The sequence below is a fragment of the Aedes aegypti genome, chromosome 2 (genome assembly GCF_002204515.2).
Source record: "Aedes aegypti strain LVP_AGWG chromosome 2, AaegL5.0 Primary Assembly, whole genome shotgun sequence".
NCBI lineage: Eukaryota > Metazoa > Arthropoda > Insecta > Diptera > Culicidae > Aedes > Aedes aegypti.
In genome coordinates, this window is record NC_035108.1 from 361,740,641 (window position 1) to 361,884,819 (window position 144,179).

At 37.7% G+C, this 144,179-nt stretch overlaps 2 pseudogenes; both read right to left on the reverse strand.

Moving 5' to 3' along the window:
- Nucleotides 1-54,296: 54,296 nt before the first annotated feature.
- On the reverse strand, nucleotides 54,297-92,126 carry LOC110675213 (annotated as a pseudogene).
- A 1,212-nt stretch (nucleotides 92,127-93,338) lies between these two features.
- Nucleotides 93,339-96,200, reverse strand: LOC110675214 (annotated as a pseudogene).
- Nucleotides 96,201-144,179: the final 47,979 nt, after the last annotated feature.

The following is a 144,179-nucleotide window of genomic DNA, read 5'->3' on the forward strand; positions in this document are numbered from 1 at the left end:
CATGCGATGCTCCATCGCGAGCTAGCTCATCAGCCAATTCATTTCCAGCGATGGAAGAATGGCCAGGTACCCATACAAGGTTTACAGAGTTGACTGAATTCAGTTCCTCAATTTGAGTTCGACAAGCGATAACAAGCTTCGACCTTGAGTTGGCCGAAGCGAGAGCTTTTATAGCAGCCTGACTATCTGAACAGAAGTATATGACTTTACCCATTACGCGCTGTTGAAGTGCTGATTGCACTCCACACATAAGAGCAAATATTTCCGCCTGAAAAACGGTGCAGTTTCTACCAAGCGAGTAAAACTGATTCAGCCTTAGCTCACGAGAATATACTCCTGCACCAGCTCTACCTTCAAGAAGGGAGCCATCAGTGTAACATACTATATTGTTTGATATACTTCTTTCCAAATAGCCAGACGTCCACTCTTCCCGTGAAGGAAATTGTGTGGTAAATGTCCTGTAAGGAAAGTCACAAGCAATTGTGAGATCACTTGGAGCAAGGACAATTTTGTCCCAATTCACCAAAAGTGGAAACAACGAAGTGTGTGTAGATCTACGATTCACTGGATTTTTCTCCAGTAGATCCAGTACCCATAAACGGTAAGAGCAAGAAAGTGCTTCTTGTTTAAGATATATGTGTAGTGGCGCAACGTCAAAAAGGGCCTCGAGCGCTGCTGTGGGAGTTGTAGAGAACGCACCAGACATCGCCATCAAGCACATCCTTTGGAGATGGCCCAATTTTGATTGGATTGTTCTCACTTCGCCCTTTTGCCACCACACAAGACATCCATATGCCAATATTGGTCGAACAACTGTTGTGTAAATCCATTTGATATATTTGGGTTTGAGGCCCCAAGTTTTACCAAAGGTTCGCCGGCATTGACCGAAGGCCATACAAGCTTTTTTGACTCTGAAATCAATGTGAGCTGTCCATAAAAGTTTGGAATCTAGAATGACTCCGACATACTTTACTTGATCAGTCACATTAATCTCAGTGTCAAAAAGACGTAAAGGTCGAATTCCATCGCGGTTTCGTCTTTCCGTAAAAAGAACAATAGATGTTTTATTCGGGTTAACCGAAAGGCCATATTGGCGACACCAACTCTCGACTACCTGAAGAGCACTTTGCATCAGGTCGAATAGGGTGCTTATGCACATACCAACTATCAGAGCTAGATAGTCGTCGGCAAATCCATAAGTTGGAAAACCGCAATTATTGAGTTGCCTCAATAGCGTATCTGCTACGAGATTCCACAAAAGTGGTGACAAGACTCCCCCTTGGGGGCATCCGCAAACACTCAATTTTCGAATCGCTGCTTGACGCAATGTCGAGAAGAGATGTCGGTTTTTGAGCATTTGATGAATCCAATTGGTAATCATTGTAGGTAGCCCATGGTTTCGTGCGGCTTCCAATATGGCATCGAAAGACACGTTATCAAAGGCACCCTCAATATCCAAGAAAACACCCAAGCACGATTGCTTCTGAGCGAATGCTTTTTCGATATCGTATACAACTTTGTGTAAAAGAGTCACAGTGGACTTTCCAGATTGGTAAGCATGTTGATTCACATGAAGAGGCATGTTTGCCAAATAAACATCACGGATGTGATGATCGATAATGCGTTCCAGACATTTCAGAAGAAAAGAGGTCAGACTGATTGGTCTAAAACTCTTCGCTTCCTCATACGACGCACGTCCTCCTTTTGGGATAAACTTTACAGTAATATCACGCCAGGATTTGGGAATGTACCCGGTAGCAAAACTGCTTACAAGTAGCTTTTTCAAAACATGTTTGATAGACTCAAATCCCTTTTGGAGCAGAACAGGATAATTCCCATCCGCTCCTGGAGATTTGAAAGGAGCAAAACTATTAAGTGCCCATTGAATCGATTCAGTAGTTACGATACTGCGAGCCGAGGCCTGAGACTCGTAACTACATGAAAAGACATTTGGTTCATCCGTAGATGCTATGTCCACACATCCGGGGAAGTGTGTATTGAATAAACATTCTAAAACTTCTTCATCGGAAGAAGTAAAGTCACCATTAGGTAAGCGAATTTCGTTCACTTGGAAATCCTTAGATTTTGCAAGAATTTTGTTCAACCGACTGACTTCACTCAAACTGGAAACATTTGTACAAAGGTTTTTCCAGCCGGATCGTTCAGCAGAACGAAGAGACTTCTTGTAAGCCTTGCGAGCCGACTTGAACGACTCTGATCCAGCTGAACGGCGTCTGTTCCAACTCCTTCTACATTGTTTCCTGAGTCTAGTCAGATCGGAATTCCACCATGGGGTCCCTCTTGTAGTCTTTACAGACCGCAGAGGACATGCTTCTTCAAAAGCTTCCTTAATGTAGGATGTTGTAGTATCAACGGCATCATCCAGATCACTTGGATTTTCAATGGACGGAGAATATCCATGAAATTTGGTCGCAACCAATTCAATATAGAGTTCCCAGCTTGTTGACCGGGGATTCCTAAAACGCAAAGTCTGCGCAGTTACATTTGAATGTTCAAAGAAGATGTAGCGATGATCAGATAATGATTCCTCATCTGATACATGCCAATTCGTCAACTCGTGACTGATTCTATTCGAGCAGAGCGTTATGTCTAACACTTCTTCTCTATTAGAAACCATGAAGGTTGGGCGATTGCCTATGTTAAGTAATCCAAGGTCTGTACTACTTAAGTATTCCATCAGACTGGAGCCTCTCAAATTGATATCCGAGCTGCCCCAGATGATGTGATGAGCATTGGCATCACTGCCCACAATCAGCGGAAGGCCTTTTGTTAAGCAGTGTACGACAACTCGTTTGAAGTCATCCGTTGGGGATGGTTCATCATGTGGTAAATATACCGAACAATAGACGTATTTCCTGTTGAGGTCACCAACAGAAACATCGATTGTGACAGCACATACATCTCTGGTAGTTAACTCAGAAATTAGTGTAGCAACGATTGCTTTATTAACGAGCACGCATGCGCGGGGCATGGAGCGTGAGTTTGCCATTTCAAGTTTGCTAAAAGTAGCAAAAACTGGGTCCACAAGGTTACCTAGATAGAAGTTCCCTCTACGAAAGTAGGGTTCTTGAACAAGCGCCACTTGGGCTGCACCATTTTGCATGAGTCTGCAAAGATTGATCGTTGCTGTTCTTTTATGCTGAAGATTGATCTGAGCTAACCTAACCGTAGCCACTACCCAAACTAGGCAGGATTAAGCTTTTTGCAATCTCAGCACGAAAAAGACCAGCAATGAAAAAACTAGATCGGTATCTATTTAAAGTCGCCAAAGGCGAAAGAGCACAGAATACACTGTGTAAAACGCATAATGCGAATCCATATAGGTGATAATTTAAATTAAATGTCAACATATTCATAATCCCACCCTTATTAAGCCTCAGGATAGAGACTGAAGAAGGGCAGCCGATTATCTCGGAGAAACACAAGGTCACCTGCACCATTGCTCCGGGTAGCACAGGAAGGACTCAATACTGTGGAGGGCGCCCTGGTATAAAAAGTATATGGTAGTTAAAAGTGTCTTTATTTTATTCTGCCCAAAAAATATAAAATGTAGAAAGATTTGCTACAGTATTTTAAGTAGTATTCCATGTTACTATTTATTTGCGTTAAAAATCATCATTTGATATTATTTGACATACATTAAACTCCGATGGTTTTTTCTCTTAAGGTGAAGATGAATCGAAGCCAAACCTCAAATTTTCAAGAGCACTAATCTGGAGAACCAAACATCCGTTTAAGCTGAAAACTTAATCGATTGGTCACTAGCTGGTGGTGACCAATCGATAAGGGTTTCAGCTCAAACGGGTATTCGGTTCTCCAGATTTGTGCTCTTGAAAATTTTAATTTTGGCTTCGATTCATCTTCACCTTAATTGGAGACGAATCTGCAGATCTGTTAAAAAATATATATAAAATTATTATAATCTTTTTAAGTGTTTTTTTTTTTTTTTTTTTTTTTTTTTTTTTTTTTTTTTTTTTTTTTTTTCTTTTTTTTTTTTTTTTGAGAGTCTTTAGAAGTGGTATTTCCATGGGGTAAGACACTCATTAATATTGGTATTAATATCCGTTAATACGAATTAATATATATTATTTTTATGATATCATCGAGTTACCTACGGTTTATCTAAAGACATCTGACAGAAGTATCTTGAATTCAAGTCTATGGTGGGGGTTTATAAACAAGAGGCTAGGGATTGTGGATTGTGGATCATCAACTTTTACGTGTAACAAATTTGATTCGTTCCAACAAATCTGAAGGCATAGGAAAAGCATTCGACAGTATATCAGCGATTCCGGGAAATCTCTTCAACTCCATAAATGTGTGCACATTTCCGAAAACCTGGCATCACTGCGTGTATGTGGACTGCGTGGAGGAGCATAACGCCGAATGTAGAGTGTGTAAAGTCATCATGATCATCGTCGACCGTCGGTCGGTCGATCAGCTCGCTGCTTTGCTTGGGCTATGAGCGGTTGATTGACCCGTGGATTCAGGGAGTGTTTGGAATATTTTCTGGAGCTCTGATCGGTGAACCCCAAGTCAGCCCCCAGAGCGTCATTAGTTTAACTGAATGGTCTAATAGTTTGCTAATTGGAAGGGGGCATCCGTCCGTAGTTTTAGTCATCGTCCGTCGTCGTTGTCGTTGTCGTCATCGAAGGCTGCTGGATGCCAGAGGCGCGTTGGCGTTTTGCGGCATGTGTGTGGACCACAGAAAGAGAATTTCGGTTAACGAGGGGAGGGTTTGATTGTTTTGTTGCTTTCTTAGCACCTAGTTGGGCGTGAAACGATTGAAGCCTTGCTAAGTGAGATATTTTAGGCTTCATAATGAGTTTATTTATATGTGTCGAGGGGAAGATTCGGGGGTTTCCGAATGATTACGATACTTAGCGGTTCCAGACGTTTAATCTGTTTAGAACAAATTGCACTATTATTTATTTTATTATGTTTTCTAATTTCACAAATTTATGTCGTTGAATGCTGACAAATACAAGCGAGATAAATGACGAGATAAATTGAAGGACCAAAGTAGAGGGAGCGATTTCAAGGACAAAAATCCCGGAATTGGCACTTTGGCATGGTATTTTTTTTTCGTCCAAATAGTCTGAAACTTTGCATGGAAAAGTATAGAAAATCTTTTGAGAGTTATTGGATGGGCCAAATTTTTGATTAATGGAAGTAATGTCGATTGCAATAATAACGATAATCACGATTTTTTCTTAGTTTGTATGCATTTACTGTGATTTTATTTGTTTGTGGTTTTGTCTTTTTGTGAACATTCGATGTATGGGAATTGATAGTTCAGTACGTGTATTTAAATATGTGATCTTAAAAGCTTCCTCTGAGAATTTCTCACAGGGGTTTCTACATGAACTATGAATTATTTCTAAGAACTGCTTTACAAGTTTCACGGAGTTTTTCCTGAGAGAAAATCATTCACAGGATTATGCGCCCTGTACTAATTACGAAATGCTACAAGGGGGAAGAGTAGACTAAAGCATTACGGCTTCTACGAAAATATACAAAATTTCATACAAAAGCAAGTAGGAAGTAGGAATTGGTCAATCAAATTATTTTAGCTTTACCTAAAAAATGGACGCTGCCTAGTATGGGTATGTGGGGTAATAATTTGCACCCCCAGGGCAAAACAACTTCTTGGGATAGAGTTTTTCTTATCCAATCATATGTTGGGAATGCTTATTATCAGTCACTAATGAAAAATTGTTCCCAACTATCACGAAAATAATCTAAACGAGCCCCGTGGGTCGTTTCGCCTCAAGGGTGCACATTACTCCAGATTCCCTTAGTTATTGAGCAAATATGTTATAGGTTTTCCTTAGGCTTTCTCGACTACATCTCAAAACATCTCTTTCAGATTACTTACGATAATCTCTTACTTAAGGTATTCCACCAGAAAACTGCTTTAGAAATTGTTTAAAAATTATATAGCAAGACCTTTTAAGTACTTATGACATACAAATACCAATTTAAAACATCATCCAGCCGTTTCTCTAATAATTTGTTTCTAAAATATTTTGATGAAATTACCGGGGGTTTTCTCCAAGAAATAAAACAATCAATTCTATAAGTCTCAACAGAATTGTCTTAACCTTCTAATAGCCAACTCCGCCTTTAGATGGGGTACACTTTGGAATTTTGTGCATTTTTTCGAAATTCGAAAAACAAAATGATTTCATTTTTGGCTTAAACCTTGACTCATAACATGCATATAAGAAAAGTTTATTATGACTTCTGATACTTTTTTGTATTTTTGATAATTGTTTGAAAACTTATATTCTTATATAAACTACAAATGCCTGATTCTACCCCATTATCCCAAATTCCATTACCCAGAATTCCAAATCCCCGAACGACCCCGATTGACATTTCCCCGAATTCCAATATCATGGGAAATTGTCATCAATATCATCGTGTCAAGATAATTGTAACTTCGGGGAAATAGAATTCGGGGTGATGAAATTCGGGGTAATAATACATTCAGGGTGATGGCATTCGGGGAAATGGCATTCGGGGAAATGGCTTTCGTGTCAATGGGGTAGAATCCAAATGCCTAGGGTTCATTAAACGTGTAATATAAAAGATCGTACCTTTTATATTTTTCTACGATCAACCCATCACAGAAGAAGAGCTTGGGGGAATTGAAATTCTTTTAATCCTCTTTTTCCGTTAATTACCGTTAAGTCACCAGTCACCGTGCGGCCTCCATTCACCGTGCACATATACAAATTCCTACAGAATATTCATACATTTTTCACAAATTATTCTTTTGGCGGCAAAACAAGATAAACTGATGGAATGAAGTAGTCTTTGTCACAAAGCATTTTGAAAAACCTAGTTTATGTAGTCAAAATCATGAGAATTCTGCTTGATAATGAGATATTTCAACACTCTTAGTAGAAATGCCAAAAATTCACATTATTCATTTTAACGATAGAGTTTGAAATTTTTGAAAATTTCAACAAGTTTTCACTGTGGATACTATTAGTAAGATGTATTTCATCGTATGAGCCATGAGATTTTATGCAAATTAGATATTTTTATTGTATTTCAGTCGAAACCCAAATGCACGGTGAATGGATCCTGTTCAATATACATGGTTCCTATTACCGTGCATTAGTGTAAAAGGCATGAAATTATTCGGTAATATTAGATTTATTGTTATGTCGTCATCAAACTACTTCATAATTATTTTTTGAGTGAAAATGGAATGGTTTGGAAAATACAGTCAAACCTCCTATAACGATTTTAATGAAAATATAAATATTTAGCCAATTTTTAAACTTTTTATGGTTTTTATTGTAAATGAAGATTTGAATACTCTAAAAATGAGTCCGCACACTACTAGCAACATACTCGCTCCATCAACAACGTTTCTTCAAGATACAAAATTAAATCATAACGAAAACTATACGCACGGTGAATGGTGCACTAGTGTGCACGGTAAATGGTGACATAGAACGGTATGAGGCGACCTTAACATGACATTTTGAAACATAATTTTTGAGTAATTTTTGTTATACATCATTAGTTTTAGATTTTTCCCTGCATTATTATATAATTGTACGCTACGTAGTGTTATTCTAGTACGCTTCAAATGATTTGGAAAAGTTATATAATTTTTTGAAGTGCAAATTTTTCTTAAATGTACGGTGAATGGTAGCTTGACGGTACTCGGATAAAAAAAAAACTAGAAAAAAAAATAAAAAATTTAAAATTTTATTATTGCCAAAAATTAGTAACTAGAAGAGGTTTCAAGAAAATATGAAAAAGGATAAATAAAAATTATAAAAATCCAAAACCAAAATTCATAGATTTGGAATAAAAATAAATTATTGTCCAAAACGTGTTTAGAACGATTTTAGATAACTAAAAATGATATTAAGATCGAAAATAAAAATTTTAGTATTAGAGGGTCAAACAAACAAATACTCTGTTCGCTAATGCTTCGCCGAATTTACTTTTAAAATAATCAAATTGTTTCTTCGTCAAGATTCTTCCGGATTTGTACATCACAAAAAAAAACTATTCCATCCGAAAACGCTTTAAAAATTCTTCTCATGTTGCTCTCTCGCATTCCTCCAAAATTATCATGATAAAAATATTTTAAACTTTCAATAAAAAAAAATCTAAAAAATCAACATTCCTATAAAGATTTATGTACAATCATTTCTTTTTAAAACAAAACAGCTATTCCTTCAAACACTTCCTCCAAAATATTCCAAAAACTGATAAAGTTGTTCATGAATTTCGTTGGAGAGTCATATTATTTTTCTTCCTTGAATATCATCTGAGTAGTTTCTCGAAAAATCCTTAACCTAATATATGTTTGGCGTTTCTCGTCTAGATTAAAAAATTACAAAACATTTTCAGCAGAATTTTTGAATTGATTTTTAAACTCCACCAAAAATTTCTCTAGAAATTTTATCACATAGTCTTTCAGGTTCTAGAAATAACTTCATACATAATCCCGGGACTACTGAAAAAAATTGTTTTAAAATTTACTCTTGGAGTACCTCCATAAATTTCTTAGAGATTTCAGACAACCTTTGATCTGCTGAACATCTATGTCAAAGACAGCTGATAAACATCTTTAGATACAGACGATTGAAGAAAATGTGTTACTAGTATCACCTGGCGGATAAATTCTCAATTAAGGTGAAGATGGATCGAAGCTAAACCTCAAATTTTCATGAGCACAAATCGGGAGAACCGAACACCCGGTTGAGCTGAAAACTTAATCGATTGGTCACCACCAGCCAGTGTCCACGCTTTTCCCGTTCCCCAGAAAAGAGGGAGGGATCAGGGGGATGTCTCACCCAAGGATTGTAAGACCAACTCACAGCATGTACTTACCAATTTATCTCAAATTAATTGATCTACCGGTTTCCAAATTGTGGCCATTTGAAAATTCAAGGCTCGTCCCAGGCTTTTGAGGGTTGACTGATAAATTTGGTTATATCCCAATATCAGTTATCGATCGATAAAGCCGTTTTTGGGATTGCCAACAGATATGAGCTCATTGAAGCCCCCTGTATTTTGCATGAGTTGCTAGCAAAGCCTGCAGCCAACTCTGCTACAGTAAAGAAGTTCTGCTAAATAGTGTAGAACTAGCCCTCGTGCGTTAAAATACACTCAAATAAAGATTTAAAAAAAAAAAAAAAAAGTTCTGCTAAATGCAGGACGCGTCGATACTTGCTCATTTTTCGCTATCCTATTTATTTCAATCTTGTCACTGCTTTACGACGCCTATCCACCTGTTTATTACAGAATTTCCAGATCTTTATCTACTTATATTGAGTGTGAGTGCTCGGATTTTTTTCCGATTTTTAGTTCTTAAGGCGTAACTTGAAACTATTTGGACACACAGAATTGCCTGCATGAAATGCAACTTTATAAATCTAATCTAGGGGCCAAATTTGATTACCGTGGATCAGATTGTTCTGACTTCTGGTTTAAGTAATTCCTAGAGCAAATATTCGTACGGTGTCGACGATTTTTAATGATAATAAGTTGATAAATAATTCAAACGGAAACAAATCAAACTAGATAATCGTTTTTTTTTTCTATGTATTTTTATGTATCGGTTGAGTTGAGAAGAGTCGACTGAGGTAGTTTAGTTGCTTCCATTTGAGATCAGCTTATCGCGATTCATCCAAGAAACGTAAAAACGCAAGCAACGCAAGCACTGTGCATTGATACAAAATGTCACTCTGTAAAATAATCATTAAAAGCCCTATTCAAATGCCCTTTCGACCAAATGCCATATGCTTCTCAAAGCAATTGTTTTATTTTCGACCAAATGTCCATTCAACGAAATGTCCGTTTGACCAAATGTACTTTCGACGAAACTTCATTCGACAAAACCTCATTCGACGAAACGTCATTCGACCACTCATCATTCGACCAAATGTCATAGATGCACTTTTTCGATGATATGTTCTGAAGCCATATCCCTTTGACCAACTGTATTTATGACCAAATATCATTCAACTAAACGTCATTCGACAAAATGTCCTAAAGCCGATCAACCCATAGTCCCCTCCAAAAATGTCTACCTGGACTTTCTAATATAGATTTTTTTTTGAATATCTGCTGGATTTCTAGAAGTGTAATAGAAAAAATCAAACTTGGGTGGGACATTTCGTAGAACGGACTTCTGGCATGCGCGACTTAATTGAAATGCAATCTTGTTTATGAAACAGTTTTATGCGAAACATTCATTCAAACGCTGCTTTATTAAACGTTTTTATGCAAAAGCAGACCACCAGACTTATAAAATCTGCATACATCTTTTAAATACAAATTCTAGAAAATCCTATCTAAAATACTTATACTCCAAAGTAAACTTTTAACTTTGTTCCTTTCATTGTTATATCATGAAGTATTTCAAAAGATAAATCTGAGATAACAGAACGCATAAGCTTATTGAATGTTCAATTGATTGCTTAAAATATCAGACTGATTGGAATTGCAAAAAAGCTAATGTCCTGGTGGACATTTCGTTTACCCTCCATAGACAAGAGTGGACTTTTCGTACCCCCTACCCTCTCTTCAAATTGTCAACGTTATGTAGGATATCCCCTAATCGATATCCCACCTACCCAACACATCCTTTGTGTATTCCTCATTTGGTTTTCTCCGGGTCCAGAGGGATGCACATAAATTTATTCTGTCTACCACACAACATGATTGATGTCTTGACTAGAAGGTCTTATTTACCGGAAGTTCTGGAAATTTTAGGAATCCCGGGATAGAATACTTTTGGCATCGTAAGTTCTGTGAAATGTAGCACCTTAGTTTGAACCACTTTTCAAAATTCAACAGATATTCGAAAACATATTCACAAGAAGTCTATGTGGCCATTTGCAGGAGAGGGGTAAGAGTTTTTGATGAAATATCAACGCTTATCAAAAAAAAAGGGGGGGGGGGTCCACAATTGATGGTTTTACGTGCACGTGGTATACGGAAAGGAAAGTAAATTTTCATTTCAAAAGGGTCCTGGACCGACCGTTAATCAAACGCAGACATCTTCAGCATGGCTTTACTCTGTATCCGTGGATGTTACCACCAGACTAAGGAAGGCTTGTCTACAACGATTTTGTTGTATCGCTATAGGTCGTTTGATGCTGTTTTTGGTTGTTTGTTAGGTGTTTTGATGCTGCTTGTCAATCATACGGCAAACATCAAGCAACATCAAAACGACATATTGCTCCTGGATGTCATCATTCGAATCCCGTACTTACTCAAGTGTTTTGTTTATTGACGGTGGAAAGTTTTACGGTTCCCCAAAACTAACAGAAATGTTTAAGAAGCCAATATGATATTGTTGACCAAATCACATGAAATCGACTCCGTCAAGACTGTCGCACGGTGTGCTGAAACACACATATTATCGAACTTGCATGAACCTCCGATCTTTTTTCACTAAAAGTTAGCCTTGGTAGCCAAAAAAATCTTGCGACATATTAAAAAATCTTTCATCGGCAAAAATTTGAAAAAAGTCGTTTTTTTTGTATTCTTGCCCTTTCTCCATAAGGGTTCATAGGAGAATATTAGAGTTACACTAATTTTTATGAATTTTTAACGGTTAAAGACCAATTTGACGTATATTGAACACGAATGAATTATCAGATGTTTTAAATTGAGCATCATTTTCAACGCACACTCATACAATATGACCGGCCCATGGTAGTATGCCGTTTTATAACGACTTCACTTATTGACATAACCTTTTATAAATTTAAAGTAAACACACTACAACTCATCAATCTAACCCTGGCCGGTCTAACCTTTTTGGTTTATTTTAATATAAATGGTTGATCCGTTTGCAATAATAATCCGACGAGAGAAATTATTACCTTTAAAGAAAATACTAACAATCACTAGTAAGACGAGCAACTACCTTTAAACTCTAATATGTTGCTTATCTTGACAAATAGGCTTATTTCGTCTGCGACTTACAGACTTCTTCAATGTTGAGTGCTCGACTTTGGGCAGGCCTGATTTAATCCATGTTCCCAATTCTACTCCATAATTGGAATCATTGGAATATATTAATAAACATGAAGCTTTCTTAAGATAGTTGCAAGCCAATAAAATTAAACAATTACATACAGCCATAAACATAAACAGATATACAAATACAGAGGGCACTGCTCTATTTCGATTTTATACGGCATTTTTACTCCTTCTTGCATTGTTGTTCACAATTATTTTGAAAGAGTGAAAATAGAGGAAGATTTTTAAGCAGAGCTCTATACGGTATGTCTACATTTAAAACTAGAGCTTATACAAATATTGTAAAATGCTTTACATATACAGAATGTGTAAGGGTTTTATGCAGAAAAATTAAAATTATTAAAAAAAAATATAAATACTTTACATTTTATGTAAGTGTAACAATATAATGCGATATTTATAAAGTGTTTATTCAGAATTGTATTGAAATCATGTAGCCACTCGTTGTAAAGGTTTATAGAACCTCACACCATTAACGTATCCTTAGTTCCATTCACCTATCTAAAACTAAATACTTCAATTTATGTCTTCATGTTACACTTAATTCTCCAACCTCGATATTAAGAGAGTCATCCATTAAGACGCAGTTACAGAACACAAAACCAGTACATATACACTCGAAGGGACCAACGGGGTAGACAAAAAAACTAAATTTCACTATGGTTCTCAAACTCGGATACGAAATATAAAGTAAGGGAGAGTTGACTATAATAGTTAATGAAATTGTTGTGTCTGTTTTTCAAAATGTGCCGTCCATGAGTGTGAGATCGTAAATCAAAGAACGGGATTACGTTGGATCGATTTGCTATCAACTCCGCATTATTCTTCATTTTATGACAAACGATCCGACGTGATCACGTTCTACTGTGCGCAATGCAAAATATAAGAGCAGATTATTGAACGCACAAAACTTAATGATGGACTTGAAACCATATTAAGACTGTATAAGCTATACACTGTAAATCATGTTAGATTGAACCATCTTTCAAAACTTTCGCGTGTAGGGTAGAAGCGCCGATTTTGGTCATTCGCCAGTTGTACCGTGCATCCCCGCTAATTTGAACGGTACCTCATGCAAACCATCGGGGTTCATTTTTAATTTGAACATCTAGTCACCCTAGAAACCCCCCACTCCGTTCCATGAGCTAAATGACGTTTGAACCATTTTTAATCTGAACGATGTTGCACATTAGCGGGGTACAGATTAAAAAATGTTCAGATTAAATGTGGTCAAACCAACGTGGGTACCCGGTAGCCATAATGGATCATAAACTTTTTTACACAGCCAATCAGCATGTAACCTTTTGTGTTCAGTAGATCATATTTACATGATAGAGATACATTCAATTATTCATCAGAATTGATTCAAAACATAAGAAACACAATTCATTTCCCTTATAATTTGAACTCCCATACACCAAATTTGGCCAGGATACTCCTAATTTGGCCACTCGCATAAGAAATCAATGAGTTTGGCCAATTTAGAAACCAATACTAAATCTCTGACCGAGACTGGTTCGGGTGGCCTATATTTACCAACGAGATTTGCAAAGCAAAAAAATGGTTCTAACTCATGTCGAATATTAAACATACATTATATGAATTGGAAGCCTGCATTTGACATATTTGTAGTAAAAATAGGGCTTCCAATATAATTTGTATTGACATTTTCTCTTAGGCTGGCCAAAACCGGTGCTTTTATCGTACATGTATATGTAGCCTTTATGTATCCATTTCAGAGATTTCCTAATCTGATTGGAAAACTCTGCCGCATACGTCGATTAACAAGTACTGATTTGATTCAGCTATTAGGATCAACTCCTTAGGTATGGAAACAATGAAGACACCTGATGGAAAAAACTTGCATAAGCTCACAGTCTATGTCCAAGTTGGAACGTTTTTCCAGAATAAAGAATACAAGTGTTCGTATGAATAGCTAGATATCCAGAAAAGAATAGTGATGCTTTATTATATAAAATGCAGCATACCACCATGGGCTGGTCATATTGTATGAGTGTGCGTAGGAAATGATGCCCAACTTGAAACATCTGATAATTCATTCGTGTTCAATATACGTCAAATTGGTTGTTAACCATTAAAAATTCATAAAAATTAGTGTAACTCTAATATTTTCTTATGAACCCTTATATGAAGAAAGGGCAAGAATACAAAAATCGACTTTTTTCAAATTTTTGCCGATGAAAGATTTTTTAATATGCCGCAAGCTTTTTTTAACTACCAAAGCTAACTTTTAGTGAAAAAAGATCGGAGGTTCATGTAAGTTCGATAATATGTGTGTTTCAGCACACCGTGTGTCGGTACTTGAGCCTACCAAATAAAAAACACGCTACTTGTATTCTGCAAATCTTTGAATGGAAATAAATCATCATCATCAAATTTTGAATGGAAATAAATCATGTACTTTCTTAGGTAATAATTTACACGTAAGGGCCTTCTTCAGTCGAGTGGTAAGAGTCTGCGGCTACAAATCAAAGCCATGCTGAAGGTGTCTGGGTTCGATTTCCGGTTGGTCCAGGATCATTTTGTGAAGAAAAAAAGCAATAAAAATACTTCCCTAGACATAGCGTATCATTGTATTTACCACACAATATACGAATGCGAAAATAGCAACTTTGGCAAAGAAAGATCTCAGTTAAGGGGGCAGGATCCGTCAGCAATTTGGGAATTTCTAAAAGCAGTTTTTTAGTTCAAAACCATACAAAATTCCACATGAAAATTTGGTCACTGTATTCTGTTCTACAACCGGCACACAGTGAACACATTTTCGTCGAAAACATTTCAGTTTTGAACAGAAAAAATTTTGAAAACTTTTGAAGTTACGATGATGACGATGATTAGGATGACTACTCATCGATCCGTAAGCTGATAGGCAGGCTCTGTTCCAGTGAGGACATAATCCCAAGACGAAGAAGAAGATCCAAGTAGGTAATTGTATCATTAAATTCAGTGATGTACCTAAATTTTCAGTATTATTGCATCAGCTCGTGCTCTAGCACATGTTTCAAAAATACTTCTTCATACCTAATTCACCAATCATGGTTTCCAAAAAATAAAGAAAAAATTGCAAGTAGATCAACTATTTTTGTCCGTTTTGAGTCATTCCCAACATTCTCCAGCAACATGGAAACAATCAATTTTCCATCAATGCCAAATCATTTCCAAAAAATGCGTCCCGCAGTACAAACACACTAATAGCTCACCACACCAGTTCCGCAGCATAGAGCGAAAAATCATTGAAGCCAACACCACACAGCACACCGCCCAAGCATAAGCAGCCAGCGCGTAGCGGTAGTGCTGTCCAGTGTCAGTCGGCCGAAGAGAGCCACGGTACCATCCATCCACCCTGCACGTCGCCCTCGTTGTTGGACAGCAGCGGGAGAAAAGCTCCGGCTCTCGTTTAATCACCCAGCATGCGAGCCCAGAGCTTTTCTTCTCAGTCCCACTGAAGCTGAGTAGCGGTCTGGTACTTGATGCGATGCGGTGGTGCAGCAATCGCAGAAGCAGAACGGTAGAAACGCGATCGTCGTCACCTACAACCCGCGCACTGTCGCTCGCTGGTGGTGCTACCAAAAGATCAATGATGATCGTCAACGCGAGAGACATTCCCCGGCCGTCGTCGGAGCGGGATGGCGATAGGTCTCTTTGATGGCAATCGCGCGAAGAACTCACGGAGAGGAAGAAGATCGGCTTAGAGAGGGACCTCTCTCTCTCTCTCTCGACTCTCCACGGTGTGATGTTGGTGAGTGGCAGCGATGCCAGGGTTTCGGAGCATTAATTCCGAAATTTTGTTACGAGAATTTGTTTCAGAATTCAGAGATTGTTTCGACAATGTTTCTACACATTCATCACAGAATTATTTCAAAACACGGATAGCACAACGAATCTATTTACTTTTATTCATGAATATTTTCAAGAATTGCTTCAAGTCTTATTCTTGGCATTACGTCCTCATTGGGACAGAGCCTGTTTCTCAGCTTAGTGTTCAATGAGCACTTCTACAGTTATTAACTGAGAGCTTTCGTGTGAGGAAGGAAATTCCCATTTCGAAAAGATCATGGACCGACCGGAAATCGAATCCAGACACCTTCAGCATGGCTTTGCTTTGTAGTCGCGGACTCTAACCACTCGGCTAAGGAAGGCCCCTTTGAGATTCTGGCAGGATTTTCCACATAAGTTTTGCTGCGGTTCTGTTTGATTTCTGCAGGAATTCATCTCTGGAAAAACTTTTAAAGATGTTGGCAGTAGGGCTGTGCAAATATCGATATTATCGATAATATCGATTTTATCGGCTTGATTTTATCGATACGATATCCGATATCTCTCGACACGATATTTTCCGATATCGATAAAACTATTGTCTGTCCGATAATCAGGACAACATTCATTGATTATGTTTAAACTAGTCAAACGGAACTTCAGATATCCGCTGAACATAACATACCATAACTTCAAAACTCAGATAATCGATTCCACCATGCAACAGTTGGTGTCAAATGAACCCGAAATAGTCGATATTGTTTAAAAATCCCATCATTTAAAAATATCAGATATCTATTCGATACCTATAATGTCAAATCCGATATATCGCCGATACCGATATTGAAACATTGAAATATCACCGATACCGATAAATCTTCATTGTGCACAGCCCTAGTTGGCAGATTAATATTAAATGGAATTCATGTGGCAATCAAAAGGAATAATTGGAGGAATCCAGGGGCCTTCCTTAGCCGAGTAATTAGAGTCCGCGGCTACAAATCAAAGCCGTGATGAAGATGTCTCGGTTCGATTCCCGGTCGGTCCAGTATGTTTTCGTAATGGAAATATCATTGACTTCCCTGGGCATAGTGTATCATCGTACCTGCCACAGCATGTCGTGTCAAAGAAAAGGAAAAATATTTAGCTGCACTGAAAAAATAATCCATTGATACTCCTAGAAAAGAATCTTATGACGAAGATTTTACCTATGAAATACATAGATACAAAAAATTCTGTAGATTTGGCTTCGCTGTCGATGAGTGGCCTCTACAGAAGACCAACCTGTGCTAGTTCTCTCAAAATCACCTACCTACGAGCGAGCTTTCAGAGCGCACGATCCACGATCCGGGAGAGGCCGTTGTTGCAAGGTGTGCTGGCTTCTCGTCTCGAGGCTCCAAGCAAGAGCAAGAATCCCGAAGCGGGATGGGAACCGTGTAAGATATGAAGCGCAGGAGGAAAAAATATTAATACGTGTATACATGATCGTTCACGATCTTTGTCTGGCATTTATGGCATAGCCGACGGGTGGAAAGAGAGTTTTTGACCTGTGTGTGCGAGCGTGTATGTAGCGAAACCAGCTGCTGGTGGTTGGTGGTCAGCGAGGTGCTGGTTCGGAGGTGGCCAGGAATGCCAGCGGAGGCGAAGGGACGACGATGGACGGCAGAATGAGAGACAGTGGGCTGCATTCCAGGCATAAACAATACACAACTCACACCGACGACGACAACGACGAATAAGACCAAGACGCTGACGACGATGATGATGGTTAATGGTTGCTTGATAGGAGGAAGGTGGCGAGGGATCAGAATACCTGGGAGTATACAGGCCGATCTTGGACGGAAGGACGGATGGACGGATGGACGGATGGACGGATGGATGCTGTGTGTGGACTTGGACGGCAGCAACAACTTTGGCAGCGGCAGTCTCAGATCAAGCATGGATCACGGCCACGACACTTGGACGGAGCGAAGCGTTGCCGTTGTCCGTTCATCGTCATCATTGCCGTCATCTTGGTCTTGGGGGTCTTTGAAGACATGCGCGCGCGTTCAGCAGAGAAAAGAGAGATATGTAACTTTTGCCGAGGTGGAGGCTGATTGTGTGGATATGACATGAATAACATAGTATTTATGAAGTAATGTGAATACGTGGTTCCGTGCATAGCCGCTCAGTTGGGCTTGGGAACGAGTTTACCGGGAAGAGGTGCTTGATCGTTGGAGGAGCTTTTCAAGTGTTTGGATTGGATCGCTGGATGTGTGCCTCGTCAGAGCAAGGAATGTGAATATTCAAAATCGGATACTATTGATAACTCGGACTCTTCAATGAAATAGATTTAAATTGATCTCAGATTAATTTGTTTATAATTTGAATTTAAGTGAAATGAAATAAATTCTATATTTCTTGGAAGATAGTACGATTCGAATGCCGTCGGCAAATTGTATCGATTGCTGCAATACAAGTCTGCGTTTCCTTAATGTTGCATTATGATTAAATCATATTTATATCGAACTAAATCAACTATTCTGTATGATCAACAAAACACGTTTTGTGTGAACTGAGATAATTATAAAAGTTTGTGTGATATGTATGTAACATCAACCGTTGCGGCGAAAACAAGCTTTAACTTCCCATGTAAGAATTGTGCTTTCAATGGGAAAATAAAATTTATTATGTGAAGTATGCTGATTGCACAATTTGTTCCGTACATTTTTTTTATGTAACCTTGAATTTTAAATTCAAAAATAGTTTGGTAGCACTCAAATCGAGCAGCAAATGCTGGAGTTTCACATTTGTATTTGACATATTCCATTAAAATGCTAAGAGTACATTTGCATAATATATATTGTTAAATTTCATTCTACAACTGTGGAGTTGGCTTTCAAACGTTATAGATCAAGTCAAAATCTGTGTGTCAAGTGTCATGAAGTGATTTTAATGACGTTTAAATACATGGTTATTCACGGTTAGATAATAAAGGCGCGCTATCAAAAATTTAGATTGGAAACTTTAACTATTAATGTCATAAAAATCACAAGTTCTGTTTCTCATATGGTCGGCGTTAAGTCAGAGTGGACCAAGTGACATTTTTGATATTTTGAGAAAAATGGGTTTAAAATCTAACGCTCTGTAATTTTGTAACTCATTTAGATTTTGGTTCAATATTTCTGCCCATCTTTGTGTTACTTTCAAACAATAAAATGTGAAGTGATATTCATGAAAAATTATTATCCAAGCCTCGGATAGAACGATTTTTTGATGGACTATGTGTACTTGGTCCACTCTGATTGAACTGAAGACCACAGTTTAGTGAGTTGGTTCACTCTGACTGAACAATTTCTAGGATGCATATCTCCAAGATAAGCAGATTATCAAGACCCTTCGACACCAGTATAGTCAATTCTCCAATAATCCATATAGTCAATACCTAAATCAGTGGCATAACGATAGCTTGAAAATTAAGGTTTTGCAGGGTCAGGGCATTGAAGACCAGAAATATTCAAATATGCGTTCAGTCAGAGTGGACCAAGTGAAAATCTTGAGTACCGACCAAAATATGCTGGTCCAATAAGCGGGTCCTAGGCCATGCCATACATACACTATAGAACTACCAAAAACTTCTATCGGACTCTAAAATTGACTCAAAAAATGCAATAATTAATTAGATTATTGCTTTTCAACACTTGGTCCGCTCTGTCTGCACAGAAAATGTTGCAATTTCTGACCACCGATCCGGATATGGTAAATGGTCAAAAATCAAATTCAAATGCATCGAATTAAGTAATATTTATAAATTTCTATTGAAGGATAAGTATGAAAATCATTCGATGTCGAAAAATCTGACAAATCGCTTGAAATGTTTGTCATTTCCTCGCATTCCTCAGCGCGCTGAGCATTTTCACTGTTATGGTAATAAGCACTTGGTCCACTCTGACTGCACACTTTTATCGATTTTTATTGATCATCCAAAGTAAATTTATTACATATCTCTCGCAATTTACAGCATTCATCAAATCTGATCAAAAAATAACGGAGGTAAGGTTATTTCACATCAAATGAGACTATAAGCCAAATTTCCCAAGTTTTGTACTTGGTCCCCTCTGACTTAACGCCGACCATATGTTAAATGCCACAACAATACGGTTTCACCACCCTTCACTATCTTAATAAAAGTTACATTAAATCGGGCTCTTCTGGGCCAAACACCATGTGTGTGATTTTCATCCATCATGAAACAGATATCAGTACTGAAGTGTTTGGTCCAGAAGAGCCCGATTTTATATAATTTTTATCAAACTCCACGATGCACAGTATTTTACTTTTCAAAAGATATGAACTCATTCCAGTTTTTCAGTATGCGTTCAAATTACATACCTGATGTGCTGGTCCAGAAGAGCTCGATCCGTACAAAAATCGCACTTAATTTGTGTAACTACATATAAGTGTGCATATTCTTAATGGATGTTGCTGGTTTTTAAATCGCTATTCTTTTTTTTCTCATTCATGTTTATTTTATACAAATCGAAGTTGTATATCACCAAACCACTACAATTCAACCAGCTGATACAGCAAAACATGACAAACGCTCATGTCATAGAATACAGTACAAGGCTACTCGAGAGCGAAAAAAAAGTTTTTTAAGTGTGTCTGGAAATCCATCACCTAAATCGATCATCCAAAACTAACGTAAAATATTGAGGATACTTCTACATCCTTTAACTTTTACAACACATACATATAACAATTTGCAATTGTATAATTATTGAAAAACGTTTTAAAGAATTTCGTCAGGGAATATTACTATTTTTATGCTAGGTGTTTCATTTTATGTACGGGAGCAATTTTTTTGCTCAACGTCTTTTCACGGTTTCTTAGACTGGATATTTAACTTGACATCTAGCTTCAACCACAAATTTCTTAGATGCACTTTTTACAATTTTATCAAATTTCTATATATTTAGCAATTACATAGCTAAACATCTATTTTTTGTTTAAAACACTCCAACTTTTTCGTAGCATTCGTGAAAGCATTTTTTTGTATTGTTTTTCGAACCGGATTCCAGCTTATTTCAATAATAATTTTCCCGATTTATCAACGATTTTCGTAGCAGGTGCATCTCGTACTTGAACACAAGTTGATCTTTATTTAGAATTAGTTGTGAATGGAAACATGAATTAACATGCAATCAACTCTTTCTCACTTGATATTCGGTATCTCAATATTAAATTAGAGAACCAAATTTTAAACAAGGTGTCATTAGAATCGTAATCTTATATTCTTTGAAGAACACTCACGAAATTTTTGCGGAAAAATCTGAAAACTATTGAAAATTATTGAAACAATCATTTGAGTCATCGTGCAAAAGTTTGGGTTCACCTGAACTTACTCGAAAAACTATAATTCTATGAAACTTCAAACCAATCATGTACGCGCCATTGTTTGCATTCAAAAAAGCTATGAATTATTAAAATCGGTTGAAAAATGGCAGAGATATTGACAAAAATTATTTGTGTGAGGCTCAAGTGACCCCAAACTTTTGCACGATTTGCACCATACTCAGGGGTGAACTCAAACTTTTACACGATGACTTCAATGACTGTTTCATTGATTTTGAATAGTTTTCAGATTTTTCCGCAAAAATTTCGTGAGTGTTCTTTGAGTATTTTTTTGAAAAATGTCACAAATCTTAGTAAAAATTTAGTATACAAAATTCGAAAAATGTTTTTCGTAAAATAAATACGGAGTAAGAGTAACTCTTTTCCTTTCGTATGCGGCTTAGAGAGCCAAACCCAAACTTTTGCACGGGAGTGTACATTAAAATATGAATGTTGCGATGGAAAAAGGTATTGGCTTGAAAATCCATATGGGACAGTTCTGCTTTTATGGGCAGTGCACAATCCAATAAATTTTCAGCTTCATCGGTTCACTAAAACTCGAGACTTGCTTCCACAAAGTTTTGATGATAATTGTTAGAGTGAGACGAAAGATAGGGAAAATAACACGGTCTTCCGTGTCACCTTAAAAATGAATGCTCATACTACTTGCTCCACCAACAATGTTTTTTTAAGTTACGAAATTGAATCCTGACGAAAACTATACGAACGGTAAATGGTGCACCAGCGTGCATGAAAAATGATGACATAGAACGGTACGAGGCCTTAACTAGACATTAGACAGTTTCACAAAAATCAAAATTTCTGGGATTCAACCAGTCACCCCCTAGTCCTAGTTGCAATACTAAAACAAACTACCAGACAAATTTTTATCCAATTCGGAGATGATTAGGAGGTGCCTCAAGTCGAATTTGTGTGTTTTGGCTATTTTTTACATTCAAAAAATTCTAACGAGAATTTGGAAAAATGAAAATCAAAATAAATACCACTAGTTAGTACATTACAACTTTTGAGAACATTGTTTGCCGATTAGAGATGGTTTTGACCTCATAAAATTGATTTCTGTTCATTAAAGTACCTGTAAAACATAAATTTCTCTACAGTTTTTGTTCTACGAGATTCTTAACCTCATGCCTAATCATAAAAGTTCAACCGTAGTATCATTCCTTTGTCATTTCTGAACATTATTGTAGTACATCATTTTTGTATCCGAATTACAGATAAATTGTAAAAAATCTTCGGAAATACGAATTTCCTCATTCCCCTGCATTTAGAGCTGCTGCCAAATGGCGCAATTGCTGACATGTTACAAAATTGAACATAGTAGCTTTGCCTTTTCAATGATGGATGATGATTGAAGAAAATAGCTATCAAATGTCATCAACGCAGTCGTGTTTCAAACAACATTCGCATTTGATGCCAAGCAATTACATATGTGATATAGTCCCGAGGTCAAGCTTCTCGACTATTGATCTTGAGGATCAGAGTTTGATTACGGAAGTTCATTTAGAGTGTTGTTTTTTGCCATGGACCATATGACTTGAGGCCAAAGGCCATCACGATCCATTGTTCAAAAGTGCATCTTGTGGCTGAGTCTTAATCTATAGGACTCACAAAAATCTCCCACCTCGAAGTGAATGAAGAGAAATGCTCAAGTAGTGATTTGCGCCTTTAGTCCTTTTTCTATGCTGTATATAACAAACATTGGTTTCACTCGAAAAAAATAATCATTATTGAACTCTGATCCTGAAGATCGGTAGTCGAGAAGCTTGACCTCGGGACTATATCACATATGTAATTGCTTGGCATCAAATGCGAATGTTGCTTGAAACACGACTGCGTTGATGACATTTGCTAGCTGTTTTTTTTTCCAACCATCATCCATCATTGAAAAAGCAAAGCTACTATGTTCAATTTTGTAACATGTCAGCAATTGCGCCATTTGGCAGCAGCTCTAAATGCAGGGGAATGAGGAAATTCGTATTTCCGAAGATTTTTTACAATTTATCTGTAATTCGGATACAAAAATGATGTACTACAATAATGTTCAGAAATGACAAAGGAATGATACTACGGTTGAACTTTTATGATTAGGCATGAGGTTAAGAATCTCGTAGAACAAAAACTGTAGAGAAATTTATGTTTAACAGGTACTTTAATGAACAGAAATCAATTTTATGAGGTCAAAACCATCTCTAATCGGCATACAGTGTTCTCAAAAGTTGTAATGTACTAATAATACGTTCAACTAGTGGTATTTATTTTGATTTTCATTTTTCCAAATTCTCGTTAGAATTTTTTGAATGTAAAAAATAGCCAAAAAACAAAAATTCCACTTGAGGCACCTCCTAATCTTCTCCAAATTGGATAAAAATTTGTCTGGTAGTTTGTTTTAGTATTGCAATTAGGACTAGGGGGTGACTGGTTGAATCCCAGAAATTTTGATTTTTGTGAAACTGTCTACTAGACATTGGTGATCATAATTTTAGAATGTTTGTTTGTCACATCACCGATTTTAGATTTTTCCCTGAAATAATGGGAAGCGTACGTTAGGGGATTTTAGTTTGCTTTAAAAAATTTAAAAAAAAATATATAATTTTTAGAAGCGCAGATTTTTTTTAATGCACGGTGAATGGTAGCTTAACGGTAGTCTTTTTCCAGGATTTCATGAAAATTGAGTGAAAATTGAATTTTGAAGGACATGACCAATGTAGTTGTATTTTTTGCCGCTTTGTAAAATATATTGGGAAAAACAAATAGAATTCAACTTAATTTTCAAATGTGAACACACACTTGCACACGGATCTTACAATCCTTCGTTTGAAGATTTTTCTGTCTAGTTTTCATAGACCTTAACCTCATCTTGCGCAACATAGGTTTTTTGTCATTCGATTAACCGTATTGATTGCAACAATACTGAGTTTGATCAAATATTAATAAGTGTGGTGAATACTCCTGTCAAAGTGCAAATTAAAAAGGCATATTTGGTTAAAAATAATTAAATATGATTGTAACGATATTGAAGGATTCCACTTTCAAACCATTCCCTACCTGGGCTCAAGTGCCGTATAGCTTGACGAAGCCAATATCACATGTTGATAACCTGATGTGGTCGGGGTTCTGCTAAACCGCACCAAGTGCCATTTTTTCTCAAATTGATTTTTTTACACCAGATGACTCAAATAATCATAACCCTTCTACCATAAAAATATCAAGTAATTTGAACAGTCCCTCGTAATCTTAGATCACAATTTTTCTTTGGAAGGACAAAGTAATAAAGTTTTTGGCACTTGGTGCGGTTTAGCAGAACCCCGACCATGTATAAAAAATCACCTAAAATGGATTAACCATGCGATGACGATAAAAAGTTATCTAGTGACGCGGGAAGTGGGTAAGACAGATATTACATGTACTACGCACTTGGGTAGGACAGTCAAAGGATTGTCCTCCCCAAGATTAAAAAAAAAACAAGATTAGCAGATAGCTTGAAAAATAAATTAAACTTTTTATCATCTGTTCCATATACATACAAACTCGATCAATGTCGTACTTATTCTTATGGAGGATGGAGGGCACGATATGTTTTTTTTTATGATATTGTCATGCCTAGTAAAACATGATCTGGCTTGTGCTTGACCCCCAAAAGTTCTGCCTCGTGAGAAGAACGATTGAGAATATCTATATTAAAAATTCTGAGAAACGATATTTAACACTAGGAAAACTAATGGATCAAACCTCTATGGCAATCATGTATGTTTTTTTTTTTTTTTTTCAAAAATATTTGCATCTCTGTATATGTCATGTGATAAAATTCCGTTAGCTTTCTTGGAAGTAATTCTTGAGAAGCTTCTGGAACATCCATAGAGGGTTATCGGAACACGAAAGAGATTATGCTAGCGATTTTTGAACTCGCAATCACTTTTGATATAATCTTTGAAAACATTGCTGAATCTCTTGACGACCCAGTGAACCACGTATCGTATAGGATTATGCATCCAAAATCACATATTCATACGTCCAAAATCAGAATCGCACAAGATGCCAAATTAAGCGTCATCAATGTCAACACAAGTTGTATATAAATCCCCAATACGATTCATAAACGACAATCTGTGTTGACAACAAAACATATCGTAAATAGTGCAACATAGAACCGCGTTAAGTTGTATAAACTGACAGATCATATATCAATCCAGAAAGCATCGTATGAAATCGCAATAACTTAGCAAAAATTGCCACCCAAACTGGGTATCTGCTGACAATGGGCCTCAAAGAACAAAGCATGTGTCACTGTACATGAAACATGTATTAATAATGACAAATAATCACCTATCAATTATGCAACCCTTGGTGGTACAGTGGTAAAGTGTCCGATTCCTGATCCAGAGGTCCCGCGTTCGAGACTCGTTGGAAACTTTTTTTTATTTTCATCCAAATTTTGTGGCATCGTATATCTGATCGCAGAAAGTCTGAAAAAGTCGTGCCAAGTACGCATATAGCCTCCACTTTGGTAGGTATAAAGCCTTTCTATGCATTCTATACGATTGAATTGATTCATATAGAATGATGTATAGCAAAAATTATACCAACCAAAATGTTGACTGGGGATTTTCAGAAGAACCTGTATAGAATTCCCACAGCGCATAGAGTAATCACATTAATTAATATGATCGATAACAAAAGTTGATCCAATGAATGATCCTAAAGACAGGACTGGTAGTACGTTTCTTTTAAGATTTTTGGTTTTTATTATAATGCAAATTTTTAAAAAGTCTATTTTTGAATGGAAGGCCTTCAAAATATATGTTTTAACCATAAATAGTCTCTAAATTCTTTTTTTCCTTATTCTGCCTGCATTGAATCCTTCTAAGGATTATACCAGTTTCAAAAGACTTTTCAAGAGCTTCGCCGATGAAAAGCTTCTAAATTAATCTACCGAATCTTCTAGTGATTTTTTAAAGGAGCACAGAAGAATTTCTCCAGAATTTGCTCCTTGAAATCCTTGAGAACTCGGAAGCTACTTCCTCCAGCAATTTCCTAAGGTATGAGGGTGTCAGATGCTATTGACGGATTTCACGCCAACTCGACACGCGATTGGCAGCACCCCATCAGAATTCAATGAAACTTTTTGGATGTCAAAAGTATGTAAAACTAAGATACTATTTTTTCTAAATCGATCTAGACTAACATTTGGAAAGGGTCAAAGTTTTTTTTTTACTTTTTTTATAAACCCGTATAACTCGAAAACGGTAAGACCTACAAAAAAGTGTTGTATGGGGGACTATCCTATTGAAATAACCTGACGTTTAGAGAAAAAAATTGAAAGAATATAAACACATTTTCTACACTGAAAAAAAAAAAGATTCAAAACTTTAAAGTCGATTTAAAAAAAAACCGGCCACTTCAGATTTTGATCATCCTTAAGCAAAAAGTTTGTTAATTAAATTTACTAAAAGTCGTCCATACATTGCAAATTGGGCATATTTTAGACAAAAAGATTTTTCAAACATCGAATTTTTTAAGTCCAAAATGAATGTTTTATTTTTTTTTATTTCGCTTTAAATAGTCTAGTATGATCATATTTTCAAGTGATAAATGAGTTTTAATCACAAAGTAGATCATATTTGTTTTATTGGGAGTAGTTAAAAGAAATAAAACGGAAATATAAAAAGTTTTTTTTAATTAAATTCAATTGATCTCGCACCAAACCGCTTATGAGAAAATCAACTCCGTCTAACAATCCGATGGGTTTTTTTTTATGGTTGGAAAGATATCACAATAATATTTAATTTCTTATTTGGTCAAAGCCAATCTTAACAGGTGTCTGGGAAGGGTCAATATTATGCTTATGAAAAAAATTGTGATTTGTTTTTTTTTATTATTGCTATATATCCTAAAACGTAGTATCTGCACAATAGTTACATTATTTTTGGGCTTTACTGAATAAATTGAATATTTTTGGTTCATCCTCTGAATTGGTATACCGTTTGGCTGCAATTTGTGTATCACTAATAGGCATAAAACAATGATATATTTGGGTACCAGGGACAGTTCTAACCTTATCAAAAAATTCCACCAATTCCTCTGATATTTTAACATATTGTTCATTAGATATTGTGGTAACCGCGTGTTCATAGATCGAGCGTGTATACCAGACTGAATGCTGCTGTACAGAGCATGTGCTAGGTATGGCACTATTCGGTGTGTACTGTATGAAGGGTATTATGTATATGAGTGTGAATGAGTAGAGCGCTCATCACCACATCCCCTTCTCTTTAATATAAAGTTGTCCATTGGCTTAAATTGTTTGAATTACAAGAAAGTGTTAACTCTAAGACATTATACAAATTAGTTATAGTCAACCAACGATTTAGTACAAATTATTATATTGAAGTTACAGTACATATTTGTTCATCATTAGACGATAGGCTCCGTGAAGTTCTTCGAATCAGTAAATATTCACTTCTGGAATATTCAAATGATTGTGAACATTTATTTTATTATTATTATTTTTATACTCTCGACTATTATAAGATGCACATGTACCAGCTACCTCTTCCTTTTTTCCACCGAACATAATTTTGCTATAATATTATGCTTCTTTCATATGTACTGCATCCAATAAACTAGTGGCAAAAATTGCATCCATTATGTCTAGAAAGTCAAAAACGTCAATAAAATAAATCTCAAGCACATCGGAGGCGCGTTAATTTCCATTGCATTGTGATCCTTCTGTACCTTAAATTGGAATTATTCCTGCAATTTATAATTTAGTTATTCCACTATCCATGTTCTTACCAATATCCTTTCTATATTGTATATATATATATATATATATATATATATATTTTTTTTATTTTTAAACTGTTCTTAGCAATGCCTGTAAAGCAAAAACTTATTTCATTTGTTGGTGATATTTTCTTCCCTAATACATAAGACTGCAATAACGTTCTATTTTACCACAATAAAATCACTTAATAAATTAACTAGTTTTTTTTCTTTTTCCGGCTCATTGCATTCTTATATGTAAGTTAAAACAATTCGTTTTGGGAGTGTAAACTTATGGCCTGTTACTTCTGTATTTGTTTAAAGACTCTGACCGCCTTTTTATGTATTCAGTTTGATGATTATGGTTGAGCATTCTACTTTTTTTTTTAAACAGCAGATGAGCAAAACACAATTTCCAAAATAAGCACCCTGGAACCTGGTTTGTCCAGAGTTACTAACTCTGGATAGATGTTAATTTGCTATGGTTTAAGGTATATTAACAATATTTTTTTTTCCTAACTTCAATTAAAGAACTGATCATAAGCAGAAGATTATAATGAGCAACCAGTCGTTGTTTATATGATTGATTGGTGGATTATTTCGGCTACCCATGAGATTTATCAAGTCGTACTGCCGTCGGGAATCGAGAGCGATCCTAATTCACACATACCTAGATAAATGTAAGTTTGTCAGTCTTCGTGAAATACAATTCCTTCCAACATTCATTTCAAACCTTCTTTCTATTTCTGGGCTTATGTCCTTACTGGGACAGAGCCTGGTACTCAGTTTAGTGTTCTTATGCGTACTTTCTATGTTATTTACCGAGAGCTTATTTTTTTTTGTCAATTGACCATATTGCATGTCTTGTGGCAGGTACGCAGATACTCTATTCTCATGAGAATCGAAAAAAAAAGTTACCTCTCCGAAAAGAACCTCGACTGGCGGAATTCGAATTCAGGACTGACCGCTACCGCACCTATTATATTGTTTTGAACACCAAGATAGTCATAACTTACCAGCAGTGCAAACGCCACGTGCTATCGCAGCAATTACCAATTTTTCCAGTAATTTCAGCACTCCAGCAATGAAAATCTGCTCAGTTGCCGATTATCTCGCAAGTATCTCAGGCTGTTAGTAAATATTTAATCGACGAAGTTTTTTTTTATAATTGTTGTTTTTTTTAGTTGTACGCAAAACTTTTGAATGAATATTTGTTTTACAATTACCGTTGTTCCGTAAAGCTTTCATTGCGCCTGTAATGTTTATTACTCGTTGATTTGATTAAATCTAACAAGTATTGTTTAACCGATTGTTTTAACAGAAGAAAATTCAGTAACAAATTAAATCAAAGTGTCTTGTCAGACAGCAGAATATGCTTTATACAACACGATAACTATCTATGTATTTTTTCCATTTAATTGCCAATTTTTTTCACTATTCAAATATGCATTGAATAACTTTGTCGAATGGATTGTGTTATTATTATTAGTACAGAATTCGGGCCTTCTTGCTTCCGGTGTTGTTTCCGTCTTGCTTTCTGTAAATCTACAATAATTAAAAAATGTTTTCAAACTATCAATAAAATTTATTATAACAAATGAGGCATTTTAAACTGTTTGTGATCATTTTTTTTTATCGGACTGAACTTTTTTTAAATGCTTCATAGACCTTAACTGTTCAATGCGCGTGTATGGAATTGATTAACATTTTATTACAATCCTCATAAATATTATAACAGTGTTTCTCGTGCTCTTTTGATGAATTCAATCACAAGTTCCTTTTTTTTTTACTTGTAAATTAAATTTTATCATGGCGATATTAGTGACATTACCTGCAACGATTCTTGTGTATTCTCAGTAAATAACATCTACTTATGGCTCACCAAACAGTGCTACAATGTCTCCATAGATTTAAGGATTGCCGGTTCAACATAATTTTATTTTTTTTTTTTCCAGAATTAATCACTCTCAGGAAACCAACAAGCACACAGGGTCTTATATTTCGCCAAACTGGGCACATAGTACCATCACAGAACCATATCACCTACAGCAATGCATTTGTAGCGTTAAACGTTTGGTTGTTGCTTAGGCTGTTTTCTTATCAAATTCAGTTACAACTGTTTCTAGTGTCCAGTCAATTCAATTCCTGTGTTTTTTTAGTGAATTTAATCACCGTGCATTTTTTCACTCTCAGTGAATTAAGTCACAACTGCTTTTGATGTCTAGTGAATTCAATTACTGTTTCCGATCTCAGTGAATTAAATCACAGTGCATTTTGGCACTCTCAGTGAATTGAATCACAGCGCTTCCTTTACGCTCTCAGTGAATTTAATCACAGCGCTTACTGTGCGCTCTCAGTGAACTTATTTACAACTGCTACAGGTGTCTTTCGATTTCAATCGATTATGTATGGCTCAGTGAATTGAATCACAGTGCATTTACACACTCTCAGTGAATTTAATCACAGCGCTTCCTATGCGCTCTCAGTGAATTTAATCACAACTATTCCTGATGTCCATTGATTTCAATCGCTTTTTTTTGTGTCTCAGCGAGTTCAATCACATTGCATTTATGCACTCTCAGTGAATCTAATCACAGCACTTACTCTGCGCGCTCAGTGAATTTAATCACAGTCCAACACAATAATCAGTTTTGTGTTCTCTCGGTGACTCCAGCACAAGATTTCATTGATTATGCTTACAACATCAGTTTACATAATTCGATTGAACTCATGGACTTTATTGCCATCATTATTTTAATTATTCTATTTAGTTCAAAATCCAATCCATCATTTTATGTGTGTGTGTGTGTTTTTTTTTAAGATCTTTCACCTGTTGTTTTCGAATCATTCTATTTCTTATATTAGTTATGCACAAAACTATAGATTTTCGATAAATACATTTTTTTCAATCGTAAAACATATTTACTACAAATTAATCAAATTTGTGTGAACCACAAGATTCAATCATTGGTCATTTGGCTTTTAATTTTCAGTCGTATCCCCACTGTCATCTAGTTTGAGTACACGCCATTTTTTTTCTGTGTCACATCTCTGTCTTTACAGAAGATCGTTTTTCCTATCTAAAGCTCATTCTGCATAGTTTGGTAAGTTTTCAGAACTGTGACTTTCAATTATTACACTTGTTTCTCGACGGACATCTATCAGCACCTCAAATAGGCAGTCTCAAAAACAAGCATACCAACTGCCCCCTTCGAAGCAGCACACATAGCTTCGTCATAATCCTTCATAAGCAACATTCGTTGTATAAAATCAATACCTTCCCATTGACCTTCTTCGCAGTGTTCAAAATAAATTTATTGTGCTCTGCAAGAGAAATCCACGGAATGCGTTTATCTGAAAATTTCGATATACCGTCGCAGTGGTAACAAGAATAATTAAATGTTTCAGATTTGGCAACTTTGGAACATTTGCGTCCTTGCAGAACGGAACAATCCAAGCCTACTTGGAATTTGACGTTGCGTTTAAATTGCGCGTATATTATCTGCGCGTTCCCCTTGCCGCTGGATGTGAATTTAAAATAAGCGCCGCAATACATTTTTTATATATCGAACGCTTTGAGCCGCCTCGATTGCCTATTTGTGGACAGATGCGTTTATTTCGACTACCACTTGCAGTCTTCTACAGTGTCAGTTACTCGAATCCACCTTCATAAATTAAACTGTTTAGCCTGACAACTGAAGTTAGAGATGAAACAAGACCAGGAGCTTGAATTATATTTGCAAACGCTATCTAGTCTTAGGAATATTAAAGTCATATCAGTCGCTGTACATCAGTGGAAAAACGACTGAAAATATAGAGGTTCATTGGCGAAGACGGTATCTCATAACATGCATGTGCCTTTCCACCGTGATCAATCAGGGCAGTAGCGTCCAAAAGAGAACCGTCCTTGTCCTCATTTTAACAACTTAGTGGTCTCACCCTGTACAATACTTGTGTAAAACCTCGCAGTGTACGAGCAAAAAAAAATGCCGTAGTTCTGATCATATTCATGCGTCATTAGAAACATTAAACACTCGAGCTGTATTCTCTATCATTTTCTGCGAGTCTTTTCAAAGTTTATTATTCACTGCATTCGACTAACACGGTTAGAAAACTTTTCAAAGTTAGCTTGAAGATAGTGCTTTTTAGTGTGAACACTGTAGTTGTCCCGATTGTACCAATATATCTTAATATACAGAATCATTCACATTAAAACCCACATCAAGTTGTTCAAAACTTGAAATTAAACACAACATTAATGAACATTATTAATAATTAATGGTTCAACATCAGTTACCAATACACTTTTCATCCTGCCCATTGTGGCCCAGAACGCACCGTACATACCTTATACCACCAGATATCGTCTCACCATGCGTTGAATGTGCTCCGAACGCTGACCTTCGCACCATCGACACAAAATCACAATAGCGCTTTCACTTTTTTCGCACTCCTTTCTCATTTGCTTTGTCAAGGTCACCGATTGCCAGCCAAATGCCTCTGTTCTCATCATACCGCTGATCAAACAATTTTAATTGCCACATAATCAAAATATAATTTCTTTCGCACTCTTGATTCACATTTGCGTGTTTGTTCACAAAAAACTAAATTTTAACCGCACCATTTTCCACAGAACACTACAAACAATATTTTGTCCTTCCTAACCATTTTTCACCTCGTCGCCACTTGTGGTAACCGCGTGTTCATAGATCGAGCGTGTATACCAGACTGAATGCTGCTGTACAGAGCATGTGCTAGGTATGGCACTATTCGGTGTGTACTGTATGAAGGGTATTATGTATATGAGTGTGAATGAGTAGAGCGCTCATCACCACAGATATATAACAGAAATTTAATTTGGTGATACATGTATCAGTTTGTTCACTGCCCAGTCGAATAGTTCTCGCGGAGTTGCGATTGTGTTTCCATAGTATTTTGCAAGACTTGCTCTTTTTGCCATTCGCTTGAGAGTGCCACCAATAGCGTCACAGGGGCCTTTGCCGTGGGATGTGGCAATAAAGTGCCACTCTGCTTCCAATCCATGTATTTTCTTGAAATTACATAAGCTGACAATTTTTTTTATTTTTATAATGAGCTGCAGCTCCATCTGACATGAAAATAACTTTTGATTTGTTTAACAAAATTTATCAATTTTGAAATAAATAGCTGAACTGCTACTGTGTCATGGGTCTAATATTATAATAAAACTAACATTTTACAATTTATTATCTTTTTATGGTAAATCTAGAATTGGTGTATCGTTGCTTGGGAATTATTCCAGTGATATCCTTGAGCAGCGTTATAATTTTCAGAAAAGTCGCTAATTACCAGTATTTAACCTTGTTTTAAGGAGTCTTTTTTGTTTCGTAGAAAAACAGACTGTTATTTACAAATAATATCATGAGTTATGAGCTTATCAACTTTTTTTAGGTAGATAACAATACAAACATATTCATTATTTCTTATTCATCTGGCTTTTTTTCACAAAACTTTTTCTAGAAGAGAATTTCATGGGGTATGGATAAGGTTATTACTTTTCAATGTTTGCAATACTGTTGTGATACCTTTGAAACCATAAAAATCCGTCAGATTGTAAGACGGAGTTGATTTTCTCATAGGCAGAGGCGAAGTCCATTGATTGCCTGCATTTAAAAAACATAATCACTGTATAATTCCGTTTTTTAACTATTCTCAATAAAAAATACAATCTATTTTCTGATTCAAACTCATTTATCACTTGAAAACACAATCATTATTTGACGGTTGAAAACAAAATCTTTGAAAAAATAAATTTCAGTTTGGGTTTTTGGGAAAAATTTGAAGTTAGAAAAACTTTTCCCCCTAAAATATGCCCAATTTGCAATGCATGGACGACTTTTAGTAAATTTAATTACGAAACTTTTTGCTTAAGGATGATCCAAATTTGAAATGGCTGTTTTTTTAAATCGACTTTAAAGTTTTGAATATTTTTTTTTAGTGAAGAAAATGTGTTTATATTTTTTCAATATTTTTTTCTAAAACGTCAGGAAATTTCACGACAGTCCCCCATACAACACTTTTTTGTAAGTCTTACCGTTTTTGAGTTATACGGGTTTATAAAAATAAGTAAAAAAAAACTTTGGGACTTAAAAAATTCGATATATTTTTGTGTTTAGTTCATCTTCCGTGGTGCTTTATTTGCTTCAGGATTTCGTTAATAACTGTTCTCAGTTGATATCTGTGGAAGTGCTCATAAGAAAAGTATGAAGAGATGCAAGCTCTGTTTCAGTGAGGACGTAATCCTAAGAAGAAGAAGAAGAAGAAGAAGAAGAAGAAGAAGAAGAAGAAGAAGAAAAAGAAGAAGAAAAACTCTAAAGATTGATGTTCACTGGAAATAAAAATTCATTGCTTCATCTTTTTTCTATGATCATTTACTTTACTGACAGGAAATAGTAATCACGCTGGAATAGTTTGAATTTATGTCATCAAGCATATAATTGTACATTATTTAGCTATCTCCAAAGGTGGCATAGTTTATAATAATAATCGGTCAAACCAGAATTGTAGTATCCTAGTCATAGCGTTGGTTGGCCATTATCAACCTAACTATCATATGACAAATATTCTGGTGACTGACTTATTTGTACGCGATGCAAAAATCATCGCTTATATACCGTGTTGATTCGAATTGGCCGAACGCTTCGAATCTTGGCCACCGGCTTTAATTCACTCAAAAAAAATTGATCAATTGTATTCGTGAAGAATGTAGAAATCTTTATAATAATAGATTCTAGGCGAATAAAATCGGGATTTAATTTAGAAAAAAAGACCACATTTTGAAGCGTCTAGCAATTCGATACAGCTTCAGCTTGATTGCTTGCAAAATATTGTTTTCCGTATCCCTCAAGCACAACCTTCGAAATAAGAACATATTTCGATAATTCTTGAATATTGAAAAATGCGCCCTCAAACCCATCTTGAAGCGGATAGAAACTTCTTTGTTGTGATGAGGTTCTGAAGTCCTTCAGCTCAACCTTTACTGCAGCCGTAAAATTTATTACTCAAAAGATGGTGCTGTTTAGTGTCAAATTCGGAAAATGATTCAACAGTAACAATTTTAAAAGATAAATTGAATATTTTCGATAGTTGTCATTAGAAAGGACTTGAATTGTACAATAATGGAGATTTTAAAAATTGAATTTAAAAAGCACTGATTTAAGTCGAGTGTTTGGAATATGAGTCATGTTATTGATTTGAGATCAAACGGTACTTCTGAGCTGATAAAAATTTTCGATACCGTTGATATTCCTGATGATCATTAAAACTATTTATTTTGGAGTCAAAAGCATACAATAAACTAGATTCAAAAGATCCGTATCTGAGGATGATGCATGAAGAAAAAATAAATAAAACGATTTTTGATTATTCATTCTATCCAAAGCTCATCAGACGAAACGTACTTCAGAACGAACATTGCCCAACAAACGTCATTCGGTCGAATCATATTCAATTCAACGTCATTCAGCCCGATGTCAAAGATCCACCAGGCCCAGTAAAGCTTCTTCACCTCATCCACATCTGCCAGCCCAATTACTAGGTTTTGAATATCGAGCACCTTCCCAATTTCACCTTACATCATTGGAACGGAAACGCCAATTTCATCATTTTGTCTGTTGCAAAATATCTATCGTCCGTCCCGGGTATACCTAGCAGACCCAACTCCCTCAGCTTCAGCACAATCCAGCAGGAAGATGAACAATTTGCTACCCATCATACATTTGGATTCTGCTTTGCACAGTCAATCGCTTTGGTATCTCTATCTCAGCGTTTCCCGAACGGATTCCGCGGACCACTAAGGGGCGGAGGGAACTTCTCAGGGGTCCGGGAAATCAATTGAAATAAGTGAGGTTTCTCAATATTGTTAAACCGATGGTATTTCAATCTACGAATATTTTTTTGAAATGTGGAAATGAATCAAAGCGATATCCTGAAAGCTTTAGCTTTTAGCTTAGACTGACTACACATATCAATGGTTGCTATTCCGTGATTGACCGAAATCAGTGAAAATGCAAAAAGAATCAACTAGAAGTTCGGCTGGGATTGGCCATAATCTTCTTCAATGTGCATAATTCAGTGCCTCTATTTATACAGGGTCAATAACGGCGCTGGCCACGTCCTTACAGTCAGGTGGGATTGGGGGAAGGAATGTTAGTGTGTAACCTTTGCTATTTGGAGACCGTGTTTGCCTCTGCATCTCCACAAAGATTACTGGGAGGGATGTTTGTTAATGGGAAGGATCGTTGGGTCACAGGATTCACTTTGATAAGCGATTAGACCATGATAAATAATGATTTGTGAGATATATACATGCTTATGACGAATTCCATGCAGAATGAGTCGAAAAAAATAAAAATCGTGCTCGATAGTCTTCGATTTGGATTAAATTTTGCACATGCTTTTGGTATGGTAGAATAAGTGTTTTCCATAGAAAAATTGATCATTTTGACTCAAGTGGAACTTTTGAAAATGGCCTATGAATTTTTGCATGCAACTTATTTGAAAAATTCTAACTCCGAAGCTGTTGATTTTAGAGAAAAATGTTCTATGAAGAAGTTGTAGTGAACCGTTTGGACTATAAGAAAAAAATATACACTGAAAAAATATTTTCTTAATTTTCATAAAAAATTCAAAAATAAAACTTAAATTTTAAATTACACAAAAACCCCATTTTTAATATTTTTTAAATTTTCACCATATAATCTTGATAGTTAAAAGAGTTTTGGGACAAAGTTTCATGATGGAGAAATTTTTAATAAAAAAGTTTTTCTAAGAACAACTTTTGGACGATTTTCAAAATTTTGATATTTTGTCAAAATAAATACGTCCTGATGATACAGTAAGCAACTTGAAATGATTCTAAGCCATAATGATTATATGAATAATTTCTCTAGAAGTAGCCATTTGTGAATTATATCGAGTTTAATGCAAAAAATATTAAAAATAGGCCATTTTCATTAGTTATTCGTGATTCTCCATCAAGGAAAATAAGTAAATGTAAAGAAATATGGTCTTTACTCTCGAAAACGAATTATTATTAATGGAGAAACGCGAATAACTAATAAAAATGGCCTATTTTAATATTTAAACAATATTTTTTGCATTAAACTCGAAATAATTCGAAAATGGCTACTTCTAGAGAAATTATTTATATAATCATTATGGCTTAGAATCATTTCAAGATGTTTACTGTATCATCAAAACGTATTTATTTTGACCAAAAATCAAAATTTTGAAAATCGTCCAAAAGTTGTTCTTAGAAAAACTTTTTTATTAAAAATTTCTCCATCATGAAACTTTGTCCCAAACCTGTTTTTACTATCAAGATTATATGGTGAAAATTTAAAAAAATATTAAAAATGGGGTTTTTTTGTAATTTAAAATTTAAGTTTAATATTTGAATTTTGTATGAAGATAAATGAAATATTTTTCCAGTGTATATTTTTTTCTTATAGTCCAAACGGTTCACTACAACTTCTTCATAGAACATTTTTCTCTAAAATCAACAGTTTCGGAGTAAGAATTTTTCAAATAAGTTACATGCAAACATTTATAGGCCATTTTCAAAAGTTACGCTTGAGTCAAAATGATCAATTTTTCTATGGAAAACACTTATTCTACCATACCAAAAACATGTGCAAAATTTAATCCAAATCGAAGATGGTCGAGTTCTGTGACTGACCGATTTGACATGGAATCCGTCTAATTTGTAAATATAATATTTTCATTTGATAAGAACAATTTCTATGTAGTGGAAAATTATGCCGACACTTGAGGTGACGAACCATTCAAAGTTTGTTGAACAAATACCTAAATGTAACATTCCTACAGCTGTCAGGACGAAAGCATGTGTTATTATATTATACTTATTTGAAAAGAAACAAAAAAACTCGATTGGTTGGAACATCATAGAACACTCTTATTCTTATGCCGACACTTACAGTGGCGAACTATCCAAAGTTTGTTGAATAAAGTGAACCTTTCGCAAGTCTACACTTGTAGTGTCGAACCATTCAAAGTATTTTTTTTTTAAATACAAAAATAAAGATAAAAAGGGGTGTTCTGAAAATAAAAAAATGTGAAACATAAATAATTCGTGAATCAGAGTTTGTGTCGACACTCACAGTGACGAACAATTTATAGTTTGTTGAAAATTCATATTTACGTCCCACAATTGTAACGATTAAATGTGCAGTCATACATTAGACTGGCCCTAAAACAAAAATGTTGTAAAACTCAACGGGGCACCCCTTAGATATGTGCCTCAGGATAATAAAAAAGCTCTCACAAAATTTCAACTCGATGGGTTTGTCCACCAGCTGGCGCATTCAATTTGAAGTTTGTGTGGGATATTCGTTTCAAATATATAGATAATTGACCCAATGCCATTGTTTCGTTCCGTATACTAGTTGATTGCGTTCAATTGAGCTCAGAATGACAAATACACTTGTTGATACCCTAATGAACATAATTGCAGAAGGTTGTATCTGGATTTAAGCTTGTTTTCATTAACATTTCAGTTATTGAAAGTAAGGTTTAGATCAGTCTCCAGTACAATCACATATATGCATGCGCCTTGTGCAGCAGTTCGCTCAGTGTCATAGGTGGCTATGATGCGCTTAGTGGCTATGTTGAAGAAATACAAAGCAGTATAGTATTAGCTTAGCAAATCTACTTCAATCAGTTAATACACCACGACCCGAAAAGGAAAAAAAACTTGGCTTTCTTGACGCACTGCCCAGCAGCAAGCGTCAAGGTCAAAGGATCAAAAAGAACTAACCGATCACGCCACTTTTTCACTTACTAGACCGACGCGCGACATGTTTGATCCTGCCCTCGTCGCTGGCCCCCGGAGAAGCAAGCGTCAAGGTCGAAAGATCAAACAGAACTCTTGAATCAAAGCGGTATCCTGAAAACAGTAAAACTGAAATTAAATTTGTGCCAATATTACGAAGTTTCCAGTATGAAATTTTCTACTCACTCAAGACGCTATATGATCAACAATAAACAATCCCATGGAAACGATAGCAACCGCTAGAAGTGAAATTACATGGACGGAATACGCCAGCTGACCGACTCGCCAGCTGTCAATTTAAAGCTCCCCGCTGTTTACCACTCCCCGGATCCACTGACTACTTAGATTGTATTACCTTGATATAAATACCTTGGTCGATACCTACGCATGTTAATATGGTAATTGCAGTTAATTCAATTTAATCCTTATTCTGAGCTGCATAGCATTCCTCTAATACCTAAAAACAATCAAATACTTTGTAAGAGAGATGATTTCAAGAACTTTCATTTCCAGGTGTCCGCGGAATATTTACAGAACTTGAAAGAAGCCCGCAGCTTCAAAAAGCTTGAGAACCACTACTCTATCTGTAACCCACCCACGGAGAACATGCGAATAAGTGTGGCAATAGGTGAACGAGCTGTGCGTACTACGCAAGACCATCTTCAAATCGGTTGACCGGAAGCCACGAAGCCCTCACCCTTGGCACCGAACCCCTCCCACCATTTCACTCGAAAAGAAATCTAATTCGATGAATAATTTTATTTCCAATTTCGCTCATCACTTCCTCCCACGTTTGGCCTTGTTGCCCCGATGGCCGATGGTGGCCATGATATACGTGTAGAACCGTCCCAAGCGTGAAAAGTCGACCACTTTGGTCACACAGCATTCTTCACACTTGGCGCACCTTTCATGCTACCCACCCTACCTCCCTACTTTACCACCCTTCCACACTGAAGACTGTTAGACAAAAACCCATACCATGAATGAACCTCATCGGACCGCGTGCGTTTAAGGCCGAAAAGTGCAGGTTGATGGCGCAAAGAAGCAGCGCAGTGAGTTAAGAGCAGGGTGGCCAGGACTACCGATTTTCGGCCTATCTACCGGCCTGCGTCAATGAACTACCGATGTTACAAATGTTCAACCGAAAACTATAGTTTTTTTATATTTTATTTATTTTAAGAATAAATCACATCTCTGAAACTTTTCTAGAGCTACGGCCCCCCTCGAATATTATCACCAACCAAAATTAAAAGGCAAATTCACAGTAGTTTTCAATCAAATGATTCTTTGGTCTGTCTGATGGTATTTCTGAGGCTAATTGATAAAACGGCTCAAAATTGAATACGGCTCAAAATGCGACTGTTTTCGAGTTGCCGACTATAGGACAACAGATTAACCCGTAGGGCGATGTGCAAGTATCCATCGTATTAAGCATTGATCAGTGAGAACTTAAATTTTCCAAGTATTGCAGTGAATGATGCTGATACAAACCGATACAAACAATTCTTTTTCAAACGGCTTTAGCATTGTACAATAAGATTTTGATAAATCTTGATCTCTTTTTGGAAATAATGTAAAGAAAATGCATCTTGTCGTATTCTCAATCCGTCGTATCGTTTTCATTTCTGTCGCAATAAGTTTCCATATTCGTCTCACAACTTACGGCTCACTGCGATATATTGAATGGTCAAAACACAACATATCAACGCTACAATGTAATGTTTTACTAGAATATATAGATCTACGGGAACCTCCCTCCATTCCTTCAGCATGATGGAATGGACTAATTTCCTTTAAAATTCATTTTCGTCATCAAAATTCAGCTCAGGTGCGCAATTCTTTTTGACTGTCCAATTATGAAATTTGCTCACAATGCAGCGAAAACAACACAATCAAAGGAACCGTATTCTTAAGTCGAGAATCGCGTACACATTGATGCGCACAAGCTTTTTTTCTCAGTACGATGGATTGAACTTTGTTTACATTCTCAATTTTACGCGGTCGTTGAGGACATTTCATGAAATTTCGTGAATGACAGAACTTTTACGGCATGTGATTGGAATGAAATCCTTCAGTGAAGAAGTACGAAGGTTTTCCATAGTGAAAATAAGTGCATGGCGAAGTAAGTCACACAGGAGGGTGGGAAGAAACTAGTATCATAAAGTGGTGTGACTGATGTCGATCGTTAAGCATTTATCTCAAATCGTGTTCGTCCTTGCGATTTCGGTGAAAAAGTGAAAAGTGGATACTTGAACTGAAGGTATTTAACGAAATACAGTAGTTTTATTGTATTTTTGGTGTACAAGTGTACAAACCATGATAGCTTTCACACAAATACACTTGGAAAATGAATTTATGTTGCAGGCAAGTTGGAATACCCGCCGAAGTGGAACATTTTAAGCTTGATACGACGAATAATAGCGCTTACGACGAAGTAGACCCAAGCAACCAAAAGTTCGGAATTCACTTGAACTGTGAACTCAGAAGTTCAATTCAAGTTGAAATTTGGTTTTATGGAACTTTACTGCTGATTAAAAAGATAAATATCTACAATCAGAACTTGATTCTTAAAATGGTACGGTTATTATTTATTGGAAACTTGAAAGTACAAATAAAGTTGCTTTTATTATTTCAATTCAGCACAAAAGTTCACAACTAGTCTTTGAACAACTCGTTTTGAACTTCGATGCAAAGTTCAGTGAAAGCTTTAACCGTACTTAAAACAAACTTTTCTCAGACTTGAAAGTAGAAATAAAGTTCGAATGTAAACTTCGCAGCCACTTGCAATGGTTTGATATGAACTTGTTTTGAACTTCAAACACAACGTTCACTTAAACTGCTAACCGTACTTAGTATAAACTTCTTGAAAAACATAATTAGAGTAATTAGAAAGTTCGCTTACAATTAATCTCTAAGAGATCTGTTTATTCTGCTACCGAGTATTTGCGGCAGGGTGAGCTTCCATTAGTTCTCGTTGACCAATGAACACAGATAGGAAAACACGCATTAAGATTAACACCAGCGATATGGAATGGGGAGCATAAGTTCAGGACACAATGTTTTCTCGTGCGACGGAGATTTTAATCAATCACTTCACGATCCAATATTTTATTTGACCTACCTGCACCGTTTTTAGATGGAACTAATTGTATTTGATTATTTGATGTGGAACCCTTTGCCCCACCGCGATGCACCGTCCATTCCACCATCAGAGTCCATTCCTGTCATTCTCAGGCGAAATCGTTGATCGCGTTCAATTGCACCCAGAATATCAAAAACACTACTTGATACCATAGCGAAAAATATTGTAGAAGGTTGTATCATGATTAAAATTCATAAAGTTGGTGTTTTAACTATTTGAAGTAGATTTGCTAAGCTCATGCTATACTGCTTTGTATTTCCTCAACATAGCCACTAAGCGCATCATAGCCACCTATAACGCTGGGTGAGCTGCTGCACAAGGCTGACTGGTGAGTTGCTGCACATATGTGACTGTACGGGAGGCTGATCTAAGCCTAACTTTCAATAACTGAATTATTTATGAAAACGAGCTTAAATCTAGATAAAACCTTCTGAAATTATGTTCATTAGGGTATCAACTAGTGTGTTTGTCATTCCCAATTGAACGCGATCAGCTAGTATACGGAACGAAACAGTGACATTGGGTCAATTCTCAATATATTTGTAACGAATATTCCATACAAACTTCAAATTGAATTTGCCAGCTGGTGAAGCAACCAATCGAATTGAAATTTTAAAATAAGCTTTCAACCAAATTTCCGTTCAACTGAACGTTATTCGACCAAAATAAATGTACCAAAGCAATTCGACCAAATGTCTATTGACCAAATGTCATTCAACCAAATGTCATTCGAAGAAATGTCCTAAAGTCCTTGATGGGGATGTAGTTGAAGTTGTTGAGGAGCCATAGAACACTTGTGACGAGTGATAATGATCTTTCCCGTGTTGTAAAAACATGTGTTCTGGCTGCGAATATATTCTTTTATGAATTATGCAACCAACCTAGGAACCGGCAACTTGTAAAGAGATACAACATTACTACACTGCTGCTCGATAAAGCCTTATCTGATTTCATAAATCCATTCTTTCGTAAATAACATCGCACAAAACACCTTGCGACCCTTTATCGTACAACACTGAAAGTGTTTCGAAAAGTAAATCAGTTTTCAATATTAATGCAAAGAGCGCAACGATGAATGCAAGCATGCCCAAATGGCACATCATTGTCAATTTGCCCTATATGGAACGCTGATTCTTGGCTCTCCAACCACGTTTATTTAAAAACAGGAGCGAAGACTATTAAGCGAATAAAATATGGCAAACTTCAGTGGCCTGGTCATTTAGTGCGAGTGCCGAAAAAAAAGTTGCACCAATCAGATGAAGGTCAGTGGCCTCATGGAAAACATCCGCGTAAGTTCATTCTGATGTTGACGTGGGTATGCCAGAGCAACCAAATCATTCTAGATTCGGAGGAAACGTTCGAAACTTGTTCTAAATAGTCGATCAGTAATTACTTATCTTCTGACTATTATTATGCTACATTTATTCTAAGATCTTTGTTTTTCAAAATAACAACATTGTTAATTGCAAATTTATTTGATTTACCTTTCAATAGATACAGGCGTCGAGATTACTTCTAGGGATTTTTTCAAAAGTTGGCCCAGAGATGCATAAGGACCTTAGGAATCGATCCCTGTACTCAGATTTGATGGACATTTTTTTTTACATACTGACGGTCTGTCGGGGCACCATGAAAAATGGATCTCCGCATAGTATTAAGGATCACATACGAGAAGTTCGAGCTTTCATGAGAAATCCCAAAAGTTCAGTTTGAAATGTGGTGAAGAAACTGAATCTATCCCAAACTTTCGTGCGAGATCCGAATAAACGTGAAGGACTACATACCTACGTACAAAGTCCAAGAGGCGTTTAATTGCGATAAACGGTTGAATAGGGCAGGAAAAACACGTGCACGGAAGTTCTACCCAGATGTTGACGAAACCACATTTGTTATGTATGATGAGACGTATTTAAAAGCAGACTTTCGGCAGTTTTTAGGGCTTCAGTTTTTCACTGCTCATTATAAATTCGATGTTTCTGAGGATGTTAGAAAGCAGAATCTGCCCATAACTGCATATTTGTAACATTCGACAAAAGTAGGCATTGAGTAAATGGGATACCAAGTTTGCGTTTTATTGTAGTATGGGAGGGAACTAAAATTTTAAAAAATCACTAAGATTTCACAAGTGCTTATTTGAGGTTGAAATTTTGTACAACTCATTTTGCATATATAATGAATAGTCAGAAAATAATTCTGATACAAATTTCGTTGCTACTGCATTACGAGGCTCATGTATAATCTCAATGTGACTGTTATGCGGTAACAATTGCCAATGTGACAAAACAACTTGGTATTTTTTTTCAAATTTTCTAGAACAATCTCACAGATTTCAGTTAGTTGATCGAAAGTATTTTTCATTTGATGACTCTCCCCGGTATTAACTTGAAATTGTAAAGAATGTCGAATGTGTCAAATATGCAGTTATGGGCAGAGAAGGTGTCAAAGTTTGCCAAAAAAATATATGATTTGGCAAGCAATTTGCTCGTGTGGAAAACAGAGCCTAAAGAAATGCCTCCAAAAGTGTCTATTTCCTCTTCTGAGGTCACACGATGGTCCTACGATTTTCTGGCCTCGTGCCAGGCTAAGGAGGTCAATTTCGTACCGAAGCATCTCAACCCTCCTAACGCACTGAAACTGCGGTCAATTTAAAGGTACTGGGCCATCATAAAGCAGGCACTTTGGAAGCATCCTAAGGAAGGAAAATCGGAGGAAGATATGAAGAAAAAATGGACTGAAACGCAGCAAAAAAAGTTGTACAGGACCTTATGAGTAGTGTGAAGAGAAAAGTTCTTGCATTTGGAGATGGAATTAAAATTTAATAAAACAAACATATTTTATTTTAATTCCTGAAAGTTTGAAGATGATTGATTGAACGTGCAAATTTAGCCAAATATGTGTGTGTCGCAATTTGCTACCGTACACCCTTTAATATCCCCAAGGATACCCGTAAGGTTTAAGTGAGAGATATCTGCCAGTATTTTTGAAGACATTCCTGAAGATTTAGTTGGGAAATTTCAAGAAAAGTCCGTAGAATGAACTTTGAAGTAATTCTGGAAGAAAAATTTGGCACCCTGCAAAAAAAAAATCAAGAGAAACCAGAAAGAAATTTCTGGTAAAGTCCACATTTTGAATACATTTAAAAAAAAATGTAAAATATAAATAAAATATACTTTCCCTCAGGGAGTCCCTAGATAAATGCATGAAAAAATTTGAAAATATATTATAAACGCCTGAAATAGCTTAAAGACGACTTTTTTTCATTTTAAAACAACAAACTATTGAGTAGATCTTAAAATATACGGATATACCTTTAAGACAGCCAAACAGACGTAACACTTACTACAAATTTATTCAAAATCCATCGCTCAGTTTACATCATTATCATCATCATCATCTGGAGAGCATGTTGCACGAAATATTGTTTCGTGCAACAAGACCTGCAGATGGCGATAGTGTAAAACGTCAAATACAAAGAAAAACTAAACGCTGCACATTGGGGAATTCCGAACCCAAAGGTGGAAAAAATTGATAACTTTCACAATAGAAAGATAAAAAATAAGTTTTATAGCTCATTCGAAGGAAATTTTCTCAGGAATTGATTGGTGATGGTTTCATGAATGTGGGGCCACTCTAGGATAAGCTATGGTGCCCGTTTTGCCCCGATTCCTTGAAAATTTTAGATTTTCATGTTGTTTTGAGTAAATCTATTTTATTGTGGAGATTATTTCCCATGAAATCCATCATTTCTAGTCCATTCAACAATGTTTCACAGAGAACGTTATAAAAAGATGGAAATTTAGGGGATTATGGGGCCAAATGTACAATGAAATATTTTTGAAGAGGAATTTTTGTTTTAAATTTTTTCAACGTGTTTTTTTATTGAAATAAATTCTAAAATAGTCAAACAATCATGAATATAGTTTGCAGAAATATATTGTAGTAAAATTTGTAGAATATGTATGGTAATTATGTATGCTCTATGCAACATATTGTGAATAATTTACCTTCTCATATCACAAATTCCAAACATTTCCAAACGATGCGCGATAGTTTGGGTAAACGATATTGATCTAAATGATCGATTGCCATTAGCATCATTGATAGGAGATAGTGGGAGCATATAGTTTTTTGGCTATTTTTGCCCCAATTCCCCTAAACACGATTTCTTTCGTAATTAATTCAACTTTTTCTCCCAAATCAAATTCATTGTGTACTGAATTGTTTATTTTGTATCTGATACAATATTTAAATCATAAAACATAGGAGATGTTGGGAATATTTTACACATAAACAAAAAAATAATCAAATAAAAAAATCACAAATGAATCTATCAAGAAATCACCAGCCGTTTTTTTTTGATTGCAACAAATTACTCAGGATCAGGTTAGTTACTCAATCATTACTGTAGCAATTTCGTGAGAGTCAAATTGCATTTTACAAGAAATTATTCGGGAAATAATTTTGTCTTTTTATGAATATTTGGTATTCAATATTCCAATTGCCATCATACACTACAGAAAAAGTTATCATAAAAGTGATAATGCAGTTGTTAATAATGCTCGATTCTAGATTCTCCAAAATCGATCATTCATTTCATTAGTATAATTTATAGTTACTATGTTTGTTATGTTGCCTCTACATTTGCTGTTAACAGATTGCTTGTTGGTTGACATCAATGTTCCTCATGGTGAACCATACTTTGTTAATATTGTAAACAGTAATTATGGTTACATCTGTTTGATTGAATTTCAAGCAAGAGCCTTCTAAAATGCATAACATGAAGGAATTTAAATTAATTAACTCATTACGCGTGGTAAAGATGGACAAACTATGGGTGAAAATATGAAAAAAAATCCACGAGCTCCGCTGGGATTTGAACCCAGGACTCTTGTATGGTAGATGGGCGCTTTACGGGCTCGGTAGCTTTGTTGGTAAAGTGCTCGTCTAGCATACAAGAGTCCTGGGTTCAAATCCCAGCCGAGCACGTGGATTTTTTTTCATAATTTCACCCATGATTTGTCCATCTTTACCACGCGTAATGAGTTAATTAATTTAATAACCATGCGGATTGGATTACTGAACAGCTCAATATAAGCGTCAATATATTTTGAGTTTAGCATTATTAACTATCACATCTTCAATCAAAATGTGCCATATTGAAATATATGGAAGACTTTGTTTGTTTATGATCACTTTTTCAGTAGTAGGGTGCAGGCATAGCTACTTGGGCACTTCCACGCAATTTTATTCTCAAAATGCAGTTTTATTCTCATGAATTTCTTCAAGTATGATTGTGTAACCAATTTAATTCTGAGTGATTTGTTTCAATCAGAAAAAAAAACTGCAGATAATTACTTAATAGATCCATATTTTTTTTATTTGTTTTTTATTTATTTATATGTGAAAGATCCCCATAATCTCCTATGTTTAAGGATTTAAATACTGTATCAACTACTGAATAAACAATTTAGTACATAATAAATTTAATTCGGAGATATCTATTCAATTAATTATGAAAGAAATCGTTTTTAGGGGAATCGGGGCAAACATAGCCAAAAAACTATATGCTTCCACCATCTCCTATCAATGAGGCTAACGGCAATCGATCATTTAGATCAATATCGTTTACCCCAACTGTCGCACATCGTTTGGAAATGTTTGGAATTTGTGATATAAGAAGGTAAATTATTCACAATATTTTGCATAGAGCATAAATAATGATCATACATATTCTACAAATTTTAATACAACTTATTTCTGCAAGCTATATTCATGATTATTAGTCTATTTTAAAATTTATTTCAATATAAAAACACTTTGAAAAAAATTAAAACAAAAATTCCTCTTCAAAAATATTTCATTGTACATTTGGCCCCATAATCCCCTAAATTTCCATCTTTTTATATCGTTCTCTGTGCAACATTGTTGAATGGACTAGAAATGATGGATTTCATGGGAAATAATCTCCATAATAAAACAATTTTACTCAAAACAACATGAAAATCTAAAATTTTCAAGGAATCGGGGCAAAACGGGCACCATAGCTTATCCCAGAGTGGCCCCACATTCATGAAACCACCACCAATCAATTCCTGAGAAAATTTCCTTTCGAATGAGCTATAAAACTTATTTTTTATCTTTCTATTGTGAAAGTTATCAATTTTTTCCACCTTTGGGTTCGGAATTCCCCAACGTGCGCTGGTTGTGTGATTTGTGACATAGAAATTTTGAAATGATTGCTAAATGAGTGGTCGATCGAAATTTCGTCAGTGTGACGTCTGTTTGCCTGTGCCTATAATCCCTAGAGTGCTCATTCGAATTCATGATAGTTTCCTAGAATTCCGGAAAAAAATACCTGAATAATTTCTGGGATTAACTTTCATCTCCAATAAATTTGTGATGAAAATTTTCGGAAATTGTAGTAAATGATTGAAATTCTTGATACAATCTTGCTTAAATAATCCTTTTGCTAAAGAAATTTTTTTAGAAATCGATGACATAAGTTTTCAGCAGAATTTTATTGTAATTACGATAAAAAATCAGAGAAACTTAAATATTCTTATTGCTTTTTATAAAAATTTTAAGATAGAATTTAAAAAATATCATAACATTTTTTGAAAAAACAATAAGAAAACACATTTACTAAAACAAATATAGGTATATGTAAATCTTTGCCTGTTTCTCATCTGATCAGGGTTCGGGTAAACCAGCAGCGAGAAAGGCTGATTAAGCTATTCATCATATTGATTTTCTTTTAAAGTAGGGTATAATATATTTAAAGTAGGGCACGTAAGCCGCTAAATACGGAAGTTCAAAGTTATTTAACAACTACCGAAAACACCACTATCACATATACTTTGCAATTGGTTTATATGGACAAATTGAAGTTAGCGGTAAATAAAGTACCTCAAAGTTAAACAATTTGAGAAAAAAAGTATGTTTTTACTTCATCAGTAACTGATTTGTTGCAGTTCAAAGAATATTGGACATTTAGGGTAGAAGCACCGTTTTTCAGCATGAAACATTTCGAGTTCAGTAGATTACATTCATAGAGCTACCGTCGTTGGGGGTGACAATGGGTCAAAAAGGGAATTGTACGAATTATTTATTGAATAACTATCGCAATTTAACTCCAATAAACTTCAAATTTGATGTGTATGTACTTTGATGGTACATTAACAACTGTTCAAAACATTAAAGAAAAATGTTTATTCATAGCGGCACCACAAGTGAATGAAAAATGACCCAATCTCACCCCATAGAGGGGGTGACATTGGGTCACTGTAATTGAAATAACTTGTTTTTGATAACATGGTTGCAAAACCATTCACAGCTGAAGAATATTGATTAAATACGATGCAAACAAGATGAAAAGATATCTAAGATGTTTCACAAGTATGATAAACCCACTTAAAAGAACGATTATATCAAAAAATTGAAGAGCTATGAGAAAAAATATGTAAACACAACATTCATCGTTAAGTTTACATAAATTTTCTATTTTTTCCCTCGAATTGTCTTCAAAGTCTCATCCCCATTGCCATGAAGCCTATTCAGTTTCTCCAAAGGTTTACTGAAACAGTGATTATTTTAATTCTTCGCAAATAGTTAAATTTCGAAGCGACATTCCACGATCAATACATTTCAGGCAGATGTTGACGTCATAATCACGATATTTCAGTGTTCCAACTCATTTGAACTTCCAGGAGATGTTTCTATAATATGAAAACACTGATAAATAATTAATTAAAAAAAAACAATCCATTTGATAAAATTTTACGATGTTGATGCGCACGAAACACAGTTGCTGGATTGAAAAGTTGTCAAAATGCGTTGCATTGTTATTCAATGTACGGAATCCTCAAGTAGACTAGTTTGATGTTTCAGAGATGCTGTATTTAGAAAGAATAAACACATCTTAATGAAAAAGAGAACACCCGGCACCCTAAAATGTCAAAAAAAATGGACTTGCAATTTCATTTACTGTCGTTATTGCTTGACCCAATCTCACCCCCATTTTTGATGTTTTAGACACCGTTCCGAAAAAAATAAAATTTTTGTTGAAAAATCAAATACATTCCGGAAAATACGTGTGAAGTGTAATGAAAAGACTCTAAACCTTCTACTAATATAACGGTAGAGGTTAAAGTACATGCGTGATACTTTGCACAGGAGAAATTTAATGTTGTAAATTTTATCTTATTTCAACATACAAGTTTATTGATATAGTAAACAAAAACTACTATTTCTAAAAATGTATATTGTGATGAATTATGTGTAATAATATGTTTCCTAACATATGAATTATTAATTTTAGTAATATCACCGTTATTAGCTGAAATATTTCATAAATCATATTTTTCCGTTTTGACCCAATCTCACCCCCCAGACCCATTGTCACCCCCATCGACGGTATATTAATTTACTAGTCAGATTAAAAAAATGAGAGAAATAATTCATTTTCCTTATAATTTATATTCTACTTAACTGTCCAATGTATTCCTAACCTCACTCATAAGAATCCAATGTGATTGTTCAGTTAAGGAATTGAAATTAAATATTTGCCCGAAACTGTTTCTGGCGGAATGTAAATTTTCACAGCAAAAAAAAAATATTGAAGTGAAGTAGGGAAAGAGTTTCTTTTCAATATTTCTAGCTCAATTCAATATAAATGTTGATCGGCACGTTGATCGTGCGGAAAAAGTTGCAAGCTTCACGTGTTAACTTAGCTTTGCGATAAAACTACTAATTTGGGTATATTTCAATTAACTCTGTTTTGGAAAAATTGTTGATGAAAATTTCTTGTACAAAAGTATTGGTATTTTGTGTTTTAGTCAGCGAACCTTTGCCCAACAAGAAATTCGAAATCTTGTCCTACTGGATAGGGTTTAAGATAATCAATGTTAAAACTGTTTCAACTAAAAATAGGTTAATATTTTTACACAAGTTTGTTTAGAAAAATAGGAGCCAATATTTTGAAGGTTCACTGTGTAGTATTTATTTATTTTCAATTCTTATAGTTTTTCTGAGAATATTGATTATTCCACTCAGTCGGACTTTTGCTCCACCTTACTCTAACACACTGTTTCGAAATGTGCATAAATTGAAAGCTTTTATTTGAATGAGTCCTATGTGTTCTGCAAATATAGGCCATATATTTAAAAAATGTGTTCAAAACATATAATACATTTCAATGAGCCTACCGATAACTATCGATTTTTGTTCATAAGGCTCACCGATAGCGTTAGCGTTAGCGTAGTTAGTAGTTAGTAGTTGTTCATAAGGCTCACCGATAAAGCAAAAAAAAAACTGGCCACCCTGTTTGTGGGGCAAGTGAAAAATCGAGCATCATGGGAAGAATTAGCATAAAGAATGTGAATGTGTTGTGCAGCAACAGCAGCAGCAGCAATCCGAGTGCTAAACGAAGGAAACGCGCAGAGAAAGAGCCTCATCAGCACATACAAGAAGAGAGGCCTCAACCAAAACGCGTTCGCTCGCGAACGGCGGGGTGGAAGAAGGGCGAAAGGAAAACCAAAAAAAGCGACCAAAGCAAAAACCAGCGAGCAGAAAATTTAATTTATAATTACAGTCATGATATTTGTGTTTATAAACGAGTTAAGAAAGAAATAAAAATAGAATAATAATAATTATCATCGACGCGCAAAACAGAGAAATAAAAATACGAAGCAAACGAGCTTCCTCCCGCCGCGCGGTGAATCTCGGCCTCGGATGAGTGTGTAGTAAACGCGTGGAGGAAGCAGCTAGAGAAGTTCGGCTCTCGTCGTCCGTCCGTTCCTCGTGGGGGCAGGTAGGTAAGTCACTGCTGCGTTGGAGATGCTGCGGCTTAGCGGGGATGGTGTGGAGAGGTTAGAGAGACGAGTGTTTGGGCGCTCCTTCTTCAACAAGAAACTGTTTGTATGGTCTTGTTTTCTCACGTAAAGTAGGAAAAAGTTGGTGTGCATTGTTTTTCGATGTTAACGATTAGATACTGCTGTTGTTGTTGTTTGTACTTTCTTTGGCGTTTCAGTAGAATGGTGATGATTGTATGAAAATTGTGGATGGTGTAAATATTGTGGGTGAAGATGCTCATTCATGATTGATTCTGAATCGATGGATACATTTAGATTTAACCTTCAATTTTGTTACGTTTTCAATACGATTTTGTCAACTACTCCACATACTTCGTCCAGTCGATTATTACGATAAACACAACACTATATGTATGCTATAGAAGACAATTTGAAGGGAGTGACTGAAATTACCTGCGACAATATTGGTATCGGATTTTCGTTTGGTAAATCCATTTGAAATTGAAATATTCGAACGGTCAACCGACGGAAGAAATTTAGCTTGTGAATTAGCATGATTATGATTGATCTTATAGGTTTAATTATTAAGCAAGCAATCGTTGACTGGAAAATAAGAATTATTGGAGATTCTGCCTGTGGAATTCCGGCTACAAAAACATTTCCGTTCATTTGCCTGTTACGAGCCTCAATGATTCATTTGCTGAGATAGTAATTTAATTATTATCAAATGATGATTTTGTGTTTATGCTGAAGAAGAAATAAGAGTATAAAACAATTAGACTTATTCCTCAATCTGTCCATTTTGATCATTTTCCAAACATGCTCCAAACACTAGACCTATCCCGTTTTAGAAACACGAGCACATGATGTTAATAATTAAATTTGAAATATGTTACAATTAGCAGAAATTGACGTCCAGCTCCACTTTGATGCTCCACTGCAGGCTTACATTCGCCAACAAGTTGTACTTATGCACGCTGCAGTTGTTTGTACCGTTTTGACTCATATTCCGAACACTTAAGGCCAACAGTGACTTCGAATGCATCTTAAAGGCATAAATAAGCTGATATTTGTGAACATTTTAATTTATTCGCAAAGCCTAACTGTTGGCTGTTGGGTGTGCCGATAACATTGTTAATTTAAACTTGTTCAGTATTGTTTTTACGTAAAAGTATGAAACAACATTTTGATTCAAATGCCGAACACTGTGTTCATTCTGTCTCATATTCCGAACACCTTGATTCAAATTTCGAACAGCACGAATAAAGCAAATTTAAATGAATAATTTCGCAAAAAAAATAATTTAAGCTAGTTTTACTGGTCTTGACCAATGGAATCATCACAACTCCCGAGGTATAAAATAGATTGTAAGACGTTAAAATTGAATTGCAAATGTCTGCCATTTCCTTGTTATTTGATGACATATTTCAGCGAAACATTTCAACCGAACCGTCATACAAAAACGGAGTGTTCGGAATATGAGTCAGTTCGGAATTTGAGACAAAACGGTAGCTCTCTGTCGATGTTTTCTCCGGATTTAGCTGCTTGTCTTTTTACGTGTTTTATCGTCCACTCACATCTCCTGCACCGGCTGAATCAACGACCATCGTCGACACAACTTGCAACTAGTAGGTCCTTCCTCGTCGCCATTATCGTCACCCCATCCATGGCGTGTTAGACGTCTACAGATATACCAGCTCAACTAATGCCCAATTTGTTGACAAGGTTTCTCACTTGCAAGGGGTACGAGATATGGAAATGTCCACTTCCGTAGAACATTATCAGGGCCTAATCTTAGTACTATGGTGAACACTAAAAGTAAGCTACAAATAATTGCACTTGCACCGATGCTACTCGCTAGAAAGAAGCAACCGACTAAGAAGCTTCCCGGCAAGCATACTTTATAAATCTTTAATAAACGAGCAAAATGTTATTATTGTCCCTCGAAGCGGAATAATCATGTTTTCTATATGTTCCATCCATCTCGATCGCAACCGCATCATCGTGGCGGGACTCCTCTCCAGGAAAGTCTCCAGCCTCAACTTACCGCAAGTGAACCCGTATGTAGCCAAAAGGCACACACTTGAACCACTTGAACAGGTTTGATGACTGACTGGATGGCAGAAGAAGGCTGAATCGCGAAAAATACCGCCGCCAACAACAGCAGCAGCAGCATCCAACAGCGTTCCAGTCCAAGATGAGCATTAGATGTTCCGTGGGATGAATAGGACCGAGGAGAACAATGAAGAGTATCGCGATGGAAGGAAAATCTACCGATTGCAGATAAATATATTGATTAATTGATTATCGTGCAGAGAATGCGAAATGCGAAGCGTGCGCTGGATGGGCTTTGCTTTATGACTTTGGATTTTACATGCAAGTTTTGAGTTGGCTTAAAAACGAAATGGTGAGAATGATTTGATCGTGCCTACGTCAAATTTAAGCCGTTCTTATGTTCAGTACCCGCTTTACTTAAACTACATTTCAGTTTTATTTTTGCTTTGATTTAGTTTATTCTGCTGTTTCAGATTCTTCTGATTGTTCTGCTTTCTCTGCTTCTTCTGCTCTCTCTGCTTCTCCTGCTTCTTCTGCTTCCTCTGCTTTTATGCTTCTTCTCCGTCTTCTGCTTCTTATGCATCTTTCATTTCTTTTTTTACTTCTTATACTTGTTCTGCTTCTTTTGATCATTCTGTGGTTTCAGTTCCTTCTGCTTCTTCTGATTTTTCTGTTTCTTCTATACTGCCCTTCTACGCCTACTTGTCCTATGTTCTTTGAAAACCTTTTGAGCAGTGGGACAAATATGGCTAGAACAGCAGTAGCTTTTGATTCTTCTGCTTTTTCTTCTGGTTCCTTATCTACTTCTGCTTTTATTAATTTCATCAACTTCTTCTGCTTCTGCGTTTACTCTTGCTTTGTCAATGGCTTTGGCTTTTGTCTTTGCTTTTGCTCTGGCTTTTCCTTTGACTATTGCCCTTGGCTTTGGCTTTTGCCTTGACTTTTGCCTTGGCGTTTGACTTGGCTTTTGCCTTGGCGTTTTCCTTAGCTTTTGTCCTGGCTTTTGCCTTGGTTTTTGGCTTGGCTGTTGCCTTGGTTTTTGCCTTGGCTCTTTCCTTGGTTTTTGATTGACTTTTGCCTTCAATTTTGCCTCTGTTTTTTGCCTTGGTTTTTGCCTTGGCGTTTACCTTGGCTTTTGCCTTGGCATTTGTCTTGGCTTTTACCATGGCTTTTGCATTGGCTTTTTCCTTGTCTCTTGCCTTGATTTTTGCTTTAATTTTTGCCTTGACTTTTGCCTTGGCTTTCGCCGCAGTTTTTTGCTTTAGCTCTTTCCTTGGTTTTTGCCTTGGCTTTTGCCTTGACTTTTGCCTTAGCGTTTGCCTCAGTTTTTGCCTTAGCGTTTGCCTTGGCTTTTGCCTCAGTTTTTGCCTTGGCGTTTACCTTGGCTCTTTCCTTGGTGGTTACCTTGACTTTTGCCTTGACTTATGCCTTAGCGTTTGCCTTAGTTTTTGCCTTGGTTTTTGCTTTAATGTTTGCCTTGACTTTTGCCTTGGCGTTTGCTTTGGCTTTTGCCTTGGTTTTACCTTGACTATAGCCTTGGTTTTTGCCTTGGTTTTTGCTTTGGTTTTGCCTTGGTTGTTGTGTTGGCATTTATCTTGGTTTTTGCCTTGACTTTTGCCTCGGCTCTTGTCTTGGCTTTTGCCTTAGTTTTTGGCCTTGACTTTTGCCTTGGTTTTTGCTTTGGTTTTGCCTTGGTTTTTGCCTTGGCTTTGTCTTGGTTTTTGCCTTGACTTTTGCCTTGGTTTTTGCCTTGACTTTTGCCTTGGCTTTGGCTTTGGCTTTAGCTTTGGCTTTTACTTTTACTTTGGCTTTAGCTTTGGCTTCGGCTTTGCCTTGACCTTTGCCTTGATTTTTGTCTTGGCTTTTGCCTTGGCGTTTGCCTTGGTATTTGCCTTGGCTTTTGCCTTGGCTCTTGCTTTGGTTTTGCCTTGATTTTTGCCTTGTCTTTTGCCTTGGCTTTTGTCTTGGCTTTTGTCTTGGCTTTTGTCTTGGCTTTTGTCTTGTCTTTTGCCTTGGTTTTTGCCTTGGCTTTTGCCTTGGCTTTGCCTTGGTTTTTGCCTTGGCTTTTACCTTGGTTTTTGTTTTGGCTTTTGCATTGGTTTTTGCCTTGGCTTTTGCCTTGGGTTTTGCTTTGGCTTTTGACTTGGTTTTGCCTTGACTCTTGCCTTGGTTTTTGCCTCGATTTTTACCTTGGCTTTTACCTTGGTTTTTGTTTTGGCTTTTGCATTGGTTTTGCCTTGGCTTTTGTCTTGGCTTTTGCCTTGGCTTTTGCTTGGCTTTGCCTTGGCGTTTGCTCTTGCTTTTGCCTTGGCGTTTAGTTTGGCTCTTTCTTTGGTTTTTGCTTTAATTTTTGCTTTGAATTTAGCATTGGCTTTTGCGTTGATCTTTGCCTTGACTTTTGCCTTGGCTTTTGTCTTAGTTTTTGCCTTGGTTTTTTTGCCTTCGTTTTTGCCTTTGATTTTAACTTGGTTTTTTCCTTGTCTTTTGCCTTCTTTTTGCCTCGGTTTTTGTCTTGGTTTTTGCCTTGGCCTTGGTTTTGTCTTTGCTTTGACTTTTGCCTTGGCTTTTGCTTTGGATTTTGCGTTTGCTTTTGCCTTGGCTTTTGCCTTGGCTTTTACCTTGACTTTTTCCTTGATTTTTGCCTTGACTTTTGCCTTGGCTTATCCTTAGCTTTGACTTTTGCCTTGGCTTTGCCCTGGCTTTTGCTTTGGATTTTGCCATAGCTTTCGCCTTGGTTTTTACCATGATTATACCCTTGGCTTTTGCATTGACTTTTGCCTTGGCTTTGGCTTTTCTGTTTGCTTGGCTTTTGTCTTTGCTTTTGCCTTGGACTTTGCCTTGACTTTTGAGCTTCAGGCTTTGGCTTCAGGCCTTGGCTTCAGGTTTTGGCTTCAGGCTTTGGCTTCAGGCTTTGGCTTCAGGCCTTTATCTTCAGGCTTTGGCTTCAGACTTTGGCTTCAGGCCTTGGCTTCAGGCTTTGGCTTCAGGCTTTGGCCTCAGGCTTTGGCTTCAGGCTTTGGCCTCAGGCTTTGGCTTCAGGCTTTGGCTTCAAGCTTTGACTTCATACATTGGCTTCAGGCTTCAAACTTTGACTTCAGACATTGACTTTAGGCCTTGGATTCAGGCTTTGGCTTCAGGTCTTTATCTTTAGGCTTTGGCTTCAGACTTTGGCTTCAGGCCTTGGCTTCAGGCTTTTGTTCCAGGTCTTTATCTTCAGGCTTTGGCTTCAGACTTTGGCTTCAGGCTTTGGCTTCAGACTGTGGCTTCAGGCTTCAAGCTTTGACTTCAGACATTGGCTTCAGGCTTTGGCTTCAGGTCTTTATCTTTAGGCTTTGGCTTCAGACTTTGGCTTCAGGCCTTGGCTTCAGGCTTTTGTTCCAGGTCTTTATCTTCAGGCTTTGGCTTCAGACTTTGGCTTCAGGCTTTGGCTTCAGACTGTGGCTTCGGGCTTTGGCTTCAGGCTTTGGCTTCAGGCTTCAAGCTTTGACTTCAGACATTGGCTTCAGACTTTGGCTTCAGGCTTTGGTTTCAGGCCTTGGCTTCAGGCTTTGGCTTCAGGTCTTTATCTTCAGGCTTTGGCTTCAGACTTTGGCTTCAGGCTTTGGCTTCAGACTGTGGCTTCAGGCTTTGGCTTCAGGCTTTGGCTTCAGGCTTCAAGCTTTGACTTCAGACATTGGCTTCAGGCTTTGGCCTCAGGCTTTGGCTTGAGGTCTTTATCTTTAGGCATTGGCTTCAGACTTTGGCTTCAGGCTTTGGTTTCAGGCCTTGGCTTCAGGCTTTGGCTTCAGGTCTTTATCTTCAGGCTTTGGCTTCAGACTTTGGCTTCAGGCTTTGGCTTCAGACTGTGGCTTCAGGCTTTGGCTTCAGGCTTTGGCTTCAGGCTTCAAGCTTTGACTTCAGACATTGGCTTCAGGCTTTGGCCTCAGGCTTTGGCTTGAGGTCTTTATCTTTAGGCATTGGCTTCAGACTTTGGCTTCAGGCTTTGGCTTCAGACTTTGGCTTCAGGCTTTGGCTTCAGGCTTCAAGCTTTGACTTCAGACATTGGCTTCAGGCTTTGGCTTCAGGTCTTTATCTTTAGGCTTTGGCTTCAGACTTTGGCTTCAGGCCTTGGCTTCAGGCTTTTGTTCCAGGTCTTTATCTTCAGGCTTTGGCTTCAGACTTTGGCTTCAGGCTTTGGAGAGTTCTGTTTGATCTTTCGACCTTGACGCTTGCTTTTGCCGGAGCGAGCGACGAGGGCAGGATCAAACATGTCGCGCGTCGGTCTAGTAAGTGAAAAAGTGGCGTGATCGGGAAGTTCGGTTGAAGTAAGTGAAAAAGTGCCGCGATCGGTTAGTTCTGTTTGATCTTTCGACCTTGACGCTTGCTTTTGCCGGAGCGAGCGACGAAGGCAGGATCAAACATGTCGCGCGTCGGTCTCGTAAGTGAAAAAGTGGCGTGATCGGGGAGTTCGGTTGGAGTAAGTTAAAAACGGCCGCGATCGGTTCGTTCTTTTTGATCTTTCGACGACCTTGACGCTTGCTCCTGGGCAGTGCGTCAAGAAAGCCCGAGCTGTCGTCCGTGTTTTTTTTCGGGTCGCGCGCCTATTTTTTTTTTTTTTTTGAGTGCTAGCCGAGCAAACGAGTGAAGCTGAAAGTGGTTTGTGGCTGCTCAGTCAGGGATAACGGATCAATTGGTGAGCTCGTTTCATGCTACTATTTCTAATCTATAAAATATGTATGACTGCACATTTAATCGTTACAATGGTGGGATGTAAATATGATGTTTCAACAAACTATGGATGGTTCGTCACTGTGAGTGTCGACACAAACTCTGATTCATGATTTATTTATGTTTAACATATTTTTTTTTTCAGAACACCCCTTATATACCTGTATTTTTGTAATTAAAAAAACCTTGAATGGTTCGACACTACAAGTGTAGACTTGCGAAAGGTTCACTTTATTCAACAAACTTTGTGTGTCGGCATAAGAATAAGAGTGTTCTATGATGTCCCAACCAATTGAGTCTTTTGTTTCTTTTCAAATGAGTAAAATATAATAACACATGCTTTCGTACTGACAGCTGTATGAATGTTACATTTAGGTATTTGTTCAACAAACTTTGAATGGTTCGTCACCTCAAGTGTCGGCATAATTTTCCTCTACATAGAAATTATATGAACAATTATATTTACGTATAAGCATGTATATATCTCACAAATCATTGTTTATCATGGTCTAATCGCTTATCAAAGTGAATCCTTTGACCCAACGATCCTCCCCATTAACAAACATCCCTCCCAGTAACCTTTGTGGAGATGCAGAGGCAAACACGGTCTCCAAATAGCAAAGGTTACACACTAACATTCCTTCCCTCAATCCCACCTGACTGCAAGGACGTGGCCGGCGCCGTTATTGACCTTGTATAAATAGAGGCACTGAATTATGCACACTGAAGAAGATTATGGCCAATCCCAGCTGAACTTCTAGTTGATTTTTTGTGCATTTTCACTGACTTCGGTCAATCACGGAATAGCAACCATTGATATGTGTAGTCAGTCTAAGCTAAGCTAAGCTAAGCTAAGACTTTGGCTTCAGGCTTTGGCTTCAGACTGTGGCTTCGGGCTTTGGCTTCAGGCTTTGGCTTCAGGCTTCAAGCTTTGACTTCAGACATTGGCTTCAGACTTTGGCTTCAGGCTTTGGTTTCAGGCCTTGGCTTCAGGCTTTGGCTTCAGGTCTTTATCTTCAGGCTTTGGCTTCAGACTTTGGCTTCAGGCCTTGGCTTCAGGCTTTGGTTTCAGGCTTTGGCTTCAGACTTTGGCTTCAGATCTTGGCTTCAGGCTTTGGCTCAAGGCTTTGGCTTCAGGCTTTGGCTTCAGGCTTCGGCTTCAGGCTTTGGCTTCAGGCTTTGGCTTCAGGCGTTGACTTCAGGCCTTGGCTTCAGGCTTTGGCTTCATGCCTTGACTTCAGGCCTTCGCTTCAGGCTTTGGCTTTAGGCCTTTATATTCAGGCTTTGGCTTCAGACTTTGGCTTCAGGCCTTGGCTTCAGGCTTTGGCTTCAGGCCTTGGCTTCAGGCTTTGACTTCAGGCCTTGGCTTCAGGCCTTGGCTTCAGGCTTTGGCTTCAGACTTTGGCTTCAGACTTTGGCTTCAGACTTTGGCTTCAGGCTTTGGCTTCAGACTTTGGCTTCAGGCCTTGGCTTCTGGCTTTGGCTTCAAACTTTGGCTTCAGACTTTGGCTTCAGATCTTGGCTTCCGGCTTTGGTTTCAGGCGTTGGCTTCAGGCCTTGGCTTCAGGCTTTAGCATCAGGCTTTGGCTTCAGACTTTGGCTTCAGGCCTTGACTTCAGGCTTTGGCTTCAGGCTTTGGCTTCAGGCCTTGATTTCGGGTTTTGGCTTCAGACCTTGGCTTCAGGATTTGGTTTCATGCTTTGGCTTCAGGCTTTGGCTTCAGGCCTAGGCTTCAGGCTTTGGCTTCAGGCTATTGCTTCAGACTTTGGATTCAAGCCTTGACTTCAGGCTTTGGCTCCAGGCCTTGGCTTCAGGTTTTGGTTTCAGGCTTTGGCTTCAGACTTTGGCTTCAGGCCTTGACTTCAGGCTTTGGCTTCAGGCCTTGGCTTCAGGCTTTGGTTTCAGGCTTTGGCTTCAGACTATGGCTTCAGGCTTTGGCTTCTCCATTGGTTTTGGCTTTGTTATTTCTCAATTTCTAAATGTAATAGTGACGACTTCCTTCAGAAAGCTGTTGATCGCGTGACGAGGATAAAAATCTCATGAACCCCTTTACCGGTAGTTTAATTATTTTACCACCTGGTTTTGAAGATAATCGTATTTCTTGGGGGTGCAACATTTATCATGTACAATTTCTTTAACCTACAGTTGCAGATGTTGCAGTTGTTTGCAGATTATATTTCAGCTCTTGCTTAGCAGCAGCTTAAGCTCTTGCATAACTTCAGCTATAGCTGTAGTTTAGCTTCAATTTCAGCTCTAGCTTAGCTTCAGCTACAACTCTAGCTGAGCTTCAGTGACAGCTCTAGCTTAGTTTCAGCAAAATCTTAAGCTTAGCTTCAGCTACAGCTATAGCTTAGCTTTTGCTACACCTATAGCTTAGTTTCTGCTATAGTTATAGCTTAGCTTGAGCTACAGCTCTAGCTTAGGTTCAACTAGAGCTCTAGCTTAGCTTTAGCTTTAGTTCTAGCTAGCTGCAGCTACAGCTCAAGCTTAGCTTCAGCTAAATCTTTGGCCTGACTTCTGCTACAGCTCTAGCTTAGCTTCAGCTACAACTTTAGCTTTACTACAGCTACAACTCTAGCCAACCTACACCTACAGCTCCTTCTGAGCTCCAGCTGCAGCTGTAGCTTAGCTTCAGTTACTGCTCTATCTTAGTCCCAGCTACAGCATTAGCTTAGCATCAGCTACAGCTCTAGTTTAGCTTCAGCTGCAACTCTAGTTCAATTAATATTTTTGATTCCAATATAAAACCAATTTACACATTCCTTGAAACTACCGCGGCGATGGGATCAAAGGAACTTATCATACTTCAAAATTTATGAACCCCACCCTTACCTCCCGCTCAATCCGAATCAATCCGGTGATGTGCGCGATCCCCACTGCTGTGCGTTTGCATTGTTTATGGCAAATAAATTTCGCAAACCACGAGGATTTCCATTTGGCACGAAGAAAACGGCGGGTTGCTGAAGAACAGAACAGTTTTTCGCCAACACGAAATTGATATAAATTTGCCCCTCGTATCGTAAAGTTATTATTGAATTGAATGCAATTGGGAATGGGAGAACCGCGCCAATCTGGACCACATGCGGCAGCCCGGTCAACGGCAATGAAAAGGTAGCAATGCAGTCAGTGGCGTAGCGGAGGGTTTTGAAGACCGGTGCAGAGTCAAACTTCTGGAGCCCCTCAATAATATTCCTTGTTTTAAAATACGAAGCATCATTTGAATCATATCTGTTGAAGATGCCAAAGAGGTATCGCTGGAAATATAAATGCAAAAGCTATGATTCGTGCATGAGTTCAATAAGGTTTTCTAATTTCACTACTTTTGATATACATGCTGATTCTTAGACTTTTCGGAGAAGTAATACACAGAAATGTATGCAGAATTAATGTGGAGGACACCAACCTCCGAAAAAATGGTCTTGGATAAACGACAAATCAATAGGCAGAAAGTGTTTGTAAAAAGATGATTAAATTACCCATTTTATTGAACCTCGTTAATATTTTTTAAAGAAAAAAACTTTCATTTTAATTTACAATAAATTTATTATGTAAGATTCTTAGAAATTATTACATTTGTTTCGGGTGGTATTATTAAAATAAACTGAAAAAAAGTTTTAAGATTTCCCCCACCCCCAAGCCTTGCTACTGCAAAGCAACTCGTAGGGATGAAGGCGCGATACAGCAATAGTCGCGGCGGTATCCCGAAGCATGAGTTATATGTAATACGAGTGTAATATAGCGTTGCACCAGGGACGCCTCCGAAGACTTGTGGCTTTGGAGAGACAGCCGAAGAACTTGCTCCCGCTTGGAGGCCGTTTTCCGAGGGAAGCAATGCGCGCGTGAGCACTCAGTGATATCGGAAAATTTATTGTCATAAATTATAAATATATTTATTTTATACTGTTAACATATGGGTAAACATTAAAACAGATAAAGATACACACACGGTGCGAGTGGACCAATCGATCTAATCCCGTGTGTGGAACATCTTTGAGGAGCATGATTACCTCTTGGATGAGGAAAGTGATTTGAGATTACGTGGCGTGAGTGACACGACCAATTTCTAATGCGATGAATTCAGTTGCGTGTTGATGCGGAGTTGTAAAAATATATCCTTTTATACACTAAGTAATTCATTACAAAATCTACGACAATTTTCATGATTCACAACTCTCCTAGTTTGTGATTTATCAGTCAGAAAAATCCCATCACAAACCCAAATCAGTTCAGTTAGACTCCCTGAACTTGACAGAAAACATCAACGATTTCAAATCGGAGTCGGTTAACGTTTCTTCTTCTATACCACCTCCGACACTTCGCTTGCTACCCGTGGAAGATAAATGCACTTGCGCACTGCAAGACTCTTCCCGTGCCAAAAGGGGCTGACTGTTAGTTCCCCACTTTCCATAGTACCTCTCACCCACGATCACTTCCGAGTGGCTGCACGACTCCGAGAGGACGGCGCGGTGTCGACCGCATCACTCATCGTCGGATGAATGTTTCGCGTTTGACTAGCTAGGTACCGTGAAATGGGGTGACATTGTTCGGCACTCTTCGTTCTTTTTTTTCTAGGCATTACGTCCTCAGTGGAACAGAGCCTGCTTCTCACCTTAGTGTTCAATGAGCACTTCCACAGTTATTAGCTGAGAGCTTTTTTTTTTGCTAAAGTTGCCATTTTCGCATTCGTTTATCGTGTGGCATATACGATTTTACTCTATGCCCAGGGAAGTCAAGGAAATTTCCATTATGAAAACATACAACTGGATACAATTAAGCTTATAAAAACTTAGGGTTTTGTGAAAGCTAAGTGTAGTGTATGTTTATTTTTTCAGCTTAACTAAACATTGGTTTGCATGGAGTGCTGCGAAAAGCCCAAGCGAGACGGTTCGTTTTCGGGACGCAGAGAAGTTTCGCGTTTCGCGCTGTGCGAGTGAGGAAACATATTCGTGTGCAGTCGAGGGCGGATTACTTACTAGTGTGCTCGTTTTATATTTATGACAACCCAGACAACCAGAAATCGCATGAAAGTTCACGTTATAACTCGTTTATTCATACTAATTAATTCAAACTCGCAAAACACCGTGAATAAACTCGTCAAATTGATGAGTTTCCTCGCATAAAACACTTCATTTCTGAGTTCATTTGTACATTTTGTTTCGTCCCGTACACTCGTACAAAGTAAGTCGAATCAATCCGTAGCAGCTGTCAAATTAACATTTGTTATCATAAGTTAAGTCGCATTAGATAACAGGTTAGTTCGGGAGAATATTTATACACTCGCATTGTATATTATTAATCATCACATGGTCGGGGTTCTGCTAAACCGCACCAAGTGCCATTTTTTCACAAATTGAGTTTTTTACACCAAAGGACTTAAATAATCATAATCTCTCTACCATAAAAATATCGAGTGATTTGAACAATCTCTTGTAATCTTAGTTTACAAATTTTGTTTGGAAGGACACGTAAAACTGTAATTTTGTTCAGCCAGAGTGAACCATAAACCAACGCACGTCATCAGAGGGAATTCATTTTTCAGATATGAAGCTATATTTTTCCCATTTCCTTCTATATTCTTACAATTTATCCATTCCAAGCAACTCATAGAAATAGAGGCCAGTGAAATTGGGCAACAATTGATTCATTAAAATTAAATATTGTTTTGGTGGCGTTGATCTATTTTCATTGAAATTTTATCCAGCCACACCGCACTAAGTACTATTTATCTGAAAATCACATTAAGACATGAAGTAGAGGCATTTACAAGCAATAAATACTTGCATTTGCTTGTTATAGAATATGTTTATCAATCCACACAGTAGCCGTAATGAAAAAATGAATTAATTTAATCTGATACTGTGTGAACTACTCAGGTGGACTTGGTGCGCTTTAGTTGTTCATAAAATGGCATTATCGCCATCAAACCCCGTCAGACAAAGTGCACATTACTTGATTCAAGTTTATCACCACTCCTTCAAGAAGTGAAGATGACCTAGCGGTAGCACACTAGATTACCACTCAAAAGGCACGAGTTCGAATCCCGATGAAACTTTTTTTTCTGATGTCCTATCCGATGGTAATGGAAATCAAACAACTTTTAGTCTAAAAGTTTTAGATTCTGTGGTTATTTTTATATTGCAGTAAAACACCAACAGGTCAATGTACATTTGAAATGATGGTCATTTCTGGCGAACGCATTCACGCATTGAACTGTGAACTTGATCAGCAAAGGTGCACCAAATGGGAGCAACTTGGTGCGCTTTGGCAGAGCGAATTCATGGTTTTCTTCGATCATTAGGATCTATGTATGAACACGCGAGAACCTTGATTCAATACATACGAATCCTTCTCATAAACATTTGTGACATGGCTTCCAACATGCACGGTGATGATAAACATCATTTGTCTCCAATTTTACTTGTGTTGTTGAAAACTGTGAAACACATCCAACCATACCGAACCAAGAACCATAATTTTCAATTTTTGTTCAGCCAGAGCGAACTAAGTGCTTCATATTGTTTAATGAAATCCAATTACATCGTTAATTTTTAACAATTTACTAGTATATTTAATCTCGGCGTACTTATTGAACACTGTTCATCGCATGTGAGCGATAAAAAATTAAAATTATTGTGCGCGGTAAACTAGTACAGGAAAAAACTTTAAAGTAAAATATCTCGGAATAAAGATTTTGGCACTTGGTGCGGTTTAGCAGAACCCCGACCACATAATAAATGCACGCATATCGCCTCCACTTTTGTACGTAGAAGGCCTTTTCGCGACATCTTATAAGTGAAATTTTGCACATACAAAGCCTCCAGGTGATTTCGTTATGCGTACATTTTGGTTGTCTGGGAACACATTTTTTTCATGATAGTGCTACATTATGTTATTTTCAAAAATACTTTGTATGGTTCGTCACTATAAGTGTCGGCATTATTTCTGTTTTATATAATTCCCGAACGCGAGTACGACATATGACAGTATCGACCATGTAGCAGCTTTCCCGGGAAGCTCACTAGATTGATAGAGCAACGATGGACGGTGTACAAAACTGCGTGAAGATCTTGGGCGAACACTCCAGTTCGTTCAAGTCTCGGCGAAGACTACGACAGGGTGATGGACTTTCGTGCCTGTTGTTCAATATTGCGCTTGAAGGTGTCATGCGGAGAGCCGGACTTAAAAGTCGAGGCACGATTTTCACGAGATCCGAACAATTTGTTTGCTTCGCGGACGACATGGATATTATTGGGAGAAAATTTGCAACGGTGACAGATTTGTTCACCCGCCTTAAACGCGAAGTAACAAGAGTCGGACTAATGGTGAATGCGTCGAAAACAAAGTACATGCTGGTAGGTGGAACTGAGCGCGACAGCCCCCCCCCTAGGAAGCAGTGTTACGATAGATGGGGATACCTTCGAGGTGGTGGATGAGTTCGCCTACCTCGAATCCTTGTTGACGGCTGACAACAACGTTAGTCGGGAAACACGAAGGCGCATCATCAGTGGAAGTCGTGCCTACTATGGGCTCCAGAAGAAACTGCGGTCAAGAAAGATTCACCCCCGCACCAAATGCACGATGTACAAAACGCTCATAAGACCGGTAGTCCTCTACGGGCATGAGACGTGGACTTTGCTCGAGGAGGACTTGCAAGCTCTTGGGGTTCCCGAACGCCGAGTGCTAAGGACGATCTTCGGCGGTGTGCAGGAGAACGGCGTGTGGCGGCGATGGATGAACCACGAGCTCGCTCAACTCTACGGCGAATCCAGTATCGTGAAGGTAGCTAAAGCTGGAAGGGTATGCTGGGCAGGGCATGTTGCTAGAATGCCGAACAACAACCCTGTAAAAATGGTGTTCGCTACGAATCCGGTCGGAACAAGAAGGCGTGGGGCGCAGCGAGCTAGGTGGATTAACCAGGTGCACCAGGACCTGGAGAGCGTGGGTCACAGTCGAGGATGGAGAGAAGCGGTCATGAACCGAGTCAATTGGCGAAATATTGTTGGCGAGGCTTTATCAAGATATCAATTGATGTAAAGCCAAATAAGTAAGTAAGTTATCAAATCGGAGCGGGGTCCGTAAACTTCACGCAAGTCCTCGCACTGGTCCTGACTAGATGAACGTATTCCTATAGCGGCAGCTAGTACGAGAAGACTTTCTCATCATGCAAGTAAACAATATTCTCAATGCGAACAGTCCTCCTCCGTCTCATTGGTTCTCTCTCCATGTCAATCCCTGTTCTAAGACGCGCCAGATGATATCACTGAAACCTTTACAATTCAATGGAACGTCCGCAGCGTTTGGAGCAACTACAACTAATTCCAAAGACTTCCAGATGACCGTTTGGCCATCACGATATGTGTTCAAGAAATGATAACGAGCCAAACCACAAACCTTCAACGTGTCATTCTCACTCAAGTGACAACATGACTACTACAGAGAGGCAGTAACACTCTAATAAAAATTGACACTTATATTGAGCTGTTCGGTAATCCAATCCGCATGGTTATTAAATTAATAAACTCATGACGCGTGGTACAGATGGACAAATTATGGGTGAAATTATGAAAAAATTCACGTGCTCGGCTGGGATTCGAACCCAGGACTCGTGTATGCTAGACGAGCGCTTTACCAACTAAGCTACCACGCGTAATGAGCTTTTTTGTTTTAGGGTCAGTCTAGTTTAATCTAGCAAGATTCGGAAAACTTTGCATTATTTTCACAAAATTAAACATTTTTTCAACACAAAAAGTTTCAAAACATGCAATTCAACTATTGTAAAGGCAAACAATGCTCATTTACTACAGGTTACATTGCTAAAGGTACTCTTTTAGTAAGTGTTCTAGTGTTTCTTGTGAAAGTACAAGGGACTCAATGGCTTCGTTAAAGCTAGTAACTGCCCAACATTTCTTATATAACATATTGTTTGTTATATTGAGAAAAAAATTGTTTATTTTATTCAACGATGAGCTTATCAACCGGAGCTAGCGCAGATAAGTATAAATTTGGAATGTGTTATGAGTTGCAATTAACGTCGGTTTTAGGCTCAATGGGAATTCGTATCGGGAAACAACCAATCAGCAGGTAATGCTCCATCTGTAATGTCCACGCTTTTATGCTTCATCGGGTAGAGACTCTAAAATAATAACAAAATCATTTAAAATAGGGATAACGTGGAGTAACATCGAATTACCCCTGTCGCTGCAATCCGATTCTTGCTTATCGTAAATCTCTAGCAGTTTCTGGTGAAATTTTTCCCTATCCATTGCCAATTCCTTCCACTCACTATAAGTGAGATCACTATACCGCTCCATATTTTGTATGACGATGTCCCACCACGTAAAGCTTGGACGGCAAGGTCGCAGTCTAGTGGCCTTTAAACGAGCAGCTGCACGTGTAGGGTGAGATGCAGGACGTCGACGTACGTGACCCCACCACCTCATTTGATGCATACGAACCTTTTTAGTAATAGTCCTTTTTTGTAATAACGTATTAATTGTTTTAGGTAAATTGACTGGACCATCATGGCGACACAAACTTTCCATTCCTCTCACTATTTGCTTCTCGTATCCTCTTATTGACTTCCTACTGTATTTGGTCAAGACGGACACCTGTGTACCATATAGCATAGAGGGAGCTAGAACAGATTCATAAATTATAAGTCCTAGTTGCCATGAAGGGTTGTACTTCTTCAGGAACTCCATTGCAGCACAAGCCAATCCAACTGTATTTCTACATCTGGTTCGTACAGTTTTAGGACGTTCCAACCTAGCAAAAAGGTATAATCGAAGATAACGCAGAGGGTCGGTGGTTTTATATGTCTCTCCACAGATTGTGACTTCTGATACTGCTTCAGATCTGGGCTCCCTAATTAGTAATTTTTTGTATTACACAGTAAATGAGACCTAGCAACTTATGTGTCGTAAAATGTAATCCAATAAAAAAAAAGAGAGAGTAAATAATTAAAAATATGTTTTGAAGGTCATAACGCACTTTCCTACAATGTGTGTTACGGTTCAGAGTTTGAGCTGGAAATTGAATGATATAGCTAATTTGCTATGAAAAAATGCATAATTTTTTAAAGGGAATTCCGTTTAAAGATGGTATTGGGTATTAGAGGGATAAATAAATAAAGGAATAAATCAAATTTAAATACTAATATCTCACCTCTTAAGATCGCAGGTAAAGACTCAAGTGATACTCGATCAAATGCCTTCTCAATGTCCAAAGACATCAAGATCACGGGTTTTCCACTGTTCCAATATTCTTGTAAAATCCGCTGCAGAACATGAAGGTGATCACTTGTCGATTGATCGTTGAGGAAAGCTGCTTGATGATTTCCTAATGGATCCATGGTGTCTTGTATCTTCTGAAGGATCCAGCTTGCATACACTTTGTATCCAGTGCAACTTAGGCAAATTCGACGGTATTCGCTGATGGTTTTTGGGTTCTTTACCTTTGGAATACGTACTACAATAACCTGTTTCCACTCCGCAGGAAGCTCATTTTGTTCCCAAACTTTCAAGAGTAACTGATGCAGATCTTTAATGGTTTGCTCATCGCAGTACTTGAAGAATTCACTATAAAGTCCATCCATTCCTGGTGTTTTGCCATTTTTCATGCGACTTACGATTGTTTCAATCTCTGACAAAGTTGGACCGGTAAGGAGATCTTCGTCTATCAAGTCAGTCAGCATTTCAGGTATGTGCGACGATCCGTCTTCATCAGTCACCCAATCGCTAAGACGAATTGAGTTGGAACACTTATAGGGCTTGGATTTCTTTTTGTACCGTTTTAAATATCGGAATGTTCTATTGATCCTTTCACCTGTAGGATACTTCTGTAGATCTTGGAAGAAGGATTCCACCTCCTTCTCTTCGTGATCCCGCTGTACTTTTTTACACTCTTGTTTTGCCTCCATTAGTCTGAAGCTCCATTTTGGATTAGGTGATCGGCTCACCCAAAAAGAATATTTTTTTACTTTTGCAAGAGCTTTCCTACAATCGCGATTCGTCAAGCAATATTGTGGTTTCCGAAGGACCTTCTCAGCGGCATGACTTATCTTTTGATGAAGTTTTTTCCAACGGTGTTCAACTGCATCGGATTCCAAGGAAGTAGACTGTGTACATAATGCTTCTTGGAACTTCTGTTTTACGACATCATTACGTAGATGTAAGGGATCGATACGCTCTTTAGGTCGATGAATCTTAGTGCTTCGACAAGATGCATTGCTTGCTTGGGAGCGATTGTCAACAAGATTACATGAAAGAATCTTATGATCAGTTGAAATGCCTTTTGACAAGGTACAGGTTGTTTCAAGTACAGCTTAGATCCAATATGTGTCAAAATATGGTCAACCTGGCTTCTGATACGCCCGTTTGCCCATGTCCACTTGAATCCACTATTTGCCACCGATTGAGTACTCCTCACAGCAAATGAATGTAAACTCAGAAAAAGTCTCAACTGCATACCGTTCTCATTGAAATTCTCATACCCAGCATATTTACCAATGAAACGAGATTCAGATTCGGCAAGTCCACAGTTGCTAAGGTGACTATTGAAGTCTCCGACAACAATTACATTATCGGTGTTGGGTAGACTAGACACTAGAGTTCCCAAATCGGAGAAAAAAGTATCTGCACGCTGGACATTAACCAGTTGCAAAACGTTTGAAGATTCTCCTAGCTGTAAAGATATATACCTATGAGTCATGCAAAATCATTATGTAATTAGAAGACCTAGTTGATAAACCAGTTTTGAGTACTAAATACTAGAAACATAACCTCTACTAGCTTACAACTCTGCATTCAAGCCTTGTCGTATTAATGTAGCTAAACCTCGTTTTCGAGTACCCGAAGTAGCTCCCATATACCATCAATAATTTGTCGTTATCAACTGTTGGCAATCTAGGTTTACCTCTTGTAAAACTGCTACATGTACACGCTGAGCCATCAAGAACTCAAAATGGCTTCTCACTTCTTTGTCGCACGGCAACCATTAACATTCAAGGAAGCTAATCGCAAGCCTTGTCTGGAAACCACTATATCAGTAGCGATAGTAACTTGAGATGAAGTCTGCTCATTACGAGCCGCTATAGTCGCAACAGTCATAGCGTCTTGCATATAACTCCGGTGTGGGGAACGTATCGACCTCCGCAGATGCTTTAAAGACACCATACTGGAAAAGGTCTTACGGTCTCCCTGCTCCTCCTCTAAAAGATTAATCTTTGTGCTCCTTCCAACTCCCATAGGCTCAAGTCGAACGGTGTTTTTGACCACACTGTGTATATAAATCTCAAATCTGAACAGCGAGGACATAAGCGACAAAGAATCCATCGTGTCGACCAATACGCAAACGGAACAGGAAAGATAATAATGAATGAACCCTGATCCAGATGCCATACCAAATATCACACGAAAAACATCTGATTGTTTCTCAATTTTGCTCGCAATTAGGCCCCGGTAGAGATTTAACTCCTCATCTGTCGGGATGGTACGGGTTAACTGATGGTACAAGGCAGTAAATATCGACGAACTTTCATCCCCAATATGAACAATGGTTACGGATATGGTATCATTATACAGCGTAATGTCGTTCTGCTCAATGTTCCCTATTAGCGTGGTAGGTAAATTCTGAGGTCGAATACACAATACACTGTCATAATGGGTGCGGACTCCATTAACCACACCGCGATAAAAAATCTTGTAGGTGGAGCACTCCGCACTTTCGGATCTTGTTGGAGTAAAATCGATTCGACAATTATCCTGGTACAAAGTAATCGCAATTTGATGACGATTGCAAATCGCTGCGATACATTCCGCTCCAGCCCAAACCTGAAGGCGTTCGCAACTCATCTAAATACTTTCGTACCTTAATCCCGGCAGGAACATCCTCTTTAATGGTATCCTCAGCATAAATTATTAGCTGATCATGATATTCCTCAATATGGTCCCAGATCTCTTGAACCGCTGCTTCTCTCAACTGACGCTTGTAGGATGAAAAGAGTTGATGAGTGGGAGTTACACCATATAACTGATGGACAACGGATCCAAAAAGGAAATTTCCATCTCCTGGGATACATAATAACCAGAATACATAATTACCACTGATATCAACAACCTGTTCCACAGCCATAACCTTAAAAAATAAAAACAGTCATAGGATTTTCCTTATTTAAATATTAATTAACACTTACGTTACGGTGAATCTAGTGGAAGATTTATAGAACTTTTTTTGTGCGGCAGATTATATTACGCGATTTTTTTACCTACAAACCTGGACGCGTGAAAAAATGAAAATGCTAATTCCATTTAGTTTACCCATCATTGATCAATTTGTAAACTGGTATTAGTGAAATCTGAATTGGAACGATAGGAATGAACCCGATATATTAATAATGAATGAATATGAGAGTTAATGAATGAATATGTGAGATAAAATGAATTAGTGATCTGTATAAACTATCATAGATGGAAATCAATACAGCAAAGAAGCCTAATCTAACAGGAAGGTTAATGGAAGACTATTATTAGCTTCAAATGTATTTCTATGGACGTATCAAACGGTGCGATGGATTCACTCGGACTGGGAGCTTTGACGCTTGAGTAGGACACGCTTCTAACACTTCTAAATGCTCCCCACGACCTAGCATTGGTCGGGATTCTTTGGACCGAGTTGGGCTGGCCCCATCGGTGAAAGAATTTATTTATTGATTTAGAGAAATTATTTATGTTTAACATTTTTTTATTTCTTTTTTTTTTTTCGTTTAAAAAAACAAAGTTGAGTGGTTCGACACTATATCAGGTATCAGAAGGCCGGCTCCAAAGGCACGTTCCCCACCAGTTGGGAGATTTGTGCCATCGCCATATTTGAGCCTATTTCATCATCTACCCGATGGGAGAGGAAAAGGAAGGGAAAGATGGGAGGAAATAGGAGTGGGGTCCCTTGAAGAGGGAAAATCGCATAAGCGAAATGAGAGCATGTAGCTCCATACCACAATGGGTTCGAACAGCGCCATAAAAAGGGCACTGCAAAACGCATGAGCGTAGAGAGCCTATAGCTCATTACCACAGCGGGTTAAGAATAACAGAATGTCCCGAAGATTCAGGCTTCTGAATTCAGTTTCACTCAATAAGTGTTTACCAAGTAATTGGAATCGCATTTGCGAAAAAACTGGACAATTACATATCAGGTGATACGAAGTTCCATAATCGGAGTCACAACTATCACACACAAATGAGTCAGCACGCTGAATATTTGCCATGTGATAGTTGAGTCGGCAGTGGCCTGTCAACGCTCTGACCAAGAGACTGCAATTCTGCTTTGACAGATTTGTTAAATACTTTGCCACCCTTGGAGATGGCTCAGTAATGTACAATTTTGTTTGACGACATGACTCCAAACTATTCAAATATTGCTTGTGCTGAGTTGCCGCCCAAGAGTTTATCTGAAGCTTCACCCAGCACTTCGAAATTGGAATAGCCGGCTCAGGGCCAATGAAGTCATGCGATGCTCCATCGCGAGCTAGCTCATCAGCCAATTCATTTCCAGCGATGGAAGAATGGCCTGGTACCCATACAAGGTTTACAGAGTTGACTGAATTCACTTCCTCAATTTGAGTTCGACATGCGATAACAAGCTTCGTCCTTGAGTTGGCCGAAGCGAGAGCTTTTATAGCAGCCTGACTATCTGAACAGAAGTATATGACTTTACCCATTACGCGCTGTTGAAGTGCTGATTGCACTCCACACATAAGAGCAAATATTTCCGCCTGAAAAACGGTGCAGTTTCTACCAAGTGAGTAAAACTGATTCAGCCTTAGCTCACGAGAATATACTCCTGCACCAGCTCTACCTTCAAGAAGGGAGCCATCAGTGTAACATACTATATTGTTTGATATACTTCTTTCCAAATAGCCAGACGTCCACTCTTCCCGTGAAGGGAATTGTGTGGTAAATGTCCTGTAAGGAAAGTTACAAGCAATTGTGAGATCACTTGGAGCAAGGACAATTTTGTCCCAATTCACCAAAAGTGGAAACAACGAAGTGTGTGTAGATCTACGATTCACTGGATTTTTCTCCAGTAGATCCAGTACCCATAAACGGTAAGAGCAAGAAAGTGCTTCTTGTTTAAGATGTATGTGTAATGGCACAACGTCGAAAATGGCCTCAAGCGCTGCTGTGGGAGTTGTAGAGAACGCACGCATCGCCATCAAGCACATCCTTTGAAGATGACCCAATTTTGATTGGATTGTTCTCACTTCGCCCTTTTGCCACCACACAAGACATCCATATGCCAATATTGGTCGAACAACTGTTGTGTAAATCCATTTGATATATTTGGGTTTGAGGCCCCAAGTTTTACCAAAGGTTCGCCGGCATTGACCGAAGGCCATGCAAGCTTTTTTGACTCTGAAATCAATGTGAGGTGTCCATGAAATTTTGGAATCTAGAATGACTCCGACATACTTTACTTGATCAGTCACATTAATCTCAATGCCAAAAAGACGTAAAGCTCGAATTCCATCGCGGTTTCGTCTTTCCGTAAACAGAACAATAGATGTTTTATTCGGGTTAACCGAAAGGCCATATTGGCGACACCAACTCTCGACTACCTGAAGAGCACTTTGCATCAGGTCGAATAGGGTGCTTATGCACATACCAACTATCAGAGCTAGATAGTCGTCGGCAAATCCATAAGTTGGAAAACCGCATTTATTGAGTTGCCTCAATAGCGTATCTGCTACGAGATTCCACAAAAGTGGTGACAAGACTCCCCCTTGGGGGCATCCGCAAACACTCAATTTTCGAATCGCTGCTTGACGCAATGTCGAGAAGAGATGTCGGTTTTTGAGCATTTGATGAATCCAATTGGTAATCATTGTAGGTAGCCCATGGTTTCGTGCGGCTTCCAATATGGCATCGAAAGACACGTTATCAAAGGCACCCTCAATATCCAAGAAAACATCCAAGCAGGATTGCTTCTGAGCGAATGCTTTCTCGATATCGTATACAACTTTGTGTAAAAGAGTCACTGTGGACTTTCCAGATTGGTAAGCATGTTGATTCACATTAAGAGGCATGTTTGCCAAATAAACATCACGGATGTGATGATCGATAATGCGTTCCAGACATTTCAGAAGAAAAGAGGTCAGACTGATTGGTCTAAAACTCTTCGCTTCCTCATACGACGCACGTCCTCCTTTTGGGATAAACTTTACAGTAATATCACGCCAGGATTTGGGAATGTACCCGGTAGCAAAACTGCTTACAAGTAGCTTTTTCAAAACATGTTTGATAAACTCAAACCCCTTTAGGAGCAGAACAGGATAAATCCCATCCACTCCTGGAGATTTGAAAGGAGCAAAACTATTAAGTGCCCATTGAATCGATTCAGTAGTTACGATACTGCGAGCCGAGGCCAGAGACTCGTAACTACATGAAAAGACATTTGGTTCATCCGTAGATGCTATGTCCACACATCCGGGGAAGTGTGTATTGAATAAACATTCTAAAACTTCTTCATCGGAAGAAGTAAAGTCACCATTAGGTAAGCGAATTTCGTTCACTTGGAAATCCTTAGACTTTGCAAGGAATTTGTTCAGCCGACTGACTTCACTCAAACTGGAAGCATTTGTACAAAGGGTTTTCCAGCCGGACCGTTCAGCAGAACGAAGAGCCTTCTTGTAAGCCTTGCGAGCCGACTTGAACGACTCTGATCCAGCTGAACGGCGTCTGTTCCAACTCCTTCTACATTGTTTCCTGAGTCTAGTCAGATCTGAATTCCACCATGGGGTCCCTCTTGTAGTCTTTACAGACCGCAGAGGACATGCTTCTTCAAAAGCTTCCATAATGTAGGATGTTGTAGTACCAACGGCATCATCCAGATCACTTGGATTTTCAATGGACGGAGAATATCCATGAAATTTGGTCGCAACCAATTCAATGTAGAGTTCCCAGTTTGTTGACCGGAGATTCCTAAAACGCAAAGTCTGCGCAGTTACATTTGAATGTTCAAAGAAGATGTAGCGATGATCAGATAATGATTCCTCATCTGATACATGCCAATTCGTCAACTCGTGACTGATTCTATTCGAGCAGAGCGTTGTCTAACACTTCTTCTCTATCAGAAACCATGAAGGTTGGGCGATTGCCTATGTTAAGTAATCCAAGGTCTGTACTACTTAAGTATTCCATCAGACTGGAGCCTCTCAAATTGATATCCGAGCTGCCCCAGATGATGTGATGAGCATTGGCATCACTGCCCACAATCAGCGAAAGGCTTTTTGATACGCAGTGTACGACAACTCGTTTGAAGTCATCCGTTGGGGATGGTTCATCATGTGGTAAATATACCGAACAATAGACGTATTTCCTGTTGAGGTCACCAACAGAAACATCGATTGTGACAGCACATACATCTCTGGTAGTTAACTCAGGAATGAGTGTAGCAACGATTGCTTTATTAACGAGCACGCATGCGCAGGGCATGGAGCGCGAGTTTGCCGTTTCAAGTTTGCTGAAAGTAGCAAAAACTGGGTCCACAAGGTTACCTAGATAGAAGTTCCCTCTACGAAAGTAGGGTTCTTGAACTAGCGCCACTTGGGCTGCACCATTTTGCATGAGTCTGCAAAGATTGATCGTTGCTGTTCTTTTATGCTGAAGATTGATGTGAGCTAACCTAACCGTATCCACTACCCAAACTAGGCAGGAATAAGCTTTTTGCAATCTCAGCACGAAAAAGACCAGCAACGAAAAAAACAGATCGGTATCTATTTAAAGTCGCCAAAGGCGAAAGAGCACAGAATAAACTGTGTAAAACGCATAATGCGAATCCATATAGGTGATAATTTAAATTAAATGTCAACATATTCATAATCCCACCCTTATTAAGCCTCAGGATAGAGACTGAAGTAGGGCAGCCGATTATCTCGAAGAAACACAAGGTCACCTGCACCATTGCTCTGGGTAGCACAGGAAGGACTCAATACTGTGGAGGGCGCCCTGGTACCCCACAGGCTCCGTTTGCGGTTAGGTTTTATTTAGACCCCCCTAACCATTCATTCCTAGGCACGGTACGCATCACACCATAAATTAGGGGTCACCTGTGAGGTGGACTTTTACCACCGGAACAGGCAGTCCGTAGTGTTAATTCTTAGCCAGTTGAAACAACCGCTACCGACACTACGCGGCTATCTAGGCTGCTCGGGAAAAGGAGGTTAATATTGATGATTAACTCCTGACGTGCCCAAGCAGCCCGAAGTGTAGACTTGTAAATGTTTGAATGGTTCACCACTGTGAGTGTTGGCTTTATTCTTTTTAACACATGCACTTGTTCTGTGCTGTGTTTAGCCAATTGTGCAACAAACTTTGAATGGTTCGTCACTTCCGGTGTCGACATTGTTTTCTTTCTAGTTATATATAAACTTCTAATCATGGTCTAATCGCTTATCAAAGTGAATCCTGTGACCCAACGAACCTCCCCATTAACAAACATCCCTCCCAGTAACCTTTGTGGAGATGCAGAGGCAAACACGGTCTCCAAATAGCAAAGGTTACACTCTAACATTCCTTCCCCTAATCCTACCTGACTGCAAGGACGTGGCCGGCGCCGTTATTGACCCTGTATAAATAGAGGCACTGAATTATGCACACTGAAGAAGATTATGGCCAATCCCAGCCGAACTTCTAGTTGATTCTTTGTGCATCTTCACTGACCTCGGTCAATCACGGAATAGCAACCATTGATATGTGTAGTCAGCCTAAACTAAGCTAACATATTGTTTGTTATATTGAGCACCAGTTCTTAATCTTGAGGATGCTACTGATCCCGAGCAGCATCTGTTGGTTCCCTGTGTAAGTACAGCTGTTATTGCAGTAACGGAGTAGCAAATGCGGGTGGTCAATCAAACACCATACTCAATATTTAGAAAATTTAGAAAAACTTATCAATGTTACCCGGAACTACGGTATCCAATCCACCTTACGCGTTGCGGTTTTTGTCTTTTGTTTTGTTTCGATTTCGCGTGGCTTTCGCGAGACCGCTTTCCTCTCTCCGCCCACCCTTTTCCCTCTGCATCGCTAATCTTCCTGGATGGGTCGCGCACAGCTCTTTCTCGTCAAAGCGTGCCCCCGGGCAGATGAAATGATCATATGTTTTTCTAATCAGAAATTCACCAGCAGGCCCCAGAGGGCAAAGGGGCGCGCTTCGTTTGCTGGGTTGAACAGCGCAGACCGCAGACACGGTGAAACTCGAACTGGTGGTTATCGGACAATCTTGGGTCGAGCCAACCCGTCGTCGTCGTCGTGGATGATCCGATGCACCATTGAAGGGAGGTTGCGATTTGTGACAATCGTGGAAATTATGCAGATTTTGCAGCCGGGACTAGGTTGGGCGAGGTTATGACTGAGATCCAGATTGATGCCCAGTGAACTACTTGTAATTGCGGATCATGATAAGAAAAAACTAGTAAAAAAAGTGGATAGCAAAAAGTTTTAGAACCCGCATCAAACAAATTTTAGTACATTCGGCGTTCGGTTTGATGGCATTCGGGATAATGGAATGGATTCGACGTACCTCTAAGAAATGAATCCAAACTCGTCCACTTGATACAAAACGCTTACTATTTTTGGTGGATAGTTTCCCAAAAATGAAAGCATGATAAAGCAGTTCTCAAGCAGGCAAATAAACACACGGAAGCAGAGACAACCTCCGTTTCCAGAAAACTCCACACGCATCATCAGTCAGCCTTAGCCGAACTCCAAACAAAAACAGCAGCCAGTCCCAAAATGAATGGTTTCCATCATCAGCAAAACCAACAACCAGGAATAGGACCAAAGCCAGAGTGCGCACCCAAACTGATTGAAGTCACTTCGCTCCAATACCTGGAAATTCAGGGAGGCAACAATTCATTTATTCCTACTCAGCCTCCTATCACCTTCTTTCTTCTCTGCTTCAATCCACTGAGTTCTTCTCCTAATCCCCTGTGGGAATGCGCATTTGATCCATTCCGTCACCGTTCATCATCACTCCGAGATCCGAGATCTGTGCTTTTTTTGTTACAGTGTTGAGCATTTCCAGCTTAAAGCGCAAATAGAAATGGCATTTTCAGACTGACTGTTTTAAATGTTAATGAAACTTTACTATAAGACCGGGAAGTAGTCAATCAAATTGTACAAGCGCAAAGCAAGGAATGGAAAATTGTTTCATTCTAAAGCTTAAAAGGAACCTTTCCGCGTAAAACTGCTGGTCAACTGCGTAGTGGTTAAACGGTGCCTATTTATCACGTAACGCTAAAATCAACTATTTCTAACCCCCTACACAATACTTTTAGTATGAAAAAATAAAATAATTGTATGAGCCGTAACGTGTGAGTACCCCTTCTCTAGACCATTACGTAATCTACAAACGGCGCCTTAAATATACATTATGATGACCATAGTATGAACTTGGATACCTCGAATAACATTCAAAATGGGCCAGCATACTTAAAAACGCAAACTAAATTTGACAATAAATTGAGAACGATTGAGAAAGGCTAAAGATAATTTCAAGTAAAACTTATTTTTTGAAATCAATTATATCAACAGGTTTTCTTAATAGTCCTTGTTATTTTCTGAAACTTTCACCATATCAATCATTTTGATTGAATGTATCGTTTTAGGATGGAAATGCTCTATGTTTCGATGCTATTTTGGTCCCGTCGTCTTCGTCGTTTCCTTCTGGCTCAACAAGGACACCGCAGCTGCAGCAGGGGACCCAAAATACCCTGGTACCTGCTGCGAATGTCTAAATTTGGAGGATTTGTATGTTTACTCGACACCGAGGACGGATTGGCTATTTTCTGGTAATCACCCAGCTGGGAGCAACAACTATTCATCCGAAACTAGACAGAGAATTTTCGACCGGACCGGATTCCACATGAATAGAGCAAACGATGACTAAGTGTTTTCCTAGGGTTCGGAAGCTGCTTGGCCAAATGTCCGCCTGGTGGTAGAGGCTCGTTCTACCTGAGGTGGTGGTATGTATTCTCTTCGGAACGTGTAATTGATTCGATATTAGTGGCATTCGGAGGAAACGGGAATGAACGGATCGAAACTAGAAGCTCAGTGGTGGTGATTTTTGAAATTGATTGATTAGCTACAGGAAGTTGGGCGGGGTGTTCACAAGTGGTTGGAGGGCTCTTTTTAAATTAGGGGAAGCGACGAACACGATGTTCTTGATGTCGCCTTCCTAATTGTTGTTGGTTTACTTGTTGGCTTGTGGGCGATTGGATGCATCAAAATGTTAACAATTTTTTTTTTTACATTTTTTTACCAATAATGATATTGTAATTTAGAACCTGGAGTTTTTGAGCAAACAGTTAATGAGTTATCCAATAACGAAATAGCATTTTTGATGAAGAATTTGAAAAGATAACTTTGGTTTAATTTTTTTTTTCAATTTTTCGGCTTTATATTTGGGATGAAGTTAAAAAAAAAATACATGTGTTGTAATGGAAAAATAATCAAACAACTGTTGAATGACAAATTATAAAGTTTTCTAATAAAAGTACCAACTATCAAAAATTTCTAGACATACAATCACCTTAGCAAATACCATAAGCAAACAACGATTGATACTGTAAGTTATTTCCAACGTTTAACAACAATCACAGAAAAAATAGCATGAGTTTTCCGAAAAAATATGTAGACATAGCAAAAGTTACAGTACGCATCCTAGTGCGCATCGTACCCTCATGCTGTGCGTACAAACACTCTTTCTGCTGTCGAAAGTTTTTAAAACTACCTAGAGCAATAAAACAATATTATTCAGTGCTACAGAAACAATTTCTTTCAGTGATCCATGATATATCATTTTTTATTTGTGAAGTATTGATTGTATAGTTTATTCTTAATTTTCCGGCAACGTGGTTTTTATTTACCTCCCTTGTAGAGGTAATTTGTAACTTTGTAGAGAAAAGCGGTACACGGTAAAAACATAGCACGTCCGATTGAATGGATTGATCACTTGACTCAATTCAAAACACTAATCACCATGATTTGGAGAGCTCTAACTTAGGATTTGCTCAACTGTTTCTAGCACACTAGACTCTGGAGTGAAAAGTTGTTGATTTTGTACATCATGTCATTTGTATGAAAACAATAATTGACAGCTCGTTGTAGAAAGTGATTGAGATCAATTCAGCCCCTTTTGACAGATGCGTGTTTGTGTCCAGGTAAGATACAAGACATGCACTTCAAACATTGAAGGTTCAAATCTGGATCAGGCGGAAACGTTTATTTTAACTTTTTTTTATTTCAAATCAAAACATGCAAAGTTCAATTTAAGTGCTGTTACCTTGATATTGACAAGATTTAACAGTAGTGCAAATCCAAGTGCAGAACTTTTGATAGCTAGCATCGTACTTATTTTTAACCATGTATAAATCATAAACTTTCCGAGATTTCCTTACTTCTGAAAACAAACATTTTTGTGCTAAGAGGAGCTTCCAGCGACCTCTAGGAGCGGTGCTACAAAAAACTAACACATTTTGCATTGGTACTAGGAGTTCCGGGATCAAATATCAGTTGTATACTTTAAATTTCAATCAGCGATACCTCAACAACGGTTGAGCCGATTTTCAAAATTCTTTCACTTATCTTATGCCCATTTTCCATAGCTAAGAACGATAGGGACAAATTGTTCCCCAGACAACCAGAAGTCGCATAACAGTTTACAAGCAAAGTCGTTTATTTTTACAAATTGCATCACACCCGCACTACATGATGGATGAAATCGTTTGATCGATGGGTTTCCTCGTATAAAACGTTATTTTATGAGTTCATACGTATATTTTGTTTCGCCCCGTATAATCGTACAAAGTTAGTCAGATCAATCCGTAGCAGCTGTCAAATGAGTATTGTTATCATAAATTAAGTCGCATAAGAGTACAGATTAGTTCACTAAAAAATCTACACACTCACATTGCATGTTATTTTTCATCATATAAAAATTCACGTATATAGTTTCTACTTTTGTACGTATAAGGCCTTTTCGCACCATCTTATACGTAAAACTTTCCACATATAAGCATCGCATAACGCAAAAGGAGATTCCGTTATGCGTACATTCTGGTTGTCTGGATCCTAGGGATGTTCGAAATTCCCCTATAGCAATTAAACCAAATACAAAAAATTTTCCTGCACCGAAGCGGCATGGTAATTGTGTCAGATTTTATCACAAATGTTTTAATTTAGGGGTTTTCAAACTTGAATGATAGGGGGGTCTGTAGCCTTGAGGTTACGCTTTCGCTCCATAAGCGGAAGGTCATGGGTTTGATTCCCAGCCCCTCCACCAAAGAAAAACCCATCCAGCCACCAGAAGACGCCTCACGGAGGACCGTGCTTTGGGGAGCACATATATGCTCCGTCAGTATCAGATGGAGACTGAGACAAACTGACCCTCTTCGCAGGCAGCTAGCCTCACTAACAGCAGAGCTCTCTCCTTCCTGCTCGGTGTGAGAGTAAAAGAGTAGGAGAGAGTGAAAGTAAGATGTAAATATAGATAAGTTGAAAATAGATCTGTATCGGTAAAGAAGAAGCAACAGATCAACTGATTCCGGCATAGTAGTGGCTACAAGCACGAAGTGCCTTACAAAAAAAATTTGAATGATTCTAGATAACTATACAAACAGTGCATGTAAAGCAAAAAAAAGTATTTCAAGCATCCCTAACGAGGCATATTTGTTTAGATCGTGAATTTTGCATGCAAAACATTTACTGCTCTTGATATGCATGCTAGAGGTTTGGAATCTTCGACAAAGTATTTTGGAATGAGGTGCACTTAATTTTTATTCCTTCGGATTGCATGTAAATAATTTTTAACCCATCTAGATCAGTTTTATCTTTTGAAAGTAACGTTCTAGTGAATGATTTCCTTCTGTCATGTTGTTCAAGTAGGTTGTTTCGACATTTTTCGACATAAATTCGCTTCTAGAATTGCAGAGAACATGCTTAACCTAAAAAATATTTTATTTTGTTTACACTTAAAATATAAATAATAGAAAAGTACTATGAGATAACTGTTTACTAGTGAACAAAAATTGAAAGCAATAGCAAGTCAATTTTTCGACATTCATTTGATTGCAACAGTCCATAGAATATTTTTGAGTAATAATAGAAATTCGTGATTACACTCAAAATTCATTTCAGTTAAAAAAATCACGAATTACTGGATTTTTAACCTGTTTAAACGCATATAAATCAAATTTCAAAGTGATAACACGTAGATTTTTCGACACTTATTTGATTGTAGTAGCCTACAAAACTAAACTGAATTATAAAACTAAACTAAACTAAACTAAAATTGGAGATATCACTCAAAATTTCTGTTTATTTTAACATTTAAAAGCGGTAACATGAAGTTTTTTTTTTTGAAAAATAAAACAGGATTGTAAGTGTCCAACATGTTCTTGAGCAGAAATATAAATTTTGGATCACGCTCAAAATTTCTTTAACCAAAAATCAACGAAAAACGATAAGTTTACCTGTTTGTCCTCAAAATCAATTTTCAAAGCAATGCACAGTGCTTCCACGGGCCTAAATTCGTGATCGAAAATGTTTTGCACCCGAAAAGTTGATTTAGAGGTATGGTGTCTTCAGAGAAGTTGTCCGGAATGTAGAAGCCCTTCTTAAGAAAGTATTATTTTTGTGATGAATCCACCTAGCAGTGAGACAGATTTTCATTATTTTTTTTTTTGCAAAAGTGAAGATACACCAATGGCGTTTTCGGCAAAGTTGTGGATAATTTTACTACATGAAAATTTGCTGAATACACTTTAGCTTTATCTGTTGAATTTTAAGATATATGAGTAACTTTTTGTGAACGATCCCTTACAACTAGTTTTTTGGTTATATCTTCTTATATATATGATTTCCTAGAAGACCTGAAAATTGTCACTCAGCCATGAAAAATGGCGTTTTTATAAAAAAATACGCGGTATTAAGAACTGCATAATTTTATTTTTAAACATTCTACAGAACATAATTTGTAGTCGAGGAAAACAGTGCTACGTGATAGTTTACCAAGGATTCGATAGCTGTTGAGTTTTACTTTTATATGCAAGCTTAAAATGTTGCCCCAATTTGCCCCTGTTAATCTTAGAGGAATGTGATATAGACGATTTTTCAACATAAAATGTCATACAACTCCGAAATAAGAGATACAGTTTTGTTGTCTTCTGAAGAAATGCGTATTTTATTGATTCAAACAATTTTGTAGAACATAAGAAAAATCTAAAAAAATACTCAGAAGAAGACATTACCAAAAAGCTAGTTGTAAGAGGTCGTTCACAAAAAATGACCCATATCTCTTAAATTTCAATAGATAGAGCTAAAGTATATTCAGCAAATTGTCCTGTAGTGAAATTATCTACAACTTTGCCAAAAACGCCATTGGTGTTTTTTCACTTTTGAAAAAAAAAATCTATCTCACTGCTAGGTGGATTCATCACTACAACAATACTTTCTTGAGAAGGGCTTCTACATCCCGAACAACTTCTCTGAAGACACCATATCTCTAAAATCAATTTTTCGGGTGCAAAACATTTTCGATCACAAATTTAGGTCCTTGGAAGCACTGTGCAATGATAAGTAATTTGTGCGAATTGTAAAAAAAGACACGGACGCCGTCTTCAGCCATTTAGCTGCACAGACTGTAACTTAACTTTAGGCAACGGACAAGCATGCTCCAGTGGAACAGCCGAGAAACATTCCTTACGAAAAGTTTCTATGGCTGACGCGTGAATCGAACCCACACCTCATGACACGATGCGATCATTGCCTGGCGACACTAACCGCACGGCCACGAAGCCCACAATGAATTATGAATTCGCTTTTAAAAATTGAGTGAATGGGCATGAATATTTGGATACACTGAAAATTTCTTTTGTTAAGTTTCTACGAAAATACTTATATTATTATAGATATTTGCCTTTAAATCGAGTTTCAAAGCGACGACATGTATTCAGTTTCTCAACATGATTTGATTGTGCAGGTACTGTTTGTTTGAGTAGAGAGAAATATCTCGGATTACACTCGAAACTTCTTTCACTTAAAAACACAAAAAACAAACCTGACCGCCTGCAAATAAAAATCAAAAGCAACTACATATACAAAACATTTATGAAGAAGTTTCATGTACATGTTTGGGATAAGAAAAAAAAATGATTAAACACAAAATTTCTCTGACAGAAAAAACGAAGTAAAACCAATCTGTTAATCCGAATTTGTTGATACAACATGTATTTTTTTTTTAGTTTTTTTTAAGGCACTTTGTGCTTGTGGCCACTACTGTGACGGAATCAGTTGATCTGTAGCTTCTTCTTTACCGATACAGGTATATTTTCAACTTATCTATATTTACATCTTACTTTCACTCTCTCCTACTCTTTTACTCTCACACCGAGCAGGTAGGAGAGAGCTCTGCTGTTAGTGAGGCTAGCTGCCTGCGAAGAGCGTCAGTTTGTCTCAGTCACCATCTAATACTGACGGAGGATGGATGTGCTCCGGTCCTCCGTAAGTCTTCTGGTGGCTGGACGGGTTTTTTTGTGGAGGGGCTGGGAATCGAACCCATGACCTTCCGCTTATGAAGCGAAAGCGTAACCTCAAGGCTACAGACCCCCCTCATTTTTTTTCAGTTAGTAGTAATAGTATTAATTGAAAACACCCAGAATTTAATAAATCAAAAAAGTTATGAAAAACCTTGTTATTTTTTTGAACTAGTTTGCCTTTTGATCGAAACTCATTACTATGGCATGTAATTCTTTTGAAATAAAATTGATTATAGAGGTCAATTTAACATGCTAAAGCCGGAATTGTTTTTTTTTACGCTTAAAATTTTATTTAACCTGCTTAAAACCGACATTCAAAGCAATCTCTAAAATATATATGAGCATAAATAGTCATTAAAGATTACACTCGAAATTTCATTTACTTATAATCTAAGAAACATTATTTTGTATTCAAGACTGTTTGCCTGTAAACAAAACACAAAGCGATGACTTGTGTTTTTTCTCGAAATAAAAAAAATAATAAGTCATCGCATTCATTTTGGATTTACTGAGTAAACGTTGAGTGCAATTTATATGTTTGGTTTTTACGCATATATGTATAATAAATATCTAAAAGCCAATTTATGTAGAAACATTTACTGAGGATTTACTGAGTAAACGTTGAGTGCAATTTATATGTTTGGTTTTTGGTATGTAGAAACATTACATGTCTTCGCCATAAATTTTGAAAGTGTTTCGTAATTTTTGAAGTAAAACAAATCTTTGATTTAATTTGGATTACTGCTCAAACACATTCACAAGTCTTTTTATTAAAATTTATGTCAATAAACGCTATCGCTTTAAATTTGGGTGTATGGACAAACAGGTTTAAAATAATGGGTTATCGTAGTATTTTGATTAAAAGTAAATCGGATTGTAAGCAAACATTTCTTTTTTTTCTTAAATAATGAAATGTCGAAAAAAATCTACTTATTGGGTTAGAGCTTGATTGATAAGCATGCAGGTTTGAAATATTGTTTTTAGTTGATGAAATTTTGGGTGTTTTGTTATGTTGTGTTAGTTTATTTTATTAAAAAAAAATTACTGGATTTCTACTAGAAATTTAATGACGATGAAGAGTAGATTTCCTGGATTCCAGTTCTTATTTACAGGCAAACAGGTTCTTAAAATAGATGTTTCTTTAATTTTCAAGGTAAAAGGAGTTTAAAATGCGATCCAGAGTTTCTCTTTCTAGTACAAGTACTGTTCTTGAACATTTTTGTCAAAAAACTACACGTCATCGCTTTGAAACACAATTAAAACAAATAATTTTTTCCTTTTGTTTTCAGCGAAATATTGAGTGTATCCAAAAATACTATTTGAGCCATATTTGGGCTAAACTTTTACAAAATAATTGATGCCACAGAAACTACATGTCATTGCTTTGAATTCTGGTTCATAGGCAAACAGTTGAAAAAACGTATTTTTTTAATAAATCTTCGAGCTGTTTAGTAGAATACCTCGTATTTTTTTTAGTTCTTTTTAGTAACATATGTTGAGCGTAATTAAAAATTTATATTTCTACTGGAACATAATCTGTGCACTTATACAAACAAATTTATATCGAAAAACTGCTAAAAATGTCTCATTGAATAACATTAAAAATGCGGCTTTGAACTAGGACGTTCATAACAGAAGATCAAACTGATCTAGACCAGTTACAAGTGATCTAGGTTAAACCAAAGGGATCATAATCATAATAATTATTCCAAAAAACTTTGTCGAAGATTCCAAACCTCAAGCATGCATGTCCAGAGCCTGGGTTTCTATAATCGAAATCTGCGGCCTACTCAAATTTGCCTCGTAAGAGGTGCTTGAAATATTTGTTTTCAAATATATGGTATGTTTCTTATTATTCACGATTATTCAAATATGAGAAACTTGAAACAATGAATTTTTCGATAAGATCTGACACTACTATCATGCAGTTTTAATTAACAAAAAATATGTATTGGTTTAATTGCTCTAGAGTAAATTTGAACACCCTTAGGAACGTTATTTTCCATTCGTACAAAACGAGGAAGAAGAATTTCGAAAATCGGTTGAGCAGTCGATGAGATATGGCCGATAGTCCATATCGATGTTCCCGGGGCTCCGCGTTACATTTTTGATCTTGGGACTCTTAGTGTTAAGGGGTCAAAAATGACCCATGACTTCGAAACGCTCTCAAAAATCTATTTCTGAACCAATTTTTGTTCTTTTAGCTTTATATGAAAAATATGGAACTCTAGAATGGAACCCTGAGTATGCTCATTCTGGACACAAGAGCACACAATAATCTGGAACCCGTTTCAGAAGGAACTGGCGTATACCATGTAAACGACGGTCCAAATTTAATTCCGATTTAAAAGAGCACCAAGACGGCCAGCATTTAGATTTGGCCGGATTTGGTCAGAGTATTCCGGAACTGTTTCCGCTGGAGTGCGATGTGGATATTTTCAGACCATAATATTGTTTCATCATGCGACGGCTCAAAATACACGATTTTTCATCTAGATGTAAATGGAATCATGTCAAACACCTAGAGTTACGTCACTACTGGAATGGAGCCTGCTTCTCAGCTTACTGTTTTATGAGCACTTCCACAGTTACATACGGTGAGACTTGCCGTTTGACTATTTTTGCCTATGTATTTCGTTTGGCAAGCCCGAAGATACTTTATGCCTGGGAAGTCGAGAAAACTTCCAACCTGGAATGATCCTCGAACGGTAGGATTCGAACCCATGTCTCTCAGTTTGGTCTAGCTGAAAAGCTGCGTTCAGAATTTCCTCTGGAAGTCTTTTCGAGGTTTAATTCCTGAGATTTCCTCCGGGATCGCTCCAGAAATTTTCCTTGAAATCCTATAGGAACTCCTCAAGAGTTTCATTTAGTAATTCTCCAGGCATGCGTCCAGGAAAATCGCTACATGAGTTGCTATAAGGATTTGTTTGGTAATCTTTCAAGAATTCTCCTTTAAATTTTTCTTTGGGCCTCACGCTATGTCTGAACCAGACGATTATAACATCAGATATTTTCTCGCTAGAGATCAGTATTTGATCCATATTTTTATAATCGGAAGATTTTAAAATATTCTATCGGGGAAATTTTGATTTTTTACACTTTTTAGCTATTTTTCATACTAAAACCCATGAAAACCTCGTTTTTCGGTGCATTTCAGCCCATACAAAATGTATGGAAAAAATTTCACCGATAGAATATTTTAAAACCTTCCGATTATCAAAATATGGATCAAATACTGATCTTTAGCGAGAAAAAATCCGATGTACATTCGATTTTTATAATCGTCTGGTTCAGACATAGCGTGGGCCTCCATAAACTCATCCGGGAAATTCTTCTAGAATTCCTCTAGAAATTAATACAGAGATTCAATGAATTCCTCCAGGAATTTCATCAAGATGAATAAGAATTTACCCAGAATTTCATCTGCGATGTTTTATAGACATTCCTCTAGGAACTCCTTTTCTAAAGAACTTTTTTTGAAAAAGAAAACCTATATAAGCTCCTCTTCAGATTCAGATTCTTGAAGAACCCTTTTTTAAATAAAAGAACTCTAAACGCAAATGCTTCCAGTGGACGATTTGTCGTTTGAAGTTGAAACACCACACCAGACAGCGGACTAGCATGCAACGCCCAACTTCACAGTTGAAACACGTTCCTGACGAAAAGTTTTCCTGATTGAAGCGAGAATCGAACTCGTACTCCTTGGTGGACGCAGCCTAATAATTTGTAACTCTAGAAAAAAAATCTAGAGTTACCCCTTGAGGAAACCCCGGTTGAGTTGCTGGAAGAATCCTTGGAGAAATTCTTGTAGGAGCCTATTGATGGATTCTTGAGATCGTTGCAAGTATTCCTGTGAAAAAAAAATCCTGGAACATCAAATATGCTTTTTGGCTACGCAGTCTTTATTTTTTCCACGGATTTTTTTCATAATAACGACGGCGTAGACGAAGGGCATATTTCAAAAAATCCCTGGAACAATTTCTAGAGGTTTTTTTTAGAGATTTTTTCGAAGTAATCCTTTGTAAAATTCCTGAACAAAAAGCTTAAGAAATCTCCGCAGGAATCGCTGTAGAAATTTTAGTAGAGCAATTCCTGGATGAGACTTTGGAGAAACTCCTGAAGGAATCTTTGAAGGACTTATGGAAAAATTTCTGGAAAATCCTTAGAGATATCCCACGAAGAATCACGTGAATTGCTCAGTTTTTGCTGGTGGAATTTGTAGAGAAATCTCTGCAAATAAACCGCTGTAAAGATTTTTCTGGAGAAATCCCTGGAGTAGTTCTTGGAAAAATCCCAGGAAAAATCTCTGAAGAATTCGATGAAGAGATGTTTCAAACGGAATGGAATTAATGTAGAGCATTTATAGGAGGATCCATGGAGGATTATCTGGAGGAATCATTTGAAATAATTCATGTCGCGATTTTACTCATTGTAACTCTTGCAAACTAAGTGCAAGAAATTCTTGAGGAATTTATTAATTGTGGAACACCTGCAGGAATTCCTGGTAGAATCCCTGGAGCGATCTGGGAAGGAATCCCAGAAGAAATCTATGGAATAATTCCTGAAAGATTCTTGAGAGGACTACTTGGTGATATTTTTGTATGATTCCACGGAGAAATCCTCGGAGGAAATTCTGAAGAAATCACTAGAGAAATATCTTGAGTAATCCTTGAAGAAATTGTCCTAGTGTAACTTCTGGAGAAAACCTCGAGGATATGAAAACCGCTAATTGAACTTTACCATGCTCTAAAAATCCCTCCAAAAAAATTAAAAAAGGGTAGCCTTGAAGATATATCTGCTAGAATCCTTGATTTTCTAGGGGAATCTCTGAAGGAATACCAGAAGATCCGCTTGAAAAAACAAAAATCTCTGGAGAAATTTCGGAGTTTACCTAAAAGAATTCCTGAAACAGATATGGAGGATTCCTGGGAGAAATTCCTGGAAGAATACCAGTACCAATTTTACTGGAGGAATCTATGAAGGAATCACTAGAGACATTCCTGCAGGAATGTCTTGCGAAGCAAATATTTTTTTTTGCATGAATCCTTGGATGAATCCCTGGAGAAACTCCTGGAGGAATTTCTAAGATATTCCAGGAGCCCTATCGCAACCGGTTTAAAATGTATCAAGGCGAAAAAAATTTCTGAAATTGAATTTGAGTACGATAACTTTATGTATGAGAAGCCGATATCTTCAAGGAACACCCAATATTTGAAAGAAGGGTGAATTTTTGATAAATATATTAAAATCTCCAGTGCAAAAATATATTCCGATGGCGCAACTCAAAAGAATAATTTATTTTTGAAAGAAGAGGGGTAAATCATAATATTCTATTTCTCCACTGTCGGTAATCAATGAGTTTATTCTCGTGCATAGGATTGATGGATGAAGCATCAATATGTTTTGTACCAACTTATTTCAAAATGAGCCTGATGTCGTCAGTGGGATTCACAAAAAAAAAACTTAAAAACGAGTGTCACCTTATGAAATTTTTGATTTAAGACTCATTATGCCAAACGAGCATTATGCCAAATGACCCTTATGCCACCCTACCATTATCTGGTGTATGTTTTTTTGTACATAGTTACGAAAATTACTACCTTTTTTATATAAACTTGTACAGGCAATGACGCAAATTTTCTTCCAAATTGTTATCTCATGGGATCCTCCACTATTGGAACACCTCATTGCAACTATTGACTTATAAGGTTTTTGATCAATTTCAAAGGATTTCTGCTGCTCCAGGTTTCAAAAAGTTAATCTTTCAGTAGACAGTGCTGGGTCTGTAATTAACTCAATGAAAACAGTTTAAACGGCACTATCGCAACTTTAGAAACACCAACAACCATGGGATAACCTACCTCAAAATCTGAAATTATTTAGGGGCTTCGAATATTAGTTTAGTTACAATTTTTAGGCATTTGAAATACTACTGGGAATGTTAGTGGAAAAATGATACCTCCTTTATGGATGGTCCCTGATCTGAAAAAGGCTTGAGAATAAATTACAGAAGAATAACCGAGAAGGCAACCGAAATGTGACAAAGAAAAAGGAATTACGGAGATTCAAAATGAACAAATCCATCCAATCATTTGGAACCGAAAACTCCAAACACCGCCGCAGAATGCAATAATCTCCTGGAAATTAATTCACTCGGTCTTAAGTCCTTCCAAATGACTTCACTTATTCCCCGGGAACGTGAACCGCACCGAAACCAAATGATCCACTTTAACACCATTTGCTTGGTTGATAGCTTCTTCGATAACGATTGGTACTTTCATAAGTCAACCTTCGATCCCTCCCCGCGCCCCTCGGCCACGGCATTCCTTTCGATCAAACTCCCGAATGTAAGCCTCGCACAGTGGTGTGCCTTGATATGAAGGTCGGAAAAAATGTTGAATTTGTCTACAATCGTTTGAAAATGGTTACCTTATTTTCCAAAATGACTGACATCATCCCGAAGAAATACAAGACGTATCGAAAATTTAGTTTTGTATTTTGATGCGCCCAGATAGAATTATTTCACTCAGATAAAAAGGCTGTTATTACATGGAACTTGATTGCAATTTAAAAATATGATGGTACAGAAATTCAAACCAGATATACAAATTTTACTGTTTGAAGTTTGCTCAGTAAAGAACAGTTGATGAATTTGAAGCGATCAAATTTTGCTTACTTGCTCATGTATAATATGTTTCCAAAACTCTCAAGCAAAACTGATGAATCTTAAATTTTGGGAAACTGTATAGTACAGAAGTCTGTCAACAATTTTAACGAGTGATTTTGACAACATAAATTTTCTCCGGCAATGCGCCACGGTGCCTCGGTGCAGTGCTTTGGAGTCGCGGGTGGAATACGGGGATGGCGGTCGGCGGATGCGAACCCTCTTTCAATCTCTCCCATGTGTCATTTTGTTATCTCACGACCCGACTCGACTTGGTTGTGACTGGCTCCTTTTAAGAACCCCTCGCCTTCGGCCACTTCGGGAAACTTCAAATCTAACATTCTTTACTTTTTTCCATTCCTTCTCGCTCATTACCGCACTCATTCATCGTTTCGGTGCTGCTGCTGTTGCCGATCATGATGATGATGCATCTCTGGCGATGGTTTTCCCAAGGTTGTTGGCGTTGATGCTTCAACATAGACGACTTGGCCGAGGCTACACATTTTTAGATTCTTTCCCTAGACGCGACGACATCGAGTACCACTTTATCCCGATTTAACCTCGCCCCAGCCCTGTGCCTTGCCTTCTAAGTCTCCACAACCGATGTTCGGTCAGGATGCGTTCAAGGAACACTTTAATGCCGCCGTTTAGTAGACTCAATAGTTCAGTGATTCTCAATGTACGGTTTACATCAAATAATTTATTACATTATTTTAGCTGCACATCAGTCGCAAACGTGCACAATTACATGTTTCAAACGTACACTCCCGTGCAAAAGTTCGGGGTCAATTTGTAAAAATCATACCTGAGTGTTTTGTTCATATCTCTGTGGTAAAACGACTTATCGGAACTGTATGGATCATTTGAAAGACAATTAATTGATCATACTTCGTAGGTATTTTCATCAAAACATTTTCTCAATTTCAAAATCTTACTAAAATTTGTGACAATGTCCAAAATTGTTTGTAGCTACGTAGCTAATTTTCTCAAACATTATACTTTATTCTTGAAAATCACTTGCAATATTTTGGTGGTAAAATCTGAAAACTATTCAAAATCAATGCAATAGTCATTCAACCCAAGTAAAATATTTCGTTTTTCACTAACTACATTCTGTTGTTAGAACCATATCGTTATATCTCATTTTCAAACTTATTGGTCTGAGCAACTTTAATTAACCTATTTTTTCAATAAACCGTTGATAAAACCCGAAGAGGACTGCACTTCCAAATATTGTTTTGCTGGCTGCCCGACCATTTGGCCGAATGCCATGAGATCAACTCACCTGTAAGAAAACTGAACTGCTTCGGTAAATGAAATGTAATATGTTGTTAACAAAATGTTAATAAAATCTTAAATTTGAAAGAAAATTGTTTGGAATGTCTCAAATTTTCAAAGAAAGTTTGTTGAAAAAGGTTTGCTTCCGTAGCAAGCAAAGCGGTAAAGCAATCTGTGGCGAAACATTTAGCAAAGTAACTGGGAAGGTAAAAGGATTTTTTTGAGATATTTGTTTTATTTTTTTTTTTTCTCATTTTTTTTTCTTTTTAATTTAACTAAGCGATCACAAGTTGTACGTTAACTTTGATGGCGTAATCCAGGGGCGTCAGGCCAGGTAGTCTACGGCGTTTACTTCGGCATAGTATTTGACGAGATACTGGGTCACATCGAGGTTTCCGTACATGACTGCCACGCAGCCCTGCTCGACCGCTGGAATCGGCCTGCGAAAGGACGGCTCCAGCGATACGGTAGGACTTCAGTCGGTGCAGCAGATTCCTAGCCGCTGCACTGCACAGGCTCTCACCGATGGTCTGGATCAATCAGGTCAAGTGAGCTCCACATTTCAGCAACAGCCGAATGATCTCGTAATGATCATTAAGGATCGCGTCCATCAGCGGTGAGCGACCGTAGCGATCGCAAATGTGTACGGCGGCTCTGTTCTGGAGCAGGTACTGGACGACTTCCAGGTTGCCCTCGCAGCAGGCAACATGCAGAGCCGCGAAAGTTGTCTTTCAACATCAGAAGTAAAGATCCTATTGGAAGGTGGGTTTCCAAAACCCTCCGCAAACACTTACCAACTTCTTCGTCTCATAATTTCGATTTGACAATTTGATCAGGGCGACTTCCGGCGTCATTTAGAATCCGGGTATGACTTCGATGTCCTGAATGGTTTTGTACAGATCGCAGTCAGTGCACTGAGGACTTCGCGATTAGCTGAGTCACGCAGTGCTCCCAGCAGATCCGGACGATTCGTCATGAGATTCCCGGCTCCGTAAATCAGAAGAACTACGCCGCGCATCGGCGGTTGAAGGCAGTTGATTCTTATCTTTGCCAGGGATGCAGCATTTGGTGAGTTGAACGCATCCCACGATCCAATACTCCCCTTGATCGTCCGGTTACCTCTGAACAGGTGAATGATCAAGAATACGCACACCTCAGGGATAACGTAGTTCCCTGCCATGATTAAGGCCGACGTGAAATTGTCCTTTCCATCGGTTTACGTTTCAAAGATGGGAACTTGTGATCCTGTCACGATAACCATCTTTCCGATATTCTCAAATATGAAGGGCAGGACCGAAGCCGTATAACACAGCGCATCGGTACCGCACAGCACTACGAATTCCTCGAAAAACTCGTACGACTGCTTGATGTCGTTGGCGATCCTGACCCAATCGGCCACGCCCATGTTGGACGAGTCCAGCAGCGGTTCTTATTCGCAAATTTGGTACAGAGTCCGCCAATGTTCCGGGCAGGGCCATATCGCTTGGAAGCATATGCGTCATCGTGCATTGTTCGGATATTGGCGAATCTTGCGGACAAACTCGTTTGACCTCGACTCCAGTGCTGAAAGGAAAAGCGAAACTGTTAACGCGCGGTTTGTCTAATTGTCTACTTTCAAGTGGTGCCAAAAATAGCTATCCAGGTGTCGACTACCTGGGAAGTTTAGGAATATCGGAGAAATTAATGTTTGACCTGAGGAGTAAGGAAAAGTTAAGGATGCGATCAGGATCGTTTACATAAACCAATGTGTAGACATGTTATATTTGGACGGTCGATTGACCGATGAATTGCAGACAGGTTTCAAATGTAGAATTGGGTGAGTTTGTTCCAACATGAACCAATGCCCAAATATTATTTCTATGTGTCAGAACGTCGTATCCTATGGCCTTTCCTATCCCATTAACATTCTACAATATCCCTTACCACCTATGGAAGGTCGTAGAGTTCTCTGTGTCTTTCTTAAGTAGGTGTTCAATTTATCATTCTTCCCATTCTTAAGCCCTAGCAAATGCTGGCCAAGACAGTTCTCGGCTGTTGGAGGATGCTTCAATCATGTTTAAGAGTCAAGAGTTGGTCCCAAATCTTTGACTTTGGTAACGGACTGGAAGGAGACAACCCTCATTATTAATTAATTTATTTATTTATTTATTGTTTAATTCAACTGACATTACAGTCTTATTGAATATCTTAATTCTATTTCAACAATCAAAACAAATGAAGCGCTGCGAAACATTTTAACCTAATTCTCGACAATCAAATTCAACAAACAAAACCACTAAAGAGTATCGCATTTTAAAACACACTTTAACACAACAATCTGTACAAACGTTCATCGACAGCACATCTACTGAAAGATTTTAACATTAAAAAAAAAACATTTACACCGGGGGTCGCCAAGTATCATCATTGCGTGTACAAACAAATTCCCTGAATTTTATTTTAACAGGCCACGTTGAAGGATCAAGCGCACGATTCTTCCATTTACTACTAACTACAACTTTGAATGAAACAAAATCAATCATCCTCATATTGGTATTCCTCGTCAGCTTTATAACATCCAAGCGATCGGGTTCAGCAGTTCCTAGTGCACACGATACCATTCGATGAATGTCCCTCTCAGTAGCGCTTGGATCGATGTTCGATAGAAACAGAGCAAAGCAATCATCATTCGTCGTTCGCTCTTGTTGTCGGTGTACGCTTTCATCATTACCAGCAATAGTCTCGATCCCATTTTTACCATCAAAAAGCGTATATGATGAAACAGGAGTTGAGTGCAAAACATTCGGTGCGATCGTCGAGGCATTAGGTGCGATATTCGACAGAGTATTCAAAATACCTTTCACTGCATTTTTGAGCTCATTCACATCATCTTCAATTGTTTTTCTCTCGGTGTCATCAGCTAATGTAGAGTTTTTATTAGATGAGATACCATCTCTCAATCTCCGGAATGCACTCATGCACACATCACACATCCAAAGGATGTTCTGCGATCGCGAGAGTATGTCAAAGTCTCCTTCCTTGAGATCAACGCAGTCGGCATGGAAAAAGCCCGCACAATCACCTTCGCAAACAGTGTACAGATCAACATGACTGTCAATACATACGGAACATTTCTTGCATTTCATATCTTTGTCCATTGTTGCAAGTTGATGAATTTGCTTATTTATTTTTGGGGCCCAGATAGCCGTAGCGGTAAACGCGCAGCTATTCAGCAAGACTAAGCTGAGGGTCGTGGGTTCGAATCCTACCGGTCGAGGATCTTTTCGGGTTGGAAATTTTCTCGACTTCCCAGGGCATAGAGTATCTTCGTACCTGCCACACGATATACACATGCAAAAATGGTCATTGGCATAGTAAGCTATCAGTTAATAACTGTGGAAGTGCTCATAAGACCACTAAGCTGAGAAGCAGGCTCTGTCCCAGTGGAGACGTAACGCCAAAAAGAAGAAGAAGAAGCTTATTTATTTTCTATTTTTTTTTCATCAGAGAGAATTTAATTTTCCTGTAACCATTCACCTCTGGAGAAAAATAGATATATAAAATTACTTATCTTTCGTTGTTCCGTCGTCAATCTTCAACCACATAACGGTTTCTTGAGGAACTTCGTACAAAATCTGTTTATACTCCTAAAGCAACTCTTTACAGTATTTTAAAGGAGGTTAATTCAGAAGTAAATATGGGAGTTTTGAAAATTGTTAAACATATAATATCTGATATCTGAAAGTCCATCAGAAGTTCCTCAACAAATTTTTAAATTAACGATAAATTAAGCATAGTCTTCTTATTAAAAAAAGTCTCTCCAAAAAAAAGTTTGTATAGATTTTCTGAAAGAAGGAAGAAATTGATTTCTGAATCAATCTGTTCGCCATAGTATCATTAAACTTCGGAGCTTATGCAAAACCTTTTCTAAGATGTTAAAGACAAATACCTCCAGTAAAAATGTTATCCGTTATAACGCCAATCATGGTTCACTATAAAACACTAAGAAAAAACAATATTCATTTTTGTAGTGAACCTATAAAAACATTTTAAAGATTTTTGATAGGTATATCTACCGTCTGGAATTTCTTCAAAAAAATTTCAGCAATTTAGTAATTTTTTTCTATATCAATTCTAGCTCAAATGATCCAACAATTTTTTTCAGACGTTCTTCAAAGATCTTTTTGTCTGTGTTTGTTATGCATGAAATCGGTATAAATTGGATGTGGAGTGGTTTGCAGAGTAATTTGTGAAGAAATCCCTAAAAAAATATTGAGGTATTCCTGGAGATTCTACCCCTTTACCCCGAATGCCATTTCCCAGAATGCCACCACCCCGAATTCCATTACCCCCAATGTACCATTACCCCAAATTCCATCACCCCGAATGCTTTTCCCCGAATTTACAATTATCTTCACATGATGATATTGATGGCATTTCCCCATGATATTGGAATTCGGGGTAATGTCATTCGGGGTGATGGATCATTCGGGGTGATGGATCATTCGGGGTTTTGGAATTCGGGGTAATGGCGTTCGGGTTAATGGCATTCGGGGTAATGGGATTCGGGGTAATGGGGTAGAATCATTCCTGGAGTAGTGTTTGAATCAAAACTGGACAGTGAAAAGCTTTCTAATTGTTATTGGGAGCCAAGTATTACCATTCAAAAAAAAAAACTATGGGAGAATTTCACGAACCTTAAAAAATACCTGATGGAGTTTCTGGACATTTTTTTCTAAAGGATAAAGAATTAAATACTTTAGTAAATTGGTTTTAATTGCTAGTGCTGTCGAAAAAATAATAATAAATATTTTCCAGTGCATTATTCAGAAGAATCCAAGGTAAAATAATAATACATTTCTCTCAATAAATCCCTTAACAAATTGCTTGAGTTCTTTTGGAAAATTTTCGTAAAAAGATTTTCGAAAGAACAATTGAATCAATTCCGCTTAGAACTTTTTCCCAATTGAATATTGTTGAATTGCTTATGAAAATAATGTAGAATATAAGGAGTAACCTTGAGACTAATAATAAGATCATTCGATGTTTTTCTACAAGAAGTCCTCCATAATTTTTGCTGCGATATTTTGATCAATCCTTGAAGAGTTTACGAGAGACTTTCTAAAATATTAGTTGAAGGAAACTGAAGTGAAACTTTAGGTAGAACCTCAAAGGCAAAGTTGGAAGAAACTGTTGGTGAAGTCTCTGAAGAATTCGTGGAAGAAACCTTTGCTTGGTGATCTTTCAGACAATTCTGGTGCAACTCCTTGAATTTCTTGTACTGTTTATTGGAGAAATATCTAATTTAAATAAATCTTAAATGAACAACTGGATGATATTTCAAACAAATCGGAATTTATATGTACTAAGGACGTAGAGGACCTTTCAGGAAAAATGTTTATATACATTTTCAGAGCTTTCTCTGGCAGAATAAATGTTTGAATGCAATTTGATTGAAATTCTTCGAGAAAATTTCTGATTAGATCAGAAAGCATAAAGTTACTTCATAAAATATCTGTTGAATAAAATCTACTAATCTCAGTAGTAAATTGGGAATCTCAGAAGGAACTCAGTGAAAACTAATGAAGGAATTCTTCGAGAAGGCTCTACAGCCTAGGCCTAGTCTAGGTGCCTTTTTTCTACATGACTATCATTTTCGACATAATGATTTTAGTAATCACCAAAGCCAAAGGCCAAAAACCAAAAAGCCAAAGAGCCAAAAAGCCAAAGGGCCAAAGAGCCAAAGAGCCAAAGAGCCAAAGAGCCAAAGAGCCAAAGAGCCAAAGAGCCAAAGAGCCAAAGAGCTAAAGAGCCAAAGAGCCAAAGAGCCAAAGAGCCAAAGGGACAAAGAGCCAAAAAACCAAAGAGCTAAAGGGGCAAAGAGCCAAAGGGACAAAGAGCCAAAGAACCAAAGAGCCAAAGAGCCAAAGAACTGAAGAGCCAAAGAGCCAAAGAGCCAAAGAGCCAAAGAACCAAATAGCCAAAGAGCCAAAGAGCCAAAGAGCCAAAGGGACAAAGAGCCAAAAAACCAAAGAGCTAAAGGGGCAAAGAGCCAAAGGGACAAAGAGCCAAAGAACCAAAGAGCCAAAGAGCCAAAGAACTGAAGAGCCAAAGAGCCAAAGGGACAAAGAGCCAAAAAGCCAAAAAGCTAAAGGGGCAAAGAGCCAAAGGGACAAAGAGCCAAAGAACCAAAGAGCCAAAGAGCCAAAGAACTGAAGAGCCAAAGAGCCAAAGGGACAAAGAGCCAAAAAGCCAAAGAGCTAAAAGGGCAAAAGGCCAAAGGGACAAAGAGCCAAAGAACCAAAGAGCCAAAGAGCCAAAGAACTGAAGAGCCAAAGAGCCAAAGAGCCAAAAAACCAAACACACAGACAAAGCAAAGACAAACCTTGCTTTACTTTCAGATTGTTTGATTAGCTCTTATTATTCACTCAATTTTACTTTGAAAATCAAAGTTTCTTTCATAAGTTTTCAAAATTTTGTGAATGAGCCCAAGAAAAATTGGGCAAATTATGTTCATCAAATGTTATAGGCAGAATATCGAAAAACGAAGAACAAAACAGGAGAAGATTCCCGTCAAGCAAACCCTATCGATTTGGTCCGTTCGAAGTGTTGTCTTTTGACTTTTTGTCCATAATCCTTCTTCTTCATCATTATCTTTACTACAGTCAACTCTTCCTAAATCGAAATTCGGTATGTTAATTTCGAGTTAGAGTACCATAGTAAAAGCTGTTTTTCTTAGCTACTTCGATGGTTCCTTGGAACGCAGTTGCACAGATTTTGTGTTCTAAAGCATGATACCTCCCCAAACCGATTGTTCCTTCAATATCTAGAAAAGTTCCTTCAGTATATCTAGATAAGTTGAAATATATTGACTTTGTAATAATTTGAATTGCAGAAGCATTATCCGGAATGAAATGTTTTCACACGGATTTAAGACAATTGATTCTCGATACTTGTTTGTATTTCTCTAATTCTGATCAAGTTTTACCTTTGTGAACCACTGCCAGGTCCAATTCTTTATCAAATTGCGCTGTAAATAGTCGACCTAGGCATAGCCATCCCTCCCCGTCAGCTGTCGTTGTGCGAGCTCGGCTCTCGCCGTTTAGACACTCGTCCGTGATGTCCAACTGACCAACCGACCGAACGCCGAATGCAACGTGATGATGGTGCACTATTAGAAGTGGCTTCCATCATCATCATCTCCATGTGCGGTTTGACTGCAATTCTCCGAGTATTGGTCCTGGTTGCTGCCTGCCTTCGGGGGTTCGTCGCTTGCGTCAAGTCAATCCGAACAAAATAAATATTATTACCAGCGTGCCGACTGATGAACTGCAGCCACGTTAAATACGTCCACCGCTCTGCGGAGAAGACGGTCTAATGGTGGTGGGCGATGCATGCTGTGTTTTGCGTGCGATTCAGAACTGCCTCGATGGGAAATGCAGACCGGTGTAAGCAAGCATTGCACACGATAGAAACTAAGCGGGAGATGCATTTCTCCCGAGGGAATGTAGCAATGGGGAAATAAACAGTATGCCCGTTGTAGTTGTCAGTATCAGCTTGTAATCAAATTGTAATTATGATATCATTTATCCGCTTGGATTCATGCGCTTGACGAGTTGAATGATTGGTGGTTTGAAGGAGATTTTTCAGTGTAAAGGGAAGAGTTGGAGGACTTGATCCGCTTGGAGATTTGATTATATCCAGCTTTTGGAAAAAAAATCTAATATGAAGAGTGCACCCTTAATAGACGGTCTCCTATAGTCACGATTGTAGCTTTTTTATACAAAAAACGATCGCCATATTTCGTTTCGATAGGGATAATTTCACTAAGGATTCCTAGAGTTTCAGCCCAAATGTTTTTTTTTTTCAATCTTTATCAACGAGATTTTTAGCCCTGGGCTAGTTCATATTGAAACCAACGGCTTTACTTCCCTTCCGAAGGAAGTCGTCACTGAAATTTTTTGTGACTATCTTGGGGATGGGATTCGATCCCAGATCCTTGGCGTGAGAGGCGTGCGTTCTAACCACTACACCAGGTCCGCCCAAACGTTTCGAAAGTGATCACATTAGCATTCTGTCGAGGATCTCGCAGAAATTCTGGTAAGATCTCCCAAGAAAACAGTCATGTCCAATCTGATAACCATAAGGAATCACAAAATACATAAGTTTACAATCTGGGCATAATAATAAGATAAGATTTGTTAATACATATTCAAGGAAAAGTTCTCCAATGATTTCTATAAGAATCCTCCAATACTAAATGTTAGATGAGTAAAAAATACAGTGAAATGACAAATAAGTTTCCACTTTCCTGTTATTCGAATCTTGCTTGAATAGCTATTTATTTTAACATGTAATTGAATTGAAAAAAAAAATGTATGAAATTCAATTAAACACACGTAATGAGCTCCAAATGGTCATTGGTTTCATAAATGCACTAAAATCCATTACCATTATTTAACCTCATTTTTTTCCTTTTCTCCGCACTAAGACAATCAACAACTCAATTACGTTTATCGCATTTATACAAAAACATTCAGTTCATGACCCCAAATGTACCAACAGTCGTAACTTTTCCGCATCGCCTTAGGCACCAGCAATCGTGAAACAATATTTTCACTTTCGATTTGTCTTCCTTCGTTGCGCACTTTGTTCGTTAGCCTAACCGCCGCCGCCCGGCCACAAGAGGAAATTATCATTCAAATTTATTCCTCAAGGTCAGGATAAAAATATTTCCAGATAAAGTAACAAATAAATTCAATTTAGTGCCTGCCGCAGAATTTGGTCCGCAGATTCCCGCAAAACGCAGACGGAACAAAAACCGATCGAGACGACAGCTTGCTGCAGGCGCTGTCACATTCGAAGACGACTTCAGTCGCAGAGTTCTCGACGACCGACGTTATATACCATATCATTCAGTATCACTCGATGGCGAGTAGGTAAGCAAAAACCCAAGCAGCACATATTGTTACAAGTAGCTTACAGCAACGGCTACTTAACATATTCAAAAGTTACAATATGATACATTTGCAACGTGGAAAAATACTGCTATGTAACCGAAAAAGCGCAAAAATTCGAGCCTTATGTAACTTGTTTGTTCGTTACATAAGAAGTTTACGAGCGACTGCTATGTAATTTATTGATTACGCATGGGTTTTCCTGCGACAAAATAAATGAAACGACGTTAAAGTTGTTGTTACTTTCTCACAGTTTTGGAACCGAACAACCATTTTAGAAATGAATGTCAATAAAAGCAATACTTATGATTTTCGAACGCGTAATTTTTCGCAAGTACATATTAAATTTAACATGCCGATTTAAATTTGTGGTGAAATCAATCATTTAACTTGCTCAAAATTGACGCGCTCATAAAATAGATAATAATTTTATATTGAATAACACATGATACCTGGATTGTTGAGATTTTATTCCATTAGAACTGACACAAAAAAAAAAAAAAATAAAATTGGCACTACTACTCAAATCAGCAGTGTTTTTTATTTTAATTTAATTGTTTGTGAAGATTGTGATTCTAAAATCACGTTGTTTCGTGTCCCGCAGTTGAATTTTCTGGGTTGCCTATCATAAATCGCCATTTAATTTCATCTTGCTGCAGAAACACTTCCGAATAACTGTTTGAGGACAGCCAATCTAAAATGATGGAAACTATTGAAGAGCTGTTAGAGAGGCTGCAAATTGTAAATTCAACAATTTTAATTAATCACTGGAAAAATATCTATGAAAACAATAACTAGTCATAAAATAGTAAAGTTCTTATATCAAAATTCACAATATGTATGAAATTTTTTGACATGTAGTGTTGACCACTGTCAGCAAGTTACTCGTTTGTTACACATTAGTTACCCAGAAAGCTTATGTTATTTTGAAACTGATGTGTAACTATACTGAAACTGCCAATAAACTACACAGCTGTCAATAGGGGAAGGGGTATTAAAATGAACACCTAAACGATATCGTCTTGCTTTTAATGGGAAAAACGATGAATTTGCGATAAATCATCAAATAACACAGCGTAACAAAAATGACATTTTCGCGTGTCTCAAGTATCAAATTATGTGTCTCGAGTAGTTTTGGGGTTGCTGAATCTGATGCCATTCTCAGAAATGTTTCAGCACGTCACAATTTTGAGCTACAGGTCGCCAAAGTTGTATACAACACTGGTTTTATCGATTTTTACATAAAATTTAAAGTATAATTTATCGAACTTTTTTGTAATCTAATCCACCAAGCATGAAAAATAGGACCTGAACTTTTAATTTAGACATAATTTGGTTGAAATTGCACGATTAAATTGAGATTAAACCGATTTTTTCAACATGCTTACTGTCTCCATACTAAATTCTGCGTTGTTCTTATATGGGAAAATACAATACTTTTTCAAATCAGAAAAAAATAACTTTTCCGCATCGAACGCATTATAAACTTTATTGATAAGTATTGTTATACACATAACGTTTAAATTCTGAGCAAATTAGGCAAATAAATTACCATACAAGCCGGCAAACTTGCATGCAAGTTGGCTAAAAAAATCAATTTTTGCATTTTCAACAGCCAATATCTCAAAAACTAGACGTGCTATGATATTTTTGAAAACGGCAATGGATCCAGCAATCCTTAATTGAGTTAATGGCGGTATTTTGGTGCTTGAGACAAAAACGTGTTCCGCAGTGTAATGTGCAAAAATCTCCTAAGCTAATCGTCTGGAACCTTACAAAAGTATGAAAATTAAATGCTCCGTCCAAGAAAGCACATGGTTTGTGACGTGCTAAAATGGCTCAAATAGCTCGAAAGAAGGCAAATTCAAGCGTGTGCTATAAAAAGGGCGCAAGTCGTATGATCGATTTCTCTTCATCGATCCTCTCTTCTGTGAATAAAGGTGACAAGATGCGGGTTTGTTAACAATTTTTCACTACAAGAAGCTAGGAAGTAATGCAATCTTGCGTCCTGAGGTGAAACAACGAATTGAATTTAGAAATTAATCAATTTGTGCCAATATTAGGGACTGAGGGTAATATGCCCATGATGAGGAAAATAGCGATTTAGATGAGAAAAATATGCTATTTTTATTATTATCGGATATACAAATATGTTCTCTATCAAATAGTAGAAACAACATCCATCCATTTGAGTATTTCTAGGGTTAATAAATCAATCAAAAAAATGCGTGCTTATGGGTCATCCATAAACCACGTAGTCATTTATTGTGGGAGGGGAGAGATTCTGCCCAATGACCACGGTCCATACAAATTGTAAATTTTGTGTATGGACAGATGACTACTAGGGGGAAGATGGGTCTAAAATTGGGAAGAAATAACCGCGTCGTTAATGGTAGCCCCTTGTGCATCTCTGTGCTGTCACTTCAATAGGGCCTAAGTAACATGAGTGATTTCTCTTCTCATACCTACAGGCGTTTGTTCTGATGTTATTGTTCAATAATAGATACATGCTGATGCGAAAAAACATACATTTGTAAGGTTCTAATTTGCGCGTTACTTCAGCGTGGCATTACACACTCAATCTGTTCGGTAAAAATAACTGGGTTTTGGAACTACAGAAAAAGTCAGTTAACTAAAAAATAAATGCCAGAAATCGAAAAACAGAAATTTTTCACTGAAATTTTGCAGAGAGCTTTCTATTTATATCATATATCGATAAAAAATAAAACATGGTGAAATTTGTTTTTCAATTAAGCGTGGCGACAGTTTTCATTTGACTGACTTTTTCGGTAGTTTCAAAACCCAGTAATATTTTACCGACCCCAGTAATTTAATCTAAGTGTGTACGTTTGGTAGAATTTGAATTCAACAGCTGTTTTGGTGTTATGAAATAGGGGGGTGAGGTTTTTGCCCCAACGAGTTGATTAGAGTTTAGGTCCTTCGATAAGTTTTATGACAATGAATAAGTGGACCCTGTGGGAGTTGGAATCCCAGAACAAATTTCAACAAAGAAGACAGCCACTGACTGCTGTCGTCTAAAAGTAATTAAGTATAACAAAACACAATCATTTACAGGATTGACTGTTTAACAAGAAACTTGCGACGATCGACGCGCCACAATAATTCGTGGCCGGAGGGTATTAGAATTAAGTTGGAGATGATGATTTCGGAATTTTGAAGTAAACATCACCTCCAAACACTAGCGATTTTGCGGTGGAATGATGACGTTTGATTACGAATTGTCTAGAGGACCCAAACAAGATTTGGATGATAACGACATCGAAACTTCAACAGCCATATTTCTGTTCAAAACTGAAATTTACTCGTCGAATATGTGTTCACTGTGTTTCGGTTGGAGAATAAAATACAGTGAACACATGAATATATTCATGATTTTGAACGAAAAAACTGCTTTTGAAAATTATCGAGACGGATCCTGCCCCCTTAAACGAATTCTCGTCATGCTGTGTCCAGAGCTGCCAGAAGATTTGATAGAAAATCTGTATCCACGAGGTTAGGAAATCTGTGTCCCATACAAAAAAAATCTGTGTCCATACAAAAATTGTTGAAAGAAAATCTGTGTTCCATACAAATTGAACCTGTGTCAGAATAAAAAAAATCTGTGTAATACAGATAAATCTGTACATGTGGCAGCCCTGCTGTGTCATCGGCTCAAAGTTTGGCGTTCCCCACAAAAGTAGAAAAGAGAACATTACAAATGTAACTCGATGTTCTGTGATATGTCTACTCGCAGAAATTGTCCTTTATTTATTAATTTGTTTATTAATTATAACTAGTTCTATCGCACAACATCAGAGATGTTAATTAACGCAGCGACACGAATTAAGACTAAGACAGCTAAATTTTCACATACTTTCATCGTCATTAAAATATTGTGGAAATGTTCATTTTATGTTGGTGGTAAAATACACTACCAAAACAAACATTTTTAAATTTTTTTATCACAGTCCTATAAAAACATCTATGAATAATCCCTTCGAAAACAGTTCTAAAGGTTTCTGCTTTGACATCATGTCATTACGATATTCACCTCATTGAAAAACCTCAACATCTCCGTGCCTAAAATTACATCAGTTTTTATTTCTGAACGTGGTTCTGACTTCAATTTATCTCCGTATTAACAAAAACACTCTTATTTATGCTCTAAATCATCCGTGCGTAATAAAAATTATTAAAATTTGTTGTTCATGCGTAACAAGTTCGGTGTTCATTTTACCATTCTGTTCATTTTTTCACCCCTTCCCCTATGACAAATGGTAAACAAACTTCATGCTATTACACCCATGTGACTTAGCAATCTGTATGTAACCTAGCGTGTTATTTGTTTCTTTGCAACCACAGATTCAATTTCAATGTAACTTGTTCATTTTGACACCTCTAGGTTAAGTTACATGCAAGTAAAAATGCAACACCTATGTAATGTAAACAAAGCGTAAGTTACAATGCAATAGTTTAGTAACCAATCATCAATAAGATATGCTACAAATTATCTGAAATGCAACGACAATGTAATTTGTTTTATTTTTCTAAAATATTGCATTTGTTACTAGTGCTACTTGGGAAGTGTCTTCCTCCACAGGAATCACTTTCCCACTATTGTACTGTCGCAAAGTGGTCGCACCCTATATAGAAGATGGCCAAAAATACAAATCTTGCTCGTATAGCTCAGAAATCCTAGTTCATCGACAAAACGTGATTTTTGAAAGTAATTTAATCGAAATTAGTGGTGAAACAAAACCACTCGACTAGCATTCGAGAGTCGTAGGTTTGAATTCCACCTGAGCACGTGGATGTTTTTCATAATTTCACGCATAATTTACCCATCTTTACCACGCGTAATGAGTTAATTAATAGATAAGATAGTTGAGATTTGATGGAGATTTAGTACACAAATAGCGATTTGAAGGATCACCATCCGATAAATTTGACAATTTAAAAAGGATAAATTTAGCCTGACGTTTGCAGAGACATGACTTGAAACATTAAAATGTGCACCAATCGATCTAAAAATTGGGGAAGTTAATTATTAATAACAGAGGAAGCTAATAAAAATATCAATGAAGGAGTTTCAAATCACATTTTCTATTTTTTAATTCAGTCCAGCTTTGGTCCACTGTGCGTCATTTGATGTGCCTGCCTTGTTGACCAGCGGCCGCTTTCGCCGCCACATTGCCAACCCTGGTATCCGAAACAGGAAGGCTTTGACATCGACATTGACACGCCACTGGTCCTGCCCCATGACGACTGTCTGAAATCGCGCGTCGGCGAGACTTCCTTCCTTCCACCGTTCGAGTTTTCGTGACCATACCGAACCAAAATGAACGATCCTTTCGGAGCCAGGGCTGGTAGCAGGTCTCATTTTAATGATAAAAAAAATCTATTTTGAAAGAAAGTTTTTTTGAGTTTCTATTTTAACCAAAATGATGAGAGTTCTTCTTCTTCTTCCGAGCGTTACGTTTCAACTGGGACAGAGCTTCTTAGCTTAGTGTTCTCATGAGCAGTTCAACAGTTAATAACTAAGAGCTTCCTTTGCCAATTGACAATCACAAAAACAGCCTCGACTGGTGGGATTTGAACTTATGATCCTCAGCTTAGTCTTGCTGAATAGCTGTACGTTTACCGCTACGGCTATCTAGGCCCTAATCTTGAAGTTCTCTTAAGTAAAAGGAGGCATTCTGCACGGAAAAAAATCTTTTGGTCTCCTCTTATGCAAGTTCCTATTTTCCATACAATCAGTCGCTACCAGCCCTGGGACTTGAACGAAATCGAACTCCAACTCGATTGCACTTTACAATTTTAGGGGGAGAAAAGCAAAAGAAATGCAATCCGATGCCACGACTCACTCGCATATGTTTTTTCAATACCTTGCGCAGGACGAGACGTCCCCTTGCAAAACGAAGCTGACGACGGTCAAAAGAACAAATCAAAAGGAAACGCGCCATGTTTCGTGCGAAAATTATATTTATACCAGGCACAACAAACGAACGGAGAACAAAAGATTCGCCACTCGCCGGACAAAAGCGACGAACCCGCAAGGAAGTATACAGACCTAGTACAGAGGGTCATGCGCATGAGTCCTTCGCGTTGAAAGCCCGTCAGGCGGGTGTGATTTTTTCTTCGAGTTCGATGGTGTGGCATTGAGGCAGATGACAGTCGGGAGCCAGTGCATGTGAGCTCTGTGCGTTTACATTGTTTACAGGAATTCGTCGTGGGGTTTCTCATCGGTGCACGGTGTATTCGATTACAGTGGTATATTGGTAGGGAAAAGCGCTGCTGAGAGCGCATCAATTGAGCATTTCTAAAAGCAGTTAACCAAATATTGGGGGTAAATTGTACATAATTCAGACCTAGAAATGAAGTATATATGACAGACACATAATCTCGAGGAAAATGACAATAAAATTTTTCAATCCATGCACATTTTGTAGCAGACGAAAATTAAGTAATTTCTCTACAAAATACCATTTGATCTTAAATCACGAACCGTCTCCGATTACTCGATTTAGTATGGAGATTTTTTGACATACAGGGGATAGGCAAAATTTCGCCTGTATTCAAATGTTTATAACTTTTAGAAAAATGGATGAAATTGGATGCTTTTGGAAGTGCTCGATGAAAAATTTAGTCTACTTCCAGTAATTTTCCTGGTCCCGGACACCGGAGATGTTCCGGATTTTACGAGGTAATGTAAATTTGTCTGTCGCTTGTTCTTTTGTGCGGTGCAAAGGTATATAAATGTTACTCCTAATTTTTCTAGTATTTTTCTGGGACTAAACTAAAAGTGAAACAAGGATGGGACCAAAGTTTCGTTGCATGATCAAACATCAGTAGTACCGATTTGGTTCCTGAGAAATGAAATCGAAATATGTTTTCTAAGGGGCACGCCTTCGCGGAGATATAAGTCTCTATGAAGAGTGTAAATAGCGGAACATTTCCATCACATGCGATTTTTTTCAATCTCAGAGGAATCAAAACAAGAACTGTACAGAAATCGATGCTTCATCAAATCAATGGAAATGGAGTAATGCGACATGCACTATACTGCCGTTATACGCATAATTGTCCCATGTTCTAAAACATGCAATCAAGAAAAACGCGTTTAAAGATTTTAACTCATTTAGGCCTTGTATTGACCAGATGTGTGGTAAATTAAATTAAAATCTTTACAATAGTATAAAGAACAGCGTGTTTATTAGAGTCAAGAGTTTGTGTTACTAGAAGAAAGTAAATTTAGCTACGAAATTCAAAGTGGGACTGTTATGTCTAGAAATGCAGGGGTTTTGATGAATTTCTACGCATAACAGTCCCACTGATAGTAGTAACCAATGATGTGCTAAGCATATTGCTGTAGATGACCGTTCTTACGTATATATTGTACCGAATGTAGAGCACGTATAACCTCAAGACTATGTTAAGGCACCTAATGAAGGTTCAAGTGACATGTGCCAAACGGAGCCACGTGTGGGGAAGTGAAGAAATACGATTTTATAGTATGAGATGGAAAGCAAAGTTTTCTGTATGTGTGATAATGAGAAAATGTATGAGTTAGTGATGGAAAGAGTGGATGAGTAAGTTAGAGAGTTTGTAAGATGTAATAAATTCCTATATCGACTCTTCCAGCTACAGGCTTGACAGAAACTCATCTGCGATTTCAAGGTTATTCTGAGGAATTAATATTTAACTTAAAATTCACGATACAAATCATCACACGATTTCACATTTCTTTGGAATGGTTTTCAAAATCATGATATTTGATACATCGCAAATTAAGTTTAAGAACCGCCAACATACTTGCCACTTGCGCCGAAGAACCAGTTATCCGTAATAACCCAGTATGTGGTCAGGTCATCTGAAACCTCTTGAACTATTCTTCTTTTGACTTGATTTGCAAATTCATCACGTTTGATATGTCGCAAGTCTCAGAACCACCAATATAATGGCCACTTTCTCTAGGAAACAGGGTATCCAAAACAACCTGGCATGTTATCACGTCATCCAAGAACCTTTGAGTAACACTTCTTTAGCCTTGATTTGGGAATTTATGAAGATTAATGTTGCCAGCTAGGTTTCAGAACCGACAGTTTTGTGACCATTTCCCCCAGGGAACCAGGAATTCGGAACAATCCGACATGTGGTCAAGTCATTCAAATACATTTGAACCACCTTTGACATTTATATGTCGCAAGCCAGGTTTCAGATTCGCCAATATAATGGCCACTTCCACCAGTGTACCGGTATACGGAACAACCCAGCATGTGGCTAAGTCATCCAATATAGGTCGAACTATTTTTATTTAGACTTCGTTTGCTAAATCTTGAAGTTGGTTTGTCGCAAGCCAGCCACTCGAAATTAAAGTGTTTATTCATTCTTCAAGTGGGATTATTTCAGTACTTTCCGTGATGAATCCAAAATTAGGATAAATTTCTAATCGATGACCACGGTTCCAAAAACTACAATCGATCTACTGTGATCGATCCTGAAAATTCAACTGAAATTCATTGAAAAACGGATGGGAAATAATATTTTGATATTGAAAATTTCAATCAAAATTAACGTGGGGCTCGCATGCATGATGAATGCATCCCGATAATTCAAACACATAAAACGGGTTGTGTTCCACATAGGATGTAAAGCCAACATAAGAAGATGTTCAAAACGATTTTCCCAAACACCAGCTAATTCAAAACTGCCTACTTAATATTTTGCTCGAGTTCAGCGCAGCGAATTGTATAGTGTGACAGTTATGCGTAGAAATACAGTAGTGGGACAGTTATGCGTGGAAATTCAACAATGGGACAAAATGGCTTGGCTTGCTTTTCATTGAGTTTCCGAACAAAGTTAATTTTTGGTGGGTGTTTTCTGAAACTATACGTAAAAATAAACTGTTTGATGACAAAAAGTCAAAATGCACAAAATGTAACATTGGATAATTATGCGTATAACGGCAGTATACACTAAGAATACAATAGATCTAAATAATGGTCACATTGGCGCATCCGAACAGGAAAAATTGCCCAGGATCGTCAAGAAAATATCCATTACTAAAGATCCTGCACCACTTGGGATTCTCTCGGCTAAGGAAGGCGAGCTATATCTCACGAGCCTGTCCATCTAGAAAGATGGCGTCTTCGACAAAGTTGTTTAGTAACTCAAGGGCTTCCATTGTTCAAGTAAGTTGATTCCTAATTTTGCCACTGAAACATTTGTTTTTTCAATATCTCAGGAGCCGGACCACTTACAAAGTTGGCGTTTCGGCGAAGCTGTTGAGTAGCTCAAGGGCTATCAGCCCCTTATTGTAGCCAAGAGATTTGAGATTTTGCAGCCATGTAGTGCTAGTGAGCATGATTTTTTTCTGCGAATGTCGCAGAATTCTGAACGTTAAGAATGATGGTATCATCGGCAAAGTTCAGAGTATTTGGAATGTTCAAACTGGTCCTCCTTAAATGATTACAAATGTGCATATTTGTAAAAATCATTCAATTTGGTGTATTATAAATTGCTAGAACCTTCATCAAAACAAGACAAACTTTGAGGATAAGGAAGTTACCCCAGAATTCTTTGAAACAGACCCAGTGTTTGCAAAAACATCGCCGTCACATCCATTCGGCTCTGAGCTCTTCCAATACAGCATCTACTACTGTTTTATTCTATTACATAGTTATCAATAACGCAACTTAGTCTAGCAATTGGACTAGAGTGTACACTTTGTTCAATTAAGAATATGGAATAAATGTTTTACTATCTGTAAGAAATGTTGTCTATGGAGCCTACCCAGCATCTCTCAAAAATACAGCTATTCTCAAAGAATCGGTTTGTTTCTAAAATCCTACTGTCCTTATACGTTTTGATTGATCCATGATAATATCTTCAGAATCTGTTGAATAACGACTGGAAATCATCAATATGAAAATCTTATCCCGAAAACGTACGTGTGGACTAGGTCACCACTGCACAATGGTCCAGGAATCAGTTTTACGCGGAAAGATTCATTTTGAGCTTTAGAATGAAACATAAGACGAAAACAGACTTCTACAAAGTTGTTTGTATTAGTTAAGCCCTTTGTTTGGTGTTATTGAAAATTAGGGTGGACCACATATTCATAGGAATTGTGTAACTAACTTTCTTATTTGTAGAAATTATACTATACATGCTTCAGCAAAGTTGTAGACCATTCAATTTAAAGCAACTTTGCCAAAAAAAGTTGTTTAGTACCACTTAAATTGACCGATTCAGAGCTTTTTTCCCTACGGTGACATAGGGTGGTCCGAACAAAACTGGTTTTCTGGCTCTAGCGTTTTCAATTCAAAAATCTTATCAAAGTAGTCTATGAATCACTTTTAGAGCTTTGAAAAATGCGTAATTTGATGAAACTCGTTATCTCCTTCCGTTTGGGAGTTATTGTTGTTTTTCTCACAAAAAACATGCCTATCTTTTGACGGCATTCAAAGGACAAAATAAAATTGTATATTATATCAACAAATTACAGATGTGTTATTTTTGTAACTCTAATGAAATGCTTTGAAAAACGAAGGATTTTTAGCAGAAAAACTTCAATAACATTTGAACTAAAATAGATATCTACAACCTTTTGGCATGAAAATTTGCATTTTGTTAAGTTCTTAAAATCGTTCATAGACTACTTTGACGAGAAATAAGAAAGATACGGCTCTGAAACTATTTTGAGAATTTTCATCGTATGTATTTTTTTTTTAATATTTTGCATTTTGAGCATGAAAATGAAATTTTAGACAAAAATGATCTTCCACAAAATTGTTAATAAAAATGTAGGGTTTCAAACTAAGTTATTTAAAACAAGGGTGGCCCACAATATGACATAAATAAGTTATGCAGCTCTTGTATTTTCAAAAATAATGGCATATACTCTTTGGCAAAAAAGTAAAACTTCAAATTTTGATCAACTTTGCTAAAAAAGTTTTTCTGTAGCTTAAAATTTGACCAATTTAGAGCATTTTTCCCCCAATCATTGTAGGGTGGTCTAACAAAAACAAGTTCTTAAGCTTTAGTTTATTTAATATTAACTTCTGGTCAAATTTGTCTATAAAAGACTTTTAGAACTTAACAAAATGCAAATTTTCATGCAAAAAGATTGGTGATATCTATTTTAGTTCGAAAGTTTTTAAAGTTTTTGTGATAAAAGTCATTTGTTTTTCAAGGCATTTTATTAGAGTTACAAAAATAACACATCTGTAATTTTTTGAAATAATATACAATTTTATTTTGTCTTTTGAATGACGTCAAATGATATTTTTTATGTTTTCCTTAATCAGAGATAATCACAATCAAAGTAGGCATGGTTTTGAGCATGAGTATGAGCATGATTGACCGCCCGCAGTTGCTACTCCGTTATTGCCAGAACAGCTGTACTTACACAGGGAACCAACAGATGCTACTCAGGATCAATAGCATCTTCAATGTGTAAGTACTGGTGCTCTCATTATTATAACAAACAATACCGGCGCCGGCTGCGTCCGAATGCAGGTCAATTTCGGAATGGGAGGGAAATGTTGACGTGTTACTTGCTTTATGGAAGCCGAGGAATCCTCTGCACTTCCAGAAGAAAACACTGGGAGTTTGGATATGGGAAAGGATTCGTTTTGGTAAACGATAAAGATATGTTTTCAAATGAATACGTGAGCATATACACGAATGATCGAAACCGATAGTGCGGTTACAATGCGAACCAGACACGATCCGGATTCCGTCGCTCACCCACAAAGGAGCATGCTTCAACGGATCAAACACTACTGACCCGTCGATTCTTTTTTTCACCGGCACACTTTGTTTTCGTTTCTTTCTTCCGAAAATAGCGAACCGGACACAATTGATCCGGATTCCGTCGCTCGCCCTCAAAGGAGCGTGCAACAGATTCAACGAATCAAACACTACTGACGCGTCGATTTTTTTTTTCATCGGCACACTTTGTTTTCGTTTCTTTCTTCCGAAAAAATCGCGAACCGGACACAATTGATCCGGATTCCGTCGCTCGCCCTCAAAGGAGCATGCAACAGATTCAACGGATCAAACACGTCGATTCTTTTTTTTTTTTCATCGGCACACTTTGTTTTCGTTTCTTTCTTCCGAAAAATCGCGAACCGGATACAATTGATCCGGATTCCGTCGCTCGCCCTCAAAGGAGCGTGCAACAGATTCAACGAATCAAACACTACTGACCCGTCGATTCTTTTTTTCACCGGCACACTTTGTTTTCGTTTCTTTCTTCCGAAAATAGTGAACCGGACACAATTGATCCGTATTCCGTCACTCAACCTCAAAGGAGCGTGCAACAGATTCAACGAATCAAACACTACTGACGCGTCGATTTTTTTTTTCATCGGCACACTTTGTTTTCGTTTCTTTCTTCCGAAAAATCGCGAACCGGATACAATTGATCCGGATTCCGTCGCTCGCCCTCAAAGGAGCATGCAACAGATTCAACGAATCAAATACTACTGACGCGTCGATTTTTTTTCCACCGGCACACTTTGTTTTCATTCCTTTCTTCCGATAATCGCGAACCGGACACAATTGATCCGTATTCCGTCGCTCGCCCTCAGAGGAGCATGCAACAGATTCAACGGATCCAAAGTAGGCATGGTTTTGTGAGAAAAACAACAATAACTCCCATACGGAAAGAGATAGGAGTTTCTTTACTCACCAAATTACGCATTTTTCAAAGCTCTAAAAGTGTTTCATAGACTAATTTGATGATATATTTGAATTGAAAACGTTAGAACCAGAAAACAAGTTTTGTTCGGACCACCCTATGTCACCGTAGAAAAAAAGCTCTAAATCGATCAATCAAGTGATACGAAAAAACTTTTTTGGCAAAGATGCTTTAAATTGAATGGTCTACAACTTTGCTGGAGCATATATAGTATAATTTCTACAAATAAGAAAGTTAGTTACACAATTTCTATGAATATGTGGTCCACCCTAATTTTCAATAATACCAAACAAAGGGCTTAACTAATACAAACAACTTTGTAGAAGTCCATTTTCGTCTTATGTTTCATTCTAAAGCTCAAAAGGCATCTTTCCGCATAAAACTGCTTTCTGGACCATAGTGCACTGATATTATGTAGATTTTGGAATACATTTTGAAGTGATCTCTTGATACGAATAAATGTCAATTGTAGAATTAGATAAAGTTTTTTTTTTAATTCTGCCATTTGACACGACACAACGTTAGTGAAAAGCAGTTCACTCCTAATGGAGCATTTGATCGGTTGAAAAAGATTTCATCCATAAAATTATTAAGAACCAGTCACTCATTGGTGATGAACAATCGATCAAATTTTCAGCGTGAATTATGGTCAGGTGCTCCAGATTTGTGCTCTTGACAATTTAGGATTTGGCTTCTATGCTTCTATGGTTTCTATTTGTACCTCAAGGATTACAATGTAACCTCAACTGCCGAACTAGATCAAGCGCGCGTAAATTGAATTGGTGCGTGGGTTGAATCAGTACGTGAAACGAGGGAGCTTAGCATAGCTCAATTATACTAATTAACATATTTTTGATATATTTGGTTTTTAATCAGGCTAGAATGTATGCAAGTTAAGGTCTTCCAAGAACTCTTTGGAGTTTGGGTATACCACATGAGTTAATGGAGATCAATTTATCATTTCTATGTAGTAGAATATCTCATTATACTGGACCCTAGAAGATTGTTATATTTTGAAGGATCGTTTGTATTGTAAGATTCGAGTTTAAAAGGTGTTCTAGTTCATCCAAAACCTTCCTGGAATATATACCTGCTATGTACTGGCGTATTTAGTGATCCTCTGATGTTTTTTCTTATAGGGTACATGCCGTTATATATTCATAGCAGTTAAATTACTATTGTCATAATATGTACCTGTAATCTAGGTCATCCAAGGACTTCATCATACATAGGCCTTAGGATCTGCAAGCGCAGCCAATCATCAATGGATGCTTTTATGATATGGCGCAGACCCTCATATATTCATTGCTGTAAAATGAGTATTGCTATAATTTGAACTGATGTCCTAGGTCCTCCAAGGACTTCAGCGAGGCCTTAGGATAATAAGCGTAATCAATGGTCTGTCGATAGTTTTTTATATGGTACAGCCTCTTAACCATATATCTAAGTCATCGAAATATGTTATTGGTTTGTACGGATATTTTTGGTCCTCCAAGGCCTTCATCGAGTTTAGGCCTTAGGTTCCACAAGCGTGATCAATGGTCTATCGATAGTTTTTTTTTTTAATGTGGCACAGTCCCTTAACCATTCATTAAGTCGTCGGAATATTTTATTGGTTTACACGGATGTTTTTGGTCCTCCAAGGGCTCCAGTATAGGCCTTGGTATCTACGACTGTTATAAGTGATTTAAGAATAATTTTCAACAAGTCCAAGGGTCTCTAACCATCCATGTGTGTAAATAATGCATTGTATTAAGATCCAAGATCTCTATTGAATCTACAAGCGTAACCAATTATCAACAGATGGTTTTTTTGATATGGCACACACCCTTATCTATTCGTAGCACTGAAATGAGGTTTAATATAATTTGTAGCGGTGTCCTAGGTCCTCCAAGGACTTCAGCTGGTTTAGACCTAAGCGTAATCAATGTCCTATCGATAGTTTTTTTTTATTATGGTACAGCCTCTTCACCATTCATTTAAGTTATCAGAATATTTTGTTGGTTTCGACGGATGTTTTTAACTGTTTAAGGTTGCATTACCAGAAAAAATGAAGTTTTTACCAATTTTATGCAAAACATAAAAAACTCGATACCATTGTAGTATGTGAGAGTTACTGCTCTTGAACGCTCTCTCGACACGTACCAAACGAGAGAGTGAACATCAACATTCATAGGGCTCGTTGATTGCAATTTGCCACGAACTGTTGTGGTTTATGAAATGTTACACTCTCTGAATATGGTTCTATCGGCTTATTCGGATCGAAATCCAAACACTGTTTAAGATTAGTTTTCAAATACATCAAAGGCCCCTAACCATTTATGCGAGTACACGGTGTATTGTATTAATTTGTTTGGATGTCCTTGGTCCTATAAGATGTTCAACGAATATAGGCCTTAGAATCTACAAACTTTAAAAATTATCAATATAGTTCTTAAATATTGCGAAGGTTCCTAACAATTGGGTTGAGTCGCTGTTCTTGGACTGCCAAGGACTTTACGGATTATTGACCTGAGTGTCTACTAACATAAGTAGTTGTATATTGATGATACTTAGTTATGGCGTAAAATCTTAATCAATCAGATCAATGAACTGATCTGTACTGAAGTTGGTAAAAAAGTGACGTCAATTGATTCTGCGCAAAAACACAATTCGTTAATTGATGTTCTGGTAAATTGGATTCCAAAATGGCGTCGGTCATCGATTTTTGTCATTCCCTCTTCGTGCCCGTTCTGAAAATATCCATATTGCATGGGTTTTTAACGATTTTCCCCAACCGGAGGTCATTTCATTGCATAATTTACCACATAAACTCAACTCAATTTACGCACTTCGTAAAAAAGTAATTGAATTTACTTCGTGAAAAAAGTGTGGTAAATTGAGTTAGCGTAACAAATATTTTGTAAATTGAGGTTTTAGTGTATCTTTTACAACCAAAATGATATGTATTGTTTCCATGTCAAACTAATCTCTACAAAAATGTGTTCATTTTGTTTTTCAAATTGTGTTTTTGAATAGTGGTAGTGTGCTGATAGTTTAACTCAAGAGCGATAGCACATTAACATAAGGATGTTCCGGGCATTTTTCATAGGACTTTAGTCGTCTAGTGTTTTTCATTACCTACATCGATATCAACTTTAGTTACAGTTACAAAAAAATATGACATATTTTTATAATTCGCAGGCCTACATGATATTAAATATGCTAAAAGCTGTTATTGTTTAAAATATTGGAAGTATAGTGGTTATCACGCCCAATGGTATGGGTGCCCTAGTGTAGATGTAGTTGTGAACCTTAGAGGAAAACAATATGCACTCAGTCTCGAAAAACACCCAGAAACCGGGTGTAAATTTTTCAAACTGGGTAATATTTCCATATGCATTTTGCTGAGTCTGGAAAGCGTGTGCAAGTTTCTTTGAGGAAAACAAAAACAAACTGTGTATGACGAGTGTATGCTCGTTCAAATGTCACTAAGCTCTATATTCAATTTAAGCCATAGTTGTGAAAAGGATCTGAAAAATGTTTGCTTTGAAAAATGTCTGTTTTGGCGACTGGAGAGGAAAAGGTTTTGGAAAAAAAAAATGTTTCTCGTGGTATAAGGATGTCCCCTTTCTTCGCAGTCACAGTCCATATCCTGATCATCGCAATGTGCAATTCCTTAAAAATGACGACAAAGATGACAGGAGATACGTGATTAGTGTGATTTTACTTGAATCTTCGTCCACCTCTCCTCCACCTCCTTCGTTACTTGGGAAGGTTGATCAAGATCTTTGTGTCCCCCTTTGCCTGATCCGATTCCTGCTGGTACATTGTTTCGGCATTTCCTCTCTCTTCTGTACGGCGCGCGCAGACACGCTGTTGCTAGAAATCCGGACACCCCAGAAGCAAAACTCTGCGGCACGGCTTCGCTTTGACTCAAGTCCGAACATGTCCCGGTCCCAGACTGGTAGAAATCGAAAGAATGCTGTTGGAATTTCTGCGATACTCCATGGTCTCCGTCAGAAGATTTTTTTTTCTGGCTTATTCTTGCTCGCTGCCTTCCGTTGTTTAGAGGAATCCTTGATGCTCGGTTAAAAAGACATAAAGAGAAGGGATAAATGTGCTGCACATACCTTCCTACCTCTACACATGCGGAGCACGGACAAAGTAAAAAAAAACGGAGCAGCGCCCGGGTGATTTGATGGACGAATGCATTTTAAGCACGAAAAAAGGACAACATAAACATCGGTGTGGTATGAGGTCGCATTTGATGTTGAGATTACACGCCGTTTTGCTGGTGAATGTTTCATTCTTCCCAAATGAGTCGGCTGGTTAATGCTGTTTACATGCATCCGAAATGTAACTTATTTAAGGATCCAGATTGGTGGGAAGATTCCATTTGCTAATAAACATTTCACCTTCAAAATTACTATTATGGCTGAAGCAGTCCACACCAGGACTCCAGGAACCGGTTTCGCATGGACCGAATTTATCATGTGGTATGCACCGGTAATTGGTGACCAAATCCGGATCTCCGGGAGGGTTTCTGAAACTAGACATGTAGGCCCAACTGAACTAGATTCGGTCAACACACTGATTTTTGCGAGCTGTTTGAACTTTCGGGTCGAAAACGACCCTAAATCACAATTTGTTACTTCTTGTTAGGGACTTTGGAAAGTTAATAAAGTTTCACCAAATTGAGATGATAATGTTGGCTAACACAGTACACCTAGATAAAAGAAATTAATGTAATATTTGGAATGATATTAATAAAAGATTTAAAAAAATGGTCCAGATACTTAATACATATTCATCAGTCAGCAAAAAGAATTGGCGTACTCACAGCACGAGAGTACGTTGCACTATCAATTAACAGCAAGTGCCTGTCATCATATATTCTAATAATGCAGCAATAATATTTTTACAAAGTATTCGACTTTATGGTTGTTGCTCTAGCTTTTTACGACATTTTATTCACATCGTATACAAAATATCACAAAGAGGAATTGACATCGAGACAACCCACTCACGATACGGCACTTCATCTTTTTATCCGCAAAAAAATAATGCTCCATTGCGCACACTTGACACCTAGTCACATTACGATCAATTTAACCACTCATTTAAAATTTAATTCTCTTAGGCGAATGTCACACCGTAACGTGCCCCGTTAACATCTTCTCTTAGGTCACCAGTACCGAATCAAGTCAGAGTGTAGCCAACCGACCGGCTCCATTAGCATAGAGTCCAGCCTGCGTGCAGCATCTGGTTGCCATTAAAACAAATGTCCACAAATAAAACAAGGTGTAAAATATTATTAATCTCGCCATTTAATATAGGCGCTATTGGTAATTATTGCAAAAAAAAAAAATCATCCACGATTATGAAGACGGTGGACGCACGGCGGTTGGACGATTACCGGTTTGCTTTCGTCACTAAGGGTGTGCGATATTTCTATTGTTTGTTATTCCTTTGTTAGTATCATTTCACCTGCCTACAGAAGAAAAAAAAAACACTTTCAATAGGTTTATCCTGTGTGTATGAAAATTTGTTTAAAGATCAAAAACTTGTTCTTAAGGTGAAGATGAATCGAAGCCAACCCTCAAATTTTCAAAAGCACAAATCTGAAGAACTGATCACCCGTTTGAGCTGAAAACTTAATCGATTGGTCACCATCTAGCTGATGACCAAACGATTAAGTTTTCAGCTTAATCGAATGTTTGGTTCTCCAGATTTGTGCTCTTGAAAATTTTAGGTTTGGCTTCGATTCATCTTCACCTTAAGAACAAGTTTCGATTTTCTGGTTATATTTGGATACAGACCCAGATAGCCGTAGCGGTAAAAGCGCAGCTATTCAGCATGACCATGCTGAGGGTCGTGGGTTCGAATCTCGCTGGTCGAGGATCTTTTCATAAAGGAAATTTGCTCGATTCCCAGGGCATAGAGTATCTTCGTAACTGCCACATGATATACACATGCAAAAATGGTCAATCGGCAAAAAAAGCTCTCAGTTAATAACTGTGGAAGTGCTCATAAAAACACTAATCTGAGTAGCAGGCTTTGTCCCAGTTGGGACGTAACGCCAGAAAGAAGAAGAAGTGGACACAGACATTTTATAAATATGTTACATTTAGCTTGAATACCCTCAATGTGATTTTTGAAAGTTATATTCTTATCTAGCATGAGCCCTAGATACTTAACTTCATCTGACCAATTTATTGGAACCCCTTCCATCGTGACAACATGTCTACTAGAAGGTTTAAAATAAGCAACTTTTGTTTTTTTTTTTGTGGGAAAATTATTAGTTGAGTTTTGGAGGCATTAGGAGAAATCTTCCATTTCTGCAAGTATGAAGAAAAAATTCCAAACTCTTTTGCAATCTACTGCAGATGACACGCAGGCTTCGTCCATTGGCGGAGAAGCCTGTGTCTTCCGAAAACAAAGATTTTTGACATCCCTGAGGTAGCTCAGGTAAGTGAAATGTGAAAATATTGTACAATATTGGTCACAAAATGCTTCCTTGAGAAACAACAGGTCTTACAGGAAGAATTTTAGACTTGGAGTTCTGATATTTTACCTGAAGCGTACGATTTGACAGATCGTTTTCAAACTTCAACATTGATATTTGTTCATGAAGGCCTACTGTTGGCGAAACCACAGGGCAGACCTCGCACTCAAACGAGTGAGTTCCGACTACGCCCTTTCGCCTGAACAATCCCTGGACAGCTACGTCAACTGTCATCTGAAGTGTTGTCTGGCATTATTGCTTCATCATTCTTTCAAAATTATCCCATACGGGAAGTCTAAAACTATTCCTTAAAATACGAAATTATTACTTGAATATTTGAATTAGCTCCATTCTAAAGGTAATTAATAACTATCATTGCTTTTTTTTTTGTCTTTATTAACGAGATGTTTAGCCCTGGGCTAGTTCATCTCGGGACCAACGGCTGTACTTCCCTTCCGAAGGAAGTCGTCACTGAAATTTTTGGTGACTATCTCGGGGATGGGATTCGATCCCAGGTCCTCGGCGTGAAAGGCGTGTGTTCTTACCACTACACCAGGTCCGTCCCCACTATTATTGCTAAAATTTGCTACTCTAATGTAAAATTACGTACACAGGTTAAAATAATAAGGGAACACAGTTAGGACAAAATTGTAACCTAAAACGAAAAAAGAACACCAAAATGTGAGTACAGAACTTAAAAAAATATGTGAGTTAAACCTTATCTAACATGCAAATAAAACAACTTTCTAGCTTTGAAGCTGTGTCAAAGGACCTTCTAACAAGGAGTGTTCAATTATAGTCCGAACTGCGATTTTTCCAAACACCTACTGTTGTTTTTACGTGGGATATGTTGAAAAAAAACATAAAAAGAGTAAATATTTCCTTCAATGCGGTAAAAATCGCACTACACTATTATTGGACACACACTACCACTGGATCAGCCGTCCTGTCGGTTTTGTTTCGTATCGATATGACATTATCACATACCCTTATTCGCCACCGCTTCGCGAGTTGCATCGATATGAGGAGCAGCGCGAAAATGATTTGAGAGATTCGATTAGAGACCGGAGTAAGTGCGGGTCGGGTCGTCCATATCTTGGGTCGCTAGTAGTTTTGCGCGCCAACGTTTCCTCGCTTGCGTAGCTCCCAACCTAATGTGAAGCAAATAGGCTCCCGAGCACAAACATGTGTGTGATTCAATAAACCAAGCAGCTGGCACAAATGCAGTCAATAAATACACATTGAATGGTGCAATTTAGCTTAATATACGTAATAAATGAGGCAAATTAGAAATCCAAATGCGCCGACTATCGCTACTCATAATTTATTGATAAATTGATCGTAATGTGGCCACATGTGTTGAGGAGATATCTGGTTTGGACTGTAGGTGCCGCCGAAGACGATGACATTTTTTTTGCATTTTTTCACTCGACTGTCTTTGGAGATTTGGAAGCTATTTTGCCATGTTCAATTTCCATCCTCATTTACGTAAATAATGAAATTGCCGAAAAAAGTATTTTCAATTCATCTACAATCAGAAAAGGGCGGTGTGTTTCTAGACAGCCGCCTTTAGTCGCTCAAGTGGCTTTTTACGGCCATTTTGCTATGAACCATAGCAAAATTTGTTCTGCTATGAAGTTAAGAAGCTAGATATTGAAGTACCATTGATTTACAACTCGATTTTGTTCGAACAATGATTGAAATAATGAGTTTCTTTTGAAATTTAAGCTCACTTGCACCTTCTAAAAGTTACTATTTTTAATCCAACTTTTTTTTAACCAGAGAATTATTTATAAGGCTCATTTGTTAAATAAAAACTTTACGGAGCCGAAATCATTTTCAACATAAAGTTTTATCTAACTTAATAAAGGATAAACTTAGAACTTTTCTGCATCAATCGAAAGCTTTTGATACATTCTTCATAGATAACAATGTATGAATATGATTATGATTTATGTTTCGCTTTTGTCGTGAAGCTAGTGATACTATAGGAACAGATATTTGAAATAGCAGTACTATAGGTGGTAGTGCCGATTTTCGCCAATGGCCAGTTCCAAAAATATCGTTTCCCCGATTGCCAGTTCCCCGAATATCCTGGGTCATTAGGCCAAAGTTCATCAAGCTGAAGTATGTTAGGCCGACTAAGTGATAAAATGATAGTTACCGTCGTTGGGGGTAACAATGGGTCAAAAAGGGATATGTGCGATTTATTTTTTGAATAACTATCGCAATTTAACTCCAATAAACTTCAAATTTGGTGTGTATGTACTTTGATGGTACATTAATAACTGTTCAAAAAATTAAAGACAAATATTTATTCACAGCGGCACCACAAGTGAATGAAAAATGACCCAATCTCACCCCATAGAGGGGGTGACATTGGGTCACTGTAATTAAAATAACTTGTTTTTGAGAATATGATTTCAAAACCATTCACAACTGAAAAATATTGATAAAAAACGATGCAAACAAGACAAACAGATATCTAAGATGTTTCACAAGTATGATAAACCCACTTAAAAGAAAGATTATACAGAAAATTGAAGAGCTATGAGAAAAAATATCTAAACCCAACATTTATCGTCAAGTTTACATAAATTTTCTTGGTTTTTCCCTCAAATTGTCTTCAAAGTCTCATCCCCATTGCTATAAAGCCTATTCAGTTTCCCCAAAGGTGTACTGAAACAGTGATTATTTTAAACCTTCGCAAATAGTTAAATTTCGGTGCGACATTCCACGATAAATAAATTTCAGGCAGAAGTTGATGTCATAATCCCAGTATTTCAGCGATCCAATTCATTTGTACTTCCGTGAGATGTTTCTATTATATGAAAACACTGATATATAATCAAATTTGGAAAAAAACACCCTTTTGATAAAAATTTACGATGTTGCTGCGCACGAAACACAGTTGCTGGTTTGAGAAGTTGTCAAAATGCGTTATATTGTTATTCAATGCACGGAATACTCAAGTAGACTTGTTTGATGTTTCAGAGATGCTGTATATAGAAAGAATAAACAAATCTTAATGAAAAAAGAGAATACCCGGCACCGTAAAGTGTAAAAAAGTGGACTCGGAATTTCATTTACTATCGTTCTTGCTTGACCCAATCTCACCCCCATTTTCAATTTTTTAGACATCGTACCGAAAAAAATGATTTTTTTGTGGGAAAATCAAACAGATTCCGGAAAATACCTGTGATGTAAAAGGAAAAGACTTTCAACATTCTACTTATACAACGATAGAGGCTAAAGTACATGCGTGATACTTTGTACAGGAGAAATATAATGTTGTAAATTTTATCTAGTTTCAACATGCAAGTTTATTGATGTAGTAATCAAAAACTACTATTTCTAAAAATGTATATTGTTATGAATTAAGTGTAATAATATGTTCCCTAAAATATGAATTATTAATTTTAATAATATCAGCGTTATTAGCTGAAATATTTCACAAAACATATTGTTCCGTTTTGACCCAATCTCACCCCCTAGACCCATTGTCACCCCCATCGACGGTACTAAGAGTATACCTTTCTCTAGGCATTTCACAGCACTGCTCAAAACTTCAAGCAATTGGCTCAGTGAGAACAAACCTCTCAAGAATGCACGCTGCAACTAAATAGGACAACCTGGCGACAACTGGGAAACACATTCCCATCGTCGGCCGTCATCGAACCTGGTGCCATGATCATTGCTTACCCGTAGGTACCTACCAATCCAACCCAGAAGGCGAGCACTCTCTACGCTGACCATTCGTGGCGCGTTCGTTCCTCCGTATGGCATGGCAAAGCATTATTCATTCGCGATTTCTAGGTTAATGCGTGCTAAAAGCCAATAGATGTTTTCATTATCAGTCGCATGTCGCGCACGCTACCACTACTGGCCAGACAGCGATCCGACCAAAAATGTCTCAACTCACGTATCCACTAGCGAACTGCCACACGGTAATGGATTTTGCGCGTGCGTGAGATGGCCTTTTCCTGGTCTGAAGTGCGGAGTTCAGCTCTACTCACGATACATAGGGATGTCACTCAATACTCGCTATAATCTATTAGATGACGTCGATTATAGCGAGACAATGGATTTTGATGTTTCTCTTCCAAATTACTAAGACTTGTGCTTAAGGTGAAGATGCATCGAAGCCAAACCTAAAATTTTCAAGAGCACGAATCTGGAGAACCAGACATCCGTTTGAGCTGAAAACTTAATCGATTGGTCACTTGCTGGTGGTGACCAATCGATTAAGTTTTCAGCTTAAACGGATGTCTGGTTCTCCAGATTCGTGCTCTTGAAAATTTGAGTTTTGGCTTCGATTCATCTTCACCTTAAAGTTCTCACGTCAACAATACGAAAACACAATCATATTTGCGTGATTAACCCTAATGATTTTTGTACTGTCTGGAAAACGATAATTTAGTTTAGTGGAATACCTATAAATAAATGAAAACCCGAATTAAGTACTATACCATTTTAATCCGCAAGGGTTTGTATCTTTTTTTTGTATTTCGAACTCAAGTGTAAGGCCGTCTTCAGTGTCGTGTATTGACTCGACTTGAAGAAAACCAGCGTATTCGCAAATTATATATTTAAAGTACGTATAGTCATCATTTCCTTACCTCTTTTGTAGAAACTTCAAACTTCAGAGCTGTTAGGTACAGCACGGTAAAGATTTGTATGTATCAAATTGAATAGCCATATATTGCCGTTGCCTTGGTCTCTGTGGAGTAGCATCCCAGGTATCTGATTGCAAATTAACAGACATTCAGCCACAATAAATTTCCAACATGAAGAAACATTTCGCAAAATTTTGATATCCACACCGTCGAAATTGTATGACTCTCTGTAAAGACATGTTATGCTACCTTAGATTTGAAACCGTGAGTCATCCCCTTGTCTATCGTCTTGTGAGCTTTTCCTATTTCCACTAAGTGTTCCTTGAATCTAACCTCGAGAGACCGCTTTGTTTGACCAACGTAGATTTTGTAAACTCCAGCCTTGTTCAGTGTGTTAACTGGATTCTTGGTAGAGCGTAACGAAGTCTTAAGTTGGTTGTCTCTGCAGGAAAACACCAAATCGATTCCTAAATTCCTTAGCTTTGGGCGGAGTGGGAGTGAGTGTCGTCAAAGCACTCCGAATATACTGTCTTTCATTTTTGTCGATGTTGGCTCTTATCGTCCTTTCCTTGTAATAGTTAATCCTTGCCGTCTACAAAATATGTTCCAGTTCCTTAGTCTTTCCGTGTTTGCTGAGGGGTAGAGTCTGCATCCTGAAGACAACGTGGTGAAACGCTGGGTGTTAGTAGGCTTCCTACAGATTTCGAAGTTGAACGATCAATTTTCTTCCCTGATCACAAGTAGATTTAAAAACGGTAGCTTTCCCTCCTACTCCTCCTCGTACGTGAACTTGATATTCTTGTGTACGCTTGTACGTTTATACGCTTGTATTCAAAATCCTAGGTAGATCATTTTGCTAACGCGAAAATTATGGTCGAAAAAACTGTACCATTTATCCGGAAATACTCCATGTTTCTTTAAATTTTCCTCGAGGTTCACCATGAAAAGTTCGTACAAAAACGGGGAAAGAGGGTTTCCCATGGGCGCTCATTTCTTCTGCTTGTAGAAGTCTCCTCGAAATTGAAAGTAGTTTGTCGTAAATACAAAATCTTGCCAACCTCATGGATGTCTTGACCTTTCCTCTCTATGTTGCACCCGTCCTTTGAAATAAAAGCCAGTCCTCGAGTAGATTTAGGGAGTCGTTTATTGGAACGCTGGGGAAAACATCCGCTACGTCGAAAGGAACCATCATCTAATCATCCTCGATGTTTCCTGACTTCGGCATACTCTGGAATTCCTTGACTAATCGTTTCGCAAATTTATGAGTGGGGGATCCGTTTGCCGAAATGGTTCACGTAGTGGATCCACTCTCAAATGTCGGTAAGGGCCTTCGTTTATCTTTTTCGCCATTCGTTCGTAGTAATATGTCTTGTCCATGATGACGACCACGTTGTCTTTATCCACCTTGATGTAGAACACTGGTTTTGTCCTTCTGTAAAGATCTTTGCTACGATGTTCTTTGTTATGTTCTGCTCCTTCACTTGTACGATTTGGATAATCACTGTTTCCATGTCTACGATGATTTTCTCCACTTTAGGTTACGTAGTCACCGCATATTCTAACCCCTTGTTGAGGTGTGTCAGTTGTTCCACTTGAACTGATGCGTCGAACGGTTAACTACGAAATCTTCGAAGGGTTCTATCATCGAAGTAGGAACGCGGTTACCTTTAATCGTCTTGGATCACCGGTTGACTCATTTCTTTCTGTGTGACCTGTTCTTGCTGTCTGCTTCGCACCCTCCGTTCGTTAAACCTTGGCCAGGAATAATGAGAATCCTTCCGGATATTCCTGGTCCCTTCGCCTCCGTTCGGGATGTAGCTAAGAACCTGCACCTAAGCCGAAGTTTTGTCCAGAAGGCCAAAACTAAGGTTGGGCTTCGAACGTTCAAGGTACAAAAGGCCCCTAATCGCGACGAGAAGCAGAACAAGTCCGCCAAATCCCGTGCCAGGAAGTTGTACCTCAACATGCTGACGAAAGTTGAATGCTGCATTTTGGACGACGAAACATATGTGAAGGCCGACTTCTAACAGATCCCCGGCAACCTGTTTTTCACGGCCAAGGATAAGTTCAGCGTTCCGGAGCATGTCCGCACTCAGAAGATGTCCAAATTTGCGAAAAAATTCCTGGTTTGGCAAGCCATCTGCACGTGCGGGAAGCGGAGTACACCTTTCGTGACCCAGGACACGATGAACGGACAGGTGTACATGAAAGAGTGCCTCCAGAAGCGGCTGCTTCCTCTCCTGGAGGCCCACAACGTCCCAACAATCTTCTGGCCGGATTTGGCCTCATGCCACTACTCCAAGGACGAAGTGGTATGCGGACAATAAGGTCAATTTCGTGCCGAAAATGTTCAACCCTCCCAACACTCCGGAGCTCCGCCCCATCGAGAAGTACTGGGCTATTATGAAGCAGCACCTTCTTAAACGACCTAAGGTAGTGAAGACAGTCGAGGAACTGAAGAAAGTATGGATTTACATGCAAAAAACGGTTGATTCACAGGTTGTGCAGAATCTTATGGCCGGGGTTAAGGCCAAGGTGCGGGCATTTGCGTATGGACTGTAAATAAAACACGAGAAAAATGAAGTTTATTAGTTATTTTTCAATCCCTGAAAATTTGATGGTAATCGGATTTTGCGAATCAATTTTGTGTATGGCAATTTCATCGTGGACAAGGAGTTTCGCCAGGGATTCTAAAAGAAATTACTTCACAGGTTCGTTAAGTGAATCCTCAAGAGTTTCTTCTCCAGAGATTGATTCTAGGTCCCCAAACATTCTTCCGGGAATTACGACACAAAAGTTCTTTAGAAATTTTTCCAAAGATTGGCCCATGAATTCCTCAGAGAATCGCATTAGAAATTACCCTTAGATTTCCTGCAGGGATACACAACAGGTATTTTTTTAGATTCGTTCAGGAAAATCTCTAGAACGATTCCTCTGGGAAAATAACTTCATGGATTCCTCCATAGAAACCGCTGAAGAGATTACGAAAGAGATTATCCTAGAGGAATTTCTGAAAAAAATATTGAAAGAATCCTGGAAGAAATTTCTGGAGAAATCTTAAGACGGATCCCAATAAAAATCTCGTTATCGGAATCATTATAGAAATTGCTGGGAAAAAAGCTCAATATATTTTGAAACGAATTTCTGGTAATATTTTGGGACAGGTTCTTATTCGTATGTGATCATGATCTGAAAAAAATCTGAAAAAATCTGACAAAATCTAATTGTTGATGCACTTATAAATCGCAATGGAAACTCATTGGATTTGAACTGTCGTACCGCACACAGTCAATCTTCCTTCCACACCCCTAACTAGAGGACCGTAGAAAGAGGGAGCATAAGTTGGAATTTGGAGCGTAAAAATAATTTGCAGCGTGAAAAAGGTAAAACATTTTCCTCTCCACCTCCAGAACCGTTAAATTTTCGCAAGTAAAGGCGCCCACTCCCATGGAAGAACACAGTACAATTTTAACAAACGACGTGCCTCCAAAAACTTCTTTTTGATGTAAACAGAATGTGACAACATTTTTGATATACTGTCAAAATTTCAATTCAGCCCAGAAAAAATGAAAGAAATTTATAAAAAAACAATTTAAGCTCATCTTTTCGGTTATTCTGGCAACTGAAAAAAGCTACAGTGAAACCTCTATGAGTCGATATTGAAGGGACCATCGACTCATGGAAATATCGAGTCATGGAACAGTAATTCTTTGGAAAGCTGCTTCTAGGGACCATCATAGTAGCCATGAAATTATGTTTTTAGTATGGTTCCATGAGTCGATATCGAGTCATGGAACATCGACTCATGGAGGTATCACTATACACTGTAACCTCAATTTACGAACTAGATCGGGGGTGCGCAAATTGAGTTGGTGCGTAAATTGAATCAGTGCGTAAAACGAGGGAGCTCAGTTCGTAAAACGAGGTTTTGCCAATTTATCATTTCTATGTAGAAGAATGTCTCACAATACTGGACCCTAGAAGATTGTTATATTTTTAAGAAGCGTTTGTATTGTCAGATCCAAGTTTTGGTAATTAAGTGAGTACAACATGTCTTCTAGTTCATCCAAAAACTTCCTGGAATATATACCTGCAATGTAATGGCATATTTAGCGATCCTTTGATGTTTTTTTGATATGGCACAGGCCCTTATCTGTTCATAGTAGTAAAATGAGTATTTTTATAATTTGTGTCGATGTCCTAGGTCCTCCAAGAACTCCATTGAATATAGGCCTTGGGATCTACGACCGTAATAAGAGATTAGAGGTTAGTTTTAAAATACTCCACAGGCCCCTTACCATTTATGTGAGTAAACGGTGTATTGTAATAATTTGTGCGGATGTCCTAGGTCCTCCAAGGACTCCATTGAATACAGTAAGGACCCGATTTTGTCAGCTCCTCGATGAATTTTAGGCTGACAAAATGGGGACCCTGACAAAATCGGGTCATTTTATTTTGTTCCCGTTTTTCTAATTTTGACGTGTTACATGGTTACATGTACTTTTAAGAAGGCGATGAACATGGGCTTAGCCAGTTTTTTTATCAGGAGCTCCCCCTCCCTTATAATTGCAATATCGATTTTTAACACTTAATAAAAGGCGTTGCCATTGCCCCCTCTGGCTACGCCCATGCGTGCATGACATCAAACATCATCATCAATTTGAATGTAAACATGGTAAAACATAAAAATAACAATTTTTTGACAAATTTAAAATAGGCTGAAAAACCGGGTCAAAAAGCTAACAAAATCGGGGGTAGACAAAATCGGCGGCAGACAAAATCGGGGGCTGACAAAATCGGGTCAGTACTGTATAGGCCTAGGGATCTACGACCGTAATAAGAGATTAGAGGTTAGTTTTCATTTACTCCACAGGCCCCTAACCATTCATGTGAGTAAACGGTGTATTGTAATAATTTGTGCGGATGTCCTAGGTCATCCAAGGACTCCATTGAACATAGGCCTTGGGATATACGTCCGTAATAAGAGATTAGAGGCTAGTTGTCAAATACTCCACAAGCCCCTAGCCATTCATGTGAGTAAACGGTGTATTGTAATAATTTATGCGGATGTCCTAGGTCCTCCAAGGACTCCATTGAATATAGGCCTTGGGATCTTCGACCGTAGTAAGAGATTAGAGGTTACTTTTTATTTACTCCACAGGCCCCTAACCATTCATGTGAGTTATCGGTGTATTGTAATAATTTGTGCGGATGTCCTAGGTCCTCCAAGGACTCCATTGAATATAGGCCTTGGGATCTACGACCGTAATAAAAGATTAGAGGTTACTTTTCATTTACTCCACAGGCCCCTTACCATTCATGTGAGTTATCGGTGTATTGTAATAATTTGTGCGGATGTCCTAGGTCATCCAAGGACTCCATTGAATATAGGCCTAGGGATCTTCGACCGTAATAAGAGATTAGAGGTTACTTTTCATTTACTCCAAAGGTCCCTTACCATTTCTGTGGGTAAACGGTGTATTGTATGAATTTGTGTGGATGTCCTTGGTCATCTAAAATCTCTATCGAATATGGGCATTAGGATATACAAGCGTAACCAATCATCAATAGATAGTTCTTCAATATTGCAAAGGCTTCTTACTGTCCATATTTGCAAACGAAGTGTTTCATTGAGTTGTGTCGATGTTTTTGTACTTCCGAGGACTCCACGATATAGAGACCTGAGTATCTACAAATTTAAGCAGTTGTACATAGATGATACTTAATTATAGCATAAAATATAAACTCTTAAGGCTAAGTAGCCCGTCATTCGGTTTGGTAGCCTTGTTGATTTTCCAGATTGCAATTTTAAAGTGTTAAAACTCAGTCATCTTAAGAAATATTGATTCATAAAAGTATTGCTACTTGAGCTTACATATAGAAAATATGCTGATACATTTTCAGCAATGTCAGTGCAAAACCTAGTGATTTTCTTTAATTTGCAATCGTGGGACGGTTTGGCCACAATCATCGATGTCCACTACAAATTTCAATGACGGCCTACGTCGCCTATATATAAGCAAACGAATCAATGTACTGATCTGTACTGATGTTCATGAATTTACAGTCATCTCTCCTTTACTCGATATTGAAGGGACCATCGAGTTAAGGAGGTATCGACTTAGCGAACACAAAACCAGTGCATCTGCAATCCAAGGGGCCATCAAGTTAGCCATGAAAACCAAATTTTACTATGGTTCTCTAACTCGATATCGAGATACGGAATATCGAGTAAAGGAGAGTTAACTGTACTTCGTTAAATCAGACTTCGTTGATTGAGGTTTTGGTGAATTTAATTTAAAAATGGCGTCAGACATCGATTTTCGTCAACAATATTCTCCAATCGTAGGTCGCCATCTTGGATTCCAAAATTTCGTCAGACATCGATTTTCGTCATCTCCTCGTCGTGGCCATTCCGAAAATACCTATAATGCATGAGTTTCCAACGATTTTTTTCATACCGGGGGTTGCCATGTTGGATTCCAAAATGGCGTCCGACATCGATTTTCGTCATCCCTTCGTCGTTCCAAAATACCCATATTGCATGAATTTCAAAAGATTTTCTGAAACCGGAGGTCGCCATATTTTGTTCAAAAATGGCGTCGGACATCGATTTTCGTCATCCCATAGTCGTGCCCGTTCCAAAAATACCCATATTGTATGGGTTTCCAACGATTTTCCCAAACCAGAGGTCGCCATCTTGGTTTCCAAAATGGCGTCGGACATCGATTTTCGTCATCCCCTCGTCGTGCCCGTTCCAAAAATACCCATATTGTATGGGTTTCCAACGATTTTCCCAAACCAGAGGTCGCCATCTTGGTTTCCAAAATGGCGTCGGACATCGATTTTCGTCATCCCCTCGTCGTGCCCGTTCCTGAAATACCCATATTGTATGGGTTTACAACGGTTTTGGTTGGAGGTCATTGATTTCCCACAGAATTGTCAAAACTCAATTTACGCACTGCGTAAAAAAGTGACTTAAATTGAGGTAGCGTAAAAAAAGACTTCGTAAATTGAGGTTTTAGTGTAGTATGAAAGCATAAAAAGCGAAAAACTCTTCGGAAGCACCTCCAACGTATTTAAAGGCACCTGGTTTTTTTCAAAATCTGGGAGGATATCAGGCAGGGTAGTGCTCGTTACTCTTCCAACTGATTTTAATTCTGGAATTATCAATACACAAAAAATAAAAGAATTCGAGCAGATCTGTTTGTTCCAGTGTATTTTCCACCTGACCATGCACATAAAGGCACGTATGGAAATTTCTTACAATGTGCCGAACAAATTTCATCACAACTCCCCCCAGAGGATAAAATTCACATTCATGGTGATTTTAACCTACGCAATGATTATTTCATTCGGGACTCTGAAAATGAAAGAACTTTACCCCCGGTCGTTGTGGACAATGAAACATTACAGTTTATTTTCGATAAACCGTAAATTTAGGACTAAATCAAATTAATCATATCAAAAACAAAAAAACTTGTTTTTAATTATGAATTGTGGTTTACGGCCAACCAGCCGAGTGGAAGTTTAACAACTACCGAAAAGCTAAACATTACATATAATTTGCAATTGGATTAGATGGGCAAATTGATGTGAAGATTTGCGAAAAAGTTACACGTCTTCTCAGTGAGAATCGAACTCACGACTCCCTGATCTCTAGTTAGGGTGCGTTACCCCAACGCCATGAGAGGACTCATGAACGCAGAAGTTAACCTGAATTCGATTTTAGCTCAATAATCACGTGGTCCTTTTTCGCAAAGTGCACCTCTTTCGGAAGAATTAGATGCCCATCCAAACACAACGCTTTCTATATATATCCAATGCCTAGCCCGAGAGCGCATTATTTTTTATGTATGGAAATACCGTTTTGCTTCGAATTGCCGGACGCTTCGAAAGCCGGACACTATGACTGTTTTTACATTTTTATTAATATAAATTCAAATGTTTCTATGTTAATTATGTACAAAACTGTTCTTCAACTTTAATTGTATGTTATAGTTGTTAATATATCGCAGTAGGCTGCAATATGTCAATAATAAAAATAAAAAAACAAAATGCGTATCGATACTCCACACATTTCAGTCCTTGCTAGATTGCATCTTACAGTTGCCGTTGAAGGAAGATTAAATATAAATTGAAGTGAAAACAGTGTTGTTGTGCGAAATCACGTTTTAAATGAAGAGCTAATTATTGTGTCCTATTGATGTGAAGTGGAAATGACCAAAAATGCTCGGAATCATGATTTTATGTGAAAAATTCTCAGTGTCCGGATAAAGAAGCATATTATTTGACTGCTTCAAAAGCCGGACGCACACGAGTATTTGAAGAAAACTAAGTTTATTTCAGTTCATTGGGAGCTGTTGTGTCTAGTAAATCAACCATCATTAATTTTTGAACATTACAAAGAAGAAATTGTGTTACTTTTGTATCTGATGCATTAAATCAAGAGTGTTACCATGAATCAAACTATAGGTGGGGTAATGCATTATGAATCCAGGCGCTAGCATAAGGTGAGTGAAGTAATTTTTGCCAAAACTTTGTGTAACTTTCTGGCAGCTTCAGCGTTTTTCCGACTCGAGACTTTTGTGATTACATATAGTAAACTGTTCAAAATTATGGAATTTAGAGTTGGGGTATTGAATTTTATACAAAATATGCGAATAAATAGTGAAAAAAAGGTGTCCGGGATTCGAAGCAAAAGTGTCCGGATTTCGAAGCAACCTATTATTAGTGTCCGGATTTCAAATCAAAACACATCTCATGTTTTCGCATATTTAAACGTTTTTTGCGTAACAAATCACTATTTTTATTACATCATGCAATAGAATAAACATTTAATTTCATGATAAACCACAAAAAATAAAGTAAAATTAAATTATGAATTATAAAAATGGTGCTTGAAGTTAACCCGGTGCTTAAGTGTCTGGATTTCGAGTCAAAACGGTAGTACACTACACTAGCCAGCAGCTGCGCTCTCGGGCTAGGCATTGGATATATATAGAAAGCGTTGTGTTTGGATGGGCATCTGTTCCATCTGTTATGCACCTTGATGAAAATGTGGGTGACAACTCAGAAAAAACTGCAATCTATATGCATTTTTTTTCCAAAAAATCTATATTATATATTATATATTGCCAAGAAAATCTGACATACGTAATTATCGTGGTATTTCCGTTATCTCTTGTATTTCGAAACTTTACGACGCAATTATGAAACGAAAAGTTCTTTCTTCAAATCAAAATAGAATTATTTAGTGATTTATGAAAATCACTTGAAACCCATACAATAGAGGAATTCAAGATGGTGATTCCCGGTTTATGGAAATCGCTTGAAACCCACGCAAAATGGGTATATTTAGAACGGGACAAATGAGTAGATGACGGAAGACGATGCGTGACGCCATTTTGAACAACATGAAAGCCTATGTTCGTTTTCAAGAGTTAGTGAAAGTCAGAAATCTTTTGAATTTAAATCTCTTATCTCTTTTAGCATAAAGCTCCTTTACAGTGCCAATTGGCTTAAAATGACCCCAATGCACAAGGGAGGTTAAAAGAACTGAGGCAACTTGTAGTTATCTTTCGAGTTCTCATAGTATTGTTTGAATCAAATTTGGATTTCTCAGTCCGGTTATCAAGTAAAATCCAAACTTTTGGTTGCTTGGGCTGTCTAACAATAGATTTTTGTTTATCCACCAAACGACTTTCCTGTAAAAATATTGTTCAAATTTTCGGTAAATTTCGTTTTTTTTTTCAGAAATTCATTATAACTTTCGAGTGCTTTCTAATATTCATCATGTAATACTCCAAATATTTTGTTCTTTTAAAATGGTTGAATACTTTTCAGAATCTTGAGAAAAATATATCCTGATCATCTAAAGTTTTGTGAACAACGGTTATAAGTATTTTTTAAAACATAAAGTTTGAATTCTGTGGTAAATTAAACAAATATATCGCCGTACATGCTCGTAAATTTGAATGCCTGTTGACTGAAATCGTTGCAGCTTAATGCAGCCAGTATCTCAAAAACAAAACGTGCTATGATATTGCTGTGTGCGTTTGAAATGCAAATATCAAATGCGGGAACACCAAACGCGGTAAGATTTTCCACAAGAAATGCGATGTCAAAGATGCATTTTTCTTGCTAGGTCGGCGGTGATTAAGAATATCGTTGCTAGGTGTCCTTTGATTGTTTTGTGTTACCGCATTTGGAGGATGTTTAGTCAAGCTTTGCAGCTCAAATGCAAACAGCAGTACCGTTTTGACTCATATTCCGAACACTTAAGGCCAACAGTGACTTCAAATGCATCTGATGGGCATAAATTAGCTGATATTTGTGAAAATTTCAAATTATTCGCTAAGTCTAACTGTTAGTTGTTGGGTATGACAATGAAATTGTTTATTTTGGCTTACTTAGTATTGTGTTTACGTTAAAGTATGCAACACCATTTTGATTCAAATGCCGAACACTGTGTTCATTCTGTCTCATATTCCGAACACCTTGATTCAAATTCCGAACAGCACGAATAAATCGTAATCAAATGAATAATTGCGCAAATAAATTTATCTGAGCTAGTTCTACTGGTCTCAAACTTGAGAATCATCACTACTCCAGAGGTATAAAATAGATTGGAAGACGTTAAAATTGAATTGCAATTGACTGCCATTTCCTTGTAATTTGATGACATATTTCAGCGAAACATTTCAACCACATCGCCATACAAAAACCGAGTGTTCGGAATATGAGTCTGTTCGGAATTTGAGACAAAACGGTATTTTTTGAAAACGGCATTGATTCAACAACCAATAAATAAATAGCTGTCTGTTTATGATTCAAACAAACAAAATGTTCCGCAGTGTTGTCAACTAATCTAGCTGGTCGCTCATCAAAAAACAAAAACAAAACTAATCGATTCTACGAGATTTGGCGACATCCCTAACAGCACACCGAACCAAACGCTTTCCGGCTCATTTCGTGTGCTCTCTTGATCGTGTTGAGCGTTCTGCTGCGAAAGTGATATATTGTGCCAGATTGTGCGGTGGTCCTGGATTCCCGGAAGCAACCATTCATTGATCACAAGTTGACGATGGCGACAAAGACGACATATGAACTGAGGAGCATGAAAAGCGGTTCTAAGGTTACGCTACCTTTGAATGCGGCGGATGTTGTGATCATGAATAATTGAATCTTTCAAAACATGCGTTCCGCTTTGTTCTGGAGCTGTCTGACCGTTTCCCGATTCGAGCCCTTCGCTGAAGTGAATGAGTGTGTTCGGATGTCACTGCTGTGAATTCCAGGTACCTCAATTTGCCATATTCGCAGCAAATAACCTCCCAGAAGCCGCTATTTGGAAGGATAGGACCAGTTTTGCGTCTAGAACGCACAACACATTCATGACTCGCAGCGTGTGGTTCCTTTGCCCTTTTATCGAACTTTCGAACAATTCTAAGAATCTACGTTCTAGACTCACCTTCAATTCGACCGTCGTTCCATTATTAGGCGTGTGGAATGAAGCAGGCAAAAAATTCCTTTTGAAAATAGATCTTTATTATCTCCGGGCGAGCATTCTTCGGATCCGAGTCAGAGCCCTCCTCGTGCAAATCGGATGGATTTGTAAAAAGTGTGAGTAACTGAACCAGCATTTGAAAGTGACATATCCTTCCTTCTCAGGAATTTTGAGTGGAAACTCGTTGACCTCGTTTGTTGTTCCTCCGTATGCGGTGACTATTCCGACTTCCATTATCAGATCCGATTGGCAATGGTACACTGAAAGCTCCATTTACGTAACATCAATTCTCGTATCAGCAATGACTAACCACGCTTTTTATCACGTACTTGTTTGGTTTGCATAATGAATCATCGCATAGCAATTTTTAAATCTCGGCGAGACTTTTTTGGAACCCAACGGTCGGATAAGTGTAAGACTCGTGCTGTAAAAGTCATCATTCTGCCACTTGTTACGGTAACTACTATTACGTAACGATTACATTAACGTCATTCAAGTATCCTCGAATCATTACATAAATGGAGGTTTTAGTGTACCGATCCAATGTAGAAAGTTACAACAATTTCCCCATAATCTCGGTTCCCATTCGCCCAACAGGAGAAACATCATCAACGGCACAAATTCCACCCATGGGACAGCCGACGGACTTTAGCCGGAAATCGCATTTGAACGACTGTCAACTATCAAAAAAATTGACGACGAGTCTTACAAAAGAGCCAAACTCGTCGTCGTCGTCGTTCATCATTTCGAGGAACCCAAACACCGGATCGCATCTACGGACAGCCTGCGGAGGCCAAAGTGTGCGGCATTATCGGTTTCTTCTAATAATAAATTATGATAGATTTCGGTTCCCCGGGTATGCAGTCACATATTTCTGGCGCTGTATGTCGTGTCTGGCTCGACGACGAACCTCGACGTAAAGATATGTCTTGTGAGGATCCTAATCAAAGTCGAGCTCAAGGTCCCACCGGAGTCCGCTTTCTGTTGATGGGTCTTTGTGTGAACGGTAGCGCTGAGCAAAGCGAAGCAAGTTTTTTTTTGTATTGTTTGGTTGATGACTTTTTTTCGAACTCGAAAACTCTAATGTTTGAACGACATTTTTCGAATTTCTTGTTTTGTTTGAAGATCAACGAAAGATGTTCTGTTATCATCTTCACCCTGCTTTTAAGTTAAGTTTGCATTTTTTGTTCTGTTTCAGCCTTCGATTTATTGATAGCACTTAAATAAAGAGCTTTAAAATCTAAGGATAGTATTGACATATTGGTTAATACTGGTCCCTTATGGCCAAGTTCTCAGCTAAAAGGATTATTTTCAATTCTTAAAAGTAGATTGTACTGAGTACTTAAACATCGCCAAAAACCGGACTGTGCGATCTCTTAAGGCATACGAAATATTCCTACAAGAATTTTCTTTAATACACTTAAAGCCCTGGGTCTCCTATAACGCTCTAGTGTGTGTATTTTATAAGAGTAGATGGAATGCACGTTACAGAAATGCGTTTCAAGGATTGTACCCCGTTTGGCATAAAGTCGTTCGGCATAAGGTCGTTTGGCATAAAGCCCTTTGGCATAAAGTAGTTAAGCATTATGGTCGTTTGGCATAATGGCCGTTTGGCATAATGATTGACTAAGAATGAATATCGGCATTTTTGATGCTTTTACCGAGAACACCACCAAGCCCATAGCAAAAATTTTTGTAGGTTCTCAACAAGCGTGGAGTTCGTTCAGAGATTTTCCAAGCTATGAATGTCAAAAAGTTTTACTTTTTGAGTTTATTAGAAAGCATTACTAAATAAAATTCATGACGTGTCTGGTGGAAGATCTTTTCGGAATAATAATTTTCTCTACATCCCAGAACATAGAGTTACTTTAAGCTTGTTGCTTGTTGCAAAGAAAATTCTCAGTTATTAAAAAAGGAAATGCTCATAGAATATTTCACTGCAGATCAAGCTCTGTCTTAATTTGGACGAAACACTTGATGAAAATTATTTGCTAAAGGAAAGGAAAATTTAATCGCAAAAGCTCTTATCCAAAGATCTATTACTGCAGCATAATGCAAGAATAGCTTATGTACGAGAGCAGATTATTTTTCGTTTCAAATGTATAAGGCTCTAACACAAAAAATATCTTCTCACAAAGTAACTCAAATGAACAACACATTAAAAAAAAAAAAAATTTGTGCCAAAATTTTCAACGATTCAATATAAATTTTAATTTTGGAAGTGTTCATCAAAAACACCGTCTTTAAACGAAAGAATGGAAAATTTGTGATTGAGATAATATTTTTTAAGCATATCTCGAAAGAAGATCATGCGTTGGCAAAAAAAAAATGGTGAATATTGGTAGGAAGTCATCCAAAAATGACGTCCATCATTTGGGGGAGGGAAGGGGTCTATGAAAGTGTGACGGTGCATGTATCAGGTATTTAAAAAAGCGTGACAGAGGGGGAGGGGGGGTCTGGAAATCCAGAAAAACGATGGACGTCATATTTGAATCATCCCTAGGTTCTGAAGTAATTATCATTATAACAGCACGTCTTGCAAGAATTGATGAAACAGCAAAAAAACAAATGGTTAATATTTAGCTTTACTTAATAATAAAATTATAAACAGTATAACGATAAAGAAAAGCCTATTTTTTGAAGAAGGCAAAACTTATAATTAAACCAATATAAGATTGGACGCCAAAAATTATTGCGGCATAATAAAACGAAAAGACATAAACAATTGCATTCAGAATCATCGAAGTGATTGTGCTACTTTTCCCCGAATTTCGTTCCATCGAATGTTGGTTCCTCGAATGTCAATTCCTCGAATAACTCTTTTCCCCGAATGCAGCCCTGTCGTCGTAAAATTTGAGCTTCTTAGTCATTCCCTTTTATGGAGGGCGTTGCTATAGCCCAGAGGGCGGTTGTACTCCCAGCCGTCAATGAGGGAGTCTCACACGAAAGTTGTATCAAATTAATATATATTCCAAACACATGAGAACTAATATGCATTTGCACGTGTTTAGTTTGTGTTCAATGCTCATTCCAATTCAAATGTGAAACGGAGAAACACCTAAAAATTAAAAAAAATATATTGATTATGTCGAGCCCTCTAGATACATCGGAATATCTTCAAAACCAGGGACAAATGATCAAAATTCACACAGTTTTTCAAAATGGAGAGTATTTGCTTCAACTCAATTTTTATTTCATTTCAACATGATGAGTATTATCATACTAAGTAACTCATACTTTTGCTTAAAATTAGGACGGCCGCCAGATTTTTTACCCAAAAATTAATCCCATTTTACAGTTTACTCGAGGAAAGAACCAGCGATTTAATACTTTTTACTTTGTTATACGAAATATGTTGTTTCCATAAATTTAGAAAATCGTTCATTTCAAACGGCTAATACCATTGCTCACCTAGTTTTTGCAGCTGTTCGAACTCAGTTTTCTCTGAGGGAAGTTTCAAATATGACGTCCATCATTTTTCGGGATTTGTAGACCCCCCACCCCCCTCTATCATGCCTTTTATTACCTAATAAAAGCACTGTCACACTTTCGTAGACCATCGCCCTCCCTCAAATGATGAATGTCATTTTTGGGTGACCCCTTATAGCTAGCTTGATGGTGACCCCAAATTTAAAACGAATGGTGCACTAATGGTGTTTTTTTTTCTGATAAAATCCAAGATGACCAAGTTTAAAATGACCAAAATTATTGCATATGAAAGCTACATACTTTCTCAGTTTGATTTGTGTTTTAGGATAAATGAAAAGAAAGATACGTGAAGAAATACCTGAAATGTATCAAAAAATTAGCTTCTCTTCAAACTGCTAGCTAGCGTAAGAGGGATCCACTAATATGCTTGCTTCCCCCTGACGAGATTTCCGAACAAACAATTTCGCAAGAGATGTCATTGATTGAAATAAATACCTACGCCTCAAAATGTGGCTTATGTGGAATTGCCGAACAGATTTACCTGTAATTCTTTTGGGAGAGCTGCTGAAGAAAACGAGGATGCCGACAATAGTCACAATTACATGAGATATTTGAAGTATTGTAAAAACGTTTCTAAAAAGTTTTCATTAAGCCTGCCTGTGTGATCCATATAAACGTAACAAACATTTAGTTTGTCTGCATATGTCCGAGAAAATTACAAATGAATCACGGCATTGGCTTAGATTGCTGAAAATGCGTAAATTCCCTTATATTATTTTATATAAAAATAGAATCGAAAAATTAAGTTCACGAACAAATGCTCATGGTTTCTTAAAGCGGGACATAAAGAAAGTTTGAACCTTATTTTTGGATTAAACAAGAGGTTCGAACTTCAGCCAAATATATCGCTTAATTTTAAATTGAAATGTCGCTCTTGAAGTGAAATCAAAGTACAAAAAATTTGACAATTGCCCTGGATTTCAAAATATTACGCTATTGTTTATGATAGTAGTTTGGCGTTGGATCTATTAGTGCATGTTATTATTCATTACAGCAGGTATCCAAACTCATTTCAGCAAATACCGTTTTTGATGCGTATAATGAATTTTCGTCACTATCACATGAAAACTATTGGCCCAAAATGAACAAGAATATGAACTGATTGTCTTTAGAACATATTAGGTACATTATTTTTTCTGCTTAAAAACTTCATGTATCTCATCAAACTTCAAGAGTTACTTGAGATGATTCTGAGTTACTGAGACAATATCAAATTACTCCAGTGCGTTAATACAGCTCGGGTTAATTTCGATTGTTGTCATAGAGGGCGTTAAAACGCAGCTGATCTAAAATTTACTCCAAGGGATTTATACAGCTTGACAATTTTGATTCATACTATACAGAGCGTTGATATGCATATGATCTACATGGAATTAGGTCAATATACTTCAGAGCGTTGATAAAGTTTGAAATATTTAATTGATGCCCTACAGGGCGACAAGATGCAGCCGATCTACATATAATAAAGTCAAATTACTCCAGAACGTTGACATTGCTTTGAATTTTCAGCTTATGTCCTCAGATCTGACCTAAATGAGACATGATCAAACTTCATGACTTTAATGAAGCTTAACTATTTTGATTGATGCCATAAAGGGCGTTAATATACAGCTGATCTTTGGAGGGAAAGGTCACATAAATCCAGTGCCTTGATATATCTTGAAATTTTCAAATTATACAGAGTGTTAAGATGCAAATAATCTACATAAGACAATGTCAGATTACTCTAATTTGTTTTAGAAGCTTGTATTTTACAATTGATATCCTTCAGGGCGTTAGGATGTACCTAATCTTCTTGAATTAAGGTCAAATTACTCCAGGGCGTCGATACAGCTTGGAATTTTTAGTTGATTTAGGGCGTCAAGGCGCACTTTATCTTCATAGGATAAGGTCAAATTTGTTGTATGCAGAGTTGCTTGCTGTCACTATCAACGCTTGAAATTTGCTCATTTGTACAGGCCGACTGCTATACAATTCGAATCATTCCGTATCACATCAACATCATGCTGTCTACTCCATCACCAGTGCATTGATGGCGATAGACTATGGATATCACTGATGGGTCAAGTTTAGCCTTAAATTAAGCAATTAAAATGACAATTTATCGGTACGATATTCTTGATAGTGCTGCAGACGGATTAAAACTGTGTGTTGGTCACTGAAAAACATTAATAGCGTGGGTAATAACCACGTGATCACTCATTCTGTAGTGATTGTGATCTAGAGTGCGATGTCGCATCACCGCTCTTGGTTGTCAGATCAAAGTGATATTGATAGTTCGGAACTGATATTGATAGTTTTAGTCCATCAGCCATCAGCTGATATGACTGTAATTGTGCAACTCTGGTTGTATGTACCAATTAGAATTTGCAATTGATCTTAATCAGGGCGTTAAAATGCAGTTGATTCACATAACACAAGATAAAAAATTCAGTGTGTTGAAGCAGCATGAAAAATTTCGATTGAATTTCCGAATGGGTTTTTAGATCCTTCAGATCTTGCAAAGATATAGGTGAGATAAAGTCAAATTACTCAAGGGCGTTGATATAGCTTACCAATTTTAATTGATGTTGGACCAATTTCAATTTGATACAGGATGTTCAAATACACCTGATTTATTTGGAATACTGTCAAATTTCTCCTGGGTGTTGATACATCCTGTAATTTACAATTGAAGTTCTACAGGGCGTTAAGATGCACCTAATCGACATTATCCTTTGTCTTATTGTTTGTACTCCAGGGCGTTGATACAGCTTGACAATTTCGATTGATTTTACACAGGGCGTTAAGTTGCACCTGATCTACATGCAACAAAGTTAAATTAATTCAGGTCGATGATACAGCTTGAATTTTCAACTGATGTCCCAAAGGGCGTTAATAAAAAGTCTGAGAAAAGCTTCTTAGTCGTCGACTAAGCGCGACTAAGCAGGACGACAGGGCTGCCCGAATGCCATTTCCCCGAAAGACCGGTTTCCTCGAAAAGTGGTGCAGTTTAAATAGGTGCTATAATAGTCTTCAGTGGCTAGATAGTGAACGAGAAAGAACGATAAGCAACACAACGTAACAAAAATGACATTTTTGCGTGTCTCAAGGTTCAAATAATGTGTCTCGAGTAGATTTGGGGTTGCTGAATCTGATGCCATTTTCAGAAATGTTCCAGCACGTCTCAACTTTTAGCTACAAATCGTCAAAGTTGTATAAAACACTGGTTTTATTGATGTTTACATAAGGTTTAAAGTATAATTTATCAAACTTTTTTGTGATCTAATCCACCAAGAATGCTATTTTGCACTTATATTTTCATTTTAGATAATATTTGATTGAAATTGCACGACTGAATTTAGATTAAACCGATTTTTTCAACATGCTTGAAGTC